General features: G+C 48.1%; 4 protein-coding genes across 5 annotated transcripts; all 4 read right to left on the bottom strand.

Annotated features, from left to right (window-relative positions):
• Nucleotides 1-13,539: 13,539 nt before the first annotated feature.
• On the bottom strand, nt 13,540-28,468 carry mfsd12b (major facilitator superfamily domain containing 12b). The gene is given in 12 exon segments (XM_064330086.1): nt 13,540-14,697; nt 15,260-15,306; nt 16,041-16,171; nt 18,434-18,528; nt 20,012-20,075; nt 20,077-20,132; nt 21,243-21,335; nt 21,457-21,549; nt 22,040-22,243; nt 22,727-22,856; nt 25,459-25,669; nt 27,752-28,468. Coding segments are annotated over 12 exon segments (1,416 nt in total). The 5' UTR covers nt 28,020-28,468; the 3' UTR covers nt 13,540-14,673.
• Nucleotides 28,469-31,845: 3,377 nt separating this feature from the next.
• On the bottom strand, nt 31,846-78,336 carry csnk1g2b (casein kinase 1, gamma 2b). Its single transcript, XM_064330092.1, has 12 exons — nt 78,092-78,336; nt 65,725-66,638; nt 49,578-49,647; nt 42,582-42,730; nt 41,118-41,352; nt 39,512-39,597; nt 38,324-38,373; nt 37,989-38,178; nt 37,364-37,447; nt 35,173-35,274; nt 33,571-33,677; nt 31,846-33,094 (listed from the first exon to the last, which is right to left on the bottom strand). The coding sequence occupies exons 2-12, from the start codon at nt 65,947-65,949 to the stop codon at nt 33,040-33,042; spliced, it is 1,353 nt and encodes a 450-aa protein (XP_064186162.1). The 5' UTR covers nt 65,950-66,638; nt 78,092-78,336; the 3' UTR covers nt 31,846-33,039.
• Nucleotides 78,337-81,453: 3,117 nt separating this feature from the next.
• Nucleotides 81,454-85,882, bottom strand: zgc:101100 (uncharacterized protein LOC445169 homolog). Its single transcript, XM_064334416.1, has 4 exons — nt 85,418-85,882; nt 84,558-84,758; nt 82,848-83,023; nt 81,454-81,913 (listed from the first exon to the last, which is right to left on the bottom strand). Exons 2-4 carry the CDS (start codon nt 84,733-84,735, stop codon nt 81,461-81,463), a joined length of 807 nt encoding a protein of 268 aa, XP_064190486.1. The 5' UTR covers nt 84,736-84,758; nt 85,418-85,882; the 3' UTR covers nt 81,454-81,460.
• Nucleotides 85,883-95,200: 9,318 nt separating this feature from the next.
• rexo1 (REX1, RNA exonuclease 1 homolog) lies at nt 95,201-113,366 on the bottom strand. Of its 2 annotated transcripts, XM_064330070.1 has the most exons (17): nt 112,991-113,366; nt 111,095-111,381; nt 108,994-110,793; nt 108,034-108,135; nt 105,976-106,198; nt 104,895-105,052; nt 104,137-104,274; nt 103,684-103,807; nt 103,257-103,382; nt 102,424-102,561; nt 101,464-101,577; nt 100,947-101,020; nt 100,033-100,143; nt 99,732-99,847; nt 99,088-99,226; nt 98,488-98,608; nt 95,201-97,638 (listed from the first exon to the last, which is right to left on the bottom strand). In XM_064330070.1, the coding sequence occupies exons 1-17, from the start codon at nt 113,175-113,177 to the stop codon at nt 97,550-97,552; spliced, it is 4,047 nt and encodes a 1,348-aa protein (XP_064186140.1). In that variant the 5' UTR covers nt 113,178-113,366; the 3' UTR covers nt 95,201-97,549. The 2 variants fall into 2 exon arrangements, with proteins under 2 accessions (XP_064186140.1, XP_064186139.1); XM_064330069.1 differs by having other exon boundaries at nt 108,994-111,381; nt 112,991-113,130.
• Between the last annotated feature and the right edge of the window lie 877 nt (nt 113,367-114,243).

Raw genomic sequence — 114,243 nt, 5'->3', positions numbered from 1 at the left:
TGTTCGAGACAGACGCAATAAACGCTGACATTTGTCTTTCAGTGTTGACAGTTTTGACATCTGCCAGCGGCCTTAACCTTGAATTAGCTCAAAACCCCTCTTATCATATTGCAGGAAAAATAAGAGAGAGACACCGAGGAATCACGTTGTTGAACAACACATTAATTTATTTTGTTAAATGTGAGATGAACTTTTAGAAGACACAGCACACTGAATCCTGAATACAGCAAACTAGGAAAGAAAACTGGATATGGATTGAAAGGATAAAAATCCTGATTTCGGAAGATGAAATTCCTTTTGTTTACATTTCAGCTGGGAAATGTATGAACTAAAGTAAAAATCTGAAGCTTCCATTATTAGATATCTACCTGTCCAGCTAATGAGATTCTGGTCATGAAACACAGTCTATCTTAAAGTTAAATATATTAAATTGCCCAACCTGCATGTTCCTGGTGATCTGCCATCCTGTAGGTTTACATTTCTACTGTAATTTGGCACAACGGTTTCTACTAATTAGCTGCTCAATGAGATCTCTAGATGCTGAATGAGATGGGCTTTGTTAGGGTTGGAGTGAAAACCTACAGGACGGTAGATCTCTAGCTGTTGAATGAGGTGTGTGCTTTGTTAAGAGTTGGAGTGAAAACCTACAGGACGGTAAATCTCTAGCCATTGAATGAGGTGTGCTTTGTTAGGTTTGGAGTGAAAACCTACAGGACGGCAGATCTCTAGCCATTGAATGAGGTGTACGTTGTTAGGTTTGGATTGAAAACCTACAGGACGGCAGATCTCCAGGAACAGGGTTCGACAGCCCTGGTCTAGACACTGTTTCCCACAGAGCAAGAGATCTGGGAATAGTACTGCTCAGGAAACAGGTTATAAATGACTGGAGCTGCTCAGTGTCGGGCTTGGACGGCCTCGGTGGTGCATGTATGCGTCATTTATGCCTGGTGCTGTCCTGCTTAATTCTTCTTTCTTCCTCCCCAATGTGTAGGCTACTGTGGAATATCAAGCCTGGCCGCTAGCAGCAGTTACACGCTCTAGCTACGATAATTCACATTCTGCCCAGGTTTGTGACTTAAGTTTTTCCAAACGAAACACGACATTAAGAACTTTTTTTAAGCCCGTACACGCAGCGGGTATTTTAATTATGATGGTTTTCTTTTTTTTTTGAACTCGCGACATGCACGAGGATTTGTATTGACGCTGGCAGTTCTGGAGCGCCGCCGACATCTCATAACGAATGTGCGGGAGCGCGCGCTGACAGAATGACTGGAAGGGCTCTCCACCACGGTGAACCCCGGTGTTCTTCCTCAAAATGCCGCCCAGCCAACACCAAACCACAAATTAAACAGAGTGGGTATTTTTATAGTCCACAACAGGATTACTAAAGAATTCATGTATGTGTACTTCTGTCTCTGTAATAACGACATGGCCAAGCGCATACATTTTTCTCCTGATCAAACTTTGCAGGCTACCTGCAAAGTTCGATGTCAGTCAAAATGGGGCTTCTCTGTTAAACAAACGATAAATACGTTTTTTTTTTTTTGTTTTTTTTTTTAAAGAGGGGAGTCATTGACAAATATGTTTGAATTGAGAAGTAAAAAAATGATTAAATGAAACTTTATTATAAATCTAATTAACGTTCTTGAATGCACCTGTTACGAACGTAGCTGTCAACAATGGAATACAACATTATAACGATTTGAATGTAACAAAAAATATTCCAATGTTCCAGTTGCTGAACTGCTCAATTAAAAAACTGGCTTGCACATGGACGTTCCTATTCTGTCCCTCTATACTTTCCAAAATGTTTTGAAGCCCCCACCCACACCCCCAATTGGAAGCGGAAATTCCCATTTCATAAAGTTCGACCACAACAACACAAACATTGGCTTCCCACTTCCAGAAGCAAGTAAGTAACAGGAAGCAACACGTTATGTAGAGACACAGGAGCGCAACAGACACGCGAGCGCAACTGGCGCGCGGACAGAGGGAGAGCCGCAGCAATCGTTCGAGTTCCTGCAGCCTTCCCGAAGTGGCAACGCACGCCGCCCCGAAACCAAACGCCGGGCTTTGGCTGCACTGCAGCTGGCTTCCAGCGACGCAGCTCCCGCAGTCCAGCGCATGTCCTGCGGCACGGAGCAGAAAATTGCGCCGGCGCAGAGTCCCAGGTCTCCCCCCCACCACAGAACTCACACGGAGAGGGAAAGATCAGGCACTCGCGCGCGCATGCGCGCACAAAACGTACACATACATACATTCAAGTGCGCGCACACAGCAGTGTGCTGCTATACTTGTGAGGACTTCCGACTGATTTCCATTGACTGCATTCATTTCGTAACCTGTAACCGTAACCCTAACCGTAACCACTACATGCCTAACCTTACCCTAATTCTAACCCTAAGTCCTAACCCTAAAACAGCCTCTTGAAATTGTGAGGACCAGCAAAAGGCCCTCACTTTCTGTAATTTTCCTAATCTTTCTATCCTTGTGGGGACATTTGGTTCTCACAAAGATAGTAGTACAAGTCCACATGCACGCACACATACGTACACAAAACACACACAAGCCATGATTGTCTACTTGTTTTTACTGTTTAGGGCCATTTCTTGGATGAGTGACACAGTCCAAAATCGCGCAAAACGAAGTTGTGCAAATAGAACATCCAGAAATATGACATGAAATGTCAGCATATTTTTTTGGTCTCATCATTGCAGGCTAAGCCCTATGACCTAGACTTGGTTAAATTGGTTAGCTGCGTCATTATTGTGACTATGACTGGAAGTGTGTAGAGGTGGTACAAATGCAGCTTCATCCAATAGGAGTAGTGTGGGATTAAATAAATAAATAAGGGCAAACATTCACTGCGGTGTGCTTTTTTTTTAGGAGATATGACACTTGTAGGTCTCCAACAGTACATTTTCGCATCAGGGAGACGTGAGGGTAAATCTGCAAAACTATAGCCAGTGTGTGCAGGAACACGTCAGGCTTTACCGTGTTCCGTATTTACTCCACATTTACAAATACTTACTGTGATTCATGCAAACAACTCCTAGGCAAGAACAAACATTTCTCAAAAGGTTATAGCGAGGGTGGCATCAGATAAAACACACACGCTGACGGGGGGTGGGGGGGTGGGGGGGGTCAGCAAGGAGACGGCAACGGAAAATGTGTGCAGCACAAGTGCACAGCAAAGGCTCGGCTTTTGAACTCAGAATGACAAACAATGAAAATATCCGCATTCTGATTGGCTATTAGCCCCGGCTCAGACCAGGGTCGGAATTAGCGGAAGTTTTAAACATAAATACGGGTGGCTAACGCTAAAAGGGATGGAGAGGGGCTGGATGGCAACTGCCTATGAAATTAATCAGGAAAAAAAATAACAGGAATAAAACTCATTACAGAGATGAATAAATAAGCAGGAATGGAGAACCGAGCAACTGAGCAAATAAGGCTCATTCCGAGAGAAACTGGAGGAGAGCAGAGGAGGGACGACCAGTCCAAACCTTAAAGACGGTTGGTGCGGGAGAAGAAATGAGCTGAAATATGGTCGTGGACGGCGTCCCGTTTAATTTTAAGAGGAAGTGTGAAGAGGAAGCCCTTCATCTTCACCATGAACTGTTTTTTTGTTTTTCATTTTCATGATTCTAATGTTTTTAAATGGCGGAGGACACGTCCATCTGAATGATCGTCATCATCAACGCCAGGCCTACCTTACACTCATCGCTCATTTTCTGGCAGAAGCAGTGACTGCCAGAGATTAATATTAAAGTTAATGGGTCAAAAACAGGTGTGAGAGAAGCAAGCCGCCCGTTATTTAAGAAGCAGGGTCCAGCTGTTTGGTTTTTAACTGGGCTTGGTGCTTTTTTAAATAAATACCTTTCTTCTCAGACACTTTTATAAAATTCATCAGCGAGGTAAAGCAACAGCTTTGAATTTATATGGGTGCATTAATAGGATTATTGTACTTTTCTCTAAGACATCAACAGTCGGCGTGGATCTGTAGATCATGTGCCTTATGACATAATAATGTACAGATTTACAGTTAAATGCATCCTTTGGTCAACCTAAATTTGTTTTGACAACAAAAATAAACAACTAGGTTGTCCAGTCTGAAAAACAGTCGTTTTCTTATTTCATGCCCAGAAGTGAATAGATTTTTTTTTTTGCAACACCACACAGAATCTTTATAAATCTCATCCACTGCTGAAACAGTCCCCTTCCTCATGCTGGGCCCTCAGTGGCTGTTTCCATGTGTTTACAAAATCAAAACCCCAATAAACTAAAGAGTCTGCCCAGGTACATCCCTGAGCAGTACCTGGAGGGCTTTACAGGTTCCAGGAGTATTGCTTACTGAAAACAGCGTTCACAAAATCTGGCAATAATCACTGCCTATTGCCTTTTTTTTACAGGGACATAACTTTACAAGTAAAAAAATAAATGATTACTCAGCTATTCAAAGTCACTGTCATTTAGAAAATATTCATTATAGATACATTATAATTTTGCATAATACCAATTTACAGGTTAGCTGCATATCACTGGGTGACCCAGCACTCAAAACCAAATTTTCACCTGGAAAAACTCATTTGCGACAGGTGATGTCATTACCTTCTGTGTCCACAACTGAATTGTGCAGCTCAAGCACCTTTTCACAGCAGGTGCGTGGGCACTGAGCTGATTAGATCAAAGCAAGGTGTAAAAAATAAATAATTATAATAAATAAAAAACTACAGGTACAGCAACACAACAGAACTCAAACAAAGTGAGGCCCTCAAGTAGTAGGCTTCTGTGGAGCAACAGTGTGGGCTGTGGGGCAGGGATTACAGCTTAAAACACAAACAATTGAAGACACCATCACAATGTCACAGCCTCAAAAAAAAAACAAGCAAATATGGATAAAATTCCCAAAAGGTTCACGTCCACAAGATAAGGTACGTACAAGGAGAGAACGGTACAATGCACAAGCTAAATAGATATGCATAAGAACAGACCATCTGTCGAAATTTAAATCAATTTGAAAACAATGCAACAGATACTACATTTAAAATGCCTCACTCAAATTAGCCTATGTCAATAGATTTGGTTTCACAGTCATTATTGGTGATTGTTTTGTTAATAATCATGTGTTGAAATACGTGAAGTAATGTGTATTTGAAGTGGAATCGCAAAATGTAACTGTTTATACAAAACAGCCCAGAACATCATCACCACAGCAGCGTAGCCTACATGTGGCATAAAGTTATTACTATAACACCATCTTTAATAATATGCAAAGCAGCCAGTCCGAGGCGAGCCCCATTGTAATTAAATGCAGCTGAAACCTCCCCGGTTAGCACTTACTGCTAACTGTCCCAAATGTTAACACTAAATACCGGCAAAACAAATCAACACCGTGCGTTAGCACGTTAGCTTTATGTTCTGTTCTTTTTCAGCAGCTGACATTATCCGTAAAAAAGGACAAATGCGAGTAATGTGAAAAAAATGTTACAAATTTTGTGAAAATAAAGTTCTGCACTGCCAAAAAAAAAAAAAAGATTGAATTCATCCGTCAGTTCGACAAAAAAAATCTGTCTTTGTTTTGATGAAGCTTCACACTGATTTACGACATGGTTGTGATAATATTCATCAAGCCAACTGAATTTAAAACCTGTGTGATGGGAAAGGAAAGCGTACCGCATCAAGTCTATATTGGATTTGTTTTCCTCCAAAAGGAAGACTGGCCCTTATTTACTAAACACTCCACATCGTTAAAAAAAATTCAAAGCACTAGTTTTATACGCCCAAACCCTTATTTAACCTCATTCCAAAAATCAAGGAGCGATAAATATATGGCGCGTGTTCGTCCGAAGGTCCGACGCTGACAGTTGACTCGGGGCAGCCAGGTGGGAGGTCACCGTTGGAAGTAAGATTGGCGTAATTGGATGTTCGGCGCGACTTCCTCTCTTTCACGTTTTTTGTTCTTTGCAGTTTTTGTTGTTGTTGTTTATTCCTTTCTTTATGTATTTATTTTCATTCAGACGTTTCTGAGGACACTACCTGCTACCGTGGGAAGATTTAAAAACAACGATGTGTGCGGAGTTAGGTCTCACTGTTGCTCCTTTCAGTCAAGTTATCGATATTGTACCGAGCCAGGTGAAACACGTTCTTCCTTTTCTGCTAACAAAATAAAAAAAACTAATCTAGACTTTTGAGCTATTTTGAAAATGTATTTTTTCTCACTTATTCTATCCAAAACTGCTGTTGTCAAAAACGATCATGTACGAACGCAAAACCAAAACCTGAATCATACCACAAAATAAAAGAAAAAAACAAATTACGCTGATTTCTAATCTACATTCTTCAAGTTTCCAATGTTAATAATCCCATTACTAATAGCTTGTTTCCTTTTTTACAGTGGTTTCCATAACAACAGAACAGGAATGATAACTTGTGTCCGTTGAAGGGATATAGCATTTCTCTGCCCAGGTTTAACGGATCATTCAGACAGAAATCCAAACGCAAAACTGAAGTAATACATAGCACTGCAGTTACAATTCAGTTCCCAAAGAACGCTGTGAACAGCGAGAGAAACCAGCAATCTCAAGCACAACCTTTATGAGTTTAATCCATATAAAAAAATGATTGAGTAATTGTGAATCAACTAAGCAAATCAACAAAGCATGTCAACAAATAATGTCATCGTGATTCATCAAAAAAATAAGACCAAACAACTTTTTTGCCAGACAAAGCTTTCCAAGTCTTTCTCCAACATCAAAAATAAATTGCCCACTCCATAGCAGTCCATGGAAACTCACCATCCACCAAATATTAAAAAAAATATTTTTTTTTTTTTACATTTCAACAAATCAACAAAATGTCAACTAACCAACGTCATCATGATTCAACAACAACAACAAAAAATAAGACAAAACAACTTTTTTTTCCCCCCTCCAGACAAAGCTCTCAAGTCATTCTCCAGCATCATAAGCAGTAAATCGCCCACTCCAGTGCAGCCCACGGTAAGCCTGCCGCACACTGAGAAAGCAGAAAAGGTAGCAGCACACCAGCGCACTCACCATCCACCAGGTCTTGGCCGTCGTGTTGTAGCACAGCTGCCACTTGACCGCAGCCTCCGGGGCCTTACCCCCCTGAGGCGTGAGGCTGGGGACATCCATGAGGAAAGCCGGGGCTCCGGGGGGGGGGTACAGGCTCCTAGCGTCCCGGAGCAGCCGAGCAGGCGGGGGTCACCGGCACAGAGTCCCTCCGGTCCGCTCTGGTGTCCCGCTCTGTCATCCTGACCTCCCTGGGTGTCCTCTGAGGCAGGCGGGCTGGGCAGGCCAGAGGGACAGAGAGAGAGAGAGAGAGAGAGGGAGAGAGGGATTAGGGAGCGAGGACATTAAGCGCGAAGACACAGAGCAGAGCAGTACAAAGCCCCAAAAGTAAAGTCAGACAGTCCGCATGCCAGTAACACACAGTACGAACAGTACAGCACAGCAGTAGCAGTAACAGCACCACACAGTAACAGTAGCAGTAACAGCAGCAGCAGTAGCAGTAACAGCAGCACCACCACCAGTAATAACAGTAGCAGTAACAGTAACAGCAGCAGTAGAAGCTCCAGTAACAGCAGCAGCAGTAACAGTAACAGCAGCACCACCACCAGTAATAACAGTAACAGTAACAGCAGCAGCAGTAGCAGTAACAGCACCACCACCACCAGTAATAACAGTAGCAGTAACAGTAACAGCAGCAGTAGAAGCTCCAGTAACAGCAGCAGCAGTAACAGTAACAGTAACAGCAGCAGCAGTAGCAGTAACAGCAGCACCCACAGTAATACAGGCAGTACTAACAGCAGCATAGAACTCCAGTAACAGGCAGCATACAGTACCAGTAACAGCAGCAGTACAGCAGTAACAGCAGCACCAGTAACAGCGGTAACAGCAGCAGTAGCAGCAGCAGTAGCGGCTCCAGCGTAGACACGCTCACTCTCCAATGTGTGGAGGCACCACCACATCATGACCACAGGCTGCTAGACAGCCCAGTTACGGCCAGCTGTGCTAACACACAGACACACGCACACATACACACACACACACGCACGCACACACAGACATACACAGACATACGCACACACACACACATGCACATACGCACACACACATGCAGGCACATACTCCTTTCTAATCTATAGTTTTTTAGATAAAGGTGGTTAGAGAGATTCACCTAGTGTCCAAACACTCAGTTTCCAGGTTTTCCAAAAACAGAAAGGTGAAACTACAAAGCAAATACAGACCAAAGGACGGGCAATGTTTTACCAGACTTATACTGTACTAGGGTACACTACAGAAGACAGGTAAACAAAAATCAAACAAAAAAGTCCACCCACTGCCCTCAAACCCACCTATAAGTTGAACTACACTGAACCCCTTAAGAGATAACCAGACTTTGAAAAGGCCATAATGTGCCCTCAACAATTCGCCCCCGTGAACAATCCCCCCCCCCCCCCCCCCAGGAACACACAGGTAGAGAACATCCATTGAATCCATCTTGGAGAGCAGTATCTCACCCATAATAACAGCACAGCTGGAATCAGTTACCAGGGCAACCTTCCAGGTTTCTTTCTTTCTCTTTTTTACACGCAAAAGCAGAATAAAGGGCCTCATTACACTCTCTCATTGGGTCGAAGGCATTTTGGGATGGGTTTTCATATTTCTTTCAAAGTGTGTGGAAATTAAAACATTTCCTGCCAACAATGTTCCCCACCCCCGATTCTTTAAGTAACTGATCCACATTCACAAAGCTAAATGTTAAACATGCAGGGAAAGGGATTCCAGCTAATTTTTTTCTTCTTCTTGCCAGTCTGAGTGGCAAAAGACATTTAAGTGCCAACTTTATGTATTTATCATCGTAATTTTTTACAGGGCTCCAACAATATCTGTGTGACTATAGCACAAGGTTGAGAGTTGCAGAGAAGACATCAGTTTATCATAACAATGCCATCTTCGCCAATCTTAATCAAGAAAAAAAGTGCTACTTTAAATCGCCTGACTTACATGAATTTAAAAATCCAATTTCAATCAGTTCTGCAATCAGAGTTGAGCTGAATCACAGTCTTGACCAGTCTGTGACATCAGTCTACCCACAATGCACCAGAGCTGGTTTCTGGATTTGACTCTGCAGTTTGCATCCAGGGTTTAACACACACACACACACACACACACACACACTCTGAGATGTTTAAAGGGCCTTCTAGGTTTACTCATTGCTTTTTTTTTTACGCAAAAAGAACTACAACAGAAAAAAAGGGCAGACCTCAAACAGAGATGACATTTTCACCGTCCTGTTTAAGAATATAGCCTGGCCAACAAACTGGACGTTTCGCTGCCAGGAAAATGTAGATGTGTACGGTGTAGTGGGTGAGATACAGTGAGCTGGCATTACTGAAAGGGCATCAACCCCAAAGCAAGGCAGTACATGACTTGAAATAACTCAGCCTAAACCTTTTGTGCCCACAATACTTAGCATTGAAAACATTTCTGGAAGCTTGAGGAAAAAATAAAACACCCTACACTGAACAAAATTAGGTCATATAGACTATTTTTTCAACTTATATAGCATCTTTGTTGAACTGTAACAATGCCACATTATGTCACATTTATAATTAGCAGGGCAGGTTTTAGAATAGCTGTGTACAGACTACCGGTAATTGCAATGCAAGTGATAGCCTGATGCTAAATGCATTGCCCGCAGTGGCGATACAGTACTTGTCAGCTACAGAACCAGTTCCAGCAGGTCTGATCCAGATATATGCAGTGCTGCTCACACACTGACCCAGTTGTGGTGTCTCTGTGGATGACTTTGGCCTTCCACAATGAATCTTGAGCTATCCCTACTCTGACAATAATGACATGTTCTTGGATGGTAACCTTTATCCCTCTCAAATTCTAAATCTTCTCTCTGCCACTTTTTTCCAATTTGATCAGGAAAGTGTGGTGAAACTGTGGGGGAAAAAAAACCTTCACAATCACATCAAAAAGCCATGAGCTTTATTTTCCTCCCCCCCCAAACCAGAAAAAAAATACATTGCAAATAATTTCAAAAAGAGACAAGTAAAAAGAACCGTTTGTCCTGCCCACACAAGAGGTTTCCAGTCCATTCCAAAACTCACTGTTGTTCTAAAGACAACTTCAAGCAATCATCCGCTACAAACAACCGCAGGAGTCACTCACCAACAAATAAGAACAGGGCAATCCACTCTCCACACCACTAAATACAGAGCGGACGCAAGGCTAGTTCAGTCCCGCAGACATAATGCGTATTACCAACAACCTCCCTGAATCCTTTCACAGCCTACTATAGCCAAAATTAAGACAAAAAGACCTCTAAGACACAAGATAAAATGAGCCATAAATGCGCATAGCTAGGCTAAACTTTAATTCCATGCACTTTTCCCACAAAATCTAAAAACGATCCATCAGTGAAATATTCAATGAAAGACATTTGTGATTTAGTAAGATCATTGGGAAGTTAGTGGCAGACACACCTGAAAAGAACTTAGGGTACACCCCTTTTTGGGGGTTTCCCCACACAAGTAAGCATTCTAACCTCGAATCGGACTTCTCCAAACATTTACTTTCGTACAAAATATACTCATCTAAGCACACCTAACTCCCTGATACTACTCCATATAACAGACAACAATGAACACTAAATCTTGGGATACTTTTGCACTATGTTATTCCCCGTCGACGCAAAGCAGTACAATTGTATGGACAACTGTTTTATAATTGCGTAACCACAGCTGACCCTGGGACAAATTTTCCAGTGGAGTAACAAGGGAACGAGCCATTGTGAGCCAAGATACAGTTCAGTTTAGTTACGCGCCCACAATCGGGTAGCCTGCTGACTGTCAACATAGCAAGGCAAAGTAACTCTCTGAAGATTCACTTGCTTGTGCAAAAGCCGTTTGTCAATCAGGCGCCTACAGCAAAGTGCTCACTCACGATATGCAGAAATATTTCACGCCATATCGGATCGTTATCTGGGGAAAATGTACGTTTGTGATGAAAACTGTCAATGTATTCGACTACTAGCCTATAATGGAAAGCATTTTATTCTGCGTAGCAAGCTACAGTTACTGTAAACCTACATCGAATAGCTACAACATACAATACGAAAATGTCAAAATATAACAAATTGAGCGTAAGGTTTGCTAGACAAAAGGTTACATTGTAAAGTTACCGTCGTTAGGAACGTTAGCCAACCAAAACCAAGACAAAGCAACCTATAGCCGAGGATAAGTCCTATTTAAACGTTCCCTAGTATCACTGAAAGTTCCGAACATTTTATAAAAAGTAGGCTATTTTGCTTGTTTCGTTCATCAGAAACTTAGCTAATGTTAACCAGAGACGTGGATGTAACCGCTGGAAATTACGACGTTAACAAACAAACGTCTGTCAATGAAAAAGAGTAGGCATACATTTATGCATTGCTTTTATTTACATTACCTGGAGGAATGTATGCAACAATAAAAGCAACGCATCCGGGTGAGATCTTATTCCTTCTACCCACAGGCCGTCACCGTATAAACATAGCTTCTACCACGACTTAAAGTTTGCTTGTTTGTTTTATGAACCTCGCTTACCTGGCTGTAAAGTCACGGGGACTAAACGCTGCAGACTGCAGAATGCTTGGCAGGGCCTCAGGTGGTAGGTAGGCCTGCATTTTGTGCAAGTTCTTTTAACCTTGCAATTACGTCGCCATGCCACTGTGAGCTGTGCTAATCTTCGAAGCATGAACATTCACAAACACATTTGTTTGAACCCGTTTAAGAAATAACGTTATCGGCTCGCATGTTTAAGGAGATGTAACAGTTAACAAAATTGATGAAGGTAGGCCTACTTTAATCCAACGTTAGCATCAACTTGGACGGCCTTCTTGTTGTTGGACTGCTGTCATATAGTGCTAGTGTGTTTCATTTTAAAACTTCACCTAATTCAAGGGTAACATGGAATCCGTTGAAATGGGCCAGGATTATATAAAATGCCATTGCTGTTTTTAAGTCAGGAAATAGGCTGCAGATGCTATATATATGACATGTTGGCTGTATTTTCAAAATATGTTTGAAAAGAGTTGGATGATAACCAGAGACCAAACGATGTTTTTAAATGCATTGTAGGCTTGACTACCGAGTAGAAGTAAAAACGCGATAGGCCTGAATGTGTTGTGTGACAACGTTTTGCACAATAGTGATTTTATGCTATTGAAACGTTAAGAACTGAGTGTTGTTAACCGGGGGACTAGCTTGTTTCAAATGCAATGGGTATATTCAGTTACTGGAGTAGATAGAAATTGGGTTCTGTGTTATTAAACCACAGTAGGCCTATTGCTTTAAAAATCTGCCATTTTAATTCTCACATTTCATACCTCTCTCTCTCTCCGTTACTGCATTGATTACTGCAGTGTGTTTACTGTAAATTAGAGGGACAATAGGAGACCAGTTACTGTTGCATCTGTCACAGAGTAGCTAAGTGCTCAGTTAGCATCCATCTGACTAAGCAATATTTCAAAGCAGCGAAACATCTCAGCGTATAATGATTCAATCAGCGCAGCCTTGCAGTTGACAGGTAAATGACCGTGTCTTTACGCGAGGTGGGAGGTAGTTGATTTTAAACGGGGGAAAAAAGCCTTGAGAACAGGAACTGAGAGGGAGGGGGAGAGGGCAGTAACTTGTGTTTTCAATCAGCGCTCGAAACAAATGCTTAAACGCAGACAGCTATAGTCGTAGCTACTTCATATCGCTGAGGATGAGTGCAGCAAACACATATACTGTAATTTAAACTCGCGTCTGTCAAATGCCTTGTTAGCTATTCCGTCGTTTTAATGGTCTAAGTGAAGTCATCGCTGCATGCTAAATTTTAACACCATGCCATGCTGTACTTAAAAAAGTGGGGGTGGGGGTGTTAAATGTCCGATCATGCTCATATGCTACAGTGTTTATTGCAACCAAAGCGAATTGGACACATTGTTTTTAGCCATATACCTTTAGATTTATAATTCACCAGGGAGGTTTTTCACGAAGCAGGATTAGAGTTAACTAAAAACTAAAACGGCTCTTTTTACTTCCATCCGTGTTCCAGATTTTGGAGGGTTCTGGGTTTTACTCAGTGCAGTTATCCAGCTAACTCAGTAATCCTGCTTTGTGAAATAACCCCCAGAAGTGGAAGTAACCAAAAAGCTATGACAACAGTGCTCTACACAGTATTGCTCTTATGCAGTGCAAACAAGCTTTAGAAATATTTTAATTAGAGGTTATTTCAGAAGGAAAACTACTTAAGGTGTATCATATGCAGGTCACAGGACAAGGATAATACATTAAACTGGCACAAGAAAGGAAAACTGGCCTTTGTTTTCTTAATTATGTGCTTTTATTACACAAATGGTACACTGTTGTTATAGGCAGTGAGTAGGCCTACACAAATCTCTCTCAAAGGAACTTTTACACTCTACCAGATGCCTAACTCAGGCATTATGAGGAAGTAAACATAGTTAATCCACCAATTTAACTATCTTGGCAAGTCTTCTTTAGTGTATGTTTATTAATGTACAGTAGTGAAACAAAGTGTACTAACAGAGCAGACAGTCCCATACAGATTATGATGAACTTAAAATAAGAATTCCCAACATCTAACAGGAACAGCGTCTAAAGCACCTCTATGTATTTGACCCAGGACAGAAATTTATTTGTAGATCTCCACTCCTCCCGTTGCGTAAATAACGTTCATCATCACCAGAGAAAATTATTATTATTATTTTTTTTTTTTTTTTTTGCTTTTCCCAAATGTTTGTCTCCTCCATTTTGCTTCTCGCGGTCGGTTTCCCTGTGTCCACACACTTTTTTAGACCAGGGGTGTCCAGTCTTAGTGCTGATGCTGCTACAAAAGCCTGCACCCGACACATGGGCATTTTCACATAAGATTGGACACCCCTGGTTAAGAGTCATCACGGTCATCCCTCCCCTCCTCTCTGTCCGTTAACTACTCAAAGTTAGAATCTAAAAGAATAAACTAAAGAACCTTTGGCATAAACTCTCTTTCTGAGTGATGGTGTTCGGGCTGCCCAGGGGGAGTATGTACAGTATGGGAGAATTGACAGTGATGTTCCGCTCACTGGTCCACTGGCAAGGCGGTACATTACATTACATTACATTACAGGCATTTAGCAGACGCTCTTATCCAGAGCGACTTACACAACTTTTACATTGTATCCATTTACACAGCTGGATATATACTGAAGCAATTTCGGTTAAGTACCATGCTCAAGGGTACAACGGCAGTGTCCTTACCCGGGAATCGAACCTGCGACCTTTCGGTTACAAGCCCAGTTCCTCACCCACTGTGCTACGCTACGCAGATCATCGTGGACGTAGCGGCCTCTGCAGGGGACGGCTGGTAATGCTGTCTACAGCTCGGGCTCACGGTGTTTTAAGGGCCAGTTTTTTGCCTCAGTCGCTGGCGATGCGCTGGCACGCTGGGAGCGAGCGGGACTTGGCGCTGGTTTTTCCGCCGGTCCGTCAGCCGGGCCAGCACGCGATTGGCTCTCAGAATCTCGGATGACAGCAGCCCCCACGGTTCGAGAAGTACGCCATGTCGAAATCGTCGTCGTCGTCCGTCCGTCCTTCCGTCCGTCCCCCTTTCAGGCCAGATACGGAGCGCAGGCCTGTGGAGAGAGGTTAGCTTCAGCGTGCGGGAGAGGGACAGAGGACAGGAACACACACACACCACACACACACCACACACACACACACACACACACACCACACACACACACACACACCTGCAGACCATAATGGACAAGGCTAAGATATGAACAGGAGACACTGGTCCTGGATAAGCACTCCCATTCTCCGACGCTTTACGAATGAGGTCTATTGAGCAGAGAAGCACACTGCAGGACATTGCAGGGTCTATTGCAATAGCACACTGTGTGTTCCATATGTCACCACAAGGTGGCGAAAGAGTGTAACAGCCTGCCAGTTACAGGACTACCATAACAAGTACTAAAATAAAAATGTGTTTACTATTATGTTTATATTTGTGTTTGGTCTAAATATGAATACAACTTGAAGAACAATTTGAACAGCAAAGATAACAAAAAAAAAAAAAGAATGACATTGTTATTGGCTAAGCAAAATCTACAGTGATTAGTATCATGTACAACTGTGGCACGATGCCCATTTCATAACATACATTCATAAATAGGGGGGTTTTTAACCCGTCACCTGTTTAAGATCAGCTTTTCTACAGTTTACCAGATTCTCCTCAGGGTCTGCAACACAAAGCAGTGGCCATGTCAGAGATAGTAATCACCACCATCATAACAAACTGTCGCCAGCACTCCCACGACGGAAACTCGCATACCAAACAGACGATTCAAATCACCTTTTCCACCAACCTTTCAGTTTCTCTTTCCTACCATGCAGACTGTCTAATGTAATGAGAGAGAGAGAGAATGTTTCTGAGTGTGCGTGTGTGTTTCTGAGTGTGCGTTTGTGTGTGTGTGTGTGTTTCTGAGTGTGCCTTTGTGTGTGTGTGTGTTTCTGAGTGTGCGTTTGTGTGTGTGTGTGTGTGTTTCTGAGTGCTGTGTTGTAGTGTGTGTGTTTCTGAGTGTGTGTGTATGTTCTGAGTGTGTGTGTTTCTGAGTGTGCGTTTGTGTGTGTGTGTGTGTGTGTGTTTCTGAGTGTGCGTTTGTGTGTGTGTGTGTGTTTCTGAGTGTGCGTTTGTGTGTGTTTCTGAGTATGCGTTTGTGTGTGTGTGTTTCTGAGTGCGTTTGTGTGTGTGTGTGTGTTTCTGAGTCTGCGTTGTGTGTGTGTGTGTGTTTCTGAGTGCGTTTGTGTGTGTGTGTGCGTGTGTTTCTGAGTGTGTGTAGTGTGTGTTTGTGTGTGTGCGTAAACATTTCTGCGCGCACACACAGGCACGTGTGCTCATGTGCACTCTCATACTGTGCGTGGGAAAGGACCGGTGCCGATTTTGTCAGTGCGGATGTGCTCCTGGGCTACTCACGATGGCGGATCCTGATTGGACAGACGACAATGGAGCAGAGGGCGAGAGCAGCTGCGACTGCCACGCCCCCCGTGACAATCCCGATGACATCATGGTAATACCGCACACAGTCTGAACAGCAGCGCGCCACACTGCAAACAACACAAAAAACACACAGTGTGAACAGCAAACAAAACACATACAATCTGAACCGCACAAAAAACACACACAATCTGAACTGCACAAAAAACAGTCTGACCAGCACACAAAACACACACAGTCCGAACTGCACAAAAAACACAGTCTGACCAGCACACAAAACACACACAGTCTGAACAGCACACAAAACACACAGTCTGAACAGCACACAAAACACGCACAGTCTGACCAGCACACAAAACACACACAGTCTGATCAGCACACAAAAACACACACAGTCTGAACAACACAAAACACACAGTCTGAACAACACAAAAAACACAGTGTGAACCGCACAAAAAACACACACAATCTGAACTGCACAAAAAACACAGTCTGACCAGCACACAAAACACACACAGTCTGAACTGCACAAAAAACACAGTCTGACCAGCACACAAAACACACACAGTCTGAACAGCACACAAAACACACACACAGTCTGAACAGCACAAAAACACACACACACACAGTCTGAACAGCACACACAGCAGGGGACAGGGCACGCTAACAACACTGCAATAACCAGCGCTGCCAAATCACAGGTTACATCCAGCGCAGACTGTAATAACGCACTGCGCTTCCAACAAAATGGCGGAGCTAGAAACTCCCAAAAATGCTACAACGTTGCAATGTTTCCAGGGGTCTCCAGAATTCTCAGATACGAAGCATAACCTTAAGCTTAACCTGACGGCCTAAAAAAAAAAAATGGATCTGTACATAAATATAATAGTAATCCTTGAAGCAACAGGCCGTTTTAAAAGGCCAGTTCAGATCGAAAAGTATGAAGGGGTTCGAGAACGTTTTCAGAATTTTTGTACTTGCTGTGAACGGTGGAGTTTTAGAATGTTTGCCGACGCCTGCGGCCTGTAGATCTTTGCATTCCGAGGACCTGCTCGTGATGCAGACAGGCAATTCATCATTCATGCAGCTGTCAGTCTGATGTGCAGACACACACTGTAGCTGTGTGGTCTTAGCGCAGCGTGAATAACACGTGAGATGTTTTAGAACTCGCCACTCTGGCCTAACATGCTCAGGCTGGTCTGATCTGAACTGGGCAGCACCGGTACCTGTCTGTAACAGTATCTGAGTGCCTCCAGCACACACAGAACTGGGCAGCACCGGTACCTGTCTGTAACAGTATCTGAGTGCCTCCAGCACACACAGAACTGGGCAGCACCGGTACCTGTCTGTAACAGTATCTGAGTGCCTCCAGCACACACAGAACTGGGCAGCACCGGTACCTGTCTGTAACAGTATCTGAGTGCCTCCAGCACACACAGAACTGGGCAGCACCGGTACCTGTCTGTAACAGTATCTGAGTGCCTCCAGCACACACAGAACTGGGCAGCACCGGTACCGGTCTGTAACAGTATCTGAGTGCCTCCAGCACACACAGAACTGGGCAGCACCGGTACCTGTCTGTAACAGTATCTGAGTGCCTCCAGCACACACAGACAGATACTGACAAAGTAGCACCAAGACCACTGTGTGAAGGAAGCTGACTGTGAGAGGAAGCAGGTCAGAGATTACCTTCACACACACACACACACACACACGCCCGCACGCACGCAAACACACATACACACACGCATACACATGCACACACACACATACACATGCACACACACGCATACACATGCACACACACACATACACATGCACACGCACGCACGCACACACACTGCGCACACACACACACACACGTGCACACATGCACACACACTGCGCACACACACACACACACACACACACTCACGCGCACATGCCCAGGATAAGCAGGTATAGATAATGGATAAATGGATAGATACACATTCAGTTTCCATGATGCATTTAAAACCAGTTCTCTAACTTTGCAAAAAGATGAAGAAGTAGAACACAAAAAAACAAAAAAACCTATACTTCTGCTTTTTGGCTGAAATTTGCTGTCTTTTTGGACTGCATGGCCTCGAGAACACGCCTATTTCAGCTACAGCACGTCACAGACGTGATCAAACTCAAAATGTCTCAGAAGTGCAACCTTCTCAGTCACGCGTGGGTCAAGTGAGCTGAAAGTCTCGGGCAAGTCTGCCCTGGAGAGGAAGTGCACGCAGGATTCACGTGCACTTCTTCTGGCGTGGTTATGCGTAAGAACCGAAAACAATAATTCTGTCTGGAATATAAGGTGCCCGGTGTTGCGCTCCGGAGCTGATACTTAATCCTCTGGTGGGACTCACTGGCAGGGCTGCAGGCTTTGGATGATGATCACGCCGACCCCGCTGCCCACCTTGTCCACGAAGCCCATCGCCCCGTACACAAAGGCCCCACTCTGCTGTCAATCAAAACGCAGGGAGGACAAACTTACTCAAAAAGCACACCTGAATATCTGATGATGAGAACAGGCCCTTCATCATTTACAGTACAGATATACACACCAGGTGATACTCACCTGATACCTGTGTACATGTAGACACCAGGTGATACTCACCTGATACCTGTATACAGGTAGACACCAGGTGATAGTCACCAGATATCTGTATACAGTATACATGTACACACCAGGTGATACCTCACAACTTCATACATGTACACACCAGGTGAGACTCACCTGATACCTGTATACATGTACACACCAGGTGAGACTCACCTGATACCTGTATACATGTACACACCAGGTGAGACTCACCTGATACCTGTATGCATGTACACACCAGGTGATACCTAATACCTGTATACATGTACACACCAGGTGAGACTCACCTTTTACCTGGGCTTGGACCACGCCCATAAATCCCTCCCTCCACTATGTGACAAGCTGGCCCATTTCATGAAATACTGGTACTTCCTGATATGATTGAGCAACTCACCATCGCCTCATTTTCACCTGTGTGTGGAATTTTCTTTATTCTGTAGTTCTGCTTTATTATTTTTTACTCAAACTGAAAGATCGTCAGCCCAGGCCTCACCAGCGATGCAGAAAAAATGCTGCATTATGCAAGCATACACGGAGCTCTAGCACAAACAGGAAGTCCCAACACAGACAGGAAGCCCTATCACAGACAGGAAGCCCCAACACAGACAGGAAGCCCTATCACAGACAGGAAGCCCCAACACAGGCAGGAAGCCCCAACACAGACAGGAAACCCCAACACAGACAGGAAGCTCTAGCACAAACAGGAAGTCCCAACACAGACAGGAAGCCCTATCACAGACAGGAAGCCCCAACACAGGCAGGAAGCCCCAACACAGACAGGAAGCCCTATCACAAACAGGAAGCCCCAACACAGACAGGAAGCCCCAACACAGACAGGAAGCCCTATCACAGACAGGAAGTCCCAACACAGACAGGAAGCTCCAACACAGACAGGAAGCCCCAACACAGACAGGAAGCTCTAGCACAAACAGGAAGTCCCAACACAGACAGGAAGCCCTATCACAGGCAGGAAGCCCCAACACAGACAGGAAGCCCTATCACAGACAGGAAGTCCCAACACAGACAGGAAGCCCTATCACAGACAGGAAGCTCCAACACAGACAGGAAGCCCCAACACAGACAGGAAGCTCTAGCACAAACAGGAAGTCCCAACACAGACAGGAAGCCCTATCACAGGCAGGAAGCCCCAACACAGGCAGGAAGCCCCAACACAGACAGGAAGCCCCAACACAGACAGGAAGCCCCAACACAGACAGGAAGTCCCAACACAGACAGGAAGCCCTATCACAGACAGGAAGCCCTATCACAGACAGGAAGCCCCAACACAGACAGGAAGCCCTATCACAGACAGGAAGTTCCTACACAGACAGGAAGTTCCTACCGTTTGATCACCGATGAGCTGGCAGGTCCATGGCAATGACGCAGGCCAGATGAGGCTCCCGGACCATCAAGATCCAGTAGGAAAATCCATTGACGAGCAGGAGGCCTACAAAATAGGTCATCTACCAGAGGGGGGGGTTAACTTAATTTAAAGGAGCACATTAGATGCATGTTGGTCGACATACAATAAGTACACAGAAATTTCTCACAGATTAGTGTAATATTTGTACTTCCTTTGGCATCCATGACTACTGTACTGTACCTGCCAAAAAATCTATATGTAAATTATATATCTTGCATAATCTATACATCTTGCATGTGTTAGTCAGCATTATGCCACAGGTCAGTGGTTGAGTTGGCTCAAATCACCATGTCTAGCTGGAGACTGGTCTACACACTTTTGAGCTTTTTTTTTTCCCCCGGCGCACAGGAACTGACGGCATGTGCTATGCATGGTCACTCACTCACTCACTCACTCACGCACACAATCACTCACTCACTCACTCACACACTCACGCACACAATCACTCACTCACTCACGCACACAATCACTCACTCACTCAATCACTCACTCACTCAATCACTCACGCACACAATCACTCACTCACTCACTCACTCACTCACGCACACAATCACTCACTCACTCACGCACACAATCACTCACTCACTCACTCACTCACTCACGCACACAATCACTCACTCACTCACACACATAATCACTCACTCACTCACTCACTCACTCACTCACTCATTACGGACGACCTTTGAGGGACGTTTTGTGGGACGCACGCGCAGGTGGTGCTTTGTCTAGTAGGACGAATGCGCAGGTGGTGCTTCGTCTAGTAGGACGAATGCGCAGGTGGTGCCAGCTAAAATGTGTCTGTGGAAGTGAGTGGCGCCGTGGGTCTGGACGGTTCCGTGCTTGTTGGTAGAAGGAGTACCGAACAGCGGTTTATGTTCAGGGGTCACAGGTTCGACTCCCGGGTGGGACAATGCCGTTGTGCCCTTGAGCACGGTGCTTAACCTGCATGGCTTCAGTATGTATCCGGCTGTATAAATGGACGCAATGTCAATGCTACCTAAGAAAAGTTGCGTAAGTCGCTCTAGAGCGTTTGCTAAATGCCTGTAATGTAATGTGATGTAATGTAACATAACGTAATGTAATGTGATGTAATGTGATGTAATGCTCGGGCTCAGAGGACCTTACGAGCCTGACGAAGGAGGACACTCACGTCTGTGCCGATCGGTTTGCTGAGCAGTTTCATCAGCGAGGAGGAGAGGAACCCGCTGACACACATCAGCAGGGGGACGGAGGCGATGTACGTCTGCGGAGGAAACAAAGAGTTCGTTCGTTCCGGCGTTCCGGCGTTCCCTTGTTCGGGCGTGGCCGCGCGGCGCAGCGTCCGGGCTCGCGCTCGGGGACGCGTCGTCGCCGTGGTGACTCACCTTGGGCAGCTGCAGGGAGTTGATGAGGTACATGGGGATGTAGATCTGGGACAGGTTGACTATCAGTCTGGTGCACAGGTACAGGAAGGTGACCTGGGAGCAGGTGAGGGAACAGGAGTCACGCTAAACCTCACAGTGCAGAAGTCTAACCACGTATACAGGTATCAGGTGAGTATCACCTGGTGTGTACATGTATACAGGTATCAGGTGAGTATCACCTGGTGTGTACATGTATGCAGGTATCAGGTGAGTCTCACCTGGTGTGTACATGTATACAGGTATCAGGTGAGTATCAGCTGGTTGTGTTCATGTATACAGGTATCAGGTGAGTATCAGCTGGTTGTGTTCATGTATACAGGTATCAGGTGAGTCTCACCTGGTGTGTACATGTATACAGGTATCAGGTGAGTCTCACCTAGTGTGTACATGTATACAGGTGAGTATCACCTGGTGTGTACATGTATACAGGTATCAGGTGAGTATCACCTGGTGTGTACATATCTGTACTGTAAACGTTGGGCCTTGATGAGATGAAGGGCCTGTTCTCATCTCAGACATTCAGGTGTGCTTCTGGTAGTCTCACCTGGTAAAAAGCAGGTTCTCTCAGCCAGTGCTTCCAGTGCAGCGGGGACCTGGGCGCGGCGCTCTGTTGCGAGCTGATGACGAAAGGCTGGCGTTCCCCATCGGCAGAATCCGTCTCCTCCGGCACCTGGCTCCTCTCCCGAGTGCCCAGGTGGAAGAGCAGGGAGGACACGCCTCCAATCCCCATGACAACGAGGAGCAGGTTCTGACGAGAAAGAGATGCTGCGGCACGCGTAGTATACAGTATGCAGCACACATCCCCCCCCCCCCTTAAAGATGTTATCGTCTTTAGTATAGATTTTTTTTTTACTGAGCCTTTGAGCTTCACTGAATTACCTGCAGGACAATTTCAACTTTTTATATTAAAGAAAAAACAGTGACCGATCTGCGAATCGAGTCAATTTAGCAAGCACAAGATAAATTCAGACCTGGGTCAAATATGTCCACTGACCAACATACTTAGTGGTTTAGTCATATGGGATTTTGAACAAACTTTTTTAGAGTTTCCAAGTTGAAAAACAATACGAGTAAAATAGACCCACGTGTCTTTTTTAATGAGCTTGACAGTGTGTGCAAAGATACTGCTGATAAGCCTGAACTAGAACAGACGCTAAAAAATATGTATATCATGGATAAATGACAGCCTGCTCTTCCTGTCCCACAGCTCTCCAACGACAGCATGTCTTACCCTGAATATGGGGATATCCGATTGGCCCAGGCCATCTGTGATGGACGTGCCGTCCCGCCCACTTTCAAAGTGAAAGAGCAGCCAGGCAGAAGCGTACACTGTGATGTTAGCCATGACAGCGAAGGCATGCCTGTCATTAAAAACACACAGAGGCCCCAATATTAGCCATGACAGTGAAGGCATACCTGTCATTAAAAACAAACAGAGGCCCCAATATTAGCCATGACAGTGAAGGCATACCTGTCATTAAAAACACACAGAGGCCCCAATATTAGCCATGACAGCGAAGGCATACCTGTCATTAAAAACACACAGAGGCCCCAATATTAGCCATGACAGTGAAGGCATACCTGTCATTAAAAACACACAGAGGCCCCAATATTAGCCATGACAGTGAAGGCATACCTGTCATTAAAAACACACAGAGGCCCCAATATTAGCCATGACACTGAACGCATACCTGTCATTAAAAACACACAGAGGCCCCAATATTAGAGTGTTTTTTTCGGGTGGAGTCGGTGGGTGGGTAAATTTTCCCCTACTTGCATTTATTCGCGTGTGTTCGCGTGGGTTTACTCCGGGTACTCCGGTTTCCTCTCACACTCAAAGACATGCATGTTAGGTGCGCTCCTGCAGGTGCCCTTGACCAAGGCACTGGCCTCAGAACTGGAGTTGGTCCCCGGGCGCTGCACTGTGGCTGCCCACTGCTCCTAGGTAACTAGGATGGGTCAAATGCAAAGGACAATTTACCCCGTGGGGTTCAATAAAAGTATATCTTATCTTATCTTATTAGTGAGTTATGTTGAAATATTTGAGTGTTCTTTAACAGGTTGTGTATGTCGCCCTGGATAAGAGCGTCTGCTAAATGGCTGCAATGCAATGACCATGCGACAGGTCACAACCCGTTTGAGTTTCAAAGCCATGGATGCACCAAGTCGCATTCCACATCTGTCTATCACTACACACAGACGCCTGTTTGATGATAAGGAACATCACTGCACTCCACGGGGCCAACGTGGTGTTCTGAAAAATAGCCACAGAAAGCTGTAGACTTTGACCCAAGGTTTATAGCCAAGAAGACAGGGGGTGACCGCACAGCGATACGATTCACGCCACCAACGACAAGATGGGGGGGAGTGAGACTGGCGTGAGAGACCGTAGAAAATGACAACAGACGACAGCAGCACAGAAGCGAACCAAACTGCAACGGAGGTCCCTCGATCCAAATTGTACGCACCGCTCATTTAAAAAAACTTTAAATTAAAACTTTATTTTCATTTTTTAAAAGCACGAGCGTGCGTCACATTCGACATTTTTTGTTCGATGTGTTTGGAACTCTCTGTGTTGGCGAGGCCTTAGAAGTCTAACTGCTTTTTTTAATTTATGGCGCGGATGTTTTGTCACCTCTTGGATAAGGTGAGTCAGTAGACGAGATCGCTATCAGGTGAATCAGAAGAGGAACCTTTCTTCTACACTTCCCATGGGACAGACATTGACCCGCTTTGAGGTTTAATTCATTCAGCAAGGCTTTCTGTCAGAGCGCACCCAACACGGCTGTGTTTTCCTTTCTTCAGGTTATGTGCAGAATACATGAGCCCTATTCATACCGTACATTCCACCTCTCCATAATCTAAAAGGACGTGCAGCCGGCTGGACTTTCTGGTTCTATTTGTCATTCATCATTTCAGGTTTGATGTTTCTGTAGCATTTTTCTGTAGCAGCCTCAAATTAACTGTGAATGCATGTAACTTCTCAAAAAAAAAAAAAAAACCCCAACAAATTAAAAAACAAATGATTACTAGTAACCATGTTCATTTATGATCCATAAATCATAAATTAATATGGTCGAATTCTACATGTCATATGTATTATAAATTTTTACAAAGCATGTAACTGCAGCCGCTGTTCACTTTTAAGCACTCATTCCACACACGTGATGCATTATACAAACAAGCACACCTTTCACAGTCCAGTAGAGGCAAATTAACTCCTATTTTGTTCTTCCTGGAGTGAAGAAAAAGGCATTCTTGTCATCCAGTGATCCAGTGACTTTTTCTGAGGGAACTGCTCTTCCCTTCAATAGTCCATGAATTACCTTTACCAATTTTCCCAGCTGAATTATCATCAATTGCATAAATTGGTTTTAAATGCATCGCATATCTGCGTGAAAATCATTGTATGTTTCCAAACCATGTGAACAGTTTAAAAAAAAATCTCAGGAGGAGCTCTGTTTAAATCAATAACATAAATAAAAATATTATGGACAACTTTTCTATTTTTCAGTTTGAGAAACCGGCACTGGTACTCCCTAAGAAGATTGTATCTGACCCACCAACTGTGACGGTTACCTGTACACAGTAAGCCCCACCCTGTTATTTACCTGTACACAGTGAGCCCCACCCTGTCAGTTACCTGTACACAGTGAGCCCCGCCCTGTCAGTTACCTGTACACAGTAAGCCCCACCCTGTTATTTACCTGTACACAATGAGCCCCACCCTGTCAGTTACCTGTACACAGTGAGCCCCGCCCTGTCAGTTACCTGTACACAGTGAGCCCCGCCCTGTTATTTACCTGTACACAGTGAGCCCCACCCTGTCAGTTACCTGTACACAGTGAGCCCCACCCTGTCAGTTACCTGTACACAGTGAGCCCCGCCCTGTTATTTACCTGTACACAGTGAGCCCCACCCTGTCAGTTACCTGTACACAGTGAGCCCCACCCTGAAGTCTACCTGTATGCAGTCAGCTCCGCTTTAGCATGCTCAGAGGAGACCAGCTCGGGGATGAGTGACAGGTGGGAGATCTGGGCGGTGGCCCAGCCGAACTGGGAGACGATGACGAAGGGGATGAGGTAGAGAAGCTCCGCCCACAGGGGCGTGTCCTCGCCACAGCCCAGACACGGGTTAAAGGTGAAGGGGAAGGAAATGAGCACGCAGACCGTTCCTAGGAGACACAGATCACAGGGGGATGATCACAGCCGCCACAAATACCGTTACCATGCAACGCCGAAGTTCAGGCTGCATTCCTGACTGGCCGGCAGTTTCTGCTGTGTCACATGCGCTTCAGTAATTAACCCTTTGAAGAGTAGAGGTTTTTTCTTTCTTCTTTTAAATTCTAAGTCGGTGTTCTAGAACTCCACTGCTTTCAGTCAGCAGTGACGATTGTTGCATCAGTCCTAGAATGTTCAGTTAAGAACATTCTATTCTAATCCGGTAACTGGGGCAACATAGCTCAGGAGGTAAGACCGATTGTCTGGCAGTCGGAGGGTTGCCGGTTAAAACCCCGCCCTGGGCATGTCGAAGTGTCCTTGAGCAGGACACCTAACCCCTAACTGCTCTGGCGAATGAGAGGCATCAATTGTAAAGCGCTTTGGATAAAAGCGCTATATAAATGCAGTCCATTTACCATAATCGCACATTGTGATCTTACACCGGCTCAAAGGGTTAAATGCTTCACGTACGCCACTGACTGATCTATACCAGTGCCTCAACAGCCAGAAATCCCATCAGCCTCTTAGCAGGAAAACGCGAAACTGCTGACACTGTCCATCTCGTCCCGTGTCAGGTAAACGCACTCATCCTGCCGACTCAAATCAGCATCAATGCTTCACAGGCTGGCTGGCAGGCAGACAGACAGACAGCTTCCTGCTTTTAAGGATACCAACTAAGATGAAGTGAGATGACAGAAAAATATGATGACACGCTAGGTATCCTAATTAATAAATAAATGAATGAATTCATTATTTGCATAGACTGCTTTGTTGCTGTTTTTGTTTGTGTTCATCAGATTAACCTACAGGGCCCAAGTTAAACTACGCGGTCGTTCCCTGCACTTGGAACTGTACTTCCCTCTAGGGTCTTCAACACACTTGTTCCTGGTTATGGTTATACACTTTGTTGTACGCTCTGGATAAGAGCGTCTGCCAAATGTCTGTAATGTAATGTAATGTAATATAATTAATTAATAAAACCACTGATCAGAACATTAGGTTACATTTATTTGGCAGACGCTGTTATCCAAAGCAGGCAATAAGTGCATAACAAAGGTCATTGGAACAACTACAGAACACAGGACCGATAAGGTACAATACTAATTTTGTAACAGTTATTCATAGCCATGAACACATTAACTCAAATCGCGACTGGTCCCCTTCACAGTAATGACCACGTGTTGTCAGAAATCCTCGACCCAATACTTCCATGAAAAGTAACAAGCAACGTGTTTTTTTGTTTTTTTTTTTACATTACAACATAAGTTTCTGTAAATACTTGAAAATGAAAACATATGTTACAATATACAAAATAAATTATTTCCATTTTTCACTTATCAGTTTGTATAAGCACACATATCATATAATGAAATATTAATCATGAAAAAATTGTTTTAAGCAGGTATACTCAAACTTTTTACTTGCAAGTATATCATAATGTAGCCCAGCGCAGTGCAAGTGATATTTTAGAATCAGGCCAAATTATACAATTTTGCCTGATAACTTTAACAGTCAAAACTAGAATTATGAAGAAAGGCTTGTGTGTGTGTGTGTGTGTGTGTGTGTGTGTGTGTGTGTGTGCGTGCGTGCAAAGCAAAGTGGTGTGAAAGTATGTGAACTAAGCGTTACACTGACTATTGTGGTACTCAGAATATTTTCCTGAGGTTGGCAGGTCTGAAATTGTTATATGTTGTTATGTCTGCAATGTCTGTTAATTGTGCTGCTGCCTGTCTTGGCCAGGACGCTCTTGTAAAAGAGATCTTTAATCTCAATGAGACTTTTCCTGGTTAAATAAAGGTTAATAAATAATAAATAAATAAATAAATAAATAAACGAATGATAAATAGCCATCAAAATATTTACCTATCAACACAGCAGAAACGTGCCTCAATCAGTTTTTCCTTCATCCTCGATTTATTTCAATAGACACCGCAATGTTGGTAAGCAACATCACAGTCACAGCTATATAGAGTACATCTGACTAGAAATATTTAATAGCATAACGCCAAAATAACGATTCGCATCATTATATTCACCAAATAGATGCCAGGTCTTTCTTTTTCCGTACGTGCCACAGCCTTGGGTCCGGTCCGACTCGTGACCGAGTAGGGGAGAGCAGACACCGTCCGCTATCTGCCCGGTAAGAAGTAGAAGGCCCATGTAGGTGCTCCGAAATCCAAGCACGGAATGGTAGTACACTAAAAAATAGGTAAACCACATAGATGCGCAAAGATCGTTCAAAAAGTGTCCGACCGCATAACTTAGGCGCCTTAAAATCGGCAGTGAAAGCCGTTCGTCCGACATGGTTAATAAATTGGCTTTGAACCGCGCCCGCGTGTTTTACGGTTGTAGCCTACTGTAGCCTACACAATTCGTGAAGGGACCTAGAACAGGTGCTTTTGTCTGTCCACGTAGCCCACGGTTGACGATGTTGCCCGTTCACCTGTCCGCTTCCCTGGTCAAATAACCATTAACCATGGTTAAGACAAACTTGGATTCAATTCAAAACCGATGTTCGCAAGACAGCAGCAGTTTTGAATGCGAGCGAGTTCACCACCGGCAACGATGTGGCCTGGAGTGCACCCTGGCTATCTCATTATCAGATTTAGTTTACGGGTTCCGCGGAAACGGAAAGTAAACGCCTAGTTGTGCTTTGCGGATATTAGTCCAGGATAATGTTCATTGTTCTCGGCTATAAATAGCTGTACAAAATAAGTAATTGTACCTTACTGAACCCGTGTTCAGCAGTTGTCTACGATCATGAAAATGCACTTTTGTACGTCGCTTTGGATAAAAGCGTCTGCCAAATTAATGTAATGTAATGTAAACGCGAAAACGAGAGCAACAGACCGAAGCGTCTCTCAAAGTCATAGCTACAACGCACAACGTGGTTATCGTTGTCAAAGGTGAGCTACCTGCCTAACCGCCAACATGAGAACAAAACCCAGCCCCACTAAGGCCAGCCCACCTTTCCGTCTTTCGTCTCACCTCACCTCGCACTGTAACAAAATCCACGCATCCAGTCTTACCTGGAAGAATAGGCGATGTCAACAAACACATCACCTGCAAGGGAGACTGTTTTACTAGCCTATATAGCCGAGTTCACTGATTAAAAGTGCATAAACAGGGCACAATGTTAATGGTGCCGTTCACTCGAATCTCGCTTGGTAGACACGACTTTCAATTGTTGTGGGCAAATGGAAAAACGCAATCGGTAAAATGTCCAGTGTCAATTCAACTTTTAAGAAAGTACATATGAGTCCAACACATTTTTTACAGTCTCTGGTCCAACAGGGACCACACGTAGTAGCCTACGCTGCAAGAGTTGATTTAAGACAGAACATTTTAGTGTGTAGATTCAACAGTTGTACAGCACAACCGTTAACACGTCAATTTATGGTTGTCATCATAGTTATTGCCAGAATTGCAATTCTCTAATAGGCCTACTAAATTTTGTGGCTGGAGGGTGGGTTCATGTTTTTCTCATTAGGCTACCAAGCTTTTTCCTCCGCTTAATCTTTGAGTGTGCGCCATAAAATATGTATCTTCATGTTCGTCTGTGTTGACATCATTATCACCACTATTGTATTCATTCACAGGACTTGTAAAGATTATAATCAGCTAATGAATGTAATGACGTATACTTCCAGCGAAAGGAAATGAGCTAAGGCAGAAGACCCCAACCGCTGCCCACTTCCTTTCCTTTGGCAAAGGGCGCGAAGTTTCAGCCTGTGACCAACTCTAGAGGCACGCGAGGGGCTGATTGGTTCACGTCAACGTGATAGGCCCCGCGGTTTCGCCATTAGCCAACAGGGTTCTACTTTAACTAGTCAGATTTAAAACGTTTCTCTCATTCATTTCAATGGAAGTTGGAATTTGACGTAGTTAAAATGCCAATTTCTGATATCATAAAATCAATTACTGATATCAACAATATAATTTCAACTAGTTAAAATACATATTTCTGATATCATGAATTCAGTTTTAACTAGTTAAAATTGGAATTCTTGATATCAATAATATAATTTTAACTAGTTTTAATTAGAATATCCAATTTTAACTAGTTAAAATTTAATTCTTGATGTCAAAGATGAAAGGTCCCATTGAAATCAATGGGTAAAACGCTTGAATTATAACTAGTTACAAATTAATTTCTGACATCAAGAATTTGCATTCTAATTAGATAGAATTGTATTTGTGATATCCTCTAGAAATGAATTAAAGCTAAAACGGCTTGCCATATTGCTTAGACTCCCAGAACAAACACACTTTGGCCTACACGCTTCTTCGGTCTTTTCCTCCTTTGCCCAGTATGTTGTATGAGTAAGTGTAGAATATTTCACATGCGATACCAGACGTACCTTATTTCATATACAGGGCTAGGTACTGAACAATGAAAATGTTTAAAAACATTCAGCATGGTCATGTGACTGGGAAGAATCCCCCTACAAATCCAGAAGCAATAAAACTCTTTAATAAATATGAAGTACATCGATTTCACGATTTATAAGACTACTTGCAGTTCAATGTTTTAAGTATATGCAAACTGTGGCAAAACAAATTAACAGTAACAGCAAGTCCAAGTTTCCGTCGGTGAGGTATCTTCAGTAAAGACAGTGAACCCCGATAATTCACTTTCAAATGTTAACACCCTTCATTTAAAATTAATTCTCTTCTGCAATTAATGTTGCCTAATAAACAGGAACTACAAGAAGGATGCCAATTATACGTTTCTTGAACAGTGATTCAACCAAGACAGCAGATTACAGCCGAGGCCTCAGACGTGCAGAACACCTTTGGGTGTCTCTGTTTACCAGTCGAATCCCCTAAAACCTGTTATTACGTCCAGCCAGCTGGGAAATTTATTATTTATTTATTTTTTTTAACACTCTCTTGGCTGAATTTAGGGTTCAACAAACCAATATAACCGGTCAAAACCAGGCGCAGCTCAGAATTCGATGTTTGTTAAAAGCCAAATTAATAAGAGATAGCCTACACAAGTTTTCAAAATGAACGTGAAAGCCAACAGTTACAGGGGGGGTGGGGGGGGGGCGTCGTAAGTGGACGGGACGTCCTGGGGAAGAGTACCTGAATACAGTGTCAACTGAAGCAAAGATCCCATTGTGTTTACCATAGCGAGCATTTAGAGCAGACACATACACCACACCAACCATACAGCACCAGGCATCCGGAAAGACACACCTCATCATGACAGCTCATTTATGTATAACCCAACAGAAGAGTTCAGGGGTCGGAGGAGATGAAACTTATACTGCATGTTACAGTCACACCCTGGCTAAAAACAGTACAGGTGTACACACACATACACACAGGGGTGAAGGGGGGGCTCCACTCCAAACTGTGTACGGTAAAACGAAAGAGGGGATAAAGAAGTGTGCTTTTGTGTTATCCACAACCCAAGTTGGGCATCAATCCCAGTCCACAGGGGAAGGGTGAGCTCTGTCGGCTGTAAGAGGTAATGAGCTCGTTAAACTGAAGCTGAAGTTTTTTTGTGACTCAGATCGGGCCACCGAATCAGGCTCTCTCTCTCGTGTCCCAGGACACTCCACCCCCCCCCCCCCCACAGCTGGCCAGGTTTTGGAATCCAAAATCGAATTTTCGGTTAAATTGCCCAGCTCGACTGGAACTGAACCGGAACTGGCCCCAACCCTGGCTGAGACGGAGCGACAGGCTGCCAAAAGAATCCCACATTTTGCCTTCCAGGAGGACCAGAGCCCCAGCCTGGCCAGACCCCCCCCCCCCCCTTTTTTTGGGACACAGCAGTGGGACACAGCAGCAAAAGCTACACCGGTGACTGAAATGGATGATTGTCATTAGCAGAGGAGGGGAGGGGAGGGGCGGGGCAGGTGGACGGGGGGGCGGGGGGCGGGGCAGGTGGACGGGGGGGGCGAGGGGCGGGGCAGCAGTGGTGAAGGAGGCGGGGTCGTGAGGAAGGCAGCAGAAGGGCAAACAGTGCAAACTGAATGGCGGGTGCCAGTGCACGCGCTCAGAAGCCCGGACGAGCGCGCACGTACGCATGCGCACGCACAGAGGCACACGTATGGACACACACAGCTTGCAGACACACACACACACACACACACACAAAACCATTGCACTATGGTCCAGATAAAAGTTCATTGCGGGACATTTACTGGAGCTTCAAACATTTTACTTGGAAAGGCACAAACTATGATTTCCTGGTAAATTACTCTGATGTGAGAAATAAAATTGAAAGACAGTTTTTTTTTTTTCATTTAAATGGACATTTCGGCCTTGCACAGAGATCAGCCTCATATAGTAATCTTCCTAGATCAGTCTTTATTAAGTTCTGTTTGTTTGTGTATTTCAAGTCCAGAATTCCACCGTTTTCTGTTTTTCCCAAAGTGCAATTTAAAGAGAAATTAATGAGTGTTTCTCTCAATCTTCCACAGTACCTGAGGCCATTGACTGTGCTACAAAGTCCATAGTAACAGGGAGGGAAAAAAAAAAGAAAAAAACAAACAAGAAATTTTTTTTTTTTTTTTTTTAGGAAAAACAAAACAAAAAATCCTGAACACTACAACATGAGTAAAATCTTGTTTCAGCAGAGGGAGAGCCAACCTTGAAAACAACGTAAGGGATTTTACAAAACCTGGTGGGGGGTGGGGGGGGCAATGAACTGAGATAAAAATCCTCCAGACGTGGTTTAGCTGAAATGTGTCCTGCTGTTTTTCTCACTGATTCTTGGGTTATCGTTACTACACTTCACTCTCGCCCCTCTCATTCACCTTGATCCCACAAATAAGCACTATATCTAAGGAACACGCTTCTTTCACTCGACCTCTCCATGCGTTTCTGTCCAGATCAAACGGCTGGCGTACAGTTTTAATGTTCTGTATGGAATCTAGGATACAACAACTGTTTCAAACAGTATCTTTTTTTTTTTTTTTTTTTTTTTTTTTTGTTTTTTTTAAATGTTCACGCCACGGTATTCCGGGCGTCATAGTTACGGTTATCTTTTCCTTTTTTTTATTTTTTATTTTTTACTGCATCCCCCATTTTCGGTATGTACTTGAGTTTCTTTATTTTTCTTTGTTTTTAAAAAAAAAAAAAAAAAAGAAAAAAAAAAAAAAGGAACCACAGTCTGTTGCTTGACCCAACTTGACCAATCAGGGAGGGACAATAACGTTCCTTCCTGCGTGTCACCAGAGGGGGGGTCGGGGGGCAACCCCAATGCAAAGTCAGAAAGAGGGGGGTGGGTGGTCCGTGAGCGTCCGTTTAAAACTCGACGGTGACCACAAAGTTTCGAGTTCTCTTCCGTGACGTGGCCTCTTCCTCTTCCTCACTTGTGCCGCTGAAGTGCTTTCCTCTTCCTCCTCTTGAAGAAACAACAGCAGCTGAGCGGAGAAAAGAGAAGAACATCGTCTGAGCAGCTAAACGGGCAATATTCAGTATTCAGTCAAGGTACACACTAAAAACCCCGCTACTGGACTGCTCAAAACAAAAAATCCGCGCTATTGGACAGCTCAAAACAAAAAATCTGCGCTATTGGACAGCTCAAACTAAAAATCTGTGCTATTGGATAGCTCAAGCTAAAAACCCATGCTATTGGATAGCTCAAGCTAAAAACCCATGCTATTGGATAGCTCAAGCTAAAAACCCATGCTATTGGATAGCTCAAGCTAAAAACCCATGCTATTGGACAGCTCAAGCTAAAAACCCATGCTATTGGATAGCTCAAACTAAAAACCCATGCTATTGGATAGCTCAAGCTAAAAACCCATGCTACTGGATAGCTCAAACTAAAAACAGAAAAAGAAAAACAGCGGGACACATCGCACGGCGGAAGGGCGGAGCGCGCGAGAACCCGTACTTCGTGTCGTCGGCCACCTCCACCTCGGCCGGGGCGGTGATGGGGGCGTTGGAGTGTCCGGCGGTGGGGTCGTCCGTGTTCAGCTCCCCGTTCGTCGAGCTCATTACCTGCGGGGGGGGGGGGGGGGGGGGGCAGGGGAACAGCGCCAGGGACCCATGAGAACCACGCCACACACTCCACACTGCCCGCCTCTAAACCCCCTGAAGGGCAGGCTGCTTTTGCAGTGGCAGTGTTCTGGAACCCCACCGCTTCCGGTCGCCAGCGGCGACCGTGACATCAGCATTAGAACGTTCGGTTAAGAACATTCTAATCACACATCTGTGACCTCACACCTTAAATGGTTCAAACAGCACCAGCAGTAAGAAAGCTACGTAAGCGAAGAAGAGGACGTGCTGGACTCTCCGGTCTTTCAGAAACAGAATAAACATTTTCCATCGTCAACTGCCACCCCTTCACTTTGCACCGTCCCACACAGAGAGCCTGATCAGTCTGGGTCTGACCAATAACGCAATCAGTGATTGGGGGAAAACAATACCATGCCAATCATCTATGTCGCCGCCAGAAAGGTTCAGATAAAGATCATATTAAGTCAGGCCCAGAGTCAGATGCTAGAATGGGTGCAATCTGCAAACCAAACACTAGATGGCACCAAGTGCATAAATGTTTCCCCCCTTTCCTCTAATGAAACAGTTAGGTCTGCTGTATAAATTCACCACTGCTCCTTCCAAAGCATATTTAAACATATTTAATGTTTTAATACTGAATGTCTTGTACTCTGAGCTGGGGGGGGGGGGGGGCATTCTCCCCACAGAGGGAGGCAGGGCCCATTCACCTATGGACACAGGTGAGAGAGGCGGCGCCCCCTAGTGGGCCTGAGAGCAGAGAGCAGGCAGCTACAGGAAGAGGAAGAGCTGCACTGCTCAGAGAGCACTCAAACACAGACATGTGCACACACCCTCAAAACAAATAAATAAATACATCAGCCTGAGAGAGAAAGGAAGTGGGAGGGGAGGTCTAAACATATTTACATAATATTACCGCTATCAATATTATTACAACTGTCATTAGGTAGTAGCAGTAATAATAATAATAATAATAATAATAACAGAAAAACACAACGGCCCCCTAATATGCACAAACACCTCCACCTCTTATCACACATAGTACAGCCAGTCAGTCCTGTGTGAGCAGTCTGAGTGGGCGAGCGACATGCAGCTGATGGGCCATGCAGAGAGAGAGAGAGAGAGAGAGAGAGAGAGAACGGCAGAAAGAGGGGGAGGGAAAGACAGAAAAAGAAAGAGTGAGGAAAAGAGAAAAAGTGAGAGTGAAAGAGAACGGAAGGGAGAAATGTTGAGAGAAAGACAAGAAAGTGAGAAAAAGTGAGAAAAAGGGAGGGAGAGAGTGAGAGAGTGAGCAAAAGAAAGGGAGAGAATGTGAGAGAGAAAAAAAAGCACTTTGTATTGAAAGGACTTTGAAATTGAATTGAGAGAGAGTGAGAGAAAGAGAGAAAAAGGGAGGGAGAGTGTGTGAGAGAGGGAGAGAGAGTGAGAGAGAGAAAGGGAGAATAAGACACAGCCGTGTGGAACAGTGCGTAAGCAGTACCTGCACAGACCCCCCCAGCCTATCGGCTGTGAGATGTGACCCCAGAAGCTCCCTATTGGTCACTGGAGTGGGCTGAGATTCGCTTCCTTTGGGTTCAGGAGACTGGCACAACAGCAGGGGGGGTGGGGGGGGGGGTTATGAGAGGAGGTTGTGTGGAGGGGGTGGGGGGGCGGGAGGTAAAAGGTGTTTTTTTGGGGGGGGGGGGTGTTTTTAACGGAAGGTGGGATTTGGGGGGGGGGGGGGGAGTGAATAAAGAAAGAAAAACAAACAAACAAAAAAAAATTACAGAAGACATCTTCCATGCAGAAGCAGAAATGTTAATAAAGACTAGGCTAAAAGAAGAGGGGAGAGGAGAGGAGAGGAGAGGAGGAGTGAGACAGAACCAGACTAAAACATGCGGAAAGAATGAAAGCTAGTAAATAAAATAAAAAAAGAAAAGAGAGTGGCACAAAACACTGTTGGCATTTCCCCTTCACTCCGCACAGCGCATGGAGTTCACCGGCCTTCCCCGCAGGGGACTGGTCAGCGCACGCGGCAGGGGGCTGTAACCCTGGCCCCAGGGGGCCGCTAAAGCTGCCCAATCTCACCGCTACGCAGCGCTCAACCGACCAATCAGAGCAGACCGTCACGGTCTGGCTCCCCTCAGCCGGTCTGCACTGGCTGCGGTTTTCAAAGGAGGAAACGGACAGCAGACGGACCCCAGGACCAGGGCTGCAGACCCCTGCTCTGTGCGGCCAGCTCGCGTTCGATTGGCCCCGTTCACAATGAGGTCACGCGTCACGATGAAAACATCTACAGGTGGCTCAACACAACGGTGAAATCCCCACAGCGGGACCGAGCAGGCAGGCGGGAAAATGGGCGAACTACGCGTGCGAAGCTTCGCTCTGTCCGTCGTCTAAAGCATCGCTATTCTGAGCTGGTCACGCAGGTTTTATTTGCGTACACGGCATCGCTGTACAGCAGTGCTTAAACTACGGGTCAGGAGTGTATGAGGTTGGTCCTGGATGGAGTCTGTAGTCCACTAGGTTATGGCAGTATGTGTATTTAACGCGTCCTAAAAGGTACTAAATTCCTGACTTGGGTTATTATACATCTCACAATATTAACAAGTATTCCTAATTTGGGTGCCTATATCAAAAAGCATTTCTAATGTGGGTTCCGATAGAAAGAATTTTTAATGTGCGTCCCGATATGAAGCTGTTCAAGGAGCAGCGCTCTACACTGCGCCTGTGGATGAGCAGTGACGAGCAGCAGAGACCGGAGTGAATGACCTCCGTGTCACGGGCGGCTCGTCTGGAAAACGCGGGTTTCGGTAAATCCGGTCCCCCTCCCTCGGGGGACATCCGAAGCGGCTCGTTTGCGTGCGTCTGGACGCCGGCGGGAAACTACGCGACGCCGCGTTTGAGCACGGAGCCCGTCTCTATCGGCAGGGCCGCACGCTCGCTGCAGTTTGTGAGCGACGGCTGCCGGCCTGGCCTGCGCAGAGCACGAACGCTACGCGAGCGAGCGCTAATGGGGGGCGGAGGGGGGGTGGGCGGGGGGCGGAGGGGCAGGGGGTTAAAAATGGATCGCAAGGGTTTAGCGCTCCCAGAAAGCCGCTGCCGTTGCGGGCGGAGTGTCCGGCGCGAGCTCGGAGCGACGGGCGCTCAGCGAACCCCAGCGACTCGCGGAGGAGAACCCTTCCGAAATCCGAGAACACCCGGCAAGCGTCGTCTGAGACACGGTGGCCAAAACTGGCTCAAACTGGCTCAAACTGGCCGAACGGCAGACGAGGAAATAGATCTCAAAGACGACATTTCTGTTTTCTTTCCTGCGACCGAACGCGTCTAAAACAGGTCAGTTAGTGGAGGGGGGGGGCGGGGGGGAGGAGAAAAAGCCTTAGAGCTCGATCTGACCAAACAGTGCAGCAGGAGGATGGAAGATGATGAGAGAGGAGGCCGGTGGGGAAGACCGGCTCGGGGAAGACCGGCTCGGGGAAGACCGGCTCGGGGACTTCCTGGAGAGACCTGCGCTCGGGTATCCCCTCTGGCGCAGGGAATGGAGACGGGTGCCATGGCGACACCCTGGAGACCTGGAAGATGAGGCGTGCGCGTGCTGGCTGGCGCCGTGGCAACCTGGATGCTCGAGTGCTGTGGTTATGGGGATGAGGGAAGGGGGGGGGGTGGGGGTGGGGAGGGGCGGAGTTTCTCACCTGGTTTTTGGTCTGCTGTTGTGCTTTGTCTCTGCTGCTGGGCTGAAGGGGCGTGTCACTGGGGATGGGGCCAATCGGGGTTGGCTGTGGGCGTGGCAAAAAAGGGGAGAGGTCATACAGACCCTACCGCATTCACAAATGCAACAGCTCCTTCTAAACCTCAATGGCTTGGTGTGTGTGTGTGTGTGCGTGCGTGTATGCATGTGCGTGTGTGTCTGGCTGTGTGGGTGTGTGTGTGCACATCTGGCTGTATGTGTATGCTTGCATGTGAGTGTGTGTGTGGCAAGCATGTGGTCAGTTCCCGTTCTAGAGGTTGTATTCAGTAGCTGGGAGAGTGAAGTGACATCATGTGGCTCTTTCCTGTCCATTTGCCAGGAGGCGGGAGAAGGAGGACATTGGCCCAGTAAGACTGACATCACTGGCTGATTTCAGCCAATCAGCTGAGACTAGCATCACAGTGGACACAGAGGCATGCATTCAATCAGCACGTTTTCCCTTTACCCTGGTTAGGCTCATCCCGCAAAAAAACGTGTTTGTTAAGAAAAGAAAACGCAGATTTTCGTTTTGAATTACAACCGAAAGTTAAGGACAAGCGTTGACCGAGCGGGGGCTGGAGGACGCTCACCAGCGGCTTGCCCACCCAGTCGTACTCGTAGTCGAACACGTAGCCGTTCCTGTCGAAGAGGTCGGTGAAGAGCTTCCTCAAGTAGTCGTAGTCGGGCTTCTCGAAGAAGTCCAGTCTCCTCACGTAGCGCAGGTAGGTGGCCATTTCCTCTGCAGGTAGGAAAGGACAGGATAATGGCAGTGACTTCCCACTCAGAATGAGAAATAAAAAGCCTGGTTTCACCCGCAGGTCCAGCGCCGGCTCAGATCTGCTCTGAGAGAACACGCAGTGCCCCAAGCGTGAGGAGGCCAGGGAGGAGGCGAGAGAGCAGGACCCACTGGGAAGCTTCACAGCACTGATGGGTAGAGAGGTCGCCTATTTCTGAAAAGCTCTTCAGCGGTTCTGCCTGCAGGGCGAGCGGGCAGGGGGGGGGGGAGGGGAGCACGAGAGGAACGGAGCAGGAGGGGAGGGGGGACGAGAGGATGGAGACGAGAGAGCGAGGGGAGAGAGGATGGGACGGCAGAGCGGAGGGGGAGAGAGGGGACGAGAGAGAAGGGACGGAGCAGGGAGGGGGGCGGAGGGAGTGGGATAGCCTTAGAGGTGCAGAGGGGGGGAGAAGCGAGGAGTGAGCAGTGAGGTGAATATGGGGAGAGGAAGAGAGGAGAGGAAGGAAAGGGGTTAGGAAGAGGGAAAGAATGGGTTTGCGGAGAGAGGAGGGAGGTAGGGAGGAGAAAAAAGAATTTTTACATTGCCATTTACTGCATATTGCCACTTGTATTTTATAGAACTCCTTTTCATTACATAACTTCAATAGATGTTTTTGTCACCTCACAAACATTTAGTGAAACAAGCAGCGGTGTCTTCATCTCTTTAGATCTTCACTGTACGCATCGGCCACGCGCTGCATGTACTGCTGCAGCGTGCAAGAGCTGAATCTTCTCGTCTTTTACCCCTTTTACGTCACAACAGTTTGTTTTTATTAACCCTGTCCGCACAGCATATTTCCCTCTGGGGTAATAAAGCTGGACTTGAACCGCTAGCAAGAAAATACATTTTTTTATTCAACCAATAAAGCTCGCTGGCATCAAGAAAAGGAGTGGCTGGGCTGTGTAGTATAATGGGTAAGGAAATGGTCTTGTAACCTAGTTACAAGACCAGTCCTATATCCTGAGTAGGACACTGCCGTTGTACCCTTGGGCAAGGTACTTAACCTGCATTGCTTCAGTATATATCCAGCTCTATAAATAGGTGCAATATACATGCTATGTAAAAGTTGTGTAAGTCGCTCTGGATAAGAGCATCGGCACTGGATGGTGGCACCGCATGGCTGAAGTCCACAATGCAAGGTGGTAAAACTTCAGGTCAGGAAACAGAATCCAATGTTTTGTTTTTCCCAAAACACTTGTGTGTGTTTTTCTATTTTGATCAGTGCATGCACTTATGACATGGACACAACCCGCAAAACTAACTTGGGGAACCATGAATCAGTTTGATCTGTACTGGAGGTGATGATTGGCTCCCTGAGTGATGAGGTCACTTCCTACCTTCAGGCCCTGCCACGGAAGGCTTCCTCGCAGGAAGTACATGAACATGTGACCCAGAGCTTCCAGGTCATCTCTTCTGCTTTGTTCTGCAAAGGAAGGACAGACACGTGAGGTCACACAGATGGGCTTTCACGCGTCACACAGAACAATGGACAAGCGCGTTTCCACGGGAACCTAGCTACGCTGCAATAACATGCACCAATCAAGACAGGGACTGAGAGAGAGACCACTGCACTGTGACTTCACACAACAGCCAGATCGCCATTCCACTGGATGCAGAATCCATATCCAGACTGGGCAGGAAGAGGAAACTCATTCAGCGTTGAACCCTTTTAAAGGTGAGAGGTCACAAAAATATGCGATTGGAATGTTCGTAACCGAACATTCTAACGCTGATGTCACAATCGCTGCCGGCAACCGGAAGCAACGGAGTTCTAGAACACCGGCTTAGAATTTTGAAAAAACATTCCAAAAAACCTGCTCTTCAAAAGGGTTTAAAAATGGAGACTCAGGAGTTCTCTCTTCAGCTTCAGGTTTAACACCTGTCCCCCCTAATCCAAATCTACTCCCTCAGGAGGCCTGTCTTTCCTAAAGCAGAGGCTGAAACTGCTGCGGTCAGCAGTAAACAGAAACAAGTGCAGATAACATTCACTCATTAAAAAAGATAATAATGCCATCAACAGTTTAGACAGATGGCCTGTATATCACAAAAGAAAACTGCTGCAAACCCATTCACAAAGCTGCATCGTCAATACAAAAGAGGTTTATGGCTTCAAACGGAATTTCTGAGTGACGTCCACAGGTGTATGTGAGATGCCCATGTACGGAGGTACCCAGAAGTCCCAACTTGCCCAGGTGTGTGTTAATGCTCGTGAACTGAGGTGCTCAGAAGCCTCACCTTTCCCCAGGTGTGTATGATGTTCATGTTCTCAGGTGCCCATAAGTCTCACCTTTCCCCAGGTGTGTGTTGATGCTCATGTATCGCGCGGTGCTCAGAAGCCTCACCTTTCCCCAGGTGTGTGTTGATGCTCATGTATCGCGCGGTGCTCAGAAGCCTCACCTTTCCCCAGGTGTGTGTTGATGCTCATGTATCGCGCGGTGCTCAGAAGCCTCACCTTTCCCCAGGTGTGTGTATGATGTTCATGTTCTCAGGTGCTCAGAAGCCTCACCTTTCCCCAGGTGTGTGTTGATGCTCATGTATCGCGCGGTGCTCAGAAGCCTCACCTTTCCCCAGGTGTGTGTTGATGCTCATGTATCGCGCGGTGCTCAGAAGCCTCACCTTTCCCCAGGTGTGTGTTGATGCTCATGTATCGCGCGGTGCTCAGAAGCCTCACCTTTCCCCAGGTGTGTGTATGATGTTCATGTTCTCAGGTGCTCAGAAGCCTCACCTTTCCCCAGGTGCGTGTTGATGCTCATGTATCGCGCGGTGCTCAGAAGCCTCACCTTTCCCCAGGTGTGTGTTGATGCTCATGTATCGCGCGGTGCTCAGAAGCCTCACCTTTCCCCAGGTGTGTGTTGATGCTCATGTACTCAGGTGCTCAGAAGCCTCACCTTTCCCCAGGTGTGTGTTGATGCTCATGTATCGCGCGGTGCTCAGAAGCCTCACCTTTCCCCAGGTGTGTGTTGATGCTCATGTATCGCGCGGTGCCCGTCAGGCTCTTGTGTTCCCGGTAGGGAATGTGCTTTTTGGTCTCCGGGTCGATGTACTCTTTGGCCAGCCCGAAGTCGATGATGTGGATGGTGTGCTGCCTCTTGCTCCCCGGTCGGCCCACCAGGAAGTTCTCCGGCTTCACGTCCCGGTATATCAGGCTTTTGGTGTGAACGAACTCCATCCGCGTTATCTGGGACGACAGACAGGACGGGACGGGACGGGAACGCCCAGGGACCCCGAATCACAATCACAGTCATACCCCAACAAGGCTTTTGGGGATGAATTCAGGATTTTTTTTTTCCCCAAGAATCGTTTTTGTTGCTGAAAGAGTCCCAGCCTGCCTAAGGCTCTGTTTGCGAGGAAGCGCTAGCTACGCTAACGAGGCACATTTCGGCCCCCGACCCCGCGCGGCCTCATAGCAGCCAAAGCGAGCTGGCAAGTTAGCACCAAAAAAAAACAGAAAAAAGGGGGAAATGCGTTTTGCTCGCTGTACGGGGGCATTTTTCAAACGTGGGCGACGCTCCCTGACTTTTCAAGGACACCCAAACATCTCATTCTCACAGAGCGCCGAAGCTTCTGTCGCCTCTGGCAGGGACCTTTAAGGTCTGCAACTCACATCACATACATTTTTTTAAGATAATAATGAATAAATTAGGGCTATGTAATAGGGCCCAAATATCATATCATATTTTTCTAATTATTGCTGGTAAGATGGTATGACAGAAATAACTGTAGAAAAATATATTTTTTGAAACACCATGTCAGTCCTTTTAAATGATATGGGCTGAGTTTCATAAAAAAAAAACATGGCACCATTATTCATGCATCTATTCATGCTGCTGAAGGTCTGTGACTGTGAATTTGAGAGTTTTGTATCTGATAATAAATCAGTATTTATCCTGAAGCCTCTTCTTCAAATTTCATCCATTTTTCTACACCACTGCGCAGGTCTTCTATATTTTTGAGCTCGAGTTTCATTCAGAACAGACAACTTGCCTGAAGTTCACATCGCACATTCTTCACTACACTGTTGCGATGAGCGAATTTTAAATATCCACTGGATGAAAAACCATAAAATACCATTTGATGAGAGTATTTCAACACCGCATACCATTATGCACATTCATAACAGTATATCTAAATATAAATGGTAAATGGACTGCATTTATATAGCGCTTTTATCCAAAGCGCTTTACAATTGATGCCTCTCATTCGCCAGAGCAGTTTGGGGTTAGGGCTTAGGTGTCTTGCTCACGGACACTTAGATACGCCCAGGGCGGGGTTTGAACTGGCAACCCTCCGACTGCCAGACAATCGGTCTTACCTCCTGAGCTATGTCGCCCCAATATAAGGTATACAACCCTCCCGCCCCCCCCAGCCCTAAAATAAACCCTAAAGCTGCGGTCCCAGGCCCCTCACCAGCTGTATGGCTATCATGAGGACGGTCTTGAGGGAGAAGGTGCGGTCGCAGAGGTCGAACAGGTCCTCCAGGCTGGGCCCCAGCAGCTCCAGGACCATGGCGTTGTACTTCCCGCACGGACCGAAGTAGTACACCTGAGGGACGCCCTCTGCAAAGAACAAGCAGCTCCGTCAGGGACTCGCCGGCTACACACGCCCATCCGGATTTATCCAGTCATCACAATAAAAAAAAAATAAAAAATAAAAAATAAAAAAACACATCAAATCAGCAGATTTGGCGCCACACTTCAGGAACAAATCATATGATGCAAAAAGGGGGAAACCTGAATGAAACGGAAAGGTAATTTAAGGGTTTTATGTTGCATCGCATTCATCGGGCAGATGATCTTTTCCCACAGAAACTAAAAGAAGAAGGAAGAAGGAAGAAATTTCTTCCTTTGCTGAAGGAAGAAATCAGGGTACAGATGGTGTTTTTCACCAAACTGCAAAACCTCAGAGTTTCCCCGAGCGAGTCCTTTTGGCAGACGCTACTGTACAAATAAACACACGCTCGCTGCTCGTAAAAGACATCGTACACACGACAGAACGAAAGTGTGAAAGCTCTACTGTGTTACTGGTGCACACTGTGACATTTCTTACACATATATATATATTTTTTTTTTTTTGCTTTAAGGACCCATCTGCCTTGTAGCCAACGTGCTTAGGACCAAAGAGAGGCTTTCAGTGAGGAGGCCAGTACGGGAGGCGCAGTACGCCCTGTCCCGAGTCGGGGGTGACGTGAGCGGTCCTGCGGCGTCCCCCGGTGAACTCTGCGGCGGCTACCGCTCGCAGGCACGCACTGATTGGCTCCCTCTGTCGTGCTCGCGGCTGCCACGGTAACACTGCCCCCCCCCCCACCTCGGGAGGTCTCGTCGCTGCTCGGAAACGCCACTGTGACATCACCGCTCCGCTGCCATGGAAACAAAGTCAATCTCATCCGGAGGCTGCCCTTCGGGGATCTCGCCGTTGCCGGGAAACGCCATTGTGACATCACAGCTCCCCTCCACGGTCATCACCGGCTGTCATTATCCACCAGACCAGTTTGACTTCTGCTTTAAGGTCAAACTGACCTGTGCTGAAGTCACTTCACTCCCGTTTCAATTCAGCCAACTGCAGACAGGCCTAAATCAACTGCAATTCGCTTTCATGAATCAAAAAAAAAAGGTGTGTTGCTAAATCACTGGAGCGATTTTGGGCTCATTAGCGTGGACCGAAGCGAAACGGAAGCGACCGCAGGTCTGAATCACACGGCCCCTCTCTGAGTCAGCCGCTACAAATCAGCTCCTTTACGTGCCTCCCGTCCGTGCGAGCGCGGAGAGAAAGCGCAGCTGCTGCTGCCCGGAAACCTCCTGTAACACGATCTCCTGTCCACTCGGACCGCAGCCAGCGCCCCCACCCACCCGGTCCGCTCGGGCAGCAGCCAACGCCCCCACCCACCCTGTTAACGGCGTAAGAGAATCACAGCCCGGCGATGTGAAACGCCTGCGTTTGGTCGGCTGCGTGTGGAGCGTTAGCGTCTTCCGTTGGGAAAACTGGGTCCGTCTCTCTTCCCGAACGGCGGGCTCGTTCTCTCTCCGTTTCCCCTCCGTTCGGTGCTTTGGATTGGCCATTAGCACCCCCAGACACAGACCCAGCGAGAGCGCCGTGCCGCGAGGTTGGCGGATTATAGCGGGATTTACGCCCGTCACCTGACCCCGCTACGTCATTCCTGTGGGGGGGGGGGGGGAGCAGGTGTGGCACACCTGTCCGGAACTTCAGGCTTCAGGGTGCGGCAAGCAATGACAGCTACAACGGGACAACAGACCAGCGACTCACCCTGCGTATAGAGCCAACATGGCGGTCTGTGCGGTCTTTGAGCCAAAATGGCGGTCAACGAGGACAATCAGTGACCATCCATTTCCAGAATTCCAATTCATTCTAATGTGGAGGCGTTTAGGGCGGGGGAATTGTCGCCCATCGCAATTTTTCAGCCCATTCCAAACATAAACACATCTGGAACGTGTTTTTTAAACGATCCTGTGTGGAAACAAGTTCCCAAAACTGCAGCAGTAGAGGGTAGACACCAGGGCATACCTAGCACATAAATTAACTTACAGTACCAAAGACAACATATGGACTCAGGCTTAAATTCACCAGATGGTCCAACTCTCAAAGTTTTTTTTTTTTTCCCCTCGACCTCATCACACTGTCACATAAAACCATGTCTCGCAAGGTTATCATTGCTGGCAATTTACCCAACAGTATTTAGCCACTTAGTCATGCATGTATTCCCTAAACAGGGATTAGGGTTGCTCTCTAAAGCAGCTCTGCTCAGTCGATATGATTCAGGCTCCATAAGTTGCTCTTTAAAGCAGTTCTGCTCAGCCCATATGATTCAGGCTCCATAAGTTGCTCTCTAAAGCAGCTCTGCTCAGCGCATATGATTCAGGCTCCATAAGTTGCTCTCTAAAGCAGCTCTGCTCAGCCCATATGATTCAGGCTCCAGAAGTTGCTCTCTAAAGCAGTTCTGCTCAGCGCATATGATTCAGGCTCCATAAGTTGCTCTCTAAAGCAGCTCTGCTCAGCCCATATGATTCAGGCTCCATAAGTTGCTCTCTAAAGCAGCTCTGCTCAGCCCATATGATTCAGGCTCCATAAGTTGCTCTCTAAAGCAGCTCTGCTCAGCCCATATGATTCAGGCTCCATAAGTTGCTCTCTAAAGCAGCTCTGCTCAGCCCATATGATTCAGGCTCCATAAGTTGCTCTCTAAAGCAGCTCTGCTCAGCGCATATGATTCAGGCTCCATAAGTTGCTCTTTAAAGCAGTTCTGCTCAGCGCATATGATTCAGTATTAACAGCAAAGGCACTGCAGAGCCACTGGTTCCAGCACACCGAAGGCCCAGCGCAGGCCAGGGCTGCAGTTTGGGCCCACGCTCCCCTGCTAAGAGTCAGGGACGCACGGACACAATCACACTCATTATGGCTCAGAGAGAGAGTGGCCCACTCAGCCAGAGAGACTGCAGGACACAACGTCCCCACACAGTGAGGGAGAGGGGGAGGCACAGGGAGAGAGAGGGAGGGAGGGAGGGAGAGAGAGAGGGAGAGAGAGAGGGAGGGATAGAGATAAAGAGAGGGAGGGAGAGAGAGAGAGAGAAAAGAGGGAGAGATAACAGACAGAGAGAAGCCAGAGAGGAGATGGAGAGAGATAGAGAGGAGAGAGGGAGGGAGAAAGGGAGAGAGAAAGAGAGAGGGCCTGTATAAAAGATTCAGAGCAGAGTGTATGCAGAAACTTTGGAGACTCGGCCAAGCTGAAACGCGATCATGTGACCCGCACCCGCCGGCCGGGCCGAGCGGGAACCAGAGCACGGGACGGGTCACGCCAGCCGCCCCGGTGAATAAAACACCCTCTCGCCAGCGGGACGGGGAGCGCCATCGCTTAAAAATCCGAAAGCAGCTACCTGCTGCAAATAATGACTGAGCAGAGGCTAGCAGCAAGATTTCACTCACACACACAACCACACGCGCACATGCATGCGCACACACAGATGCTGTAAAACACCGTGTGCGTGCGTGTGCACATGCGCAGCTGGTGCAGTCAGGCAGGATCTACACGCTAAATAATTGATGGTGGCATAAAAAGTGCATGACCGTTTTAATGCACTTCCAGCTCCAGTGCACGCGGGGGGGGGGGGATTCTGTGATTTGGGATCTTCCACATCACACGAGCAGCTGTCCATTCATTTACGCATCTCTTCCCCAGCTCCCTTTACCGAAATGACGTTTCTCAGTGAGTGTAATCTTGGCCCTTAAAAGCACATTCAGTTCAGAGCTACACTTCAAACGACCAGAGCACAGGAAGCGACAGCAGCACAATCTGTTCCCCTGCAGGGCAGGGGGTCTGTGTGGGCCTGTTCCAGACTGCACTACAGGGCAGGCGGTATGTGTGGGCCTGTTCCAGACTGCACTACAGGGCAGGGGGTCTGTGTGGGCCCGTCCCACAGACTGCACTACAGGGCAGGGGGTCTGTGTGGGCCTGTTCCAGACTGCACTACAGGGCAGGGGGTCTGTGTGGGCCTGTTCCAGACTGCACTACAGGGCAGGGGGTCTGTGTGGGCCCGTCCCACAGACTGCACTACAGGGCAGGGGTCTGTGTGGGCCCGTCCCACAGACTGCACTACAGGGCAGGGGGTCTGTGTGGGCCTGTTCCAGACTGCACTACAGGGCAGGGGGTCTGTGTGGGCCTGTTCCAGACTGCACTACAGGACAGGGGGTCTGTGTGGGCCCGTCCCACAGACTGCACTACAGGGCAGGGGGTCTGTGTGGGCCTGTTCCAGACTGCACTACAGGGCAGGGGGTCTGTGTGGGCCCGTCCCACAGACTGCACTACAGGGCAGGGGGTCTGTGTGGGCCCCTCCCACAGACTGCACTACAGGGCAGGGGGTCTGTGTGGGCCTGTTCCAGACTGCACTACAGGGCAGGGGGTCTGTGTGGGCCCGTCCCACAGACTGCACTACAGGGCAGGGGGTCTGTGTGGGCCCGTCCCACAGACTGCACTACAGGGCAGGGGGTCTGTGTGAGCCTGTTCCAGACTGCACTACAGGGCAGGGGGTCTGTGTGGGCCTGTTCCAGACTGCACTACAGGGCAGGGGGTCTGTGTGGGCCTGTTCCAGACTGCACTACAGGGCAGGAGGTCTGTGTGAGCCCGTCCCACAGACTGCACTACAGGGCAGGGGGTCTGTGTGGGCCCGTCCCACAGACTGCACTACAGGGCAGGAGGTCTGTCCCAAAGTACCCATAAAGCTCCTTCTGCAGAGTCAGCCCACGGGGACAGATAAGGGAGGGGAGGGGCTTCCTCTTCTGCATCCTGGTGTATTGTGGGAGAAAGCCGCAAAGGGCTCAGGCAGAGGAGCTTTAAGGGGACCCCCCCGAGGAGCTCAGATATAAATAACCGAGAACAGCCCTCCACACGCGCGCGCAGAACACACACACACAGGCACATACACATACACACACACACACACACATACACACACACACACACACACGCAGGCACGCACAGACACAGACACACACGCACAGACACACACACACACACACCACACACACACACACACACACAGACACAGACACAGACACAGACACAGACACACACACACATACAGGCACGTACATGCATTCACCCACACACACAGGCAGAAAAACCCTCCAGTCCAGCGATCAAACAGGCAGTGGGGATTTCTCCGCTAGCTGGTGCTTCTCATTAAAGGCTCAAAGGGATGAAAGAGCAGCCGTCACCAGCCCAGTCACATTCATGGTAATTACAGTAAAAACGGCCTGTAGGGTCTGCCTGCCCCACACCCCCCCCATACTGACAAAGAGATGGAAGATCCCAACTGCCGACAGAGCACGTCTCATTGGAATCTCCGGGTGGACCGCGCCATTACATACATAAGAGGGGGGGGAACACAATTAAAGATGCTGTTAACAACCCAGCACTCACTCTTATTTTCAGACCTCATCCGGGCCCGTGGGATTAATTACCCACAATCCACAGGGGCGTGATCGGACAGGTTTGGGCATTTACACGATCAAGGACAATGGGATTATAATCTAGCATCAAAACACACAAGTGCAGTAATTAGGCACGACAGTAATGGTGATTTATGGGGCCACTGTGGACGAACGCGATTCAAGGCAAGATTTTATTTAGCGGGAAAACCGGCAGAGAAACAGTACAACACGCACCCGCCATTGTGGAAACAAGGACTTTCTTTTTTTTTTTAGTTTTTTCAATCTCCGGTCTTTTTTTTTTTTTTTTTAAAGCCGCTTTCTGCCATTTCCACGACACCACTCCGAACAATTCGCACAGCCATAACCGGAGAAACGTTTAAATTTACTCTGCGGAACAGGGACGGAAACGCTTACGATCGCGCGTTTCCGCCATCAAACTCCCGAAACACCCTCCTGCTTTTAAACCTCCCCACAGCTTTTTAATTACCGCTGCCACGGCCGTCTCAGTCGCCATCTGATGACTGTAACTCGTGTTTGTGTACCGTCTTCGTCTAACTTTGTGTTTCACGTCAGGTCCCGCTTGCAAAAGAGATTTTCCATCTCAATGGGGGTTTTTCCTGGTTAAAGGTTAAATAAACGAAGGGTTAAAAAACGCAGCAGCTCCGTCCTGCAGCGGCAGCCCCAGCCAATCGGGGGGCAGAGCACAGCAGGGCCGTGGAAAAGACGTGCAACGCCACGTGCTTCGCATCTGTCACCACCTCCCCCTCTAAACCCCTTACGCCCGTCAATCTCCGCTCTCCATGTGATCAGTCACCTGTCACTAAAACCCCTCCCCCCCCGCCCCCCCCACCGCAGAGCTCTCCACTGTATGGGACAACCCCTCCCCCCCCACCGCAGAGCTCTCCACTGTATGGGACGGCTGTGTGGCATGGTGATTAGGCAGCTGGGCTTTAACTCAAGCGGTTGCAGGTTCAAATCCCTTTACCCATTTACCAAATCAAGACAAGGCTACTTACAACTACACATGACCTCAACAGTAGGGCACTGCCATAGTATTCTTGAGTCAGGTATTTAACATCTATTGTTCCACTAATATCTAGATATATAATGGGCGGGAGTGTAGTATAATGGTTAGGGAACTGGTCTTGTATCCCAAAGGTTGCAGGGTCAATTCCTGGGAAGGACATTGCCGTTGTACCCTTGTACCCTATGTACCCTTAAGTTATGTAAACTTGCATTGCTTCAGTATATATATCCAGCTGAATAAATGGATACAATGTAAATGCTGTGTAAAAAGTTGTGCAAGTCGCTCTGGATAAGAGCGTCTGCTAAATACCTGTAATGTAATGTAATGTAATGAAACCACATTTAAAAAACAGAACTGCTGAAGCAGAATTGCTTTGGATAAGAGTATCTGCTGAATGCAAAGTAGAAGGGAAAGGCTTGAGGTGCCATTTCTGTCCTCACCTGAATTTCCCAACTGTTTGTAAAACCGATATTCCAAATGTAGCTGGGGAGCTCGGGACTTAATGGGTTCCTGCAAAACAGAAGAGACAGAAAAAAACAACAAGTTTAGAACAAACATCAATTAAAAAGGGTACAATGCTTTACAGCAGGGCTGCCCTTCCCTATTCCCGGAAATCCACGGTCCTGTCTGTTCACTCCAACCCTAATTTGGCACACCCGAGTCGAATAATTATCAGCTGGATGAGATCTCTAGCTGCTGGATGAGGTGTGGTGTGTTTGGGTTGGAAGGAAAACCTACAGGACAGTAGATCTCCAGAAACAGGGTTGGGCAGCCCTGCTCTAGCTGCTGGATGAGGTGTGGTTTGTTTGGGTTGGAAGGAAAACCTACAGGATGATAGGGTTGAGGACAACAAACTCAATACCAACAGATCAAGGATCACCATGAAAATTCCCTTTCTTAGAATTATGAATGAAATGGAGGGGGATTAAGTGGATATAGTACCTAAGCTGGGATTTCTGCACACGTAACTGCAATCAGAGCTGCGATTAGACCAGGCCACTGCCCAAGCGCAGAACACGACACAACATCTCTCGCGGTCTCATAACATCTGTGAACACTGCACCCCTCCAGAACTGGAGTTAAACCTGCAGGCCCTGTGGCCCTCCAGGCCTGGAGTCAAAACTGCAGCCCTCCAGAACTGGAGTTAAACCAGTAGACAAGCACCACTCCGGGACTGGAGTTAAATCTACAGACACTGTGCCCCCTCCAGGACTGGAGTTAAACCAGTAGACAAGCACCACTCCGGGACTGGAGTTAAATCTGCAGCCTTCCAGGACTGGAATCAAACCTGCAGCCCTCCAGGACTGGAGTCAAACCTGCAGCCCTCCAGGACTGGAATCAAACCTGCAGCCCTCCAGGACTGGAGTCAAACCTGCAGCCCTCCAGGACTGGAATCAAACCTGCAGCCCTCCAGGACTGGAATCAAACCTGCAGCCCTCCAGGACTGGAGTTAAACCTGCAGCCCTCCAGGACTGGAGTTAAACCTGCAGCCCTCCAGGACTGGAGTTAAACCTGCAGATGCTGTAGCTTTAAATACTTAAATTCACACCCAATTTGAGCAGAAAAACTGTTGAAAACCATTCACCTGTCCCAGCAAATGAGGAGGGCAGCTTTGAGCACAGGCTACGTCCCTCCGATCCCACCATAAATCAGTACTCCACATTTAAAAAGGAAATTAAAAAACGGAAAGCGCACAGACTTCAAATTGCCAATTACTGTACCAATTATTCACTGTACACGGGGAGATACTAAAGCACTTACACGCTCATAAAAACCACATGAAGCGCTTTACGACCTTAATAAAACCGCTCCGCTCAGGCACCTGAGCGCAGGACGGGGACGACTGACAGATCATTAGAGGCAGGACACGTTCTAAAGATGCCATCTTTAAAATAAAAAAATAAAAAATAAAAAACACGTTGAGCAACTGCATTGTCATGAGGTAAAACTCACGTGATTGGTTAACTATGCAGCGCCCACACACTGCGCACGTGACGGCCTTATGTCATAAAGCGCAGCTAAGCTCCACCCCCCAGGTATCTGATGCAATGACACACACACACACACACTCGCGCACAGACACACACACACACACTTCTGAGCGTAAAACATAAGACCATGGACATCACTGACATATGACTCCGCCTGCTCCAGCTCATTAGCATGTGGCTGTTTGACGTGATTGGTCGGGGTGAGGGGAGGAGAAATGGCCCGTTTCAGAGGAACAGAGAGTCTCGAAACACCGTCCCGTGTGTGTGTGGTGTGTGTGTGTGTGTGTGTGAGAGAGTGTGTGTGTGTGTGGGGGGGGGTGTGTGTGTGTGTGAGAGGTGTGTTGTGGTGAATGTGTGTGTGTGTGTGTGTGTGTGGTGTGTGTGTGTGAGAGTGTGTGTGTGTGTGTGTGTGTGTGATGTAGAGGTGTGTGTGTGTGTGTGTGTGTGTGTGTGTGTGTGGAGAGTGTGTGTGTGTGGTGGGTGATGGTTGTGGTGTGTGTGTGCTTGCGTGTGTGTGTGTGTGTGTGTGGTGCGTGCATGTATGTGTGTGTGTGTGTGCGTCTGTGTGTGCGTGTGCGTGTATGTATGTGTGTGTGTGTGTCTGGGGCAGCTGTCCCACAGGCCAGGAGGCCCTTCAGCATCCGCCTGCCCTCCAGCGCAGCTGCCACCTCCACACCACCTTCCCACAAAAACCTCCTGTCAATCAAATCAGGGACCCAGGCAACCTGGAGGCCCTGAGGGGAGGGGCCTAGGACCTGCCATTTTAACACTGTTCCTGGATCAGCAGTGAGACACACAAAGTGGGGAGTTATGAGGCAGAGAGAGATCCTGGTTAAACAAGACCAGGTTAAAACCTAGTATATGGCTGGACCGAACACACGTGATCCGGCCAACCAATGGTGTACCTTCATCACTCAGTCAGTCAGTCACTCAGTCAGTCAGTCACTCAGTCAGTCAGTCAGTCAGTCAGTCACAGACATTCGCGTTTGTAGGGCTGACCCCGCTGTTGCGGTACAGCCAAAAAGGGAGGAGCTGCTTCCAGAGTCACTACATATTTACGGCACTGCAGTGCTACTTTATCCTCTGGGGGGGAGCGGTGGGGGGGGGGGGGAAGCATCCGCATATCTCATATGGAGGGATATCCTTGTGGAGCCGAAAGTCCTTCTGCCTTCATCGCTTCCGTCAGACTTAATTAAACAGCAGAAATACGAGGAGAAAATTTTTTATCTTTTTTATTTTTAAAAACTGCTTACGAATCAAGTCCAGAGTACAAATCAGAGCGGGTCCATCACATTTAAAAACCCCGTAAGACCGTTTGAGCTGAGCCCATCAGGGGGGGGGGGGTGAGAGGGGGTAATGCCATCTCTGCTCTGGGAATAGCGTGATGAAGCCAAATTCATTCTCTCCGCACTGAAAAATTAATGAGGTTTAGAAAAGGAGGTGAGGGGGGAAAAAAGAAAAAAGACTTGACGCAGCTGAGAGAAATTCAGCAGGACGCTTTCAGTGATCCCCATTCGCCCCATCCGCCCCATACACATGCAGCGCTGAGGCCGGTGTTATCTCATTAGGGTGAGGACGGCGGGGGGGCAGACGGGGGGGGGGGGGTGTTCCTGGTCACGCTCTGCCACGCTGGAGTGCTTTCTGCACAGATTACAGGATGATCTGATCCCAATCGCATCATTACATCAGAGCTGCCTCCCACTTAACAACTCTCACTGCCTCTCTAACACACACACACACACACACACACACACACACACACCCCCAAACACACACACACACACACACACACACACATCTCTCTCTAAACACAACACAACACTACACACACAACACTCTCATCCTCTCAAACACCACACACCACACACACACACACACACACTCTCTCTCAACACACAAACACACACTCTCTCTCTCTCAAACACACACACACACACACTCTCTCTCTCTCTCTCAAACACACACACACACACACACACTCTCTCTCTCTCTCAAAAACACAAACACACACACACTCTCTCTCTTCAACCCTCTCTCTTAAAAACACACACAACACACACACACACCCTCTCTCTCTCTTAAACACACAACACACACACACCTCTCTCTCTCTAAACACACAACACACACAACTCTCTCTACACACACCTCTCTCAAACAAAACACACACACACACACTCTCTCTCTCTCAAACACACAAACACACATACTCTCTCTCTCTCAAACAGAGACACACACACACACACACACTCTCTCTCTCAAACACACAAACACACATACACTCTCTTAAACACACACACAAACACACACACTCTCTCTCTTAAACACACACACACACACTCTCTCTCTCTGAAACACACAAACAACCTTCATGTATTACTATTTTTATTTTATTTTTTCTAATGTTACTGTTTCATACTATTCTGTCTGTTTGATTTTATGTCTCACTGTATACTCTTGTATGTATTTTATGTTCGGACCCCAGGCAGATTAGCTGCACACTGCGTATTGCTAATGGGGATGCTAAATAAATAAATAAATAAACCCCGGACTCTAAAGGACACACAAACAAACACACACATGCTCTCACTTTCACTCTCTCAAACACACACACACACGCTCCACTTTCACTCTCTCAAACACACACACTGGGCTGGGGGGGCCAGTTTGGTAAATGTGAAGGGGGAGGGCAACATGGCTGCAACCTGGTTCAGGAGGGGGCCACCTACATAAAAGTTCCAAAGGTTCAATGAGTGTATCAAAGTAAAGCTCAGCTCCTACGGGGTGGGGGGGGTGGGAAAAAAAACAGTGCAAAGAATGCACACACCCCCTCCCTGTCTCTCTGCAACAGTCACAGTCAGTACCCATGATAGTACCCCCCCACCGAAACGCTGAAGATTGAGACAGGCAGCTGAATGGTCTACAGCCATATAACTGAATGTACGTGGGGTAGTGTAGCTGGCCCTGTGTGGGTGGGAGTGGGAGGAGCATAGTAGGCCCCCAGTGTGTGTGGGGCAGGATGAGGAGGAGTGAGAGGGAGAGGAACAGCTGGCATGTGATCAGCGCATCTCCGATTACTGATCACATTTCAGGTTCCAGATGGAGCCAGCAGCAGGAAGGAAGGCCTGGGAACATCGGGAACGCTGGGAATACTGCGAACACCAGGAACGCTGGGAATACTGGGAATGCCCGGAACACTAGGGAATACTGGGAAATACTGGGAACACCGGGAATGCAGGGAACCACCGCGCTTCTCCTAATCCCGCCTCATCGCTCCCACCTCATCCCCCCTGGCACTCTCCTGGACCCATCAGTCATGCTTTTCAGCCTAAGCGCACCCAAACCCGAACTCCGCCCCCCCCTGCACACGTCACAGGCTCGCCTGAAAAAGAGGAGGGCTGGGGGCGGAGCCTGTTCCTCCACCCTCAAACCCTTTTCATTCGCTCGTACCACCAGGAAAGCAGCATCACAGAAATCTCCTTTTATCTCTACCCCCCCACCCGCCCCCCTTCCCCCGAATCTTCGGCGAATCACGGCCTAGACACGACCGAGCCTGGCGGGAAGAGGAGAGGCGGGAGCGCAGGAAGGACGACGCCTCCCTCGTTCCCCTGTCCTCCTGTCTCTTCCCCCCTCCCTTCCCCTGATAAGTAGGACAGGCCCAGACCAGTTCCAGTTCTTCAGAGGTGACGAAAGAAACAAGTCTGTTTGAGGAAGTGCACGTCAGTGATCTGCACGGCTTTGTTGGCGGTAACTGTCCGTCGCGAAGCGAAAGCTCTCCCTCCGTCTGGGCCCCACCCGTCCCAAAGCCTGCTCGACCGAAATCCTGGGGCTGAGATAAGGCCTGCTCCGTGGGCGTAGCAGGCAAAACGAGTTTTAAGCCCCGTTCACCAGTCTCACCCCCTCCACCCACCCCCACCCCCCGTACCTTTATCGTTCTGGAGAAAAATAATCAGGAAGACAGGAGGTGAATGACAGAACAGCCTTCCCTAGCTTTACGTTAACAGACACGGGGAACTCCCAAGTCAACTTTCAATAACAAAATATAAAAAACAGCACATCGTTCTTCCTGATCCAGAAGCCTTGTGTGGATTCGGTGAGCACCACTGGGGGGTCGGGGGTGCGGAGTGGGGGGGGTTTACTTGCAGCAAAGCACTTCTATCGGTCGCAGCAAGGTCACCGCGACCTTGACTGACCCGCCCCAGGTTCAGCTGAAGGGCAGGAGGCACTGCCAGAGAGACGGACAGCAGGAAGAACGAAAGAACGGAAATGGAGGGAGGGAGGGAGGAAGAGAAGCACAAACAGGTGAGACTGCTGGGCTGAGATAATTATACACACAGACACACACACACACACACGCACACACACACACACACACACACGCGCGCGCGCGCGCACACACACACACACACACACACAGGGTAGACAAGAGGAGAAAGGAACCGGTATGTTCAGTTAAGCGGTTTTATATGCATTTTTGCGCAGCGCTATCTGCAGGCAGCACGAATCCCATCTGAAGCCACACAGGCGCTGCATGGACAGCACTGAGGCTTACAGCGCTGCAATGGACAACACTGATCACCAGCGCTGCAGGACAGCACTGGGCTCAACAGGCGCTGATTGGACAGTACTGGGTAGCACACATGGCGTGATGGACAGCACTGAGGCCACACAGGCGCTGCATGGACAGCACTGAGGCTCTCACAGGCGCTGCATGGACAGCACTGAGGCTCACACAGGCGCTGCATGGACAGCACTGAGGCTCACACAGGCGCTGCATGGACAGCACTGAGGCTCACACAGGCGCTGCATGGACAGCACTGAGGCTCACACAGGCGCTGCATGGAAAGCACTGAGGCTTACATGCCGCAATGTGCAGATAAACAAACACTGATCACCAGCCTGACACGCAAAAGAAAGATAAAGCGGATTCAACAGGAATAAACAAACTTCCCCTGTGTGTGTGTGTGTGTGTGTGTTGTTATGCACACTTTGAGCTGTGGGACACGCCCTGAGCACGCACAACTACAGCGCATTTACAGCACGTTTACTACAGTACAACTACAGCGCATTTACAGCACAACTACAGTGCATTTACAGCACGTTCACTACAGTACAACTACAGCACAACTACAGCAACAGCAGCACTGCCAGACGACTACAGCACAACAAGGGACAAAGCAGCACGTACAGACGTCATACAGCACAACTAAGCGGCATATTACAGCACAACACAGCATTACAGCACGTCACACACATACACACACAGCGCATTACACGCACAACACAGGCCGTTTCAGTACACGTTCACTACATTATACTACAGCGCAATCTACGGGTAGCAAAAACGCATCTTAGCATACACGCTTCACTAAGCACAACTACAGGCAATTCAGATACAGCATGTCCCCACTACAGCAACAGAAATACAGCGATTCACAGATAAACACAATTTACCAGTGATTTACAGCACGTTCACTACAGTACAACTACAGCGCATTTACAGCACAACTACAGCGCGTTTACAGCACGTTCACTACAGTACAACTACAGCGCATTTACAGCACAACTACAGGGCAAATACAGCACATTTACAGCACGTTCACTACAGCACAACTACAGCACATTTACAGCACAACAACAGCACATTTACAGAATGTTCACGGCAGCACAATTTCAGTACAGTTGCAGGTTTTTCTCTAACGGGTGCTAGTGTGTGAAAGTGCCCAGCTGAACTGAAGACTAGATCAGTGTGTGTGGGTACGGCAGAACAACAAAGAGCCTTTCACAACCTCGCCCCCCCATAGGGACATGAACTGTTCTTCTGCAGAGCTTTCTCTCTCTCTCTCTCACACACAATGACAGCAACGCAGGCTTGTTCCGGCCCAGCCTGACAGCGGTAGCAGATACACATGCTGGGGGGGAGGGGGGGTTTGGGGTTATCTAAGGCCCCCCCCTGCATGTGGTCAGAGAACAGCTGCAAAGAGCTGGAGCTTGGAGGTCACACAGGGATCCCAGAGCCCCAAGAACAGAGCGCAAAGAGCCTAGCACAGAGTCCCTAACACAGAGCCCCTAACACAGCCCCTAGCACAGAGTCCCTAACACAGAGCCCCTAACACAGCCCCTAGCACAGAGTCCCGAACACAGAGCCCCTAACACAGCCCTTAGCACAGAGCCCTCACAGAGCCCCTCGCACAGAAAGCCTAGCACAGAGAGCCCAGCACAGCCCCCTCACACAGAGCCCCCAGCACAGTCTTGCCAGCCCACTGAAGCAGAGTCCTCTGAGGGTACAGAGCCCCCAGCACAAGACCTAGCAAGAGCCGAGCCTAGTCCCGTCCCAGAGCCCCGCAGCCAGAGCCCTTACACAGCCCCTAGCACAGAGCCCTCAGCACAAAGCCCTCAGCACAGGGCCCCTAGCGCACAGCCTCTAGCACAGAGCCCCGGCTCTCACCGTTACTAACCTCATTTACCCCTGGGGAAACAGAACAGCCTGCAATACACTGAGAAATGTGTGTGAATATATTTGTGAAATGCCACAACACCTTAATGCATTTCAGTACATTTGCGGCACGTTGCTTTCCCGCACAGGGTAAACGTGCCATCACACCACGAGGGCGACAAGTCGCACATTCTAACCGAAGGAGACTTGTGCAACGCGCAGTTACAACCTGGTGTGGCCCCGAGGTTCACGGTAGGCGAGGTTGGGGGAGTGGGAAACTACATTTCCCAGCATTCCCGGATTAGATCAGCAGATCCCTCCCCCCCCCCCCCCCCACCTTCCCAACAAAGCTCTGGTGAGGCAGCGGTAAATTGAGGCCAGGGCCAGATATAGCAGAACAGCGCGGATAAAAATACCCAGACAGATGGGACGCCGCGCTGACAACACCGCTGCACAGACCCGGGATTTCAGAAGAATGGAATCACAACGCCAGGAAGCGGCTTTTCAGAGCTCGAGCACAAAAAAAAAAACACACAATAAAGAAAATAAAAATAAATCCGCTATAATGCGCACACGCGTTCAAGAATGATCGTACGCGGTGTAGGCAAGCACGCAGAGCGGAAGAGCAGGGCTCGGGTACAGCGTACCAGGCCCCTTTCCCAGAATGCACCACTTCCCCGGGCAGCTTTAAACGCCCCCCCTAATAAAACATGTATAAATACACCCGCCCGCGTTTAAAGGTGACAGCGAACCCCGAGCCACGCTCGCTAGCAGCTGTCACGGGACACACCCCCCCCCCCCCACACGCGTGCGGGACGGTGACGGATGGCGTTCACGAATCAAAGCCGCCGCTGCCGTTTCCGCCGCTGACCCCGCTGAGGCCCTTCCGGCCGCGTTCACGCCCCGCGGACGTTACTCACAGGATTCCGCGCTGATTGAATTACCCGAGGTGTCCCGTGGCTGATATTACTCTGAACAGGAACTCAGACGTAATTCCTAAACTGCACACAGACGAGGGAGGCCAGGCCACTGACTGACGGAGTGAGAACAGCAACAACATCAACATCAACAGCAACTACTGTTCAGTTGAGAGTTTGTTTCAAGCTTTGTTTTAAGTCAACCGTGTGTGAAAAAGACTCTGCAGGGCAAACACAAACAGGCAGCAGCATAACGGATGCAGAGGCACTGGGTGTGTGGCAGTTCAGGAACCCCAAACGGCTCTATTTATTCACTCTTGTTTACTTTTAATTTGCAACTCCAATTTTTTTTCTTTGAAGTATTTCTATTTTATCCCCAATTTTCCTTTAAAAGAATTTACACTTTTACTGGGAAGGGCAACCCCAGCGGTAAGACCGCCCCACATTAGCAGCCGCTTGCGTCCAATCAGGAGCGCGCAAACTTGCGGCCGCGCCCTCAGAAACGCGCGAGCAGCAGCAGCCGTCTGCGTCCCACGTGCAGCTGATGCAGCCGAAGCAGTCGCAGCACACAGAGGAGGGGCTACGGCAGGAAGGGGGCGGGACAAGCCTGCAAACTTCACCCCGCCTCTCCCCTGCAGGAAAAACCTCGGCCAATAGGATCGGGCCTTGGGGCACATCAATCCAACCAATGATTTGGGCGTATGTGGCATGTGGGACCGCCCTCAGCCCGCCCCCCGAAACCACGCCTGCTGTTGGGACCCGGCCAAGTGCGGGCCAAGAAACAAACTCCAACTGCCGCACCGCCCTGTACCCGGCGTGGAATGTGATCCTTAAATGTTACTGTGTCACATGTGCTGAGCACGGTCGTTATGGTGCCGTGGCCAAATAAGTTAAGTGCACTGCACTGTACTCCAGCCTCACTCCGGCCTCACTCCAGCCTCACTCCAGTCTCACTCCAGCCTCACTCCAGCCTCACTCCAGCCTCACTCCAGCCTCACTCCAGCCTCACTCCAGTCTCACTCCAGTCTCACTCCAGCCTCACTCCAGTCTCACTCCAGTCTCACTCCAGTCTCACTCCAGTCTCTCTCCAGCATCTCTCCAGTCTCACTCCAGCCTCACTCCAGTCTCTCTCCAGCATCTCTCCAGTCTCACTCCAGTCTCTCTCCAGCATCTCTCCAGTCTCACTCCAGCCTCACTCCAGCCTCACTCCAGTCTCACTCCAGTCTCTCTCCAGCATCTCTCCAGCATCTCTCCAGCATCACTCCAGTCTCACTCCAGTCTCTCTCCAGCATCTCTCCAGCATCTCTCCAGTCTCACTCCAGTCTCTCTCCAGCATCTCTCCAGTCTCACTCCAGCCTCACTCCAGCCTCACTCCAGTCTCACTCCAGTCTCTCTCCAGCATCTCTCCAGCATCTCTCCAGCATCACTCCAGTCTCACTCCAGTCTCACTCCAGCCTCACTCCAGCCTCTCTCCAGCATCTCTCCAGCATCTCTCCAGCATCTCTCCAGTCTCACTCCAGCTTCACTCCAGCTTCACTCCAGTGCATGAGAGAAACGTCAGCGCACACCACCACTGCCTTCTGCAAACAAACTGCGTCACTGCTGCCAGTAAAAAAATGAATAAATAAATACATTTCTGAAAAGACGTTTATTCTGTGTGTGGCCCTGCGATTGGCGGCCTGTCCAGGGTGTAGTCCTGCCTCTCGCCCAATGCGAAAAGGGATAGGCTCCAGCACCCCCCAACTGACCGACCAGAGGGGGCGCCACTGAGCAATACAGCGGGGAATACCCCAGCCAATGAAACGTTTCCTCCCTAGGCAATACAGCTGCCCTCTAAACCCCCCATCCCCACCCCCCACCCCGCCTCACCGTGGCCCAGCCTCTGAGCTGGAGGGGATAATAAACTCTGAATTTTCATTTATTTTCAGGCCAGGAAAACCAGCCATGAATGTGATGCATGAAAACATAGGCCTACTATCCAATCACTGCCACGAACAAAGGCCTTCTCAGTTCACTCACACACGAGACACTCTGCTGTGGCTTCTTTACAAACGTGCCACTATAAAATCTACCACTACAAAGGTTTCAGGTGGAAAGTTTTAACTTGATCATGAGAAAAAAATTTTCTTTATTTTAAGCAACATTTTACCTTTTTCTTTTTTGCTCAACTCTTACATAGTACACTCTACTGCTTGTTTGCACTTCACACAGAAAACGTGATTCAAAAAGCAAAAAAAAATAAAATTCCAGAGGGCATTAATAACTTGGAAGAGAGCCCAGGTCAACATTAGGAGGACAGTGGGGATCTGTGTTCCTACGGCAATTCTTACATTTCAGGAGTCACTTCTCACACAGTTAAACGTGTGTCTGTAACTGGGGTGAAATCCATCACACACCGCTCAGCCGGGGTTCCTGCCCCCCCCCCCACCCCTGCCTGTCCCCCCGGCCTCAGTTTCAGTCTTGCCTAGCCAAAGCCTACACACAGGTTTAACGCATTAAGGGGTACGATCAAAAATATATGATAAGAATGTTCAGAACTCAACATTCTAACACTGTTGTCACAATCACTCTACCGGTGATCACTACAGAAAGCAACGGAGTTCTAGAACACTGACTTAGAATTCTGAAATAAACATTCCAAAAAAAACGGACTCTTCAAAGGGTTAAAATGGCCGCCACAGGCCTCTCACACCTCTCAAATAAAAAATAAACACATTTCATTTAGCTAGAGGCTGTGCAGATTCTTATCTTCGCTGCTTATTCTCACCCTCCTTTTCTTTCTAAAATTCCCCACAAGCCGTAAAACAGTGCAAGATATAATACGCTCAGTCACAAAGCAGGCTACCACAGGTGACATTACAAAAACTGCACACCTTTCATAACCATCATCAGCGCAGTGAACTTGAGGTTTTCCCAACCATGTGAGAATGTAAAATGAGTATTAGCCAGCCTCATTCACACAGGGAGACTCATCGCCATTTCAGAGAGGTGCGATGCAGGCGGGCTGTACTGGGGGGGGGTTGGGCGGGGGGGGGGGGGGCAGGAGGAACACAGCGCTCCAGGGATGCGGGTCAGCTCAAGAAGACCACGCAGCGGCGGTGTGTATTCTCACGTGGTCAGGCGAAAAGGTCACCCGTTTAAATATTTACGCGAGCAGCTCGCTCGCTCGCTCGCCCGAATCCCACAACGCTTCGCACACGAGCAGATTTACATACACACCGGAAACAAAGTCGCCGTGGAAACAGGCCTGCGCTTGAATTCTAATCACTGGCGATTTCCATTAGCACCAATTTAACCTGAATCTTAACTAGAATGTGCGTACAGCAGCAGAAGCCATAAGACTAAACATAGCCTAAGTGCAGCTATAAACACACAAAATTAAGATTAACTATTTTGTTTTTAATCTCATTGGGGATGCGACTGAACATTTCGTTTTTCCAAGTATTTGACCATGAGATGAGTATATAAACCAATTAGTCTACTAGGATTAGCATTCGTATGCTTGTTAATTTGCAAAGCATGAACAGAGCCCCGCATATTCATCCTTCTTCACAACTATTTAAATTAGAAAATACATTTGGGTAATATACTGCAGATGCTTTAAGGGTATTCATAAGAAAATAAATAAATTAATAAAAAAATAACACCCAGCAATACTGCTAATATTTACTACCGCTACATGCCGGTAAATTGCTGAGAATGACATCACTGGTACGTGCTAACTCTTCCTCTGGGGCACTGCTCTTTGGGGGCACTGCTCTCCCTTAACCCCCTTAAAGTAGATCAATTCAGGGAAGAGCGAGACAGCAGCAGGCTGAGCGAGAGGAGATCCAGGCCAGAGCCTCGCTGGGTAAACACTCTGCTGAGTGAATCAGGGCAGGCTTAATGCACGCGGGTCATGTCAAAAACACAAATGCAGCCCTCGCCAAATTCCGGGAAGCGCTATTTTAATATTTATTCTTTTTTTTTTTTTTTAATTCAGAGTACTGTTTCAGAGGGCCAAGTACTGTTGGTTTGTTGGGAATTCACTGCTATGGAAGAGCCCCCCCCTCCCCGTTTGGGGGAAGCGGTGGGGGGAATTATGCTGGTCTGTGCAGGCAACCTGCCGCATTAATTTGGCACAGCACAGACCAGCACAAATCCCCCCCCCCCATCATTTCTTCTGTGTGGGAAACTCTGAACACTGACATGGGCGCAGTTCCAGGGACTCATGTTAAACAGTCAGGGGGGGAATCACTCATGGCTAACTGAGCTCTCAGGGGTATTCCAGGAGTCCAGCACGTGTGCGACAAAGGCGACAACGCAGGGGAACGGCTAGGGACGCAGAGGCTGCGGGTTTGAGTCCCTGACCGGACGTTGCTGCTCGACCCGAATGCTTCAGTGAATGTGCAGCTTTAAAAAAAAAGGACTGTGTCACTCCACATCTGCTAAATAAAGAGCGCAAATGTCATTTCAGAAAAACAGAAGGGGGAGGGGAGGGAGAATGAACTACAGTGTGATGCAGAGGAAGTTTGTGAAACGCGTCGATTCAGTTAATTACCTCCTGTGTACAGGCGGCTGCTCACGTATACACCTGTACGTCACAATGCGGTCACCAAGAAGAGCTTCCTCAGGATGCTGCTCAGCTGCGTCAACCCCCCCCGACCCTGCCCCCCCAGCCCCGCCAGCCCCACCCACACCCGCCAACCCTGTAAAAACCAGACTCCGCTTCGTGGCAAGTTCTGTTTTCTGTTTCACACTGAATTACACAGCCCTGAGCCCAGAGTCCTGGAATGCAGAGCTTGCACATGCTTGCACACAAAAACGCGCTCACACGTGCACACACACGCGCTCATGCACACACACGCATTCATGCACACAGACACGCTCATGCACGCACACTGCAAGTGTTGTGCAATTATTTTCAGTTCCCTCAAGTCTCGCTTGTTTGTTTTATGCATCACAGTTCACGAGCACAGGCCCAAGCCAGCCGCTGTTTCTCACCCCTGCCTCCCCCACCCACCCCCCCACCCCAGAAACAACCCCCCCCCCCCGGTGAATGAATGTTAATTAAGCGCACTGCGAGTCAGTCTTTAACCGAGCCTGAAGACTGAAGAGCGGCTGAAGGGAGGCATATTTCAGGCCGGTGGGAGAACAGCGGTCAGCACATCCAGCCGGGGCGGCCATGTCCAAGGTCGCCGTGGTGACCAGCGGCAGTCAGAGAGACACCCACGCAGCTCGCCTCATTCCAGGCAGGAAGGCGGAAAAACACAACCGTTAAAAAAAAACAAAAACAAATAAATAAATAAAATCCCGCCGGTGAGCTCCCCGCTTAAAGACTCCGGTTTTTTTTTCTTTTTTCCCTTCTTTTCCCGCCTACACAAACAGAGCTCTGAAAGGACAGAACTCTCGCGTCACCCCGAGCGGAGCACGGGCGGAAGGGAAGGTTCCGGATGTCGGAAAGGTTCTCCTTCACGTTCCCATGGAAACACGACAAGAGAAAATTGAGGGCACAGCTACGGGAGTGGGGGTGGGGGGGGGGGGAGGGGGCCAGAGTACGAAGGGGGCATGCGAATAAGCACGGGGCCCAAAAAACGGCAGTTTAAAAGCGCTCGGAGAGGCGCTGGACTTCCTGCTCCTGCCCCAGGTGGAAAATCGTTCGCCGCCTCGTCTGTCGCGTCTCGCATTTTAAATTAACGGCAGGACGACACCAACCCCGCGCTTTCGCCCGCCTCGGCCCTGGTGTGGCGCAGTGACATCACCATAGGCGCCGTTACCCGCCAAACATCAGCAGGCTGACCCGGGCTTGCTTAGTGAAGCCGCCACACCAAGGAACAGCCCCTACAATCACAAGGACATCATTGTCCTCTTGCAGCAACATTGGCCAGTCTTATCTGTCATTTTTACAGAGGTCCTGATGCATGATGGGGCATTATATGCTTAAATAATGAATGAGCCACACCAGTGCGCTAGCCTCTGATCCCTATTAAAAATACATAATCTATGCAGGTTGCACTGGATAAGTATGTAATGTACCAGGCTAACCAAGATTTGCAGGCCTGGCTACAAGCACACATTCTCACACACATCTCTCCCGCAGGCCCAGTCGCTCTTAACCAGTCATTTTCACACATCTCTCCAGCTAGCCAGCTAGCTCTTACCAGTCATTCTCACACACATCGCTCCAGCTAGCCTGCTAGCTCTTACCAGTCATTCTCCACCTCTCACACCCACTCTTCGTCCCAAGCTGCCTCCCATAGCTCTTACCAGTCATTCACACACACATTTCTCCAGCTAGCCTGCTAGCTCTTACCAGTCATTCTCACACACATTTCTCCAGCTAGCCTGCTAGCTCTTACCAGTCATTCTCACACACATCGCTCCAGCTAGCCTGCTAGCTCTTACCAGTCATTCTCACACACATCGCTCCAGCTAGCCTGCTAGCTCTTACCAGTCATTCTCACACGTCTCCAGCTAGCCAGCTAGCTCTTACCAGTCATTCTCACACACATTTCTCCAGCTAGCCTGCTAGCTCTTACCAGTCATTCTCACACACATTTCTCCAGCTAGCCTGCTAGCTCTTACCAGTCATTCTCACACACATTTCTCCAGCTAGCCTGCTAGCTCTTACCAGTCATTCTCACACACATTTCTCCAGCTAGCCTGCTAGCTCTTACCAGTCATTCTGACACACATCGCTCCAGCTAGCCCAGGCGCTCTTACCAGTCATTCTGTCAGACATCTCTCCAGCTAGCCTGCTAGCTCTTACCAGTCATTCTCACACATCTCTCCAGCTAGCCTGCTAGCTCTTACCAGTCATTCTCACACACATCTCTCCAGCTAGCTCTTATCAGTCATTCTCACACACATTTCTCCAACTAGCCTGCTAGCTTTTACCAGTCATTCTCACACATCACTCCAGCTAGCCTGCTAGCTCTTACCAGTCACTCTCACACATCACTCCAGCTAGCCTGCTAGCTCTTACCAGTCATTCTCACACAACTCTCCTGCTAGCCTGCTAGCTCTTACCAGTCATTCTCACACACATCTGTAGCTAGCCCGGGCGCTCTTATCCAGTCAAATCTGACTCAGATCAACAGCTAGCCAGCTCGCTCTTAACCGGTCAAACTGTCACATCTCTCCAGCTAACCCGGTTGCTCTAAATCAGTCATTCTTGCACTCGTTTCTCTCCAGCTAGCCTGCTAGCTCTCACCCATTCGTTCTCGTACACATTTCTTTGCTAACCAGCCCCAGGCGCTCTTACCAGTTTGATGGCCACATATTCGTTGGTGTAGAGGTTCTTGCCGAGCCGCAGCTCGCCGAAGTTCCCGCAGCCGATCTTCTTCCCCACACGGAAGTTCGGGCCGACCATGAGCACCCCGGAGTTGGTCCCCGTGCCCCGGCCCCCGTGTCCAGTCCGGCTCCCGGCCGCCTTGGACATCCTCTTACCCTCCTCGGCCTCTCCCTTCCCTCTCTTCTCAAAATCCATAAGCTTGTGGTAGCCCGGCCTCTCCACGGTTACTCCGCTGCCATGCAAATCACAGCCACCGAAACTACCAGCAGAGGGCGCCGCAGAGGGAGGGAGGGAGCGCTACACACAGAGGAGGGGGCTCCCCCTATAGGCGCGCACGCAACAGTGCATTAAAAAAACAAAAAAGTTTAAAAACCGAAAGGCGGCAGCAGTGGAGGTGAAGGTTATCCTTTCCTTCTCTTCTTCCGTCCGTCTGTCTTTCTTCCCGCGGGCGCTCCTCGAGGGGGTGATCTTCTCCTCTCTTCTCGCTCCTCTCTTCTTCAGCGGATCCCTCTGTCAGAGTAGCATGCCTTTGCCTCAGACAGAGCAGGTAGCGCGCGGTCACGCACGCACACGCACACGCTCGCTCACGCACGCACACACACGCGGAAACACGCACACGCCACGCGCCACGCACGCGGGTCTCGGCTAGTGGGCCCACAGCGCCGCCTGGCTGCTCCCGCCCGTGCGCCACATCGCCTCCTCCTGGCCAGCCTGTGGTAGCGCGGCAGACATTCCTCGAGTCCCGTCAGCAGGGCGGAGTCGACGGATGGCGGTAGCAGTAGTAGCAGCAGCAGCGGCGGCGGCGGTGGTGGCAGACAGCGACGAGCAGCGATGACCTCTGGGTAATTCCAGGACTCCAGGACCTCTCTGTTTTTAAAGGATGGCTGAAAGAGACACACACATAGAGAAACAGTGAGGTAAACGTCATATCTGTGGACGTCAAAACAATAACAGCGTTCAGAACGCACAGTTCTGACATCAATCCCCCCCCAGAGTCCCCCGACCTTTCCAGCACAGCAGGGCATCGTGTCGAGAGGAGAACCGAGTTTAAGTGGTTTCACTAACACCATGAGCCGATAACCTGGCCACATGCTGACTGCTCACACCAAAAATATAGCGCATTCACCGCTCATTTATATCAGTCCAGCGTGACCACATCACAACCCGATCCAGTAGGAGGCGCTAAACACTGGCGTAATATTCACGGAAGGCCAATGTTGCTTCCATACAAGCCTACCGTTCCATAAAACACTTCCGTTTCGTGGATTATCAAAAATGTCCTTGGATTTTATAGGATTTGTGTAAATGCAAAGCTTGTTTTTGCGCTGGGGTGCTTCATGAAAAACAACGATGAGTGTAATGGAGAAAAAAATTATAAAAGAACTCCCACATAGGCTAATTTTCCTGCTAATCGCACCAAATTCAATGTGTCACTTACAAACCTAATTTTCAGTCTATTCAACCTTCGGTAGGAACAGAACATTTTGCTGAATGATGATGTGGGCCAAAAGAAAAAAAGGTTTGTGAGAACTTGGCAAATGGCTAGCTAGCAAAGATGTATATTTAAATTCTGAGCAGTTGAGCATCAATTTAACATCACCAATGTTCTCAATCTAACATTACTAATACCAATGTTCTCAATTTAACATTACTAATACCAATGTTCTCTAACTGCTACATCTACCACAAGTCACACAAATGGCCAACTGCCAATTTTGATCAACAGAAGACTGATATTAGTTTTAAAAATGTTTTTTTATTTTTTTTATTAGATTATTACTACAGGGCTCTTCATAGCTTGCGAGATGCACTCAGACTGTTTCTAGTAACAGTTAGCAAGCCATTTCCCCAGCCCAAAAAAGCTGAACACAGTGGTACTTTTTTTTTTTTTTTTTAAATACACACAGTGGGACAGAACTACTGAAAACCAAAGTTTTACCCATTTCAAAATATTTGTAGGCTGTTCCCAAAAAAGCACACTCCACCCCCGCACCAAAAAAATGCTTTCAATAACAAACGCTAATAATAAATGGGCCTTATATCTAAAATCAGGCAAGATGCCCACAATAAGTAAAAAAATAAATAAATAAAAAAGTTATCTGTACAAAAACAATGAGGGCTGAAATACTACACCCACTTCTGCCAACCAAGCTTCAAAATGGCCTCCTCCACCCTTTCCAAAGATTTAAAATGTCACACAACTTGGAAAAAGTACTATGCTTTTCTTACAAACAAATAACAGGCTTTAGGACTGATTTGCACTTCCAAATAGGCAGTTGTGCAGCGAGATCGGCAGCTAGGGTCACGCCCCAAACATCAACGCAGCGTGGCTGTCCCTCGCTCTCCTGGGCACGGAACTCGAAACCGTTCTGCTATTGGACGTGAGCCCTGTCACTCAACAACATTTTCTGACCTGATTTGCTGACCAGTTTTGTTTGTGGCCTGGTTACAAAAGCACTGTAAATTTACATTTAAATATCAACAAACGCATTGACAGGCTGTGGATTAATTGACTTCATTTTAAAGGCAAGACATCAATCTTTCATATTTAAAACAGCCGGACAGGAAACCACATTTGAATACTTTTACTCTAGCGCTAACTAATCTTTACCAACCTGCTTATTATAACAAACGTTATCCATTATTGGCTATGAAATACATACATACAACCGTGGCGCAACGTCCGGACTTCTACCAGGGTGTATTCTGAATATTTACTTTGTAAACAAGGGGGCAAGAGGAAGGGGCTCGCGCATTTAAATTTAGGCCGTTCCAAGTTAACTCTCCAGTAATTTAAACCATTTCCACACAGCGCCGGACGTGATCGCGTTCCAAGCAGCGCTCAAACGGGACGGCTATAATTAGATTAGGGCAGGAGAGCGGACCCGAAAGGAAACCCCGTTTTCCAAAGGCTCGCAAACCCGAGGCCATACAGCTAGTATTTTACTGCAGAGGATGCAGCTCATTCACAACAACTGAGTCTCAATGAGATAACTGTGTACGAGGCAGTCAGAATTCACACACGTTAGCAACTGCATTAAGGGGTTACCCCACCTAATGGCTTCCCTCAGTCGCTGCAAAAGAAACACACGACCAAATAAATATATATATATACATACACAGAGAGAGAGAGAGGGGCAGGCTTTTTTTCTGGCCATTAAAAAAAATCTACTCTAGCTTTCGATTAGTACGGTTCTTTTTATATGATATTCAGCGCTTTCTTTTATTTGCTAATTTACTGCAGTTTTTAATATTCTGCTATTTTAGTTTTCCCCATAATATTATCTTTTTTGAGCATTCATATTTTATCCTGTTCGCATCTCATTCATATTTTCTGCACATTTTCTATTTACCGTCTTATTGCTGTATTTCATGGCCATTTGTATCCTTGTTTCACCAGCGTGCGTGTCCTTATGTCACTCAGTGTTTTACGGTGCCGCTCGGAGCCCTCTCAAGCCCTTTGCGCGGCTGTACGACAGGCAATAGACAAATAAAGTTTATTACGAAGCTTGCTTTGAACGTGCGCTAAATCCACAGGAATGTTTCACGTCTGCATTTAGTGGGAGTCGGAACCTGAAAGCACCCGATCGGTCTCTGAACTCCGATTCCCTTAATTTCTCACCGCTTCCAACTGCCGCTGACGCCATCTGATATACGCTTTCATACAAAGTTGATCGGTGGGCCTTCGCAGAAAATGGACGACAAACTGCAAACCGTGTAAATCGTCGATGCTGCCCACTTGTAAATTAGTACACGGTAAAATGTTTCATATCACAATCCTCCACAATTCCCTGATCTTACCAGTAAATTCTGATAAAAATGTTGGCTGGCCACACTAACGACTGGGCAGATTGAGTAAGCGCACAAATCCCCCACAATGCCACGGTCCTGCTTGCCCACCTCTGCTCCACATGCAGTATAGCGGCTGGGGGAACTGCGCACGTCAAAGAGCGGCTGCAGGTTTGATTCCCGGGTGGGGCACTGCCATTCGCGACACTGAGAAAGGCACTCAGCCTGAATTGCCATTCGTAAAAAAAAAACGGCCAGCCGTACAAATGGACTGCACGTAAAAGAGTAATCCTCGCTGAGTCGCTCCAGATAAGCGGGCCGGCTGAATTCCTAAAACGGAACGGAGCTCATGTCTTTAATAAAGCGGAACATCATAACCAGAAGTGATTAGAAATGGAAATGGGATGGGGCAGGGTAACGGCCTGCCGGTTTGGGGTTAGATAATGATCCCTCCGCTCTTCCTGTGACTGAGCCTTTCCAGGGCTTCACACCGCACTGTCTCTCAGACTCACCCAGCACAGCGGCCTCTTCCCTACAGCCACTCCCAATCTCACAGGCTGTACATATTAACCTAATCTTACAGGCTGTACATATTCTCCCAATCTTACAGGCTGTACATATTCTCCCAATCTTACAGGCTGTACATATTCTCCCAATCTTACAGGCTGTACATATTCTCCCAATCTTACAGGCTGTACATATTCTCCCAATCTTACAGGCTGTACATATTCTCCCAATCTTACAGGGTGTACATATTCTCCCAATCTTACAGGCTGTACATGTTCTCCCAATCTCACAGGCTGTACATATTCTCCCAATCTTACAGACTGTACATATTCACTGTACCTATTAACCTAATCTTACAGACTGTACATATTCTCACAATCTTACAGACTGTACATGTTCTCCCAATCTCACAGGCTGTACATATTCTCACAATCTTACAGGCTGTACATATTCTCACAATCTTACAGGCTGTGCATATTCTCACAATCTTACAGGCTGTACATATTCACTGTACATATTAACCTAATCTTACAGGCTGTACATATTCTCACAATCTTATTGGCTGTACATATTCTCACGATCTTACAGACTGTACATGTTCTCCTGATCTTACAGGCTGTAAAAATTCTCCCAATCTTACAGGCTGTACATATTCTCCCAATCTTACGGGCTGTACATATTCTCCCAATCTTACGGGCTGTACATATTCTCCTAATCTTACGGGCTGTACATATTCTCACAATCTTACAGGCTGTACATATCCTTCTAATCTTACGGCCTATACATATTTACTGTACATATAATCCTAAATTTATGGCACTATGTCCACAAGAATTGTGGTCCCAAACTGACCAAGAGCAAACCCTCCTGTAGTGGACAGCCTAAAATCTTTGCTGCTAACAGGGTTCTTTTTTTTTTTTTTAATTCTCAACTGAACAAAATGGGCTAGACATGTTTTCTTTGGTCTTATCCAAAAATGGCCGGTGTGTGTGCAGGTTTTTTTACTTCAAACCAGCACCAAGACACCCGATTCACCTAATTAACTAATGATGGTCTTCAGCCAAGACCATGCAAAGCAGAATCAGGTGTCTTAGTGCTGGGCAAGAACAAAAACCTGCACCCACACCAGCCCTTTTAGGGTAACCCTAGACACCACCTATTTATATTTAACAACTAAAAATATGGCAATCAATTTTGATTGCACAGGGTCTTTAAGGTAGTGAAACAAGCCTCTACTTAGTTGGCTGTTGTTCAGTGTCCTTACATCTCATTGGCTGCAGTCCGATTTGCCTTCTCTGGACCCAACGCGATTCTATCGAGACGAAAACACTAAAGCAAACCACAGCTGACTCGTACAGGAGAAACGAGATTAACACCGACACAAAAACACCGCCTAACCGCTACAGATATTTTTTGTGAGCGTGTCGGAGGTGTGAAATCTGATAAGCGACCGACGACAAGTGGCTCCCAGCTGAACTTTTACCCGAACCGTGCCCCAACACCAGCAGACCAAGCCAAACAGCGACACGGGGTACCCAGCTGAACTCTTACACTGAGAGAGAGGACCGGACCATACCCCAACACCAGCAGACCAAGCCAAACAGCCGCCGTGAATGAAGCTGCAACAGGATCCGCTGCTTTCAGACGAGCCAATGGAGAGAAGTTATGAACATAATCGATACGGGGATTGGGGGGGGGGGGGGATGGGGCAGCGAGGGAATTACACCCTACACGACGAGGGGTTGGGGGGGGGGGGCTTTTAAGGCGGGACAGACGGAATGACGAGGCGCACCCTCGGCCTCTTTCCAGGAAGCGCTATCAGGGGGATCCTCAACACCCCCTCTAAAAATAGACCGGCCCGGGGCAGGCGCGGGGGGGTCGGGGTGGGGGTGGGGGGTGTAGTGTAGTGCGTTCCATCACGGGCCGCGGCGGGGGCTCGGCCGAATGGTGGACGGGGGGGGGGGACCGTCGCCTGCGGAGAACCCTGCAGCAGGAAGGAAACGGGACCGCGACCCGCGACCCGCCGCAACCGCGGCTACGAGCGGCGCTCCCGCTTCCCGCCAAGCCTCAGTCTCCAGGCGCGAACCTTCACAAAGGAACCAAATCAATATCTACACCGCTACAGAGCGCAGGGGGAGGGGGAGACTGAGAAACAGAAATAGAGTGAACTTCCACATACAGACACACACACACAGGCATACAAACATGCACACACACACACACACACACAGGCATACAAACATGCACACACAGGCATACAAACACACACACAGACACACGCGCGCACACACACACACACAGGATGTTTGTTTTTAAGAGGTCGCTCACCCACGCTGGCTTTCTCACACAGCTCCCCCAGCCATTCACCACCAGCACAGCCACATCCACTCCACACTGAACAAGAACCCAATTCATCCTTATTCTTATCACCTTCATTAACCACCGCTCAGCAAACACCCTCATATGGAGAGATTTATAACAGCAACGCAGCTACACTGTACCGCAGAGAACAGAATTCAAATTCATACTTTCAAAGCAAAGGCCAGTGAGAGCGTTAGGCAAGTGAGAGCGTTAGGCCAGTGAGTGTGTTAGGCCAGTGAGAGCGTTAGGCCAGTGAGTGTGTTAGGCCAGTGAGTGTGTTAGGCCAGTGAGAGCGTTAGGCCAGTGAGTGTGTTAGGCCAGTGAGTGCGTCAGGCCAGTGAGTGTGTTAGGCCAGTGAGTGTGTTAGGCCAGAGAGAACGTTAGGCCAGTGAGTGTGTTAGGCCAGTGAGAGTGTTAGGCCAGTGAGAGTGTTAGGCCAGTGAGTGTGTTAGGCCAGTGAGTGTGTTAGGCCAGTGAGTGTGTTAGGCCAGTGAGAGTGTTAGGCCAGAGAGAGCGTTAGGCCAGTGAGTGTGTTAGGCCAGTGAGTGCGTTAGGCCAGTGAGTGTGTTAGGCCAGTGAGTGCGTTAGGCCAGTGAGAGCGTTAGGCCAGTGAGTGTGTTAGGCCAGTGAGGTGTTAGGCGTGAGTGTGTAGGCCAGTGAGTGTGTTAGGCCAGTGAGTGCGTTAGGCCAGTGAGTGTGTTAGGCCAGTGAGAGTGTTAGGCCAGTGAGTGTGTTAGGCCAGTGAGAGCGTTAGGCCAGTGAGAGCGTTAGGCCAGTGAGTGTGTTAGGCCAGTGAGTGTGTTAGGCCAGTGAGTGTGTTAGGCCAGTGAGTGTGTTAGGCCAGTGAGTGTGTTAGGCCAGAGAGAGCGTTAGGCCAGTGAGTGTGTTAGGCCAGAGAGAGCGTTAGGCCAGTGAGTGTGTTAGGCCAGTGAGTGTGTTAGGCCAGTGAGTGTGTTAGGCCAGAGAGAGCGTTAGGCCAGTGAGAGTGTTAGGCCAGTGAGAGCGTTAGGCCTGTGAGTGTGTTAGGCCAGAGAGAGCGTTAGGCCAGTGAGAGTGTTAGGCCAGTGAGTGTGTTAGGCCAGAGAGAGTGTTAGGCCAGTGAGTGGCATGGTCTGCAGCATTCTCAGGCCAGAGAGTGTCGGTAGCGCCGATCGCACCCTCCCTCTCCCACGCGGGCTGGCCACCGTGAGAGCGGCTAGCCATGCGTGGCGGAGAGAGGGTAGGCCATGCGAGGTAGGGGGGCAGGCTAGCGGTAGGCAGAGCGTAGCGTGAGTGGCCATGAGGTAGGCAAGAGTGTTAGGCCAGAGGTAGGCAGTGAGTGTTAGCAGGAGGTAGCGTGGTAGCAGGGAGTTAGCCAGTGAGGTGTACCAGGAGGGTAGGCGGTGTAGGCGTGGGCTGGTGACGATTCTAGCCAAGTGACAGGGCTAGGCTGCCCCACTCTCTCCACGGCTGATCTAGAGGCACTCCGCGGGAGAGGGAAGACGCGGAAAGCGCTCGGCGGAAGCGCCATGCGGGAGAGAGGGCCATCGCGCGCGGAGAGGCGGCATCGCGGGAGCGAGAGCGGCCATCGGGGCTGGACGGACGCAGAATGGCAGGCGGCGCACGCTTTCGTCAGGCAAGCTCACGGTTCCAGAAGTGCCAAAAGGTATCTACGCCCAAAGCCCCGCATACGTCACCCCTCCCGTTGGGTAACCCTCCGTTCCCAAGAGCGGGGCACAGGAGGGCAAGCAAATGCCCTACCACCCGGAGGAGGAAAAAAAATTATAATAAGAGTTCACAGTAACTCAGGTCTCTCCCAAATGTTTGTTAGCCCTTCTGTGTGGTAGAGTTGTTTTTTTCTTTAAACAGACAAAATCCAAATCCAACAGTGCGTACACGTTAATTTGCTTCACGTGCATTTGCACACAAGATAATTAGAAGGGGAGGGTAGTCAGCACAGAGACTGAAAACGACAGATGTCAGCCATTATGGCAAAGTCAGCTCTAACAGAATAGCTGGAAGACGCTCTGAGGAGTTAAAAAGTAAACAAATTAAATAAGTTTCCTTAAACGTGGCCTTTAGCCCTCCCTCCCCCTCCCCCCTCCCCCTCGATTCCGTCTTCGAGGTTCCGAGTGCGACCGTTTCATTTGACTGAAGATGACATCACCCCTCAGGAGAGCAGGGAGGATATTCTTAGAGATTTGTACGGAACAGGAACCCCGAGGGGTGGGGGGGGGGGGGTGAATCTATTACGGTTTCGGGAGGAGGAGGAACAGGCAGGAGCCGATGTACCCCTGAAGGCCAGAGGGGTTACCGCTTTTTACAGACCTATCACTCACCCAGCTGACAAACCTGTGCTTGTGTTCCCCCGTAAGCATCAATCAAAATGCCCTCCAAATTGAGACGAGCCCAGCTAACACAAAATGTCCTCGCCATGTTCCTGGAATGTCTCGTCAATGTTACAAGATTGCCACTACGAGGCAGAAATATTGTGAGAATGTTGTGTTGTTGGTTGGGAGTAGACATATGTGCATTAAATGACAACGCAAGGCTAAAAACCAAACTCTCTTTTTTCGATAAGGCTATTGTACAACGCACCTATACATTCCCTCCAATGCAAAATAGCAACTCAGCACTGCCACGGTAACTGTTCCCAGGTAACTATTCTGGACTGTAGACTATACAGTCAGATAGGCAGGCGCAACCGTATACGGAGTCAATCATAAATGAGCCCGCCAACTGAATTAGTTACACATCTTAGCGCATGCAAGTTACAAATTAAACACCGCTGAACACAGCCCTGACAAACATGCATGCCATTACAATCCCGGTAAATTATAAGAGCACGTCTGATAATTATGACTGCACACATATGAAAGGGCTTATGGGGGACTCCAAATGACAAGCCAGACTGTTGCGCAAGGACAGTACTGAAAATCTCCATCTCTGACTGTTACTCATTAAAAAAAAAAAATCTATAATATGGTGCTGGTAACCGCTGTGGAAATTCCCTGAGACAGCAAATATTCAGGAGTCTGTGGGCAATGCCACCTGGACTGGCATCAACTACAGCGCTTCTGATGAGCACACAACGCAACAGAGCACCTTAATGAGAGAAATGGAATTTTAGAAAAGGCAAAGAACTTGGACAAGAACAGGTGGTGGAGGGGGGGGGAGGTGTTGACAGTTATTTTATTCAGCCGTTAAGCTTTTATACCCCAACTACACTACTTTTTACAGCGACAAAATGCCTCAATTTTCTCTTTCGTCAGTTTGTCACGTCAGTTTTTCCCCTTGAGCACAACAAACAACTCGACTGGGTCAACTCACTGTCGGAGTGATAATTACGCTTAAAATAAAAAAAAATTTTTAAAAAACAACAACAAAAACACTCTTCTGCTTCCGAAAAGAAACACGAACGCTTCTTCCTTAAATATGCCCATGGAAACCACTCCTAATACAACCCACTGCCCAGTCTGGATGCTCCAGCCATCTTCTCCATGGCCATTTTGAAGCCCTGCTCCAAAATCCCACAATGCCCTCTGGCAGAAGATGAGAGTCTCCAGTCTATTGAATTCCTCCACCACTTGTAGTCCTACACTTCTGACATCAGGTATTTGAGGTCATTGATAGTACATTATTCACCGACATTATCAACATGCTTATTGAACGTAAAGTCATCAGTGGCCTCAAGGGATTGGAAATTCCACGCATTAACAACCAACATGAGCAATTCAAAATCGTAAACCACCACTATGCAAAACAGTCAGGACATTTCAGTATCAGATAACACAGAAAGAACTGTCCCGAGGCGAAGAGAGTGGCCCACAAGCTCTGGGAACCTCGACAAGCACTTTTTTTTATTTTTAAAGACGCACTAACTTGTTGCAATGTTGAATCAAAACTGTCAAATATCAGGGAGTGGTGTATTTAATGGAACAAGGTGAAGACACAACTTTTCATGCGCAGCATTCCTAGAAACTGGTCTGTGACATCCTGCGAGTGTACGCAATAGTACACTACTTCTTTACCAATTAACTGTATCACATACCGACTGAGTCGGGCCTTTCCAGACCTAAACATATTTTACAAGAGCAACTGGATTATTTTGACAGGCTGGTGGGCTGATTTCAAATGTTATGCACACCAAAAATACAACAGGAATTGGAGACTCAAATGCAGAAAATAGGCTCTGAAAATAAAACTAGCAACGGGCTTGAAAAACAAACTTAGCTCTAGTCTAATGTTAGCCGTTAAAGTAACGTAGCTACGTATTACCATACATCATACACACGAAGCCACCGTATTAATTAATTTATTAATTTAATGTCTACGTTGGATAACAAGAAAAATGCACGGCCTAGCTAGCTAGTAGTACATTAACAACGGTTAGCTATCTACAAATAAGCTTGCTAAATAGCTGGTTCGCTGTTTACGTTCCCCAATCCCACGCTAACATGACCTGCTAACATTTACACCGTCGTGTAGCTGTACAGGCTAGCCAATTTATAAAGCTAACTAACATTGGTTAGTTGGATTACTAGCGATCTACGCTTGTTACCCTTGGCTATATATTCCAATATAGTCTAGGTAAGTTAACCTTCAGCAGCTGAGAAATGTTAGATAGTTGATCAACTGGTCCACTAAACAAAACAAAAGGAACAAACAAACCCATTTAGATTATCCAAGTGTTAACTAGCCAACTAACTGGAGCTAATTAACTAGTCCTGACGTTAGCTATCGTTAGTTTGAATAAGAAAAACTAACGTGTTATCCAATTTAGCAAGATGGCTAGACTAGTTAGTTATCGTTAGGACGATTTCAGTTTACGGAGACTGGCTGATTATCGAGGTGGCCTGCTCACCAGCCAACAAGACTAACGTTGCAGTTGCTAACTTTTGCAGATATCCTTTAGCTAGCTACATCCGCCAATAAATGTTAGCTAGCTAGTTGGCTATATGTCGACGTTAGTAGCCGGTATCCAACTGGTTAGTTACTAACTTGCTAGCCAACCACAATACCGTCGGTAGCCGCCAGCTAGTAAACGTTATTATGGTCAGCCATTATTTTTAGTTAGAGTCTAGCTAGTTAGCTGTGTATTTTAGCTAATCTCAAATGGTTGGGCCTAGTAAGATAGCTACCTCATTAGCGGGACCGGTTTTTTAAAAAACGTCGATTCCGGATACAATCCGGGGAAATATCGAGGAAATGTTTGGAAATATCATAAACACCCACATTAGCTAAACTACTACAGTCAGCCAGTACGCCGGTCAGCTAAGCTATCGACCGTGCATTCCTCTTCTTTACATGCTAGCTAATGTTAGCGGTTATTGACAAAATGCGTGTGGCCTAACACACAGCCTACACTGCCGATTGAAACAAGTTTAAACTGGACATTCAACATAATCAAATATTAATTGAGGAAATTTTAACATTTAATTAACGATGATCGTGCTTTTTGGCGAAAGAACTTTCACTAATAAAAGGCTGTCGAAAAATGCGCTTTGGGGAAACAACTCATTTTAAAATTAAAAGCTGCGTTTGTTTTCAACACACAACCACAACATTAAGCTAGCTAGCTAGCTACTGGGCAACTCCTTAATCCTCACAACCGAAATCCGTTTAATTTAGCTGTCTCGGTTGATCTCGTCTCAATAAATGCATACACGTGTAACGCTGATTATTACATGAAAGCCGTTACCTGTCCGGGGTGTTCTTCTAAAGTGCGCGAATTCCCATTTTGCCGGTATTTACAGTTATTCTCGTGATTTCATCTCCTTCTCCCTCGCTCTGTCTTGCTGTTGTCTCTTTAAGCCTCCCTAGCCAGCAAGCAAGCACCAAGCGCCTTCCCAACTCCCATTGCCGACTCTACGCTGTAAAACCGGCGTATCTCGTTTTGAGAATAGGGAGTGATATAAAAATCCAAGTGCCCCTGGAGAAAATCGTGCGCACCTACACAACTGCGGTTCTATGGGAGCTGCCTACACAATCAGAAGAGTTACCGCGCAGAGCCAACGTAGTAATGGTTTGAGAATACTGATTTGGCGGAATACGGAACTGTGAATAGTAAAAGAGCAATAATTTACAGTGGCCCTTGGAAACGGAAATACACAAAATGCAGCGCATTAATATCGCTCCTATACTTTGGTCTCCAATGGGGGGTTTGGAGAGTAGTTAAATTAGGAGAGTTTTAATTTTTTTAAACAGACACAAATTGTACTGTTTGTAACACACTTTCAGTTGACATGTCAATATTCAGATCAAACGCTGCACCTGTTAAACACACTGCATTAATAACAATATACCTGCAGTCACCTTGACAGGTCCTAAAAACAGTTTATATTTATATTTGAACCAATAATAAGAATTTAATGAAGAAAATATTCGATTGTTTAATCAGCCACAAGCTTCGAAGATTTGAGAAACAAAGTTCAGAGATACCATTTAATAACTAAGCAGCTTGTTATTATGCTTTTCATTGCACAGTCATTTGGAATAATGGAAGTTTATTACCAAGTTTGTTAAGCAATTTTCATAATTAAGTTTTGACTGACCTAGCATTCCAATTGACCAGTTGGAAGTTTTGTGTGTTTGTGTGCACATGCGTGCAGATGCATGTGTGTGTCTGTGCACAGCTTTGCACAACCATGCAAATTTGCGCATATATAAACAGTTCTGACACCACAGCCGATCAAGGGGGCGCAGGGGAACAAGGAAATGAGTCAGACTTGTTACACCACCGCACCACATCACAAACAGTCATACTGAGATGACCTTGCATTGACCTCTATATTTACATCACTGTGCTGAAACGACGAGCCTGTGAGGTCAAATATGATGGCCCTTACTGGAAAACCAAGGGCTGCTCTTCTTCTCTGAAACTGCCCTGACACAGGCCTGCAGAAGACACCCTTGTCTCAAACCAGCGACTTGGTTTCCTCAGCTTTGTAAACATTTGGTATTCTGGGCACGACCAGGCTGATACTAATGTGAGGTAATTCTGACCAAACTGACGAAGGATCAACAACCAGGTCCTATTGTACGCTTTTCAAAGAAGTGAAAAGGAGAGAAACCTTGGGCCTGCATTTTTTGATTAACCTTAGACTATTATTACCTCAGCGTGCTGCAGTTTCCCAAGACATGCGTGTCGTGGTTTAACATGAGAAGAAACCAAACAATGAGATTTATCATATGAATTCAGTATATTATGAATATGCAAACAACTCCAGCCCTTGGGTCTGGTTTGCCACTGCGATGGCTTTCGACAAGGCAGGATCTAATTGAACTGACATCTAAACAGGCTCCAAGAGAGAATTAACTTTGATTTGAAATGCAATTAAGTTTGGTGATGTCATCCAAACCTAAACTTAAACCCCTTTGACATTCGCTTCGCGTCAAGTGGCTAAACCTTTGCTCAGGGATTTATGGATTTTATATTGAATTTTTCAATTGGTTCACAGCTTTTCATCGGCTTTGCAACTATTGCCAACCTCGCTGTCACATATTTTTTATCTCTTTCTTCGTTTAAATGAATCTTCCTGCCATTCCTCCCTCCCTCGTTCAACAGAGGCTGACAGGTGAAAATAAACAAATTTACTGCATGTTTACAATCGGTAGCAACGTGTAGAGAAACCAAAAATGTCAAAACACCATGCAGCATTGTCAGACACAGCTGTCCCTTTTCGTGTCACATACACACTGTTATATGGACTGGCATGACAATGATCGCTGGCTATACACGGCTAAATGTGGCCCTGTTGTTACGCAACAACGCTCAATTATCTGAAGTGTCACTTGCATCCAAAAAAGGAATTATTTTAAGTTGAAATGCACATGAAAAAGCTTTAATACGGGGGGGGGGGGGGGGGGGGGGGAATTCAGTTAAGGGAAGAAATGTACCATGTTCAGACACCAGTTGCAATGTATTAAAAATGCTTACATTCACATTTCAGTGGAGTTGAATAATGGGGTTCGGAAACGTTACTTAGAATGAACCTTCTGAAACTTTGTTTCAGAACTTTCTGCTTTATTTTATCCATTACCCATGTACATCAGTGTTTATACCTCTGCGTGTGTGTGTGCACGTGTGTGTGTGTGTGCATGTGTACGTGTGTGTGTGTGCGCACATGTGTGTGTGTATGTGTGTGTGTGCACACGTGGGTATGTGCATGTGTGTGTGTCTGCGCATGTGTGTGTGTGTGTGAGAGTGTTTGTATGTGTGTGTGCATGTGCCTGTGTGTGTGCATGTGTGTGCATTCATGCATGTGTGCATGCTTTTGTGTGTGTGTGTGTGTGTGTGTGTGTGTGTGTGCACATGTGGGTGTGTGTGTGTGTGTGTGTACACATGTGGGTGTGTGTGTGTGTGTGTTTATATATGTGTGTGCATGCAGGCATTTGCATGCTACCACACTGAGAGCTCCAGGTTTTCATGTTGCAGACCCAGCAGTGCAACAGAGAGCCAGCAGGCCTTGGGCTTTTCAGCTTTAGGTTTGACCTTGAGGCCAGGGAGGGGTCACCCACTGACTGACAGCTCTAAACTGGACTCAGGGTTCCGACAATGCAAAACAAAAAGCAACCGGATGCAAGCAGGGCCAAAAGCCAGCGGTGCAAAACAGAAAAACTCCGCCTCACACAGGCACCTCGCCACCTGCTCCTGTCAACAGAAAGCTTGGGGTGGGGCGGGGGGGTGGGGGGTGGGGAGTGGGGGGGTGTGGGAGGGACAGTCCAAACTTAAACCCTGGCACAGACCCTGTACGCCCAGAGACAAACAAACACAAACCTCTGCTCTTCAGCACGTTTCATTTCCCGAAAATCAAAGGTGAGAACCGCCAGCCATCGCCTGGCGAAGCAGAAAAAGGGGGAGTGAGAGGATTCCCGCCCCCCCCCCCCCCTTCCCCCCCAGGCTCAGAGTGACTCTTGAGTTCGGCAGCTATGAGGAGAGTCAGCAGTAGAGAGTACAGTCTCAGTCCTTCTCCTTCTCTGCTCCAGCAGGGCACAAGCCAAGGCCTCTGGAGCCTGCTGGGGGGGGGTGGGTGGTGGGCGGTGTTGGGGGGGGGGGGGGGGGGTGCCACTACAGGTCCATGTGTGGGAGAGGCAGGGCCATGGCAGGACTGGCAGTGTGTAGGGGCGTACTGCTGTTCTTACCCCTCGGGGGTGCGGCCGTACTGACGGAGAAACGGCCAGAAAAGGGGGGGGCGCGCAGGCCCCCCGGCGGCACGTCCAGCTCGCAGTGTCGGTGCGAGTGGGGGGGGCGGCCCCCCCCCGCGAAGGGAGAGACCGGCGCGGGGTACGGCTGGATGGCCCCGCGGTCCCCCCCAGGGCCAGGGCTGGCGGGACAGGCGCCGACGCCCCCGAAAGGAGAACCCCCAGCGGACGGTCCGGGTTCCCCTCCTTCGTCCCCGCCGCGCTTCTCCTCCTTCCCCCCCGGGTTCTGAGGGGGGTCCCGGTCCGAACCCGGGTCCCCGGGGGCCGGGCCGCACCGCTGGCCCTTCCGGAACTTGGCCCGCCGGTTCTTGAACCACACCTGGAGGGCGGACCAATGGGAAACGGAGAGTGAGAGGAACCCTCGCCCCGAAATCTGCTTCGCTTTTGAAATCCGGCCCAAAAGCAGGAACACCAGTCTCATTCCCCCCCTGATTAACAGGAAATGCTGATTTTCAGATATTTCAGACCTGTCCTTGGCACCGCTAGTATCTGCCTTCGTGGCTGAACACTCTGTCCTGCTATTCGCTGCCAAAGCGAGCGGAACCTCCCCGTGTCTGTGTGCTTATGATACACCCAAGCACCCCTGGCTCTGGTTGAGACATTTAGGGTCTACATTCAGTTTTAACTGATTGATTACGAAAAGTCAGGAACGATCACACCCCTTACACAGATGCACAACTCATCCTATCATATTCCAGAGGTGACCTGTGCTATCCCGGTCACCCCACTGGACACACCCCTGTTTCCACACAGTCACTCCCTGACTAGCCAATCAGACATGGCTCTGTTACACAGTCACTCTCTGATTAGCCAGTCGGACAGGGTTCTGTTTCCGCCCTGTGCTGAGGTCAGGAAACAGTCACACAGTCAGTCTCTGAGATTAGCCAATCAGACAGGGCCCTGTTACACAGTCACTCTCTGATTAGCCAATCAGACAGGGCTCTGTTACTCAGTCACTCTCTGATCAGCCAATCAGACAGGGCGGTGTTACTCAGTCACTCTCTGATCAGCCAGTCAGGCCGGGCGGTGTTACTCAGTCACTCTCTGATCAGCCAATCAGGCAGGGCGGTGTTACTCAGTCACTCTCTGATCAGCCAATCAGCCGGGGCGGTGTTACTCAGTCACTCTCTGATCAGCCAGTCAGGCAGGGCGGTGTTACTCAGTCACTCTCTGATCAGCCAATCAGCCGGGGCGGTGTTACTCAATCACTCTCTGATCAGCCAGTCAGGCCGCGCGGTGTTGCCGGGGCTCACCTGGATGCGGGCCTCGGGCAGGTTGATGCAGACGGCCAGCCTCTCCCGCATGCCCACGTCGGGGTACTGGGTCTGCTGGAAGGCCTTCTCCAGGGCCTGCAGCTGGGCCACGCTGAAGGCCGTGCGACTGCGCCTCTGCTTCTGCTGGTTCCCGTACCGCGCCTCCAAGATCAGCTCTGCGGGACAGAGAGCAGGCTGTGAGCACCTCCCCCTGCACCTCCTCCCAGCACCTCGACCCCTGCACCTCCCCTTCAGCACCTCCCTCTCACCCCCCGCAGCATCTCCCTATCAGTACCTCCCCCAACACCCCCCCGCACCTCCCCCGAGCACCTCCCCCAGCACCTCCTCTCAGCACTTCCCCCCAGCACTTCCCCCATAGCCTCCCTACCAGCACCTCCCTCTCATAACCTCCCCCAGCACCTCCTCACAACACTTCCCCCCAGCACCCCCCCCAGCACCTCCTTCTCAGAACCTTCCACTCCAGCACCTCCCTCTCAGCACCTCCCCCCCAGTGCTTGACCTCCAGGCATCCCTGTTCATGGTTTACGTCAGTTTAGTTTGAATACTGGGGGAGCCGAAATGCATAGACCCCCAGAGAACAGCAACCCAGTGGGGGGGTCCGAGGTCATGCTCTCCCCCTCCCCCCCAAGAAGAAATTTTTGAAAACAGCAGCTGTGAAATTATCATTTCTGGTGAAATTGCAAATTTCTTCCAGTTGCACTATTATATGAAAATATTTTTCTCATCATCATGCTATATTATTGCGGTGGGGGAAGTGGGGTTATTTGGCCTGTTTTGTAATATTGGAGGGGATCGTAAGCCCCTTGTCCCCCCATACATTATGCCCTTGGTTTAAGTATGTCCCAGTACAAGGTGGGGGGGGGGTGGGGTGTTGCCGCTAACGATACGCTCACATTGTGACTTTACACTTTTCTTCTGCTGAGAAGAGTGAAAGGGAACACAGCGGGTGGATTTCCCCAAGCCTCCAATCAAATTCAAATTTGTGGCAGTTGGGGTGGTGGTGATTGGGGGGGTGGGGGGGTGGGGGTTACAGCCGATTCCCCCCTTCTCTGATAGGTCTCTGGTGATTACATCACAGAGGTACACCTCCGTGTTTTATCTGAGGAATCAGCGCAGGGAGGGGTGGGGGTTACAGACGATTCTCCCCTTCTCTGATAGGTCTCTGGTGATTACATCACAGGGGTACACCTCCGTGTTTTGACTGAGAAAGCAGCGCAGGAGCTAAAACGGTGTCCCCGTTTCACTCAAGCAAAGAGAGAGAGAGAGCTGTCATGGGCTGCCACCCACTGAAAGCAGCTACGAGCTGTCTCACTGATGTCAAGGTACCGCAAGGGATCTGAGATTCGGGGAGAGGGGGAGCGGGGACTTAGGTCTTCCATGCAAATATGTAAAAATTCCATGTAACACAAAATCAACACTTGTCCATATTAATATTGAACAATCCCAATCTAATTGCGCTTTTATATCCCCATAGTGTTTTAATTAACTTGCCTCTCACAGGGGAAACGTGGGAGGGGTGGAGGGGGACCGACCAATAGATCAGAAACCCACATCACAAAATATGACCTGCGTTTGACCTCAGTGGTTATATCTGAAAAGGGAAGCTTCATTTTGCTCGCAGACAACGAACAAAAAATGTAACATTAATCCAAGTAAATATCCCAACCCTCGCCGTACTGTAAATCTTACCTGCAAGTCTCTCGGCAACGGAGAAAGTGTGCACAGACGAGGGACTGCCTGTGGAACTTTGGTATTGCCCCGCCATCTGGTGGTGAAAATCGTAAAAGACAGCCAGGGCGTTCACGCCGTGCAGTGGGTAGTCGCCGTTGGCACAATTTGCTCCGCCGCAGAAATACAAGGAATTCATTGTGACGTCGCAGCGCGGCAACTCTGGAAGACAAACGCACATTTTTCTTGTCAAAATACAGAAAGCAGACGGATACGACGAGAGAAAGTCTTATACAGTAAGTACAGTACAGTAACTTTATTGAGATGAATAAATTGATAACTACACTTCTAATTAGAAAAAACACTGTTTTAACGTAGCATACTGACCCTAAGACAAACGCAATAACATAAAAACATTATTATTATTATTATTATTCGTAGTAGTAGTAGTAGTAGTAGTAGTATTGACCCAGTAGTATTGCAACATCCATTTTATGATTGTTGTTTGCTACAATGACAATAATTATAGTACGATCACTATCTTACACTTCGTTGAGAAGTCAACATAAGTTTTCAAAAATGTGAGTACAGCATCAACAGCATATGTAATACGTAACATGTCAGCGCAAGCCTACAAAAATTACCACCATACACAAATTTGTACAACAACGCAAATAGGCTACGTCGCTATATCAACATCGGAAACAATTCATAAAGTCCATGTCCTATTGCGGACACGAGCGAAAATTCCATCGCGCCATATCTAATCTGAGATTTGCCTGTGCAAAACAAACAAACAAACAAAAAAATAAAAACTAATATTTTGTGCCATTTTGTTCACCACCACACCAATTGACGTCACGTTAATCAAATGAGATTACCTGAAAAACGAATTTGTAGATACTTGGGAGATTATTTGGTTGTTTCGCCCTCGCGCTCTGAGAAGCTTCGCGTTTTACTCCAGCTTCTGCTCGGTCCACACCCGTATTAGTCCTGCAAATTAGGCCTCAACCTCCCCCATCTCCGCTCAATGCTGTGTCCGTCGGGCTGGGATTAAAGTTCTTCGTGGCCCATTCTCACCCTCGACTATTTAAGAAGCATTAACTCCGGCTTCCCCCATCTATTAGCCAATAGAAAGAAAGGTATTAGCCTGGATTAGGTGGGATGAGGGAGAAAGAGGGGGGTCCCGGGGCTCAAGGTTTTGAAACTATTGAACTTGGAAGATTATGCCAAGGATCCCCCCCTCAATAAGGGCGCGCTTCATTCCCGTCCCGTTAAAACAATTAGGACAATGTGGCCCGTAAATCTCCGAGGCCAGGGAGATTAAAATAACAGCCTTTGATTGTCCCTGCTTCTCTCTCCCCTCCTTCCCTTCTTTCTCCCACTCCCACAATTTCAGATTTATTTATTTTTTTAACTCTGAGGGGGGTTAGTTTTGCTATTTGTTTGGCTAACGGGCTCCTTATTTTGCCCATACACTGAAAGAAATACAAAGTTGACATTGGGGTGGTCATCTTGAGGACTCTCCTCAAACATCCCATCGTTCGAAATCATATTTAAACAAACAATCTAATCGTTTTGGAGTCAGGAGAAAGAATTATACGGGCTCCAAATTACATAGAGCTGAATGTCCCATGTTTCTTGCTATCTGTGTGATGTTGACATGTTCAGTCGGACCTTTCTGTGTGATCAGTCGTTACATTCATGAAACGCACACTCCTTTGAAAATACAACCCATTCATACAACCGGATAGTTACCAAGGCAACTCATGTCAAATACCTGGCGTAAGTGTAGGCTACAACCGTTGTGGGTCACCTGGGAAATTAACCTACACCGTTTGAGTTGTAAGATTAGTCTCCCTCGCCGTTTGCGCTACACGGTTACTATGGCAACAAACACGCAACAATTATCACGGCATGAGCAACCACTTTTTCAGCACTAAGCGACCACGGGCGTGTCTCTTTGGAGGGCTGGCGTCCACACTGCACAGCCCTTTCTCTGGTTAGTATATATCTAGTATAGCTACTGAGTTTCGGCGACAAGGGATGTATCTGTTTCTGGTTTTCCTGCCAGATTCTGGCTTTAATTACAAAATTACGCCTTTAACACACCATCTGACATTTCAGCTACATTGCTTGATAAGTGCATAAATGACAGCCAAAGGCTGTTCTGTGTCTTTTTACTGTGATGCGATGCACACGTGAGCCAGTGTTGGTGTACACAGCCAGTTAGCTTATTTGGCCTGGGTAATTATTGGAAAGGAAATCCTGCGCACACACTGACCCCCTCCAGGACCGGAATTGCCCACCCCCGATCTAGTGTCTGGTCTGCACGCTACTTACATCAGAGCATCAGGGCGGAGACCAGCTTCTGTGCATGTTTACTGACGGGAGCAAAAGAGCGTCAGAGCGCGCACGGCTTAGCGCGCGACACCGATCGTTCCTGTCGGGAGAGCTGACCAATAACTTTTACCTTAACTCACACGCTCTGTTCAGTCTCCGGCGCATTTGTCTCGATGCACCTCTAGTCTCTCTGGCTGGCTCAGGCTAAAATCTCTGAGATGCACCTCTAGGTCTCCCTGGCTGGCTCAGGCTAAAATCTCTGAGATGCACCTCCAGTCTCTGGCTGGCTGGCTCAGGCTAAAATCTCTGAGATGTACCTCCAGTCTCTGGCTGGCTCAGGCTAAAATCTCTGAGCTGCACCCCTAGTCTCTGGCTGGCTCAGGCTAAAATCTCTGAGATGCACCTCCAGTCTCTGGCTGGCTGGCTCAGGCTAAAATCTCTGAGATGCTCAGTCCTGGCTGGCTCAGGTAATCTCTGACTGAGCCCGGCTGGCTCAGGCTAAAATCTCTGAGATGCACCTCCAGTCTCTGGCCGGCTGGCTCAGGCTAAAATCTCTGAGCTGCTCCGCCGGGATCATCCCAGATAAGCCCCGGGTTGGCTGCAGCTCGGGGGGTTTAGACTTTGGCCCGGCGCTCAGAGGCGAAGCAGGCACCGGGCGGGATTGTGTTTCCCACGAGTATCAGTTCGGTCCCAGAGTCGTGGGGAGTGTGTGGGGAGGGCTTATTTCCCCCCCCCCCCCCCTCCCCTTTTTTTCACAGGGCTACCCAGGCACCCAGATTGCCAGCCAAGCAAAGAAGGGGGGGGCGGGGTAGTGTAGGGGGGGCACTGCCAGTCTCAGCCGAAACAAGGCATCGTCAGTAAGGAAGCTTGTGAGAGGAATTCCTCCGTTCTTAAATTCCTTCATAAGCACACAGCCATAGGGCTCACCTGCCAGTGACCCTGACCCAACAGTCAGCATCAGATTCAGGCCTGAAGACACTCTACACCCACTTATGAAACTCAATATGGTCTTTGTCAACGTGAGCTGATATGACCTTCAGTTTTGTTTTTTTGTTTTTTTTGTTCCAGGGCATTAGTCCTCTTACATTCAGGTATGTTGAAAGAAATGAAACCATATCTCCAAAAGGAGATCAGACCCGAATCCGTCACGCCTGAAATCTTAAACTCTCCTCTCATAGCAAACATGTTTACATCGCTCTCCTCCCCCCTGAAAGACAACAATCCCATGTTCTCCAGTTTGCATCCAGGAGATGTAATGAAGCATCCTCTTCCTTCACTGTGGGTCTCCCACCCTGAGTGAGGTGCATAACAAGCTAAGAGTCCAACATTCAGCATCGCCACATCTTGACCAAATGCCCCCCCTCCCTCCCCAAAATTCCACACATAAAAAAGTGAGATAAGAAACGTATCACATTCATTTCCTGCACTTTTATAGCCTGAAGAAGTGCACACGTGCTTATTAAAGTGATTTTGTTTGTTTTGTTTTGTTTTGTTAGTGAGTAGATCATCATGGTCGTTTGGTCACCTGACCCCCCCCTCTTTGGAAAGCAGGGGTTCCAGAAGCCGGTCATGAAAGCTCTTACATGTTTTTCCCTTCACATTTCCGAGTTCAGTGATCGATGACTACAGCCACTCAGAGGCAATACACCAGACAGAGGCAATAACGGGCGGAGTGAATAATTGATGAATGTTTACGTTCTTTCCGTTTCCCAGCTCGTCGTTAAAAACGTGTGGAGCTCAGGAAAGTTGGGGGGGGGTGGGTGGGTATGGATGGGGGGTAGGTTCTGGTTTAGACCAGCGCTTTGTAAGTTTGTAAGCGGAGCCAGATCGAGTGCCCGTGAAGGCCAGCGCTCACCTGGAAGCAGGTGTGTGAGGGAGGGTTCAGGTCAAAGTGAAACTCCACTGAGGCCTTTGTTCATTAGAGTGAAATTGAATATTGTTTTGGAGCATTAGTAGCACCTCAGTGAATGCATTATACACCCCCCCACCCCACCTCTCTCTCTCTCTCCTGTCTGTCCTCCCTCTCTCTCTTCTCTCTCTCCTCTCTCTCACTCTCTCTCACTCTCCTCCCTCTCTCTCCTCTCTCTGTTTCTCTCTTCTCTCTCTCTTCTCTCCATGGGAGCAGAATCAAAAAAATTACAACCAGAAAAGCCCTGGACTCCAACAGGTGAGCCTGTGTAAATTAGAGTCCTTTCTGAAAACCACACTGTGCACAATGGTTACCTCCCCCCCCCACCCCCCTCCACCCCCCTCCCCACCCCTTTTTTTTCTCCCCCCAAAACTGCACATCGCCCGTTGTCCAGTGAATTTGACCGGACCACACCTCTCAGAAATAAGAATTGTGGAAAGTTCTGTTTTTCTGTTTTCCACCCCAATTTTTTTTCTCTCTGTTCCCCGCCCCCTCGGTTTCTTGGCTGTCAAGCTGTATTAGTGTCCTACAGAAATAAGTCATTTAGAAGAGGCTCTGTAGCACTGCCCCAGAGCCCCATTAAAAGCCCCCGGATTGGAACCCCGGGGTCTTTGTCTACCCCGGCCCGCGGAGATTAGGGGGAGATTTACTGGTTAAAAAAGAAGTAGTTATTTCATGGGACTTTCATCATGAAACCTGGCCAAAGCTGTGTTGGCTGGGGGGATTAGAAACGCACAAAGGCGCTGGTTGTGTTGCCACCACCACCACCCCCCTCCACCCCCCCTTCCCCCCCCCACAAAAAAAAATCTCATGGCTTGCACCACCGCCCCTCCCCAAAACCCTCACCCCTTACCCCCCACCTCCTCCCCAGCACAGCATCACTTTGCTTTTGCCCTAAATAGGAGATGTCCCACACCACCTAACCGCCTCAAGACAGATTGCTTTACTTTTTTCTAACCCCCAACACCCAACCCCCCACCCCCCACCAACCCCCTACCAGTAGAAAGCACAGAATCGTCTCCCTGTGTCGCAGAGGTGTCGAACTTCAGTCCCGAAGAGCCACGAGGTCTGCAGGTTTCAGTCCTTTATCTCAGTCTGCAGCCAGTTGAAGCCATAGGAACAAGCCATGTGTACTCCTTAGCCAATCAATGACTTGTATTAATCACTTAAGGGCTGACACACACACACACACTGAAGACCAGCAGACACTGCTGCCCATCCAGGACAGGAGTCCAAGACCCCTTCCCCAAAGACTGAGACACCTGGCTGCAGAGCTGGCCTTCACGAACGTACCCAGTGGTAAATGGTAAATGGACTGCATTTATATAGCGCTTTTATCCAAAGCGCTTTACAATTGATGCCTCGCATTCACCAGAGCAGTTAGGGGTTAGGTGTCTTGCTCAGGGACACTTCGACATGCCCAGGGCAGGGGATCGAACCGGCAACCCTCCGACTGCCAGACAACCGCTCTTACCTTCTGAGCTGAGCTATGTCTCCCCAGTGTTGCAGCGATTACCAGAACGTTAGCCTTGGCCGCATCCTGGGGAGACAATTTAAATTTTTGTCTGCTGACTTTTAAAAACTTTTTTTTAAATGACAAGTGGTAATATAAACACCTGTGGCATGGCAGTAAACCAAAATGTCTAAGCAAACAATGAATTACCGGTTCAGTTTTTTAATTTAATTACCAGCCGACATGTCACATCCAAATGAATCTACACCAGTCTACGGACAGTTCATATATTTCACGCTCTGCCTGTGCAGAAAGAAAAACACCAGTCTGATTCTGAATCAGATCTCTCTCATTTTCCTGCTGATCTGATTCAGCATCCAGCCGGATCAGGGCTTCCAATTTCAGTTTTTAATACATGGTCTCCCTACCAGGGAGTTATCAATCAGTAAGTATTTATACTGATAATATAACCTTGATATTTTTTGCCATTTAGCAGATAGTCTTATTAAGAGCAACAACATTACATTATTTACATTCAATCCATTTATATGACATTATATGGCGTCCTACCTAGGGACCACACCCACAACCAGGGGTCCTCAATCTTATCCAGAAAGGGCCGGTGTGGGTGCAGGCTTTTGTCTCAACCAGGCAGTAACACACCTGATTCTACTAATTGAGGTCCTTGGCAAAGACTCTAGTGGTTGATTAGTAGAAGCAGGTGTATTACTGCTTGGTTGGAACAAAAGCCTGCACCCACACTGGCCCTTTCTGGATAAGATTGAGGACCCCTGCCCACAACCTTAGAGCAGCAAGCCCAGTTCTCTAACCATCATGCTGCATGCCCGAATTATAAGACATAAAAAATCAATTTATAAGATTTAAAAAATACATTAAAATAAAAACTGGAACTGGAACTGGGCTGCCAATACATAAGTAAAACATGCATTGAAATAAAACATCACTGAGGTACCAGTATTGCAGCATTTAAAAATGTGTGGCAAAACATACAAATTATTGCCACTTTCAGATCTAGCAATATCTTTCTATATATATGAATCTGTGAAATGTATTTATCGGTATACTTAGAAAACACATATCCACATCACATTGCAGTTCACGTCATTCTGTGCGAGGGTGAAGTCCCTGGTTTATAAGAAAGAAAAAAAAGAGGCCTTTTCATTCAGAAGCCTGTTCCAACTGCCATTCTCTGAAAGTTGTTTAATGTTCTTTAAATTGGCCGAAGCTGCAGGGGGGTTCTGGCAGAGGGGGCCTCCGCTACTCTTTTTGAAAAGTAGCCTATCTGTTCTGTTTATAGAGCCTGTTTAACAGATGTTTAGGTCTTAGGCACTCACCCCCCCCTCCCTTCCCCATCCTTCTCTCTTTTCTGTCTTTAATTGCTTATCAATAGTGGAAATTTGTATTGACAAGCACCTGTCAAGAGGCGAGCTTTGTAGTTGTCAGTTATCCAGTGTGGAGCCTCTTTTCAGGGAGGCCCCGCGGACACTGGCCTGATCGATCGGGACAGGGAACACAATTGGGAGCCTTTCAGGACTGCTGTGTCGGGATAGGGGAAAGGGGGGGGGGGCTAAAGACCTCTTTATTGGGGGAGATCGATGGGGCTGGCTGCCCTCTGACCCACAGGAGAGGGGGGAGCGGGAGCAGCGGGGTCAGCTCTGGCCCCGCTAAGCTCCGGAGAGGGAGAGGGACAGGGAGAGAGAGAGGGAGAGAGGGAGGGAGGGAGAGAGAGAGAGGAAGAGCTGGGGCACCATGGGTCACACACTACTGCACACACACGAACAAAGCACACAGGCCACACAACACACACACACACACACACACACACACATATATATACAATATTTTTTCTAAAACATTTTTTTAAAAATGCACCCCAGAATTCATCCATCTTCCACAAAGACAGATTCCAGGGCCAGCCATGCAAGCCCAAGTCACAACACTACCTCCTCCGCCATGTTGTTTCAGAAGATGAGCTGGTTTGCTTTGGGTCACAAGCGGCTCCTTTCCTTCTCCACGGTTGTCTCTTGCCATCAAGGTGCAGGTGCTTTGGGGCAGGTGATCATCTCATCTGTCCATTAAGAGTTTGTTCCAGGACACTGTAGTTTTTTAAAAAATTTACTTTTTAGCAAACTCTAACCTGACCGTTTCGTGGTTTACATCTTGCGGTGAACACTCTGCGGTTATGCCGGTGTAGTCTTCTCTTTCAGTCTGTGACACACCTGCATCCCGGAGAGTGGTCTTGATTTGTTCAACAACAGAAAAGAGATTTTTCTTCAGAATTGAAAGTATTCTTTGGACATTCACTACCGAGGTCTATCATGATCTACTAAGGTTATTTGCTATTTTTGAGCACTCTTGGTTCTTAACAATGTACCAAACAGTTGATTTTCACACACCTAATGTTTCGGCACTACATTTCCCAGATACTCCCAGGACATCAGACCGGATCCAGCACTGTGCCAGGAATTCAAAGGTAATGACTTCACAACACCAGGAATCTGTGTGTCCTCGACATATCCATGTACACACGTGAACTTGAAATAAACAAAATAAGTGTTAAAGGTGATGAAAACGTCATTCTTTAGTACCAGTAATCATTATGATTTAATACAAACCATTCTAAATGCCTGTGCACCACCTCTAAAGTTCAGATTAGATCAAATTTAGGTCATTTTACAAGCACAGACCTTTTTTTTGAGTACAGTAGAAAGGCAGTTTCAAAATGCCAACCCTTGCCACAAGGGTCCAAGTCACAAATTAACCTCACATTATCTCTACCCTCACCCCCCCCCCCCATCCCCCGCCGAGACCCCCAGCGTAGGTCAGTGCACCAGGGGACCTCTGTCACGAGCCGCGATCAATGTGTGAAGCGGAGTAGAGATCAGCCGCCTAATTGGCCAACAAGAGGCTTGCGGTGGGGATGGGCTTAAAGTCAGGACAGAGACAGAGGCCCCGGCTAATGACTGTACACTGAGCTCCAGACTGCGGTTATAGGGTCAAGGCCAAGTGTGTGTGAGTGTGTGTGTCTGTGGCTTTACCAGCTCAACCACTGCTATGAAACTTTGTCCTCAAATACATCTGCTACTTGAAGGACTACATTGTCAGTTTGCCCCTCTTACACCAACTGCAGCACTTAGCTTCATGATTCTACACATTTTATATAATAATATAATATTATATAATAATAATAATTGTTGGATTTACTTATGGACAGTGTTTGGACATAATCTTACTCAGTATATGTAACTTTGACTGATCAAGTAATTTTCACTTGTCACACACTAAGCACTTGAACAAAAACTAAATCAGTCACATATACTGAATGAGATTTGATTAAGTAAATCCAACTATTCATTTTTTTGAGGGTAAGTTTATGCATTTACTATTTCCACATAAGTTATGCATTAACAGCTACTATTGGTTTTGACCCTAGTGACTTGGCATTAGCTCTTCATGGCTAAACCATTTTGTACCACATAAATTATTCCCTAAGAGTGTCTGCAAAATGCCTAAGAGTGTGTTTGAGTGTGTGCGCGCGTATGTGTCGCTCAAGGGAATCATGGCATTTGTTTTCACCGTTAAATCAGGAACCAATTCGAACCCAAGTAGCTATAGGTGAGGTGACCTGTAATCAATCGCTTTTATTGATCAATTTGGTGCCTTTAGTGCCAAGTCGTAATGAAACCCAATCTACCTCGTGGCCTGAAATGAACTTCAACCGTGTTGCTAAACCTAACTTTCTCAGACCTCTCAGTGAACTTCACAAACACATTATGGCGTGATGGATAATATAATGGAATATAATAAAATAAATGATAAAACACAGCAAGCATCTCAACAGGGAGAGCTAAGGACAGCATCAGTGAGGATGTTTTTCAGCAGGGGAAGGGGGGGGGGGGCGCATTTGTACCCCGTTATCCCCACCCCTCCTGCACCACCCCAGCATGGGGTGCGGAGTCCTTTCTCTGCTCCCGCGTGCGTGGCCCCGACCCCTCGCGACCCCCGGCAGTTCAAAGGTGATCGGAGCGCCGCTGATCGAATTTGATAATGAGGAAGTCTTCTAAAGCCGTTTCGCCCCACATGCTCAAAATCTCCGAGACGCTTGATACTCCCGGCCCTCTCCACCTTGGACATTGTGCCGGTATCGATCCCGGGCAACCGGGGCTTTAATACCTGCGGTCGGCGGGGCGTCCTGGGGAAATGCGTGCTGACGGGTCGCGCTCAATGCGCAAAGGCACGGATCCGCGCTTCAGAGAGGGAATAATGAGCCGCGGTTTTGTCCTTTTTTGTTCTGTTTTGTTTGACGATTGAAACATCTGCTGGGAGAGGAGGCAGATCACGAGACTAAACACCTGCTCGAAAGAACAGCACAATGTAGAGAAAGAGAGAGAGAGAGAGAGAGAGACAAAAGAGAGATAGATAGATAGATGTGCGCGCACACACATACCGGCCAACTTAGCGCAGTCTTTGTTGTCCGAACACAAAACTGTAGGTACTGCGGAGGAGGAGTTGATTCCAAAAGCCTCAACATTACCAGCAAAACAAAGGAGAGGCGCTAACAATTAAACATTTAAATTAAATGATTTTACTTCAGCAAGAAGCTCAAGGGCATCTCGGTCAACAGATGGAGATTGACAAACACTGCAACTTTCATGGCTTCAACAAAACAATTGTTGAAAAGTAGTGTTGTGAACATTTTCCTCTTTTTTTACACGCTCAGACACCGTAGCACATACAGAAACTAACAAAGAAAAGACGATTTAAACTAAATACCATGGCCGAGTAGTAGGAAGAAAGCAGTTAGAAGATACTCATGCACACGTGCCTGCGCGCGCACACACACCCACAAAGTAGCGAGATCATACGGCTGTGAGAATATTTAGAATCTTTAAAACTCCATCATTCATTACCACCGAAAAAACAACACTTTAGAAATGCTATTCTCCATTTCCGTTTTTAATAGAAAAACGAAACAAAAATATAAGAGAAAATAAAACATACAAAAAAGAAAAAACTTATTACAGCATATTTACATAGTGAGCGTTTGTCATCATTAGTGTGACTATTTTACATGGATTTTACAGGTTACTCGGGAACATTTATTAAATACAAATCATACACCTGCCTTTATTGAACATCAAAATGAAACGGCATAAATGTCGTTACTCGTAGGAGGAAGGAGTCGCCTGCACCTGTAAAAATGAAGGACTAGACTTGCTCTACTAATAATGAGGGCAACTCATTACTGTGCAATTCACGAGACGGAGGGACGCTGATAAGCGGTAGAAGACCGGGACCTAGGCAACGCCCCAACGCCCCGTACAGATCCAAGTCACACCGCAGTGTTCAGCTGAAAAACCCGCAATATCACCTCTGTAAGACAGGCCATCAGAGGAATCCCCCGCGTGTCTGTGGCCGCATATTCTGCTACAGTTTCGGTGTCACTTCGCGCGTAAGCTAACAAATATATTCTGCCTAGAAAAAGCACTGCACTTCTGATAACAGGCCTTAATGTGATTAAACCATTAGAATGAAGGATCGACAAGTGCTGCTAACAAACAAGACCGACACGTCGGTCGGAGTTTCCTCCTACAAGTGTTTTTACTAAACTGAAACAAAGATAAAAAGACTTCGATATGCCTCCTCAGATGCTACGGTACATTGGGCCATGGGAATTAATGCAGGCTTATTAAGTATATTCAAGTGAGGCGGTCATACCCCATCCCCAATGACGGCGAGGTTTTCCCTAGTGCAACATGGGTAAAACACTTCGATCAAGTATTCAGCAGCAATACCCTGCACGCGACGTCAGACATAACATTGGGTGCTCGACGTCATTCACTGGCCTCCAGAGAACGGCACAATGAAAAACGCTGAAAAAACCCACAATAATGACTGTTCAAGTCTTGTCCGATGCTCAACTCCTCAATACCAACACGTCTATGTATTACCGAACCCCTTTTCATCATAATTAAACCGATTAAAACCAAGAATTCTCATCCGTGTCCGTCGAACACAGATGGTAATTATACCTGTAAGAATGCGGGGAGAAAATAATTATCAGCAGTCGTAATCATGGGGAATGCCAGACATAAGTCGCACCCGTGACAGCTGCTGGGGTTTTTCTATATGGCGAAGGCGGAAATAATACTGTAGAACCTCTTTCTATCATGATCTAGACCAGGCGGAAAAGTATGTGATTTAAAGGAGTATTAACTCTTAGGGGGGGAAAAAAAGGGTTCTTTGGCATGTCTCCATAGGGGAACCCTCTATGGTAGATGTGAAAAGTGCAAAAGCTCCCAGATTGGACCATCTTGCGTGACAAAGAACCCTTGAGCTAGACAGGGGGTTCCTCTATGGAGACACAGAGCAGCCTTTTGGAACACTTTCTTCAGAGAGTGTAGTAACACCCAAAATACTGTTGAGAGACCCTCGCACTAAAGGGATACAGGGGTCTTAATAAACAAACAAACAGACAAACATACAAACAAAACAACAGAAATGCTCTGGCATAGTTTCGCCATGTTGTGGCTGTGCATTTGAGACCGGCCCACAGCCCATCTGACTCACAGAGACCCACGCTGGCTGAGAAACTAAGAGAAACAGGCACCAATAACAACGCTGAAGATAAAAAAAAAATGATAACAATAATGATGATAATCCTAATAATAAACAGAGCGGAAAAAGCACTCTTTCATCCAAGCCCTCCTTAAACAGAAGCCTACAGTGATTGGCCACACCAGGTCACATGGCATGGGTCAAATGGGATCACAGGCGGTACTGGAACGGCCCGGGATTGGTCAGCAGCCTGATGGGACGCATTTTCTCTCTCATCCACTCTCTCGCTCCCCCTCTCACGCACTCTCTCTCTCTTATTCGTTCCCTCTCTCACACTCTCTCTCACCCTCTCACTCGTTCCCTCTCACACTCTCCCATTCTCTCACTCTCTCTCTCTCAATTTCTCTCACTCTCTCATTCTCTCTCACTCGCTCTTACTCTCTCGCTCTCACTCGTTCCCCCTCGCTTTCTCACCCTCTCACTCATTCCCTCCCTCTCTCTCAGTCCCTGCCCATCTCTCTCTCCCCATGTCACCGTCATGGTTCCACTCGGGTGAAACTCAAGTGCTGTGGCAGGGCGTGGCAGACTGAGCCCGACAGGCCACGCCTCCCAGCCCCGCTAGGCCACGCCTCCCGGCCTCGCTCGGCCACACTGCGCTCTCTTTCCGTCTCTCTGCACTGGTACAGGAGGAGAGGTGGGAGGGGGGGCGGAGCTTAGGGGGCACTGAGGTCATCTCTTGACCTTGGTGTCTTCCCGGATTTTCCACATCATCAGCTGCATGCAGGCGCTCGCATCCTCACTGGAGTCATGCCCCTCCACTGCAGGAGGAGAGGAGGGGAGGGACGAGGAGAGGAGAGGGAAAAGAGAAGGGGAGAGGAGGGGAAGGCAGCGGACAGGAGAGGGAAGGAGAGAAGGGAAGAGGAGGAGAGAGGAGAGGATATGAGAAGAGATGGTCACAGCCTCAGTGTGTCAGAGTGAGCTCAGTGTGTCAGGGCTCAGTGCGTCAGTGAGCTCAGTGTGTCAGAGTGAGCTCAGTGTGTCAGTGAGCTCAGTGTGTCAGAGTGAGCTCAGTGTGTCAGATTGAGCTCAGTGTGTCAGAGTGAGCTCAGTGCGTCAGAGTGAGCTCAGTGCGTCAGGGCTCAGTGTGTCAGAGTGAGCTCAGTGCGTCAGGACTCAGTGCGTCAGAGTGAGCTCAGTGCGTCAGTGAGCTCAGTGCGTCAGTGAGCTCAGTGCGTCAGTGAGCTCAGTGCGTCAGAGTGAGCTCAGTGTGTCAGTGAGCTCAGTGTGTCAGAGTGAGCTCAGTGTGTCAGAGTGAGCTCAGTGTGTCAGGGCTCAGTGTGTCAGTGAGCTCAGTGTGTCAGAGTGAGCTCAGTGTGTCAGGGCTCAGTGTGTCAGAGTGAGCTCAGTGTGTCAGGGCTCAGTGTGTCAGTGAGCTCAGTGTGTCAGGGCTCAGTGTGTCAGTGAGCTCAGTGTGTCAGAGTGAGCTCAGTGTGTAAAAGTGAGCTCAGTGTGTCAGGGCTCAGTGTGTCAGAGTGAGCTCAGTGTGTCAGAGTGAGCTCAGTGTGTCAGGGCTCAGTGTGTCAGTGAGCTCAGTGTGTCAGGGCTCAGTGTGTCAGAGTGAGCTCAGTGTGTCAGGGCTCAGTGTGTCAGTGAGCTCAGTGCCTCACCGTTGTCCTGTATGATGCGTTTGAGGTAGTCGGCCATAAGGTTGCGCAGGGCTCTCTTATAGGGGAGGCCCAGGCGATGGGGGAAGACGATAGCCGTGTCCACCACTGTGCTGTGGATGAGCTGAGGAAGAGGGGGATCCAGGGAGAGGGAGAGAGAGAGAGGAGGACAGGGAGAGAGAGAGAGTATGAGGGGGGGGGGGGGGTTTAGGGCAGACTTCAGGTTGGTTTACTTTCAGACCAGGAACATTTTCAGCACGCATACCTGCTACAGGTATATCAGAATTGCAGTTGTGTTGGGTTTGAATGTAAAAAGAAGATCTGAGAATAATATGCCGATACTGTAGAGAACATGGACTCCCACCTTTGCTGCTCTGCTCTTTGAAGTTCAAAGTTCAAAGTTCAAACTCTTATTGGCAGTTTGTAATGAATACACCAGAATTCTTTGTAGAAAGGCTTACACATTTATTCAAATAATCGTTTGACCCAGGCCTGTTCATCTGGCATCATCCCACAGTTTGGACCGTGTCCATAAAATCGAGCAGGTGTCCAGGTGCAGGTGCTGCTCCCCCCCCCAGGGTCAATGCCTAACTGACTGCTTACCTTTAGTGCAAAGAGGTCGCTCTCCAGGCTGTGACCAATCAGGATGGAGTCTGCGCTGAACATGCTCAGCAGCACGGCCTGCACGTCCCGCAGGGTGATGGTAGCGCCCTCCAGATCCTCCTCAGTTACGCCAGAGAACCTGCAGACATTTACATCGCAGGCATTTAGCAGACGCTCTTATCCAGAGCGACGTACACTTAAACTTTTACACAGCATTTTACATTGTATCCATTTATACAGCTGGATATATACTGAAGCAGTGCAGGTTAAGTACCTTGCTCATGGGTACAACAGCAGTGTCCTATCCAGGAATCAAACCTATGACCTTTCGGTTACAAGCCCAGTTCCTTACCCAGCGTGCTACATTGCCGCCCCAGACACACACACACGTGCACACACACACGTGCACACACACACGCGCACACACACGCGCACACACACGCGCACACACGCACACAGACACGCACAAAGACGCACACAGACAAAGATATAAATGAGATGTTAAATGTTGAAGTTAAACGTAAACTCCGCATGTTAAAATCTTGGTCAACACCTCCAGTCTGGTTTTCCCCACAGGTTTCTACCACACTGCTGGTATTCACATTCTTCCAGAGCCCTGTAGAGAGGACACACAGACGACGTACCGCGTGTTGTAATCCACCACCTTGCTCTCAGGCTTGACAAAGGTGTCGTAAATGACCTTGAGCTCAGAGTTGATCACCGTCACCCTGGTCAGCTCCAGACCCTGCTTTGTGTAGCACTGGAGCGAGAGAGAGGGAGAGAGAGAGAGGGAGAGAGAGAGAGACCAGGGTCACACGCATATCTGAAAGACCTGCAGTTCATGCAGAAAGACACTTGACTGTACCATCGGTGTACAGACTGTAATTACTGTTAAAAAAGGCTGATTTTAGGGCGAGTGTTTCCACTCTAAAAGGACTCACGGACCATTTCACAATCGAGGGCGTAGACGCCAGCGTCTCCGTCGAGGGGGAGGGGCTTTTCGAAGGTCGTCACGTAGCTGTCCAGGGCCTCCTTACGACCGTCCTGCACGTGTTGCTGTGGGACAGGAGACAGACAGTTTCCCTTCAGGATTTATAATTACTGCTGCTGCGCTCGAATGACTACACTAAGCTCTGAAATAATAATAACGATTATAAATAATACTTTTTTTTAAATTGAAAATGGCATTCATGTTTCCAGTGTGCTACCAAATGTTCAATGTGCTTTCCAAATAAAATAATTAAATTTAAAAAAATTTTATAATGCCACAGAAAAAGAAGAATGTAACAATTTAGCCAAAGTAAACTTGAAATAAATTAGTGCAGAAATACTAATGAGTGGAAAATGCTCATGTCTGCCTACAAAACTGGAAAAAAAATTTCAAAAATGTTTTATTTACAGAAAATGATAGAACACAGCTCTGTGTTAATTTGCCCCTATGAGGAAGTAAATAAATAAAACATAGTCACAGACCTACAGTGACTGTAATACACAGAGTGCAACACTGCCCCCTACTGTGTGATTACAGTACTTACAACAGTGGCTCCCAACCCTGTCTACTGTCCTGTAGGTTTTCATTTCAGCTCGAATTTGGCACATCTGATTCTACTAATTAGCAGTTCATTCAGATCAGAATGAGGTGTGCTTTGTTAGGGGTTGGAGTGAAAACCTACAGGACGGTAGATCTCCAGGAACAGGGTTGGGAACCACTGCTTTAAAAGTTTCCAATTTTCTCTTGGATAAGAAATGACCACCGGATTAATCTTCAGGGTCAATTATATTTCAATTCAGTCAATTCAGGAAATCAACTGAAATTCAATGAAGCAGGGCAGGTGTGTGGACACAGGCGAGTGGATTACCTTAGCAACCTGGCAACCCGGAGAACCCACTGCTCCAGAACAGCAGTTGTACTGAGTCTCCCAGCCCCCTGAAACTGAGAACACAGAACACTACATTACCATCTCCCACTGCATTACCACCCACACTGCATTACTATCCACACTGCATTACCATCCACACTGCATTACCATCCACACTGCATTACCATCCACACTACATTACCATCTCCCACTGTATTACCATCCACACTGCATTACCATACACACTGCATTACCATCCACACTGCATTACCATCCACACTGCATTACCATCCATATTGCACTACCATCCACACTCGATCACGATCCATACTGCTTTACCATTTACACAGCATTATCATCTACCTCTGCATTACCATCTGCCACTGCATTACCATCTACCTCTGCATTACCATCTACCACTGCATTACCATCTACCTCTGCATTACCATCTACCATACAACCGATATGAACCAGACTAAACCAGATGGAACCAAACTGAACCGGACGGGAGACTCACCTTTGTAGCGACGCAGGCGGCCCCAGTGATGGCTGCACTCCTCCTTCCTCACGCAGTTCCCGTTGGGCGAGACCTTGTACTCGGCCCCGCAGCGACAGCACACCTTGTTGAACGCTGGGGAGAAGGCCGGGGTGGGGGGGTCAGTAGGGAAGAGCCAAACTCCACTACAGTACACACCAAGGCTGCCAAACCCAGTTCCGGGAGATCTACCATCCTGCAGGTCTTCATTTCAACCTGGCGCACCGGATTCGACAAATTAGCAGCTCAATGGGAACCCTAGCTGTTGAGTGAGGTGTGGCTTTGTTAGGGTTGGAGTGAAAACCGACAGGACAGTAGATCCTTAGGAACACGGTTGGGCACCCCTGCTCTAGCTGCTGAGTGAGGTGTGCTTTCTTAGGGTTGGAGTGAAAACCTGCAGCACAGTAGATCTCTAGCTGTTGAGTGAGGTGTGCTTTGTTATGGTTCTAATGAAAACCTGCAGCACAGTAGATCTCTAGCTGTTGAGTGAGGTGTGCTTTGTTATGGTTCTAATGAAAACCTGCAGCACAGTAGATCTCTAGCTGTTGAGTGAGGTGTGCTTTGTTATGGTTCTAATGAAAACCTGCAGCACAGTAGATCTCTAGCTGTTGAGTGAGGTGTGCTTTGTTATGGTTCTAATGAAAACCTGCAGCACAGTAGATCTCTAGCTGTTGAGTGAGGTGTGCTTTGTTATGGTTCTAATGAAAACCTGCAGCACAGTAGATCTCTAGCTGTTGAGTGAGGTGTGCTTTGTTATGGTTGTAATGAAAACCTACAGGACGGCAGATCTCTAGCTGTTGAATGAGGTGAGCTTTGTTAGGGTTGGAGTGAAAACCTACAGGACGGTAGATCCTTAGGAATAGGGCGGGGCAGCCCTGACACACAGGAAACCCCCCCAATGAACCCAGACGAAAAAAGACAAGGGTGCGCAAACAGACTCACGGTCGAAGTTCTTCTTCTCCGGGACGTTGTGGACCACAGCCCGCCCCGGGCGGTCGGGGTGCGGTCGGGGGTAGCTGTGCTCCTGCAGCTGCTCCTCGGTCATCACGTACTCCTTCAGCTTCCTGTACAAGCAGGCTCCTGCAAAACACGCGCGCCGCCGTTAGCGCACAGCTCGGCTAGCAGGCCCTTCTGCACTACGGCCTTACAGCACTGGGCTAATGCGCCAGACTGTATCCCTGCACACAGCCACTAATGAGTACCTCTTATCCATAAGCCACACCAGTACACCCTTATGCACTAACACCACTGATCACTGGATTAAAGGCAGTCAAATCCAGTTTGAGTTGGGGAAACCATATTTAATATTTCCATATTTACTTGGATGTTTGAGGTAGCAGTGGATAGGACTGTGGCCTCATGGCAAGAAGGTCCCGGGTTCGAATCCCGGACGGGGGCCTTTCTGAGTGGACTCAGCATGTTCCTCCGATACTCCGGTTTCCTCCCACAGTCCAAAGACATGCAGGTAGGCTAACTGGAGACTCTAAAGTGCCCCTAGGTATGAGTGTGTGAGTGAATGGGGCGTGTGCCCTGCGATAGATTGGCCGCCTGGTCCAGGGGTGTATTCCTGTCTCTCGCCCCTATGCACGCTGGGATAGGCTCCAGCACCCCCCCTGCGACCCTGCCCAGGATAAGAGGGTATGGATAATGGACGGACGTACAGTAGTTGTACCATGCGCCTGAACTTTCAAATCTCAGGCCGTCGTCTGTAGGATCCACTCTCTGACCCACACAGGGCAGCAGCGAATGAACGGCAGCCAGCGCGTGTCACTCACCGGTGAGCTCCTCCTCCTTCTGCCTGCCCGCTCGGTTGATGGTGAAGCTCGTCTTGGCCGCTAGACGCCCCCCAAGTACCTCCTCGTGTGATTGGGCCTTCCTACTGGTGCTCACCGCAGGGCTCTCTGTGATGGGGGGTGGCATTAGCATAACGTGTTAGCGTAACGTACTAGCCGTGGGTGAGGAGTGGTGTATTAGCATACTGTGTTAGCATAATATACTGGCCGCGGGTATTGGAGTTGTGTATTAGCATACTGTGTTAGCGTAACGTACTGGCGGCGGGTGAGGCGTTGTTTGTTAGCATACTGTGTTAGCATAACGTACTGGCGGCAAGTGAGGCTCTGTGTGTTAGCGTAACGTGCTAGCGTAACGTACTGGCGGCGGGCGAGGTGTTGTGTGTTAGCGTAACGTGTTAGCGTAACGTACTGGCGGCAGGCGAGGCGTTGGAACCGCTCTTGCTGCGCAGCTTCTTCAGCGTGTTGACCGCCACGTTCAGGTAGATGTTCCTGCTGCTGCTGCGGTCGTACACCACCTTCTCCTCCTGCAGGGCCTTCAGAGACACAACGCACCGCCTCAACCTCAACGCACGCTGAAGTTGTCAGGAAGACTTCAGCCCCACTTACAAACTTCAGCAAATGGGGTGAAGGTAATGGTCTTGTAACCTGAAGGTCACAGGTTCGATTCCCGGGTAGGACGCTGCATTACCCTTGAGCAAGGTACTTAACCTACATTGCTACAGTATATGTACCCAGCTGTATAGAAGGATGCAATGTATATGCAATGTAGAATGTTGTGTAAGTTGCTCTGGATAAGAGCGTCTGCTAAATCCCGTTTTTCTTTTGTATCTGAGCAACCTCAGCGCCTGGACCGCGCCCTTACCGTCTCGAAGGCGGCCTCCTCAGAGGGGCAGAATTTGAGGCACTCGTCGATGAAGATGTTGAGGTACCGCTGGCGCACGATAGTGGGCACCTTGGCGCCGAATTCGCTGGGAATGATTGGCCGCTTCATAGTAGAGCTCTGCGAGCAAAGCAGGGAGACATGGGGGAAGAGATCACAACCAATCAGGAAATGGTCAGAAGTAAATCAGGAAATGGACACAGCCAATCAGGAAATGGACACAGCCAATCAGGAAATGGACACAGCCGATCAGGAAATGGTCACAGCCAATCAGGAAATGGTCACAGTAACTTGAATCACTGTGATTGGCTGTACAGAAAAAGCAGTACAGGGCCAAATGCATACAGTGTCCTTCAAAGCAGAGAAGGCTGTATAAAATAAACAATACTGGTAATGAGCCATACTATGTGCTCAATAATTGCTTCTCTGTACAATTGCACAGAGAAGCAGTGATTTCACTGTCCCTAAAGGTTTAAAATATTCAAAAACTGTATTTGTTCCAAGTCTGATCTGAGCAGAACTTTTAAATATTTAGCCACTCAGATAATCTGTGAATTGACTAAATGCCCACAAGGGTTTGAAGAGTCGGTTTGAATAGAACAGTTATCTAGCTAAATCGTTATACCGCTTTGTGAAACAGGACCCAGAACTGACGAACAGGGGTGCATTTTCTGGGACTGCCACTGGCTGCACGTGCGCGTGCTCACGTGGACGCGCTCACGTGCACGACCGGGCCCCACCTTCATGGTGGGCATGTGAGCCACTCTCTTCTGCGCCGTGGTGGACGTGGTCTTGGAGAGGATCCCGGTGAACGTGTGCGCCTTGACGGACAGCTGGGAGGAGGCCGCGCGGCTGGGTGGGGTCACCTGACCGCCGGCCTGCGTCGCGTCGGCGCCACCTGCAGGCGCACGGGAGCACTACGTCAGCTAAAGCGGCTTAAAGTGCTCTTTCATGAAAAGACATTTACATGGTGAAGCACGGGAACCAGCCCAGGCACTGCCAAAGGCTGGAAGGGAGGAAGGACAGACAGATGGGCAGACAGAAAGGCAGTGCCCCCATTCAAATCATCTTTCAGTGACTTTTTCAGGTAAAACATATTGTCAAAGAATATTTATTTTGACGCAACAATCAGGGCTACGTTAAGCTACCTGCAGCCGCGTTATAGACACACACCTTTAAGACATTAGATTCAAAATGTTTTGTGTCCACGAATAATGGGCGCACGTCACTCATTAGTGATATTTCAGTGTGATGAGTAAACCAGTGAGCTATCGCCACTGTTAGCACTGCCAGCACACCGACGTTTGGGGTAGCATCAAACAGGAAGCACAGCATGTCGCCTTTCTTCTCATGTCGCCAGTCTGCCCTCTTCAAGTGTTCCGCGGTCCTTAGAATTCTTGATCACCTTCCAACACCCTCACATAATAATTTAAATATTACATTACATTACAGGCATTTGGCAGACGCTCTTATCCAGAGCGACGTACAACAAAGTGTATAACCATAACCAGGAACAAGTATGACGAAACCCCTAGAGAGAAGTACCGGTCCAAGTATCTTTTTTTTTTTTTCTTTTTTCAGGATTTTAAAGTATTTTCTAGGACAGTGGTAACCAACCCTCTTCCTGGAGATCTACTGTCCTGCAGGTTTGCACTCCAACCCTAAACAAAGCCACACCTCGTTCATCAGCTAGAGATCATGTTGAGCTGCTAATTAGAAGAATCACGTCTCCCAAATTGGGGCTAAAATACCTACAGGACTGTAGATCTCCAGGTACAGGGGCTGGTTACCACCGTCCCAGGACCTGGAAAAGGGTCGTACCGGATTTCAGGGCGGGAGCTGATTGGGTGGGGCGGTGCGCCACCCTCTTCCTCTCCCCGGGGAAGCTGGAAGTGGGCGTGGTCACAGCGGCGGTGGTCTTCTTCTGGACCGCGGCGGCCAGCTGCGCAGCCTGCTGCTGCGCGATCTGCATGCGCTGGTAGCAGATCTCCTGCGCAGTCGGGCGCCGGTACGGCCGCACCACCGGCTTCGGGGGGGCGTCGGCCTGAAAGACGGGGGGGGCGCAGGGGGGGTAAACATTCACCGAAACATTCCCCAAATTCGGCCCCACTCACTCCCACTCAAACAGGCTTTGTCCGAAAAAACGCTGAAGTCGCCTTCTTAACGTCACCACATCTATAGAGCAAGGGCTGCAACGTTAGAAAACTCTCCCAGCCAATCAGAGCTCACTTCAGATCAGCAAAATGGCGTCGGAGGGAAGAGAGAACAAGACTGCAGAGGCTCTCACATTACAAAGGCGGCGGAAGTATCATTTTGTTTTGGCCCTTCTCGTTGACTGTTGTTGTCCTGTACATTGATGTGTTATGTTGTGTGTGTTAATGATTTTTTTAATACCTTGTATATCGATGATTTACATTCTGTAACTGAATTTAGATGGCTCGAGCTGAACACAAACGGGCACTTTTAAAGGTACGTCAACCGTCGTCTGTGTCTTGCTGCCATCTAGTGGTGAAACAATGTACTGGCTTTACCTTGCTGCAGCTCCTCATTGGCTGAGCAGAGTGCAAGACAATGCCACTACTTTAGCCGCCTGCTCGTAGCTTTCAGAGGCCACCTGAATAGACTGAAGCTACCAGTCTGCGAAAAACAATTCTGCAGTTCTTCTACAGTTATGTGACAATACATCTGAAATTCTGTTGTATATATCCCAAAATTCTACATAAAATCCAACGATCGTTTCCAAGACATGGATGTTCAAGGCCCTGGAAAAATGATCATCTAAAATATCAAACGGATGTACGACTTTAACCTACATTCAACTGGTATAAATAAACAGACAAACTGTAATGATTCGGAAGACGACGGCCATTTAAGTGCAACCCACTGAACAGTAATTGTACTTTTGCAATGTATGTGGAAATGCACTGGGAAACACTAAGCATGTGGCAGGCACATAATTTGGCAAAGGGTTATGCAAAATGTCAGAGTTCCTTTATCACATAATAACCACTCAGCACCACAATGAAGCTTTTTAATGCTCTGAGGAGAGGCTCACCAGCTGGCCGCCTATCTCTGCAATTACTCTGTAGCATTTCTGTTTCAGCGAGGAACGAGGTAGCCTGGACCTTTTCCTCCACGTTCAGGTTAACCAAACAGAACGTGCAGAATGACGGGAGAATTTCCACCTAATTAATGAACGATCTCAACCGGCCAATTTTCCACAGTGCCTGCTCCCCCAGACATCATCATCAGACTATTCCTGGCAAATGTGTGCAGACATGAGGGAAGAACCACTGGCATTTGCAAAAACTGCACCCCACCCCCCCTCCCCCATCTGCCGGGGCTGACACAAAACGTTCTCACAATGCCACTGGAATGTTTTGTCAACGTGACAACATTGCCACAACATGGCAGCAACACTGTGAGAACATTCTGTGTTAGCTGGGGGCTGTCCTGCATGGACAGACATCGTGTTTTGAGTCAGAGATTTTCTCTTCCCTGTCTACAGCAACACTCCGGTGGTACGTGCTCAATCAAGATTAGCTTCCCTTTTTAAGATGTTCTGACTCTTGTGTATATACCGGTGTGCATGTCTGTGTGTGTATATACACATGTATGCATCCAGGCCCTGCCAGTCACCTTGAACAAGTATCTGTTAAGCAAAGTAATAAACCTGCGAGTATTTCTATAACCATTTGTTCCAAGTCATTTACATGACCCGCAAACACGCATGTGGTCAAACACAGTGACACGCAGGGCTGAATGTTTCAGAGAAGCTGGCGGTGGTGGCGGCAGCGACCGGACCGTGAAGCAACGCGTGTGTGACGCGTCGCAAGCAGCGCACTTCCTGCCATTCACACAGCATCGCCCCACACTCACACTTCCTTTGGCCATGAAATGCGAGACTCTCTTCTTCTGCCCAGGGAAGAGTGTGGTCAAAGCGCTCTCTGTGCCAGGGTCCTCCTCCGTCTCCTTAGGGGCCTGAGAGGGGGAAAGGGGAGAAGGAAATAAAGGAAGAGAGGGAAGGAAAGAGGAGAAGAAAGAGAGGGAAGTAAAGAGGTGAAGATGTGTAAGAATACACAAGAATGTACATCTTGACAGCTGGGGACCAGGTGGTAAAAACCAATAGAAATACACCATAAAAACCAAGTTGAAAATTAAAAAAAAAATCTAGCATCTTATGGTGCACAATATTACAAAAACTGCATTCACAACAAGTACCCTCACACCCATCCAAACACCAGTCTGAAATCCAGTCTAAGCCTTACACATTATACAATGTGCACCAAAATTTAAGACAACAGGCAAACAATTGCATGCGAGGCACTGGGAGAATGACGTCCATGGTGGTTTTTTTTTTTTTTTACTTTTTAAATCCGATTTTAAAAATGCAGTAACTCATGAGAGAACTATCAATGGGAAACGTCCAAGGTCACTATCAGGTTAAACTTCATTAGCAGGCTTACATTAAAAGGACCTACATGCACCGTCTGGAACCAACATTCATTCTGACGGACGGACGGACGGAGTGTAGCACAGTGGGTAAGGAACTGGGCTTGTAACCGAAAGGTCGCAGGTCGCAGATTCCCGGTAGCAACACTCTTTGTACCTCGAGCAGGTACTTAAACCGAATTGCTTCAGTATATATCCAGCTGTATAAATGGATACAATGTAAAATGCTATGTAAAAGTTGTGTAAGTCGCTCTGGATAAGAGCGTCTGCTAAATGCCTGTAATGTAATGTAATGATAGCATAGAATCCCCGCGATCAGTAAGCGGACCACAGCGGCTCACTCCAGGTTCTCGCGGTACAGATCCACGGTAGAGTCAACCAAGGTACCTGCTTGGCCTGCCTCCCCTTGTCTTCGGTCTTCACATCTTTGGACTCGTTGAAGATGCGCAGGCACTCCTCCATGGTGTCTTCCTCGTAGTCCAGGTCCACCTGCAGGTGACTGTAGTCCGCATCGGCATCGTCCCCGTAGTCGTCATGGGCGACGCCGTTGCCGTCGTCGTCGTTGTCGTCCGAGGACGACGGAGTCAACTCCTTCCTCCTGCTCTTCGCGAAGTTTCCCCTGCGGAAAGCGGCCGCCGACTTCCTCACGACCGTCCCCTGCCTGTCGTCATCCCCCTCATCATCATCATCATCGTCTTCCTCCTCCTCCTCCTCTTTCTCCTCCGCGCTCTCATCCCCGAACAGGTCCACGTGAGTCAGAGACCTCTGCTTCTTCTCCACCTTTTTGGCTTTGCCCTCAGCGGCGCCGCCGGTGCCGCCCTTCCCCCGGCGGTCCTTACCACCATCGGGCCTGTCCTGGCGCTTCTTGCCCTTCTCCCCCGCTCCGCTCTCCAGCTTCCCGTTCTCCAGCGGCCTGGGTTTGGCGGACTCCTTCCCGTCGCGCTTGTCCGAAGACTTGACCTTCTTGAGGGAACTACTGCCGCCTCCTCCCCCCTTCTCCCTCTGCCCGGATCCGGAATCTCCTTTCCGCTTCTCCGTCCTCCCGCCTTTAGAGTCCTTCTTGGAGTCGCTCCTCGCCTTCTTCGCCTCCTTGCTGCTGTTCTTGTCCACGCCCTTCTCCTCCGCCCTGTTCTTCTCCTCCGCCCTGTTCTTCTCCTTCGCCCTGTTCTTCTCCTCTGTTTTCCTCCCCTCGGTCTTGCCGTGCTTCTTGGTCTCCTCTTTGCCGGGCTTCTTGGACGAGTCCGTCTTTTTCCCGTCCCCTCCCTTCTCCTTGTGACCGCCGCTCTTTCTGGAAGGTTCCTTCCCTTCGCCGCTCGCTTTCTTCAGGCCGCTCTGGGCCGTGGTTTTTTTAGCCGCGGTCCGGTCGTCAAGCGTCGAGCCGGGTCCGGAACCGTCGGAGGCTCCCGAGTCGTCCCGCGAACGACCCTCCTCGTCCCCGATCTCCGAGGCCCGCCGCTCCTTCGCCGCGCCGGCCGCGCCCTCTCCTCCTTTCCGAAAACCGCCGTCCCCAAACCCGGCGGCGGCCTTCTTCCGCTGCAGGCGGCTGATGGAGGTGGGCCGGTACTCCGTCCCGGAGCTCTCCTCGTCCGACTCGGAGAAGCTGGCGGTGTACTTCTGCGAGTCGCCCGCCGCGGGCGCCCCCGCCTGCCGTTTGGGCTTCTTGAAAGTCGGCACGTACCCTTCCTCGGTCGCGGTCTGCTTGCCCCCAGCGCCCGAGGACAGCAGCCTCTTTCTGCCCCCCGCCCCGGCGTTTCCCGCTGCCGCCGCCGCCGCACCCTTGGAGCCCTTGCTCCCGGGCCGGGACGAGTAGTTGGAAAGGGGGTCGTACTCGAGGTCGGTGCACGGTTTGGAGTTGTCCAGCGTGTACTTGTGCCTGGATGAGGAGGAGAGGTACGGACTTGGGGCGGGGACAGGCGGCGGGCTGGAGGGGGGAGTGGGCGAACGGGGAGTCCGCGCGGGCGGGGCCGACTTTTTGACGGTCGTCTTGGTGACGGCGGTGGGCACGTACTCCAGGGAGCTGGCGGACGGGCCCTGGCCGTCGCAGTCCAGGGTGTACTTGTTGGAGCGCGGGGTGGGGTTGTAGTCGGCGGGCTGGGACATCTGGTAGCTCCCCGGGTCGTACTCCAGTGGGGACGTGGCGACGGGCAGCTTGGGCCTCTTGGCGACGGCGACGGCGCTGGGGTCGTACTCCTGGGGGGGCGCGACGACGGACAGCTTGGGCCTCTTGGCGACAGTGCTGGGGTCGTACTCCTGGGGGGACGTGGCGACGGGCAGCTTGGGCCTCTTGGTGACGGCGACGGCGCTGGGGTCGTACTCCTGGGGGGACGTGGCGACGGGCAGCTTGGGCCTCTTGGTGACGGCGACGGCGCTGGGGTCGTACTCCTGTGGGGGCGCGGCGACGGGCAGCTTGGGCCTCTTGGCGACGGCGCTGGTGGTGGGGTTGTACTCCTGGGGGGCCGGCGACGGGCAGCTTGGGCCTCTTGGCGACGGCGCTGGTGGTGGGGTTGTACTCCTGGGGGGGCACGGCGGTGGGCAGCTTGGGCCTCTTGGCGACGGCGCTGGCGGTGGGGTCGTACTCTTGGTCCCCGATGCGCGACAGCCTCTTCTGCTCTCGCTCCACCTCGTTGCGCACGGCCTCGATGGCCCTGTTGACCCGCTCCAGCTCCAGGGCGCCCTGGTCCAACGGAGCCGGGTTCGACACGTCTGACGCGGGTTCCCCATTCCTCGTCTCTCCCGGTCTCACCACCTCCGGGTTGCAGGGGTCATAGGCTAGCTCTAGAAACAGCAATAAAACAGCGTTTGCTTTCAAGTTTCGTACTTTCCCTTTTTTTTTTACTTGACATAGTCAATGCAAAACAGTGAATGGATAAATGTATCGCACAGAAACACTACAGAGAGGGGCACTTTTTTTTTTGTTTAAAGTTGAAAAAACCCTATTACATGCATAAACACAGAAACACTGTACACTGGACTCCTGTTGACGTATTCCCCAATTTGAGTCAAAGTGGTGAATGGGTTTTTCTTTTGGAAACATACATCTTTGAAGTAAACTTGTCCCAGAAGCTACATGTATAGGTTTCAGGACTCCATTTTGGGAATCTGTGCCACTGCATGTTTTTTTGGGAGGTCCGGTCTACACCTGGCCCTGGGGAATAAGTCCCAACCATGTAAGAGCTGCATTTCAAACCGCTGCTCACTGACACACGAAAACGGGCATGTCACACTTGTCTAAAATCACTCTCTACAGTCAAGTAAGATCTGAATTGGAACAAAGACAAAAAAAGACTTCAAGGATAATTACATCAGAGATCTGTTTTATTTCCTTTTTCGTTTTAGCTGTAAACAGGTCTACTTCATAATAAATCATTTTAATCCATGCCGTCATTTCAACACTTCTGAAATAATATAATTTAGAAGAAAAAACTGGTAGAAAACGTCTTGGTGCTCCCCTGACGTTTGAAAAGTACTTTCTACATTTGGCCCTGCCCAAATAGTAACATCAGAGTACCTCTTCGGAGGTCACGGCGACTTTGAGTAGATGCCAATCAAGACATCCAACCCAAAATTGTTGCCGCCCACAAATTCACCCGATTAATTACGACTGAACACTGCTGGCACCTGATTGGCTAGATTGGTTTCAGCCCAACGTTTTACGAACCGGTGAAACATGGTGGCCTGTTCATAAACTCTTATATTCCACAACCCACTAAACTACGTTTCGAAAAACATTTTGAGATGAGAAATAGGATGTTATCGCTGAATCTGGATTTATTTGATCTGCAAAGCCTAGATTGACCGGTTTATCCGATTTTCATGAGCCAGGTGCAGCTACGCTGTGCAAATTCTTGTGCATATCGAATACTTTATGAAAACGAAATGGACACACTTACTCCACCCACCCAGGACACATTTTTCAAAATTGCGTAGTTAGGCGGAATCAAGCTGAAACAGTGACTGAAATGACTCCTTAAAGCTCCAACTGACATTCTGTCATCTAAAATTTAAAGGCAGTGTTAAAGGATCAATTCACGGTTGGCCTTAGAAATGCAGGACCTGGAACTGATCGTAAACAGAGGTGGACCAAGACTGCGAATAAAAACAATCCATCAGTACTTTGACGGTGTCACTACTTTTATTAGCTGCAAGTAACTCACAAATCTCACTGCAACCATGAGCGATTCTGAAACAACGGTCGCATTAGTTAAAGCGTCTTATATCGCAAGCGAAATATTTTTACAGTAAATAAGACCTTGTAGTTAGCTAGCTATTGTTTATTCCCCAAGATTGTAGAAAACTAAACTACCAATAAAAATAGGTCAACGAACGCTGCAAACGGGCATTGAGACGCAGGGAACACACACATGAACTTTAAAGTAAAAATCACCATTTTGTTTCGAGCAAGACTCTTTGGATTTCCGGTTACTGTTTGCGCTACAAGACGCCCGTCTGAGTTTGCTGTGCCTGAAGTGACAGTAGGGTCTGTTGCACACATCTCCGTCTGTCCTCCCATTACGGTTTTCGGTATAAAACGGGCAGTCAATCCCACGGAAAAACCCGGTGGATCTCAGCATCCTCCACGCCGGACACTTTCATAACCGCTGAAACAAAAAGTGAAAGATGCGAGAACTACGTGTTCTATCAGTAACCCGGTTTAAAACAGTTCCGAGGAGCTTTCGTCTGCCCTTTTCTACACGTACGACAACAATAACAAGCGTCCCAGCGTCGCCATGTTTCAGATGGGAGGTAAAGAAAAAAAGTAGCTGACGGCCCCAGCTGTCGCAAATTATGACGTAATTAGGTACCCAGACTAGATGCCTGTTCCAAGTACGTTATCAAAATTTCGCCTATATTAAACTGACTCCGTTGGCGAAATAAACGATTACAACGATGTTGTAATGTAGAGTAGAACATTCTAGTGTTTTCACACAATTTAAGATTTGGCGGTATAGCCTTGACAGCATCGAGTAGGAGCTCAGTCAAAAAGAAAACGTTGGAAACTAGGCTACTTATTGCTGTAATGGCAGAATTGAAATGCTTATTTCCTTTGAAATGGGCCTCAGCTCCACGGAGTACATTTGTATTGAAAATACGCATTGTCTGGAAGCACTGTGTGCAGTTTTGGTCTATTTGACGGAACTTCAGCATGTCATTGTTGTCATATGACCATTGCACGCATTGGAGCAGTGTTGTTAAATTACTATGGCAATGCACTGATTGTGTGATGGAAATTGAACAGAAGGAAATCTGACAGCGGCTTAAGTAACCTTTACCAAAAACTATTCTCAAAGTTTCCAAAAGTAGTGATGACAAAGGCTACAGGTTAGAAAAGGGAACTAAGCATGTACAGGTAACTAGGGTGGTAGAATGACAAATGAAGCCACATTTTGAAGTTTTTATTGGACAGAGGTTTACACCTCAAGATCAAATCGTAGACATCCGCCACAATACTTACTCCATTCAAGCCCTTTTGGGGGCCATTGGTCTGTCCACAAGCAACATTTGGTCACAATTTTTACAAGTAAATTAGCGCTTTCCTTCAGTTCCAAGAGTTAGATTGCTAGTGATTAAGCTGGCGGTGGATGTTGGGTCGTCATATAGGTTTCAAACATTACATTTAAATCCATTTAAAATGTATTC

The sequence above is a fragment of the Anguilla rostrata genome, chromosome 4, assembly GCF_018555375.3.
Source record: "Anguilla rostrata isolate EN2019 chromosome 4, ASM1855537v3, whole genome shotgun sequence".
In the NCBI taxonomy this organism is placed as follows: domain Eukaryota; kingdom Metazoa; phylum Chordata; class Actinopteri; order Anguilliformes; family Anguillidae; genus Anguilla; species Anguilla rostrata.
The sequence above is the reverse complement of the archived record's forward strand: the minus strand, read 5'-3'. Positions and strand labels throughout refer to the sequence as shown.

Bases quoted from the DNA above. Each gene is read 5' to 3' on its own strand.
- zgc:101100 (XM_064334416.1), bottom strand. From the start codon at position 84,735: ATGAATTCCTTGTATTTCTGCGGCGGAGCAAATTGTGCCAACGGCGAC. The intron at 83,024-84,557 runs GTAAGATTTACA...TCTGTCCCGCAG, and splicing joins CGTTGCCGAGAGACTTGCAG to AGCTGATCTTGGAGGCGCGG. The intron at 81,914-82,847 runs GTGAGCCCCGGC...TCCGCCCTCCAG, and splicing joins TGCCCGAGGCCCGCATCCAG to GTGTGGTTCAAGAACCGGCG.
- csnk1g2b (XM_064330092.1), bottom strand. From the start codon at position 65,949: ATGGATTTTGAGAAGAGAGGGAAGGGAGAGGCCGAGGAGGGTAAGAGG. The intron at 49,648-65,724 runs GTAAGAGCGCCT...TCTGTTTTGCAG, and splicing joins AATATGTGGCCATCAAACTG to GAACCCATTAAGTCCCGAGC. The intron at 38,374-39,511 runs GTAGGAAGTGAC...CTCGCCCTGCAG, and splicing joins TTCCGTGGCAGGGCCTGAAG to GCAGAACCGCTGAAGAGCTT.
- rexo1 (XM_064330069.1), bottom strand. From the start codon at position 111,327: ATGGGGAACCCGCGTCAGACGTGTCGAACCCGGCTCCGTTGGACCAGG. The intron at 105,053-105,975 runs GTACGACCCTTT...GTGCGCCTGCAG, and splicing joins AGCTCCCGCCCTGAAATCCG to GTGGCGCCGACGCGACGCAG. The intron at 103,383-103,683 runs GTACGTTACGCT...CCCCCATCACAG, and splicing joins CAACGCCTCGCCTGCCGCCA to AGAGCCCTGCGGTGAGCACC.